This window comes from Lytechinus pictus, chromosome 15 (assembly GCF_037042905.1).
Source record: "Lytechinus pictus isolate F3 Inbred chromosome 15, Lp3.0, whole genome shotgun sequence".
NCBI lineage: Eukaryota > Metazoa > Echinodermata > Echinoidea > Temnopleuroida > Toxopneustidae > Lytechinus > Lytechinus pictus.
Window position 1 is genome coordinate 28,375,908 of NC_087259.1, and position 144,179 is coordinate 28,520,086.

Consider the following 144,179-nt stretch of genomic DNA (forward strand, 5'->3'; position numbering starts at 1 on the left):
ATATTCTTATGAATCTAATATACTCAAGATACTGAAGATGAATCTCTTACACATAAATAACCAATAAGAAAAAAGAGTGAAAGCAATATAATGATAATAATAACAAAAATAATTATAATAATAATGATGATTGTGATGATAATAAAAAAAAAAATAATAATAATAATAGCTCAAAGTAGCTAACAAAAGAAAACTTGTTAAATGCAGAATTCTGCTAGCCTCCTCCCCCCATAGAATACACTAGGAGGGTAGCAAATTCATGATCAAAGTTATCACATTGTAATTTAAAATGCATATCATTAATCACAGCATATTCAACCAAATTACTTGAAATACATTTTTTTTTGCACCATATTCACTCAATCATTTCACTTCTGAACCCAAAGGTGAACACTATCAACTCCTATGGGAAGCACATGTAAAGCAATGTGTGCGACCTTTGATAAGGTACCTCACATAAGTCAAACACTCATACTTGTATATAGACCAAGGGTGTTTCATAAACTATTCATAAGATCATAAAATGACATTATTGACCATACCATATGCAGATCTGCCAACCTCTGGGAATGAAAAATTGTATTCTGTGATAAAAAAGTGTATTTTTGCCCCAAAAAAGTGTATTTCATAATAAAATGCGTGGCGCACTCGCTCCTCGCGGCGCTCAAGCTGCATGCAAGCTAAAATGTGCACTGCTCTTGCAGATGAAAAAAAAAAAATTTAAACATGTGTATATCTCACCCTGGTTTTAACAAAATGATTTTTTAAAAAAACCAAGTTACCTGAAAAAACATTGATCTAATAACCATATTTGTGTTTTATAAGTTTTATAATTTTTTTATTTTTTTTTACTAAAACATATTTTAAAAAGAAAAAACGTACTACTGTATTTTGGTTGCAAAAACGTACTAAATACGCCAAAAACGTACTGGTTGGCAGGTCTGCATACGAACAGCCAAAGTGCAAGTATTTTTTCTCTTTATTATGAATGAACAAAGATTAAATCCAGATTTTTTAACACCCCATACCTTAGGTAATGCTATCAAAATGGCTGAATACTCCATTTTGGTTTTCTGTATTCCAGTCAATCATTAAGTTATTTGTAGCTTGTAAAACTCCCTGGATTAGATCTGGATTATTTTGTAAGGCAAAAATGTACTAGAAATATTAAAGAAAAAGGCATAATACAAGAGATTGTATTATGATCCATTTTCACATCAAAATCACAAGTCCAGAAAATTGCATATCAGTAGGTTGAATTTACGAGTCAAGTAATTACAAAGGTCCAACATAATTAAAAGGCCCCTTTATTTTTCATATACTTTTGTGACTTTGACCCATATTTCCTCATCACAAGTATATTATTAATTCAAAGAGATATTTATAAATCTCTATACATTAAACTGAAGCATGAGACTGTACTGGCTTATTGCATATTCAGAGCAATTAAAGGTATCATAATAATTCAAATTTTAATGATGGATATTACTTAAATCAATACTACACCAATCATTTAAGTTAAGCTAGCGTTTCTGCACATAATTAAACACTCCTATAAATCTTATATCGAGGATGAATGCATGGGAGAATGATGAAAGAATTTATACCATGATTCTATTTCCTATTCCATCCAGCTGAATACAATGGTTAGTTGATATAGATATAGAGATCTATTCCACAAGGCTGCATGCATGGAAGGTTGATACATGAATCTAATCCATGATTCCTATACCAAGGCTGAATGCATAGGAGGTTGATAGCTGAATCTAATCCACGAGTCCGATACCAAGGCTGAATGCATAGGAGGTTGATAGCTGAATCTTATCCACGAGTCCGATACCAAGGCTGAATGCATAGGAGGTTGATAGCTGAATCTTATCCACGAGTCCGATACCAAGTCTGAATGCATGGGAGGTTGATAGCTGAATCTAATCCACGAGTCCGATACCAAGGATGAATGCATAGGAGGTTGATAGCTGAATCTTATCCACGAGTCCGATACCAAGGCTGAATGCATAGGAGGTTGATAGCTGAATCTTATCCACGAGTCCGATACCAAGGCTGAATGCATAGGAGGTTGATAGCTGAATCTAATCCACGAGTCCGATACCAAGGCTGAATGCATGGGAGGTGGAGGTTGATATATGAATCTAATCCATAAGTCCGATACCATGGCTGAATGCATGGGAGGTTGATAGCTGAATCTAATCCATGAGTCCAATACCAAGGCTGAATTGCATTGGAGGTTAATAGCTGAATCTAATCCATGAGTCCAATACCAAGGCTGAATTGCATTGGAGGTTAATAGCTGAATCTAATCCATGAGTCCGACACCAAGACTGAACGTTCTCCATCCTGGTTTGATGGCAGGTTCTGGGTTCTTCCAATGACCTCCCCTCACCTCATAAGGTCTAGGAGGAGGTATGGGATTCAGTTTAAGTTTATCTGCACGCATTGTTCCTCGGTCATTGAGAAGTGACTTCACATGGTTGGAAATCTGAAGACACAAAGAAATAATTAACAATGATGATTTATTGAAAAGCTCTATGAGTGCTTGAAAGTATAGTATTTGATATCTCTTGTTGCATTATAAATCATTATCATTATAAATCAAATAAAACAAATCATAAAAGAATCTTAATCTCACCTTTCTCTTTTGTTTGGTCAAAGCTCTGTTGAAGTCCTGTTCATTCATACAGTACTTCAGCGGTGGGACGACTGTGTCTGATGCTAATTCAGGATCAAAGTTAACTCGTTTACTGGTGGCACCTAGATCCTCTTGACTATTCTGTGCAGAACTAAACGATAAAAAAACACAAATAGTATTTAGATGAAACTTACACGACAAATCATTGTAATGACAATATGAGTTTGTAGGACAGGAATTTATTTTAACATGAAGTTAACAGTTTAACATTATTAAACAAAACAAGTCAAATATATTTGAAATCCTGCTCTCAAGGTTTACTTTAATAATTTATAATTATTATTATAATCAATTATCAACAAGGGATGGAATGGGCAAGAAGGTACATGTGACACTACAGGGGGATGTCAGTACAATAAAAAAAAACAATTAATGACATTAGAAAAAAAATGAAACATAGCAATCTACAATATCAATTCATATCCATCAAAGAATAACAGTGTCAGTGATTTCCAAACATTTGTTTTTGTGATGTCATATGCGAGATGCTACCCCATATGTCGCTTGATATATATTCCATGAAATGACAGATCTTTTCCTAAAATTGAAACAGGTTCTACTTGTGCATTCAATATACCAGACACATCATTTCATAAAAGTTTAAACAAGAAATCATTTAAAACTGGAAATTCATTTCTATGTGGCTTAGCCGGCGTATGCTGATGTAAAACCTTCATTAATATTTGTCTTATTTTTCTATGTTTATCAAAACGAGAATGATGTCAGGCTTTAATGTAAGGATGAAACAATTATTCATTCATTTCATTCATTCATTATTTACCTGTTCATTGATGGTAGAACGATTGGTGAAGCAGTGATGACGGCATTATCAGCTGCTATCTTGGCCTCCTTGGCATGTTTTGTTCTCATCACATCACCGACTGACTTGCCAGGATAGATACGGGGCATCAGAGTTAGGATCTCCGTGTTTGATGAGTCCAGATGAAGGGCCATCAGAAAGTCTTGTCTTGCTCCTGACTGATTCTGTTACAGAAAACAGAAAATATTATCACAGGATACACTTCCTGACTTTTGTTCAGCTAGGAACAATGTAAGATTCTGTGAAATTTTTCCTAAAAAAATAGCTGAGAAAAAAATATAATCTACAAAGGACAGTGATAATCAAAGGTAAACCTTACTCTTTGCTCACCTCAAATGGTCATACTGAAATACATAAGACTTTCATTTCACATTTTCAAACTATAAACAATACAAAATTATAAACTGTACAACTTTAATGGCAGAATTTAATCAACATCAAAAAGTATCTCACCACTTTCATATCTCCACAAGATTACAGATATTTACAAACTTCAATAATTTTTCATTCCTTGTCTGTTTATATTTTTTTTATAAATTCATATATCAAAGTTTATACAATAAGTTATTTAGTATTCTTTATCATGTTAATAAGAAGCTGTTTTTTGGTTAGTGGCTATACTTTCTTATTCAAGCAAGGTTAAGGCAAGCTTTTCCACAATGTAGCAAAGGTTTTTAGTACTTTTAAACTTCATACGATTAGAAAATCTTTTTCTCCTTTATCACGTGAGGCTGAACAATCATAGAAACAAAGACCTTACCTCCATCATAAGTCTGACTTTACAGCGTGAGATATAGAAAGCTCCATGCTTTGGGTTATGTTGTATAGCAATAGTAAATCTGGATTCCGCATCCTGGTAACTATGCTCTTCATAATCCTGTAAACCGAACTGATTGTGAATAGCTGCTACTCTGGACCGTATGCCAGCGTCTGAGGGATCAAGCTCTGAAGCTTGATGGTAGTCGGCTAAAGCAAAGTGAAGCTCTTGAAGACGGAAGAAGCAGTCTGCGGGTATAAAGTAAATTAAAGTATAAGTAAAGAATAATCAAAGTCGAGTATGTATAAGTTAAATATCAGTAGTAAAGTTGAAGTAAAGTAAAAGTAAAGTAAAAGAAAAGTAGAAGTAAAGCAGAAGTAAAACTGATGCAAGGAAGAGAAAAAGTATTAGAAAAGTAGAAGTATAAATTAAGTAGAAAACAAGTAGGGGTAAACCAGAAGTTAAGAAATAATAATAAAGTAAACTCAAAGTACAGAAGAAATAACACATTAGACGAATTAAAGTAGATGCAAAGTATGCATGAAGCATAAGTAAAGTAAAAGTAAAGAAGAATTAAAGAAAAATTAAAGCAGAAGTAGAAATAAAGTATACCTTGGGTATAAGTCGAGAACAATAAATTAAATGAAAATATAGGAAGTATCAAGAAAGTATAAAAGACCAAATTATAAAAAGATGTAACATTTAATAATCCTGGAAATCAAATTGGTTAGAAATAGAAGCTACTCTGGCTTATATGCCGGCATCTGAGGGATCAAGCTTAGAAGCCTGAAAGTGGTCAGCTAAAGCAAATGGATATTAGACCAAGTGGGTATAGACCAAGTGGGTATAGACCAAGTGGGTATAGACCAAGTGGGTATAGACCAAGTGGCAATTAAACATGAGACCTACCTCCTCTGTTGATATAGAGACCCTTTTCTCTCTTCTCTCCTTTCAATGCTTTATTCAAAAGTAAAATGGCTTCTTCAAAATGGTTTCCACTAAAGCACTCCACAGCAAAGTCATTATATGTTAGCAGAAGCTGTCGCTGAGCATCTGTGTAGATGTTGCTGTACTCGTTGTGTTCAGTTTTATCCATAGCCAATAGGAAGTCATCGATTGCAGCATTGTAGTCATGGAGACGCCGATGAAGAGCTCCTCTGTAAGAAATGAAAAAGGCGCACATGAGGATATCTTGAAGGTCAATGTAGAGATATTGGGGGATTGTTACATAAAGTATAAAGTTGATCAATATAAAGCAAAGTCAACTACTTGGAAGAATGTATTTTGCTATTGCTATAAAACATCATTTTCTAGCATGTCAAGTGATCGAAAGAAAACAACAAGTGGAGCACCTCTGGCAGTCTCACCCGCATCACGCGATTCAATATAGCAACAGTGCTGACTTTGAAAACTACTATAAAATAATTATTCACAAAAAACACCATTCATATAGTGATACAATACTACGTTCATTGACCCTTGATCATGTGACCTAAGACTTGTCCGTGATACTTGATTACCCCTATGTCCACAATTCATAAACTATATCCATAAACTTTGAAAGTTATCACAGCAAATTTAATAATCACCTTAAACAAAGCTCATTGACCTTAATGACCTTTGACCGTGGTCATGTGACCTAAAACTAGCAAAGGATGTTCAGTGATATTTGATTAGTCTTATGTCCAAGTTTTATGAACTAGACCAATACAATTTCAGAGTTATGATGGTAGTTCAGCAAATACCCCCAAATGGCCAAAGCACATTGACCTTAAATGACCTTTGACCTTGGTCATGTGACCTGAAACTCACATAGGATGTTTAGTGATACTTGATTACTCTTATGTCCAAGTTTTATGAGTCAGATCCATAAACTTTCAAAGTTATGATGGTAATTCAACAAATACCCCCAACTTGGCCAAAGTTCATTGACCCTAAATGACCTTTGACCTCGGTCATGTGACTTGAAACTCAGGCAGGATGTTCAGTAATATTTGATCACCCTTATGGCCAAGTTTCATGAACTAGGTCCATATACTTTTTAAGTTATGATGACATTTCAAAAACTTAACCTTATGTTAAGATTTCGATATTGACTCCCCCAACATGATCTAAGTTCATTGACCCTAAATGACCTTTGACCTTTATCATGTGACCTGAAACTCAGGCAAGATGTTCAGCAATACTTCTTTAACCTTATGTCCAAGTTTCATGAACTAGGTTCATATAATTTCTAAGTTTTGTTGTCATTTAAAAAACTTAACCTTTGCTTAAGATTTGATGTTGACGACGCCGCCGTCGGAAAAAAGGCGCCAAAAGTCTCACTTTGCTATGCAGGTGAGACAAAAATTGACAGCTCTTAAGTTATACTTATTCAGAAACAAACAAGAATGATTTGTAGAATATTCTAACTACAATGGAAGATAATAAATGTAAAACCAGAAAAATTGTATACAACAGAGGACTAATGAAGCTTGCAGCCTCAGGAGAGAAAGCTTACAAAAACAGGTCAAATATTTTAATTGTAGAAAAAAATGTTCTCAAGAGTATCTACCTCTGGAGATGGTAGTCGGACACTGAAGGATTCATCTCTATGGCTATGGTGATCTTTGTGAGACTGTCTTTGAACTTTCCTTGAAGTTGAAGTCTAATGGCATGGTTTCTGTTCTCCTCTGCTTTCCTCTCAAGTTCTTTCATCAAAATCTTTGCTTCTTCTTGATCAGGATTCAGGGCCAGGGCGTCCTTCAAATCATAGTAACATAGTGTCGTCTGCAACAAAGCAATGGTATAGTAACTTATGATTTGTAACTTTGAACGGTCTTTTCAAACACAAATGTGAAAGATGGTTACCCAGGATAAACCAGTTAACCTGAATGAGAAATCAGTAACAGACAAAAATATGAAAGAGAGTAGCTGAATTAAATTGGTATGAATCATGATCATAGGGTTGTCTAAAATGAAGTAAATCTTAGCTACCCAACTTTTTTTTTTATCTCGGTTACAAAAGAAACCAACCTCAACAGAAAATACAGCAGCAAATTCTGAAGAGTATTTTTGAACTCTACGAGTACAATCGGGCCCAAAATGACAAATTTGTATTTCCCTACCTCTTTTTCTTTCAATTTACTTTCTGCCATTTCCCCCAATTCCATTCATTTCCTCAGCTCAACTGTCAATCTGCAATCTTTCTTCATAATTACATAAAATTTTCCTCATAGCCATTATCATTTTTAAATATTTTACAGAGATTTGTTTCTCAGTGTTTCCTGTGAGCATGAATATGAGAATGAATAAAGGAAACACAGTACAGCTGGCTTTGTTCATTAAGTGTAGTACTTACATTCCTAAAGAGTTGATGAAGCCTTGCTCTCATAATGTATAGATCAGGATTGTTTCTTTCAGTTTCTAGTCTTTTATTCACCAATGCCAGACACTCTCCATGTCGCTGTAAGGCTGCTAAACAGGCAATGCTTTGGAAAGAAAAATGAGATCAAAACAACTGTAAGAATATATTTCAAAGTGACCACATTGTTTAGTGTACATACATGTAAGTGTAAAAAGACTTAATTTTTAACAGGTATAAATGAACCACAAATGTGGTTCTTTTTGTAGCAATTCTTTATACTGGCAAAATGATTTTATTTTAGGAAATTCTATCATCTTACATTAAACTTATAGAGATATGATATGCTGTGTTTATGTAGTTTCTTGTGTCACTTTCCAAGATCACAGGGGAAAGGATTTTTGCTAATGGTTGCTTACCTTCTGGTGTGGTAGGCTATAATCTCAGGCCTCATTTCAGCTGCTCTTGAGAAGGATTCCAGGGCTTCAGGAAACAAACATTGATCAAACAAACTCTGGCCCTGAAATACAAACAAATATATATATGATTAATATAAATCTAATTACATAATTTTCCTTTCAATAATGACTCATGAATGGTTAACTGACACTTTATGCAACACTATTTGCTGAAAACAAACACAAGCAGAGGAAGAAAAAGACGAATAAGAAGGCATATCCATATAAGTCTTTCTATATACATCAGGTCAAATACTGCTTTAGACTGAGGACTAAATATTGTGTGTGGTGATGATTGACACTATATGGGTATGGACTTGTTTACCCATTTCATTAAAAACAAGTAATTCACGTTTGAAGGTTACAACAATAGTAGACTTTAGTTGGGTCACAATGAAACAATTTCTTTTGTGATTCAATTTTTAAAAATAAAAATACATTTCTGTAACTCACCTGAAAGTAATAAACAAATGCCAGTCTTGCATAATACTCATGATTATCTGGCTGAAGAACACACGCCTTCTTTAGATTAAGAATGGCTGACTGAAAATCACAAAGCTGAAGATAGGCTTCTCCTCTCATCAAATAAAACTTGACTTCTTTAGGAAGAAGATTAAGAGCTTTATCTAAACTGATCACTGCTTGGCCAAAGTCACCGTCATCCATCAATCGACATCCAACTTCAAAACTGGAGGATAAATAGGACAATCATGTTTAATTGGTACCTTTAAAAATGTAAATATTACAACAAATATTAGTCAAATAAATCATTATTTTCAAATTCATAATGGAATCTATTACAACCAAGACCAAAGTTTACAATGCAAATAATACATTTATGTACTATTTGTGAAAGTCTGAAAATATAGTAAAGCAAAATATTAAATTGTTAATGAAAAATTGAAAATACAGATTGGCAGATTTATGTTGTTCATTAGGCAAATTTAATGAATCAGACTATAATTAATCTGTTGACCATCGGGTAGTGAATTCTGTAATTCCCACAGGCTGCATGCATGTACGTACAGGGATCAACTGGTTCCAGTAGGCAATGCTCTAAGTAAATGTAGGAAAAATGCATACCCGGTACTTACTGTTGGAATGCCTTTTTTGTAATGACATCTTCCATTGATTCAGGCTCAAACTTTGACGCACCAAACAGCTCAATTGCCAAACTTTCTTTCTTTGTCAAACCTTCTTGTTTTTTCTTTGCTTCCTCAATCTTCTCTTCACTGACAGCAGTGGGAAATATATCTCTGCTTTCCTCATCCTTTAGTAAACATTGGATAAAAGAAAAAAAGATGGTGTAGTTAAACATACATGTAGTTTGTAGACAAGAAAAAGTTTTGATCATCACTTGTCCCTAATTTTAAAGAAGCATTTCCTCTCAGACCCGCCATTTTTGCTCCTCATATGTATTTGTATCTTCTTATCTATATTTCGCATTGATGCTTATGTTAGCACAACATTTTTTCTGGTAAATAGATGAATTGTATGAATTAATTTTATCACTTGAAATGATCATTTTACAAAGTCAGTTGGCTCAGTAACTTTTGATAGAAAGTAACTAAAACAATACTTGATATGAGTATTAGCTTATAATGCTAATTAGGCCTAATTAAAAAAATGAATTGCCAACAGGAATACGAGAACAATATTGTTGCAGATTCAAAGATCAATATTTGGTACAGTGTGGTTAGACAACAGAGAGATTGCACACATTGAAAACACATCTTTAAAAATATATACATGTACTAGGCAAGGAAAAAGGATGAAATATAAAAAAAAGTTACAAATAAAATACACAAATATGGGTAATAGAATATCGTACCTCCTGCTCTGTAGTTTTTCCTTCTTCTTCCTCCTGTTTCTCATCCCCTGTCATCTCTTTGTCTTGGTTATCTTGATCAGGTTCCTCTTTATCCAAAACATGAGTTGGATCCTTGTCATCAGCTTCACCACCTATGCTAACATCCTCTGCAAATGTAACACTCTTTGCACCTTCTCCTCTGCTAGCGGTACGACCTTCCCGTTTACTGGGGCTAAACTGTCTCTTATCACTTCCCGCTGTGGTTGGTGTAGGTCCATAAATGTCATAGTCTGGAGTTGGAAAGTCATGCTCATTATACACAAACTCGGATTCAGCCGTAACGGGCCTATTGCTCATTCTGGATTGGCTAGGGGCAAGATTGTTGACGGGTAGGTCTACGGACACAGCAATACTCTCTGGGGTTTTAACAGTCCTCTCTTTATCACTGACTGATCCTGAAATAGATGATTCATGACCCTTTTGCCCTGCTTCCATATCTTCAGTGAGAATGTCAGTAGTGACTTGGAAGTCACCATCTTTCTTTGAATCACAAGAAGATCCTTCAGTTTGATTATCATTATCTTCTTTGATTGTTTCATGACTGCTTTCCTCTATTCCATGTTCAGTATCGCTGTGAGGCGCTGATTCCTCTACGTTTGAACTCTCAGATTTTGTCTGATCTCCCTCATCACCTCCAGGTGCAGAATCTTTGTCATTGGTATTATCATCTCCCTCTTTCACTACCTTACCAACTAGTGTTTCCTTCTCATCTTGAACCTTGTTTTCTGATAAGTTTTGAATAACTGTGTTTGAGCCATTTACATCTGTCACTTCCTCATCAGGTCTCTTGTTGTTTTCTTCAGGTTGATTCACTTCCGAATGATTTTCCTGTGTATTGTCATCAGAATTATCATTTTTATCATTAGAATTCTCATCTGCTGCTGGTGATTCTTTATCATTGCTTACTTCATTTTCTGAGGCTTTTTCAGAAGACTCTTTTCCATGTGTTTCAGTCTGTTCTGTATCTTCCGTTTTTAAGATTTCCTTTACACTGCCACTTTCTCTCTTCCCATCCCTTGGAGTGGCAGGCTCTATCACAACTTGAACGGTGTTGTTATCCTCTGGAGTTTCTACAGCAGTGGAATGGTCTTCTTCTTTTACCTCTGACATTTTAATCCACTTTGTACAGCTCACTAGAATAAGAGGTGGAATCAAGTTGTGTTGCAATTAAAGTACTGTAGGCATCAATCTGGCACACACCAGAGGGAGACATCTGTTTCCAAGCCTGGATTTGCCTCTCTAGGATTCCTACAGAAATAAAATATGAAGATGAGAAGGGTCTGTGAGCTACATGAACATGTAAGCTACTAATAGTTCACCATCTTCAAAATAGTTTATGTTTGAAACAAAGAAAATAAAATGAGAGTAACAGAACAATTTGATTACATTTTAAGAACATTTATGATGTCATTGGTGTATAAACTGTATATAAAAGCAATGGAACTGTTTCCTCTTTATTTCATATTTTTATCTGATAATTAGCGTAAATGTCTAATAGGAATTATTCGGAAATAATTAATCAGTCTAAACAGTGCACACATACTTCATTTGTTCTGTACTAGAAAAGGAGACAAACACAATCAGGAGACATACACAGAATAAAGTGACCTCCTTAGTTAGTTAGTTAATTATCTTTCCCAATTTTGCAATTACTTTTTAGTGTTTAGACATATATTACAAGGTATACTGAGATCGTCAGTAGAACTATACAGGTTTGAAAGCTATGTGCATTATGAAGTGCAATTTTTGTTAGCTCTAAAACCTGTATATATGCATGAAAATTTTTAAAGGCAAAATCTGTGTGTCACTCAATGACTCAAGAGTTCATTACATGACGCCGCACACAGAAAAATCAAGCCATAGAAGTCGTGTGTTGTGGACGCCCGAAGTGGCATTGCAGCATGCGCGACCCACTGGTTAGAAATCCACTGCCAAAGGTGGTTCTGTGTGCGAGGTTAGTATACTAATACTAACCTCGCACTAGTGAGTGTCTGTGTGTATGAGACCTAGACTGCAGAGTGATGGATTGCTACTCTTATTTAAAAGTTTCAGAGAGTCTGCATGTGTAATACTTTTAATCTCAAAATGAAGAAAAAATACCCAAAACGGTTGAGTGTTGCAGTGTGCAGTAGCTACAATGTAGGTTTACATTTTGAAGCTTCATTTAGATCTAGAAAAAAAAAATCAAATCAATGAATGAATCAATTATAAATCTTAGAAATTATGGAAATTGAAGTAGATTCTAAATTTGATATGGAAAAGACAGCTGAATTTTCAATGAGATTCTTTAACTACTGACTTTAGACTAGTCTTTAGTAAACAAATTTGTTGGGTAATGACCATGATTACTTTGGCATTAGAAATAGAATATCCAAAACAAATTAGACAATAGATATCTCATCAAATTGACAGTTTTGATAGTTTTTCAACAAACTGTGTAGCTGTTCCTGTTGTTCCCCATGATTGAAAAAGTAAGCTGTCAATGCACTCACACAAGTGCGAGGTTTAACCTCGCACCAAGTCCAAGACATGTCTCCAAAAAGTCAGAACACGGTTTGGCAGCCGGCAGTGGAAGTGCTGTCGCGCATGCTGCGACACCACTTCTGGTGTAACAAACGACGACTTCTATGGCCTAATTTTTCTGTGCGCGGCGGCATGTAATGAACCCTTATATGCTGTCGACGTTAATAACGTTATCGTTTAGTCACGCCCCCTAGGCTTAGGCTTAGCCTTGGCTTAGGCACCCAAGGCCAGGGTTCTTGGGGGGCTGGCATTGGTAATTGCCCCTGGTCCGCCTGGTGGGGTGGAATTGGTAGTCGACCCTCGTCTGGCTGGTGGGGTAGAATTGGTGGTATTTGTGGTTGCCACCAAATATCAAAAGAGTCTGTAGGCCTATTGAAGGAGGATGTAGACCTGTTAAGGGAGGAAAATGGTATATTGAAGGAGGGAGTAGGTGTACTGAAGGAGGAAGTAGCTTTACCGAAGGAGGAAGTAGGAGTTCCCATCCTCGACCTGAACGGCTTCAAACGATTGTGGTGTACAATCTTTACATCTCCGTTCCTAGAAATCTTGTAGTTCAGTCCCTCAGTACGTGATGATAGAACTTTATATGGTCCCTTCCAATTTGGCTCTAACTTGTTCCGCACGTTCACCGGATCGTGTAACCAAACCAGGTCACCTGCGGAATAATTGATAGTCCTATTTCTCTTGTCATAATGTTCCTGTTGGGCTACCTGTGCTCTCCTAGTATGCTCCTTCACAAATCTAAAGGCTTTAGACAGACGTTTATTCAGTGAATCTGTGTAACCTTCTGGAGTAGAAGTAGGATGTAAGGTAGCTGCTGGCGTTGGGAAGTTGACGTTGGCTGGAGTCCTAGCCTCTCGTCCATGCATTATGAAGTAGGGTGATAACCCAGTGGTAGAATGCACACTAGAGTTATATGCCAATTGAAGTTGGTGTAAATGGCTATCCCAGTCTCCACCTTGGTCTGCAATGTACTTGGCTAGTTGATCTTTCAGGACTCTATTGGCTCTCTCCACAAGACCTGCACCCTGAGGGTGGTATGGGGAGGACCTTGTTTTCTCTATTCCCAGATTTTTACATAATTCTTGCACAAGTTTGGATTCAAACTGCCTTCCTTGGTCTGTATGCAGGCTTTCAGGCACTCCATGTTCTTGGATGTAATCTTCAAAAATGTGCCTTGCCACTGTCTGTGCTGTCTGGTCTTTCATAGCGTACACGTTCAAGTATTTGCTGAAATGATCCACTACCACCAGCAGATATTGATATCCGTTCCTAGATCTTGGGAGTTGTGCTATATCAGCAAACACCTTCTCTAGAGGACGTGTAGTGGTAATGGTCATCAGCTTTGCTCTGTATTGTGGATTTGGAAGGCGAAAAGATTCACATGCCTTACAGGTGTTACAATAATCCACTATATCCTTATGCATATAAGGCCAGTAAAATGATGCATGAGCTCTCTGCAATGTACGTTGTGCAGCAAAATGTCCAGACGAAGGATGACCATGCAAATTATGTAGAACTCTCTGTAATAATGATTTTGGGATTACAGTTTGGTAAGTGTATATCTCTCTAGGCTTGTCATAGGTCTTCCTACATAAGATGCCTTGCTTAATCACAAGACAAGGGAGCTGCCAAAGTAGTCGTCGCATACAAGCAGATTGTTGGCGACGTTCTTTCCAAGTAGGGTGATACCCATCTTTGACATACTCCATAACCTTAGAGATGTCTTCGTCTAACCGTTGGTGTTGAAGTAGGTCGAGGTCAGAAATCAAATCACCATGTGGTCTCTTCTCGACGTCAGGAAGATTGTTTGCCTGAGTTTCATCACATTTAACTGATGTAGGTTGAATGTATGTAGTTCGAGTACCAGTAGTAGATGACGGTAATGAAAGAGGCTGGTGAACCGTCTGAGTACCAGTAGTCTTGGATGTAGAGGGAGGATGAATATTTAGATCAACCTTCTCCTTGGATGTTTTCCTCACCGCATTGCACTCAACAGATTCCTGTTTCGTACCGTTTCTTTGACCATCCAAGCGTCTTGACATAGCATCTGCATTCTGATGAGAACGACCACGTCTATGTTGTATGTCAAATGAGTAGGCATTCATCTCAACAATCCAACGCGCTCTTCTTCCCGTTGCATCATCCTGAATGGGGGCTTTCCTATAACCCAAAAGAGGTTGGTGGTCTGTCACAATATCGAAGTGTTGACCTTGAAGATAGTGCCTAAAATGTCTAATAGCACATACCATCGCCCACAATTCACGGTCATACGTAGACCACTTCTGCTGGGCTCTTGTCAGCATCTGACTGAAGTAGGCTATGACTCTCTCCTGTCCTTGCTGTACTTGTGAGAGGACAGCCCCAACTGCATCAAGTGAAGCATCTGTAGATAGGATGAAACCATGACTAAAATCAGGATATGCTAGAAGAGGGGGATTAGTCAAAGCAGTTTTTAAGTGACAGAAAGCAGCGTCACACTCTGCGGTCCAGATGAAGGGTGTGCCCTTGTGAGTAAGCCTAGTCATTGGAGCTGCAATCTGTGAAAATCCAGGTATAAAGCGTCTGTAGAAAGAGGCTAAACCCAAGAATGATCTAACATCAGTGGCAGTCTTTGGTTGTGGCCATCTAGTCACTTTCTCTGTATTACTAGGATCAGGGAGTACACCTTCTGAGCTGATTACATATCCAAGATATGTAACTTTCCTCTTGAAGAAGTGACATTTTGACGGTTTGAGTGTTAGTCCAGCATCACGAAAGCGATTAAACACTTCTTGTAGATTGTGTAGGTGATGATTAAAATCTCTTCCCACAACAATGCAGTCATCAAGATATACAAGACATGTAGACCAATGTAAGCGGTGAAGAACAATCTCCATTAAACGTTGAAATGTCATGGGAGCGTTCACTAACCCAAATGGCATCACGTTAAAATGGTAGAGTCCACTGCCCGTGGTAAATGCGGTCTTCTCTTTGTCAGCAGGGTGCATTTTGACTTGCCAGTATCCACTGGACAAATCAATTACACTGAAGAAGGAAGACGCAGATAACGCATCTATGGAGTCATCCTGTCGAGGGATAGGATGTGAATCCCTAATGGTAATGGCATTCAAAGCACGATAATCCACGCAAAATCTATAAGTATTATCCTTCTTGCGTACCATGACAATTGGACTAGCCCATGGGCTATGGCTTTCCTCAATGATATTGCGCTCGAGAAGATCATCAACTTGTCGTTGTATCTCTACTCTCATAGATGGCGATGTTCGATAGGCTCTTTGTCTGGTAGGCGTCTCTGTAGTTGTATGGATTCTGTGATGGAGGAAGTCTGTTTCTCCAACATCTTCTGGACCAGAGCTGAAAATATCACTGTAAGACTCAAGCAACTCTAAAGCTTGGCGTCGTTCACTCTCTGTCAAATCAGATTCAGCATCAATAAAGTTGGTGTGACTTTTAACTGTATCACTGACGTTATGAAGAGAGGAAGAAGCTGGAGGAGTTTTACAAGTCCCTGGTTGTATTGCACTAACAATATTGTACTCCTCTTCCTGGTCGCCTATCAAAGAATGAAATTGGCCTAAGTGTGTATCTGACTGTAACTCTAAAGGCATCGAAGAAGGATTAACCAAGCGTACTAAGATTATCCCATTCTGAGCACTAGATAAAGATCTTGCTCCTGCTACTTCAAGCTTCTCATGAAGTGAGGGTTCAAATATCCCATCATAACCATGTGGAGTAAGATCAGCTTGCAATGATGTTAACTTCCCCTGTGCATGTACCTCACTCAGAGGGGGTAGTGTCACTGTTCCTATCAAAGATACATTACAATGTAGGGGAGCTTGATGTTGACGATAATCAGTAAGGGGTATCTGAAGTCCAGGCATACTGAAGGAGGAAGTTGCTACAGATACCGTTGCCTCATGTCAAAGGAAAAAGTCCCAGCCGAGAATAAGGGGATGTGACACATTCCGGGCAATGTAGAACTTGTGTTGAAGAGCCTTGTTACCCAGATGCAGGGAGGAGCAAACAGAACCTGTTATGTCCAGTGAATTCTCTGTAACAGAAGTAGCAGAAATTACTCCTTTCTGAATAGGACTTCTGTGAGGTGGTGGAATTGAATTAAAGAAGTCAGTACTCATTAACGATATGAATGACCCTGTATCTAGGTAGGCTAGAATATATGTCTTGTCAACAAGGACAGGGATATAAGGAGATGGATGGTTGATTTTGGGGCCTGTTGTTGTAGTCTGAGCTGACGACTGACCCTCATCATCAGCTAATGAAAGTTTTCCGATTGCCGGGAGAAGTGGACTCGACGAGGACTCTCGTCATGACGATAGGAAGTACGTTGCCCTGGATGTGTCTGCTCATACTTGTACCTCGAGTCATCATATCTAGAACGCCTGCCACTCTGGTCTCGAGGGCGTGTCTTATCATACATATATCTCGAGTCATCATAGTCAGGATGCCTTCCATTCCGATTTCGAGGGTATGTTTCCTCGTATCGGTACCTCGATTCACCATATCTCGAAGTAGGACGCCTTCCTGGGCTCGGCGAGCGTCGGCCAAAATCCCTTCTTGAAGGACGATAAGAACTCCCAGGACTTGGAGAACGATGGGTATATGGGCTTGGAGAACGACGGGTATATGGGCTTGATGAACGATGGGGATATGGGCTTGAAGAACGATGGGGATATGGGCTTGAAGAACGACGTCCCCCAAAAGTAGATCTAGGCCTGTATCTATCTGGCATACCACCATCCCGACTATTCTTTAGTTCCTTGACCTGCAAATCTATCCTGTCTATCTTTTCCATTAATTTGTCCAATAAGGCATCATGGTCTACACTGGCGACTTGCGGTTTGAAAGGAGCTTCAGTCGATGGAGGATGCTGCATAGGGCTTTGGTGCAATGTCTTTCCATCCTTACTGCAATCTGTAACGCCTCCTCTATTGTCTTTGCACCATGCTCTCGAACCTTCAACTGAAGAAATGGGTCAAGACCTGCAATGAAGCGTCTTAGATTCTCTCCATTTCTTGCTCTCTCTTCATAATCCGGAAACGCCTCTAATACAAGTTTCTGAACAATTGCAGCATAAACTTCTAAGGGCTCCTCAGTTGCTCTGGGTCTAGCTGCTGCATTTGTCCTAAAAATGTCTAGAAAACCTTTTCTGGAGAAGACTTGAGATAGTCTTGATTTTGCTGCATCATAGTTATTTTTCACATCTGTGGGCATACCATCCCACAATGAGAATGCTGCGCCACCTAAACGGGTTGGGAGAAACACTTCTTTCTTCAGGCCAGAAGTCGACCCCGACGCACCTAAAGCGACTTCAAATCTCTTTACCCACTGTTGAAAATCAGTTTCATGTTCTCCTGTAAAAACTTCAGGGAGCTCCAGGCGAAACATCATGAAATAGTAACAGCGAGAAATATAGGCGTAAGTAAAAGTAAAAAGTCTCACCAGAGTAGATGACAATCAGTGTGAAGACATAATCTTATCTCTGCAGAAAATATGTTCCAGAGTAGAGGGATCTAATAAGTTTTCACAATGATGGAGTAAATCTACAAATCACTGTAAGTATCCAATGAAGTATATCACTATATGCACAGTCACGGAGTATCCAAGTATCCAATGATGCATGAAGTAGAGTGATTCCACAAAGTATCCAAAGTGATGAAGGGAGACAGCTACTAAAACATCCAAAATAATCACGATGAAGGGAGAAAATTATAAATGACCAGCAAGAAAACACTGTAGAACACTGTAGAACACCGCTGCTACCAGATGTAGGGTGGTATGGTGGGATACCATACCACCCTACCACCATACCATACCACCATACCACCCACTCCTAGTACCAATGAGGTCCAAACATTAACATGTATGGACCTCATTGGCGACAATGCGTTAAAAACAGGTTAGAACTTCTAAACGTACTGTTTCCTGCACCCAAGTATGATATTACTCCCAAAATATGAGTTTTGTCCTCGTTTGTTTATCATTTATTAAAAGATTGCCCATTAAATATATTCCTATTCCTAATTTGAATTTAATAAAATAAAGGGAAACTTACATTTGAGTCATTTTTCGATCTTTTTTTGGCAGTCAGTCCGGTCACCGTCGAGTGCGATCAAAGCGGTATGAAGCTGATTTTCAGATCACGTGATACGTGTGGTCATCACCTGATCAATCGACTATCCTTTTTTAAAGACCGCAACAATTATAAATTTTATTATAAAATATATATAGAATGAATAATTGCATGATATTATATATATTTCTACAATTAAAAATATTTTGTGATATGAATTTAATATTTGACGTAAAAATCGCTATTTAACAAAATATTTATTAAAAATAAAAAATCAAACAAAATAAAAACGCCTTGGACACAGTGCAAAAAACCTAACAATTTGGCCGCGTTCTTAACAACTATCGTAAGGGGCGCTCTATTTATAAATAAAGTTGCATATGTAGTTGTCTACCGCGACAGGAACAGCCGCAGAATTGAAGCCAGAAGCGTGGGAAATTGCCAGAAAATTCAAGAAAAGAACCGGTGAGTACCGATTTAACAGTACTAATTTATTAAGTAACATTTATTGAATCATTACAAGATTTATTTTTTAGTAAAACAAAGCTTAGTTCTAAGCTAGGGCGGCCCAAATGCGCGTGAGTGGAGTCCCAGTTTATTAGCACGGGTAAGTATTGGGGTGTCGCCTAGAGTGATACCACCCTACAATTACATGCCGCCGCGCACAGAAAATTCTAGACCAAAAGCTTCAGTCTCTGTTATGTTGGTCGTTCAGCTGAACTCCGTTGGCTTCACTCACCAAATACAGAGACCGAAGTTCTAGCGCGATCTGTACAGGGGACTCACTGGCCATATGTTTATGTACTTAAGAGCGGATAAAACGGGGAAGTGAATTTGCGCGACAGCCGAGGTAAGTCACTGTTTTTGTTCCTTTTAACTTGATTTTTCTCTGTTTTTTGGCAATTAATGCCAAGAGGGAATATTAATTTGCATTTTGGTCGCGTTAATTTTCAAAAATTTTATTCATTAAAGACAAAAATTGAAGAGCCCCGACGGGGGGATTTTGCATTGCAAGTCCCCTAATGGTGGCTGCACGCTAGCGAGCCGTCTGTGTACGAGGAGAAATAAAAAAAATAAAAAAATGTTTAAAAACTCCTGATCCTCGAAACAGACGGCTGCCAGCTGTCTAAGAAAATTCAAGCCATAGAAGTCGTGTGTTGTGGACCCAAGAAGTGAGATCCCAGCACGCGCAACCCACTAGTTAGAAATCCACTGCCAAACGCGGTTCGTGGTGCGAGGTTAGTATACTAATACTAACCTCGCAATACGTGTGAGTGAGCCTTAGGCCCACTCACACTAGTATACCCAGTTGTTGTGTGTCCGGACAGGTTGTGTGTCCGGACGATCAATTTTAGAAAGTCATTTGGAAAAATTTACAAGCGAAGTTTCATCAATTTTTAGTACAAAATGTAAGGAAATATTGTAGAGAACAAAATGGAAGATGATTACAACTATTGAATTCATATTTTTTTAGTGTAATCCAAAGACAAAAAAGAAGGCTTCAAAAATATAAAGTGTCCGGACACCCGACCCCCCATCCTACGAGGTTAGTATTATATTCTACCGACACGATATTCTATGCTTGGGACCGGGACTGACATTAACATTGCAATTTTATCTTATTTTGTATCCTGGCTACGATACCTTAAAATGGGATATCGTACATAATCATACAATTTCAATTGAATAAAATGCTTCATGAAATCATAGAATACATACTCACGTCCACTGAAAAAGTGAAATTTGATGAATCATGAGACCCAAGAATTGTCTTCGTTGTTGATAATCGCAGTCAAGGCAACACATTTCAAGCGAAGATAAGACGCCACCTACGTCGACGTCGATAAGCAAACATCGTAGTCGTCTTGCGTGCGCGAGAGAGGGGATATAGATCGAGTGAGCGAGTCGGAACGTTTTTGAAAGTGGGGCTGTTGGGAGGAGAGGAGTTGAACTTGCAAACATTTAATCCTATTCATCATGACCATCATAGGCAGATCCAGGGGGGCCGAGGGACCCCCTTATTGTCGGAGCAAAAAAAAAAAACACAAAAAAGGAGAAAGAAACAAAAGAATTAAAGCCCGGGAATAAAATAAGGTGAGGGGAAGACTTGGGAAAAAAAATCTTTCATGTCGCTAATATTCGCTCGCTCTTTGCGCTCGCACTGTATATTAAAAAAGGGCTATTATGAGATTATTATATATTTATGTTGTTTTATATAGCTAAGATTAGGCTACCCCTTCAAAGAGAAACAAACTAAAAACAACTTTGAGCGGCGGCGATGATTTGGGAAAATATGGGTGAAAAAAATGTCGGGCCTCCCCCCCCCCCCCCCCCCGGTTTGCGAAAGCTGGATCCAACCCTGATAAATGATCATTTTCAATTTTCTAAACGTGTTTACAGGAAAAAAAAAGTGCGGAGAGGAGTCGACAAGAAGCCACCTCCGGGTCTGCGGTCCCCTGAAGTATACTATTAAAAAAAAAATATCTGACCGAGTTGAATGTTTTGGGGTAAACAGTATTTCGTTTTCACTATCAGTCTTCCTTGACCATGCATGAGGACAAATGCAGTGTGTTTTCAGTGGCCTATTAACTATCTCTCTCGGCCAATTTTTCCTTTTTATATTAAAAATGATATAGTTTCAAGCTCTTTTCCTCATATTCGTTTTTTACAGCCCCTCCCCCCTCTCTCTCTTTATGTGTGAGTCAACTCATCATTTTTTCATTCATTCTGTCAACGGTGAATTAGAGACTCTCTCGATGACCTTCTATCAAATAGTATTATGGCAATCTGCCCCTCCCCCTTCTCTATACCCTTTTCGATTTGTACTGCCTCTCCAACTTTCCTTCTTTTTTCAAAAGTAATTAACATTTTAGCATCTTTCTCTCAGCTGCTCTTTGATATTCCTCCAGTTAGGAGATTTGTTGTTTAATCTCTCCACTTTTTAACCAATAATACACTCTTTCCACAGGAAACAATTGCTCTCCTTCTTCCATCTCCCAGCATGTATAATTTTCACAGCTATATTATGTGACATATAGGCCCACACATTTAAACCTCATATACACATCTGTGACTAGTTCTCTCTAATCTTCCAATTTTTTACCAGCTTGTAGTGTCTTGACTTTCTTTTTCTCCTTTAAACTTTTTAATTTATTCATTTATTTATGATCATTATTATTATTATTATTTTTTTTTTTTTTGGGGGGGGGGGAGTATTATTGTATTATTACATCTTTCTGCACCTTGCTACAGTAATATTTTTGTGACATCTCATTTGACATGCCTCTCTCTATTAAGCTTCACTTACTTACAAGTCACACTGACAGATATCACTTGTAGAGTCCCATTTCCCAGTGGGGTGGAAGGGGGGGGGGGCACCGTCATAAAAAGAAAGATACCATGCTCGTATATGGACTTTTATAATTGACCCTAAACAAGTTTTCATCTTTTGATCTCAGAGTACCATAATTTTATACAAGTATATTGCCATGTTTTCCCTACTCTCAACTATTACATTTTCGTGATGCTGGGTTGAAAAATGACGTTTTTCTTGATTTTTGCAATTTTGATACCCTTTACACTGTATGCAAGGCAATACCCGACAATGAAAACAACCTTTTGTGTTCATGTGCACTGTGTGCACTGTCAAAATCTGGTGACTCTATGACTCTTACATGCTGTTTTTTAAATTATTTTCCCCTTAACATCTAAATGCATGACAAATTATTTCAGTACTCAATTAAACATATATAATTCAGACACTTTTTAATATGATGAAAAAATACATTTATATTCAAATCATTCACCTTAACTTTCAGTCATTTAATTATATGACATACATGATATATCTTTCAAGTATTTCATTATTTCTGTTATGGTTCTATCACGATAGTTTAAACTGTTCATTAATCGTTCCTGCACGTCCAGTCACTGTTTCATAGGTCCTGTTGACAGGCAATCGAAATATCATTTACTGAAAACAAGAAATCAATTCATATTGATATTAAAGAGAAGAGTTTTATTAGGTTTAGACATATGGAATGTTACAACTCATGAACATTTGATATTCACTGCTTAGTTCTTTTTATATCAAAATATCAATCGGTTATTTGTAAAAGAACTAGTGATTATACCAATCTTGGACCAATTTAATTGGTTAGACTTGGATGACATTAATAGGGAAATTATCAGCAAATAATAAATTAGTTCTTTTACAGTGTCCCTTTGCATATTTTTTTGCACAATCTGGTTATGAAAAACTGCTTCCACTTTATAGGCGATTATTCAATTCGGAAAGATTTGATATCTATGCAAACTTAAAGGCCCGTATTCTGGACTTGGGTTTAACTTAGATTAGACCGTGGTCTAACTCTGTGCCAATATTATGGGAAGCAATTCAAGCCAAACATTTGTTTCATATGTCTTTCCCAATTCTTAAATGGTGAAGACAATTAACTTATTTGTCCGCCCAGGACAGTTATGACTTATTTGAGAGTCAAGTGAGCTGATACTATGAACCTCTACTGTTAGAGATTTATGTCACAATTGGCTATCCATAGTTAAACCACAACTTTAGACCAGAGTTTAAGTTAAATCTGAATTCAGAATACGGGCCAAAGAGACATTAGTCTAGAGCATTGGTATGGCCATAGAAAAATGGTTTAACTAGCACACTTGTTTTCTTTATAGATGAATAAATACAAAATCTGTTGGTTTTATGGACTGTGGAATTGTAAATGTCAAATAATTTGTTTTCACAATATATATTCATACAGGCCTTAAATTTTATTATGTTACGGGCAAGGTCACTTTTCTTTAGGGAACATTTATATATTATAATAATAATAATACCAACATGCTTTTATAGTGCATATCACTGCCAAATGCGTCCCTATGCGCTTTTGAAGGAGTCAGAAAAGGCAAAGAGATAAACTTTCTGGCAATCACAGTAGCTCATTTAAAAGTCATACATTACAGCAATGAGAAAAAAAACCGACACATAAATATCCAAGGACATGGCCTTGCATTGAATTAATAGGCCTTAACTTTCTATATACTTAGGGAAAGGCCATTTTGTATACTGTAGTCTGTAGCACTGATTTATAGAAACAAAAAATATTCAACACATATGGAAATGATTCCTGACATCCCTAATTGACATGATTTGAATACACAAATAGAGAATACATATCCCTCATCTTTAAACAGCACTTGAGAGAGACCTATCCTCTGTTCCTGATAACCTTGCTTCAAGAAAGTCTTTGAGGTGATGCCAATAAATAAACCAATCTCTTTCACTTTCCTAGAAGTTCCTTTGTCTTAGATGATAATAGCTTCTCTGCTGAATCATTATAAGAGTCGGCGACTTGATGTATTTGTTGTTCCAATTGGAATATGGTATCCTTTGAAGTTCCTTCTTTGTGTTTGCGTACAGAGGTAATATACTTGGATCTCACACTGCGAATGTTCACCTTTGCTTTGTCACACAGTCCTTTGGCTGATTTAACAAGGTTCTCTCTATGTTCCTTGGTTACTCTGAAAATCAAAATAAATATGAGACATGATTAACCCATTACCTACTGGAACTGAGCTTGGTCCTTGTACAAAGCCTACAGGTATGGTATTACAGAATTTAGTAGTCAACAGGTATTAGATGGAACTTTGCATGAATCCTATCAGAGGGACAAACGGCTAATACAATAGTATACACTCCCCTCCAAAAGTTTGGGAACATCTGCCTTCAGTGTGTGTTTTTCGAACTTTGGTAGACTTTACTGAAGTTATGCCTCATAGTACAGCTGTATTTTTGTTTTAAAGTGAAGGCTATACACCAGTGTACATTTTATCATTGATTCAAACAAATTCAAAGCTCTTTAAGAGACGTGCAACTGCCAAAGAGGGCAGGCTACCAGTCAAGATGGCATTCTCTAAAAAATGCTAACTTCTTTTAACATTGTTCTGTTTGGGGTTCTATTCTGAAATTCTTCCCATTATTTTGTGAATGTTACAGCAGATGTCCTCAAAATTTGTTGCTCAGTATTGTTCATAAAGACAGTTAATTTATGGAAATCTGCATCTTTATCATGGAAAACATCAACATGGGGACAGGAGACGAAGTGGTAGGCCAAAAACAACATCTCCTGCTGAAGATAAATACATTCGGGTGAGCAGTCTGTGCAACCGTTGTCTGACTTGCCCACAGATTGCAGCTGACCTCAACAACACCCGTGAGATGCCTGTATGTTCTTCAACTGTTAGAAGACGTCTCTGTGGAGCAGGGCTGATGGGCAGTGTGGCTTCAAGGAAACCACTCCTCAAAGAAAAGGCTTGCTTGGGCTAGGAAGCATAAAGACTGGTCTTTGGAGCAGTGGCAGAAGGTTCTTTGGTCTGACGAATCAAAGTTCGAGGTGTTTGGCAGCAAGCAACGTACCTATGTGAGACGGCGAAAGGGAAAGAAGATGCTACCCCAGTGCATCAAGCCAACTGTGAAACATGGTGGTGGTAATGTCATGGTTTGGGGTTGCTTTGGTGCAGGAAAGGTAGGCAGCTTGCACAGAGTAGAGGGTATCCTCAACCAGCACGGCTATCATTCAATCCTACAGCGGAAGGCCATCCCTTCAGGGAAATGCCTGATCGGAGAAGGATTCGCTTTCCAGCCAGACAATGACCCAAAACACATGTCAAGACTATGCAAAGACTACTTGAAGAAAAAGGAAGAGAAACAAGTCCTGGAAATCTTGGATTGGCCGCCCCAGTCCCCAGATCTCAATCCCATCGAGCTGCTTTGGGAAGAACTAGACAGGAAGGTTCGAGAAACTTGCCCAACAAGTGAGACTCATCTGTGGGAGATACTACAGAAGGCATGGCAGGGTATTTCAAGTGAATCCCTCAACAAGTTGACCAACAGGATGCCGAGAGTGTGTCGTGCTGTTATTGCTGTCAAAGGAGGATTCTTTGATGAGAAGGCAGTCTAATTGGAACACTTAGAAAAAGAAAGACATGCCTTTATTAAAGGCATGTCTTTCTTTTTCAAAGTGTTCCAATTAGACTGCCTTAAGTTAAAATTTATTCTAAATTTTATTTTGTTTGTTACAGTATCACAAAAACAAAGAATAAACTTTGAAGTCTTTTTGCAAAAGATGAGTTTCCATGATCAAGAAAAAAACTGATGCCCTTTTGATTGTTATTGTGGTTATTTAAAAGAAAGATATTTATTGTCTTTTAATATTTATTGAATAAAATTTATAAAAAAAGTTTTCCATATCAATTATCAGTGAAACACTGAGTATTGTTACATTTTATTTTTGTGTCTGACTTCTGACTAGGAAAAGGAAAAATGAATGAAGTTGCACATGTATTAGTGTAAAAGCTCTGAATAACTGCAATAACTGCATGTAATAAAAGAAGTTAGCATTTTGAGAGAATGCCTTCTTGACTGGTAGCCAGCCATTTAAGAGAGTATAAATTTGTTTGAATCAATAACAAAATTTACACTGCTGTATAATTCACTTTAAAACAAAAATTCAACTGTGCTATGAGCCTGAATATCAAAAAAGTCTACCAAGTATAGAAAAACACACACTGAATGCAGGTGTTCCCAAACTTTTGGAGGGGAGTGTACTTCAGGATCAGGATTGTGAGGGGGTGTTTTGCCCACAAAGGTTAATTTTTAGAAATTAATTTTAATTTATTCAGATTCCACACTACACATACTTAAAAACTTAGACTATTTATTGCAAAGAATAATAAAATAGGATACAGCCATATACACACAAGAAAACTGAAGTAGAGGGATCTAATAGAAAACATGACTTCCATGATGAAGACCCCTAACTGTTCTAATTAATTACACTGGGTAATTACACATTAAGAATACCGGTAGATATAGATTATATCACTGAGATTTTGGAGAAAAAAAAGAAATTTGCCTGTCTCAGTACTCCAATAGAATTATTGCATAACGGGCCATTGAGTCTGATTGGTGATTTTCATTTGTTGTACCATAAGCCTACATAATCATATCATATCAAATCATATTCATTACAGCTGTGTTAATATACAAGAAGTGCTTGCTTCTGAAACCTACATGTACCTGTCATCTGCCTTCTCAGAATTGTAAAAAAAACCCCAAATAATTCATCCTGTATTTATATTATATCTTTCACAAGAGTGGCTCATCTCTGAAAACCTAACAGCACTGAAAGTACTGATCTGTAAAACACATTGTTGATTTACTGAGTCATTTACAAATGTGGATTGAAAACTTACTTTGGGATAGGAACATGAATAATGCTGCCCTCTATCTTTGGGTTAAGATTCATTCCCGCCTCCCTTATTGCTTTGGCTGCAGCTTCAGTGGCCTAAAATCAAAATGAAATTCGATCTGCAGTTAATTGATTTAGTTCAGAATTTGAAGATGATTGCATAGTCATAGTGAATCTCAAATGAAATATCCATGTAATTCAACTCAAAAATTATTAATATAATTACTTATGATTTACAAGGATACAAGTGAGAGTTAACAAGTTAACAGCCATTTTCAATTCAAGGATATCACATTCATAAGGACTAGCATAGATTAGTTTCACAGTCAATAAGTCAAATTATCAGCCAAGTGGAATCAAATTCTCAGAATAGAAGATGCAAAGCATGTATAATCAACATCTTCAAACTAAAAATTTGCCTAAATTGAACAGATTCCTGGGTTCCATAGATATTTGACTTTGGCAAATTAACTTGTGGCCTATCTAATATTTGACAAATAAGGAAGAGATGTATCCAAACTCAAGAGATATTAATTTTCAAAGGAGGGGAAAACTTATTAAAATTAATTTAAAAATTGTTGTCAGCCAAAGATCATTGTTTTGTGCTCGAGATTAATTTTAGAGCATGATAGGCCATTGGCTTCTAAATTGGCAAGGGTATCCAATTTCATTGTTGAATTCAATGATATGAATGAAATGTCTCTGGTAAAGATTTTAAAAAATACAATAACAGAAGTACTGTCGCAAATCAATGTGTTACCAATTAGCGGATGTTATTTCTTACTTTTGTTACATGAACAAACACAAGAACACAACACTAAACAATACTGACAACACAGAAATTGAAATAAAAAATTACCTGAGGAAAGTTTGCAAGGTTGACAGTGATGCTACTAGATGATTTAAATGACATTTGTCCTAGTTGATTGAGAGGGAATTTACCATCTGGGGTTGACACTAGAATATGATCTAAGGCACCTGGAAATGAACAATTAGGATTGAATTAACCAGCAAAGATCTAGAGAAGACTTCAAATAAAACATTTTATAGTACAGTGTAATCAATGCTTTCTGTGAGAGAAATAATCAATTTTCTTATTAAATAAAGCCCTCAATACATCAATAGTTGTTATACTATACAAAGATACTAGTAAGAGAGATAATTTATTACAAAACAATTATCAATTTTGCATAGGCATTAAAAATAAAATCAAATGAAAAAGTTCTGCTCGCAATGTTTTTGTGTTTGTAAAGGGACTGCAGTGCATAATCAAGAAGGAAAAAAAGAGATGTGTGACATTTGGACGGGATAGTGAAGTTCTTTTTGTTATGCCCAGTGACAACAAACATATTCCAGCTTTTCAGTAAAATCCATTCCTACTCGCAGTTTGTCTCAAATCAAACAAAAGTTTGATCTATCCATGGTCACATGCAGGGGGTGGGGATAGTTTTAAAACCTTCTTAAAGGGAAGTTCACCCTGAAGAAAATTTTGTCGTAAAAATAGCAGAAAAAATAAGAGAAAATATTGGTGAATGTTTGAGAAAAATCCATTGAAGATTAAGAAAGTTATTAGAATTTTAAGTTTTGGATTTGTGATGTCATAAACAAACAGCTGCCCCATATGTTATGTATTATCAAATGCATAAATTTCAATTTTTTAATGGTTGCTGATGACTCATTTTGTTTTCTATTTAGGAACAGGTGTAAAAACTTGATCAGCTTATTGTTTTGATAAATACTTGTTCCCCCTCCCTGTAACAAATATCATGCATGCAATTATCAATTTACATTGTGTGATCACCACCTTTGAAAATATGCCTACCTTGTGAAGTTCTGATGGTCAATGTATTAGTGTAGTCTTTCTTCAAGGCATCTATAGCCTTCTGCATATTTTCCTTCACATCATTTAAATCCAATATATCTTCATCTGCAGACATGTCGACTACAACTTTGGCTTTGTGCTTTTTACCTTTAGATACACAGAGTAGAAATCAAGAGAGAGAGAGAGGGGAGGGAGAAAGAAAGTTATAGAGAGAAAGAGAGGGGGGATGGAGAGACAGAGGGGAAGAAAATGGTTGATGGGTTATGGGAGGCCATTCTGGAGAATTTTACTAAATCTAAAGATTTTTCATCAAATTACTTTGGCAAAATTTATGTCCATAATAATGGAAATCTTAAAGAAGTAGTTCATTGTTTTCACACAAAAACAAAGTTGCAAGATTAATCTGCAAGGAAAAAAAAACATTTTGATACCACTCATACCAGTATATTTAATATATTTAATATATTATATTACCATCTACCTTTGAAATACTAGTAAAAGTTAGAGCAAAAAAGTCCTTGCTCTGTATTTCAAATACATTTTTTATTCAATCCAAAATGGGAAAATAAGAATATGGGCAAGAATTAGAAGTGATACAGATGGGCATATTCAACTTAGTCTCAATTTCTGAAAGATTATTCAATCTATACAACGGCTATGTTTATCTAAATCAATCATATTATTGAGGTTTGCTTGAACAAATCATTTAGGCCTATATTCCGTTTTAAATAAAGAGGCTTTAATAGGAGGTAATAATAATTTGTGAACAAATTTTCGGCATTACTCCTATGTCTTTAAGATCGCATGCTCGATCTTTAATGAAAATCATAAGTCAGAGAAGTCAATTTGTTCTGACTTATGATTTTCATTAAAGATCGCGCATGCGATCTTAAAGACATAGGAGTAATGCCGAAAATTTGTTCACAAAATATTCCGTTTTGTTCATATCTTTTTTGTTCAATTAACTTTATTTGTTTCTCTTCTGTATTCTGATATCAAACGCAAATATTTTTACATTTATTTTTTATCAGTCACACTTGGCATATTATCATTGTTATTATGATTATTCCTTTTTGTCAAATAGGTTAATCAATGATCTGTGTATCACCTTAAAAACGATTTCTTTTAATATTTGTTGGTAAATTGAACATTTTTAGCCTACGAGCTGCCTGTTCAATGTTGTTTCTAATAAACCTATTCAATTCAATTCATTTCTTTTATTTTTTACTAACCTTTCTTTGCATGATGGCTGATGGAGGTGTGAAAGGATGAGGTATGTTGTAATAAAAACAATCTCTGAACGGGAAGATCTTGTACTCTATAGAGATATGATGATATGAAGCTTCTTCTTGTATTCCTGGCAGTCATCCATAGTGCACATCTTAATACAATCTGGGAGGCCATTTTTTTAAAACTATGAAAGAAAAAGAGTGGACGAAGAAAACTAATGATATACTTTTAAAGTCAATCATAAATTAATTGAATATTACAGAAGGAATTATAATCTCCTCTTACATTGTGTAAATTATAAATGTATGTGAGATATATATAGGCCTATATTTTTTTTACATGGCAGTTATGGGCCACTTTTCATCATTTAATGATGGCAACATCAGGCCCAAAGAACAATCTATAAAAAAAAATTAGATCTAGACCTATCTAAACATTGCTAAATAATCTAGTAGTAGTATCTGTACTTTTTTTTAATCGATTACGGTATATGCTATTGAATGTAAACTGCATTTCCAATTCATATTACAGACAAATAATATAATACAATTTTTGTATTTTTTTTGTTGGAAATGGATGAATACACGTAAGTCATGTACATATAACTCTATTAGGATGGGGGGTTGGGTGTCCGGACACGTAACAGAAATAAAGCCTTGTTTTTATCTCAGGAATAAACCAAAAATATAGGTTGAATAGTTTTTTTTCACCATCAATATTTGTTCTTTATAATATTTTCTTATATTCTGCATTCTGTGCTAAAAAGAATTAAAGACATTGCTTGTAAACTTGTCAAAATTGAGAGTAAAAGTCATGTGTCCGGACACCCAACCCGTCCGGACACACAACCACTGGGTATACTATTTAATTTAGATAGTGACACTGATGGGAAAGGAATAGAATCACACATTCTCAACTTTCTTTGGCAAAAAATGGAAGGCTTCACATTAATATACCCCAGGCTGAGCTGAGCAGGAATATCTCATTTTTTGTGATAGAACAGCCCCCCCCCCCCCGGAGTCTTCCAAGTACTTCATCATTCATCAACTCAGATGTTGGAAAAATAGGGAGTCTGGACTCTGGCTCAAGACCGAGTTAGGAGCGGAGAGTGTGAAATTGACAAACAGAAATATATATGAATGGGACTTACATCCACCTCCGGTAACTGGCCACTGCACTCAAGACTTATAACGTTAATAAAAGTTAGTCAAAGCACAGAGTCAGATGGTAGATCAGCCCGAGTATTGCGCTTGCGGTATCCAATTCCAAAAACACTCAATTACACATGCTGACCGTTAATAATCAATTTATTTTTTCTAAGAAAGGAGCAGATTCAAAGCTGCAGCAGAGCTGAAATGCAACAAAACGAAGAGCCAAACGAACACACTCAATTGGGTTGGTTTCCCGAAACGTTATACAAGCCATGGTACAAGTGCTAAAATCATCGCTACTTTACGATTGCACCCATAAAGGTACACGCGTACGTAGCTAGAAATAGAAGCTTGATTAAGACTGATTTGAGAACACCGCCCCTTTCAAACCGGTTAACCCCCGGCCCCCAAGATTTTGAACAAGAGAGCCTCACCCGAATTGGTCGTGTTTTTTACGCAAATCAAAATCAGAGTGAATATTGTAACTGAACTTTCATCATTTCTAATTCTTAACGCCAGAGCCACCAATATGAGTGAAGTTCCTGCACCTGAAAAGAAATTTCAGGCCAAGTTTGCAATTGTCCGTCGAGTGTCGAGCACCCTGGTTGAACAAGCTTTGCGGTCCGACGAGTCCGGGGGGAAGCCCGACTTGGCTCTCGCTAGAGAGCAGCATGATAAATACATAAGCTGCCTTCGTAATTTGAACATTGATGTGCACGAATTTGATAGTGATGATCGTCTTCCAGACTGCTGTTTTGTAGAAGATGTTGCTGTATGTCATGATGGCATTGCTCTTATTAGCCGTCCTGGCCATCCTACACGACGAGAGGAGGTAGGCCGACGCTGTAGTAGTAAACAGTGACTAACAGTAACACTAGTAACACTGAAAAGTAGTATCATAGTATTAACCATTGGCATTAGAGTGAGACAGTAGTAGACCTAGTAGTCCTAGATCTACTATGATTTGATTTAATTAAATGAAGGAAGATGACCCTTTATTCAAAAAAAGTGTTTAAAAAGCACATTATCTGATGATAATCTATAGGAGGGCATCCCCAACTTGCAAACTTAAATTTCTAATAAAATTCCACAAATTTTTCTGTTGATATTTTTCCTTATATTTTTCAGTGAAACTGCCAAAAATCGTGGCCATTATTTTGATATTGGAAAAAAATGGTTCCCTGTGTCTGCAAAAAGTCATTCACTTAACTCAGAATTCAGCTATATATGGAACGAAAACGAAAGGAAAGGCTGCTTTTTACTTCAAGGCCGATATGTGAAATAAGTGAAATAAAATATATTTTCTCCATTTTTGCTCAGATGTTTTATTATTGCATGTGTAAATTTTATAGACGTAGCATGTCTTCTTTATAGTTTATTAGAATTGCAAAGTCAAGGGACAGTGAGCATAGTTTTGGCACCACATATATTTAATTGGCAAATTGCTCGAGATCTGGAAGTGTTTAAATAGGAATTTAGGATTTACAAAGCAATCTTTAGCTTTTTTGCACACATGCGTTTCTCAGCAGGTCTGTTCATTTGCATATTTTCACAGATTTTGAAATCCTGAAAAAGTTGAACTTTCAAAGTTTGAAATTGGAACCTTCTCCCATCTAGCATGGTACTCGGCGTATTAGATTTTAGAAGGGTAATAATAACATCTTGCAGTAAGTGGAGCTTGCTGGTAGAGCCATTGTTATACTGAAGTGGCACCAACCGGTGGGGGGGGGGGGGGGGGGGATGGCAATACAAGATCAACTAAATGTGATTGGTATCAATTATGCATAACTGATGGTACGTTTAGTACTATTGTCCTAATATCTTTCTCTATTTTTTGTTATTATTCTCATAATGATGATAATGATAATAATCCTTATTTTGTTCCCTTTCTTCTGAGCAGAAATTCATGTTTTATTATTTCATTGTTTGAGTAATATTATTTTAGTCATACAGTGCTTGCAATAAGGAATTATGTAGCCACAGTCATAGAGAGTTCACTCAAAGGCCCATAATTCACGTACATGTAGGTGGTTTTGAAAACCATCAGTTGAATCCATGGTTTATGCAGATTTCCTGTTTTTGTCTCGCCTGAACAAAGTTCGGCAGAGACCTGTTGGTCCGTTTGACCATTGATATGTTCGTAAATGTTCAAGTTTTTGTTCAACTTGCTCTCATTTCTTTATTTTTGCATCAATTGTGTTCATCCTTGGATAATACCACACGTGTGACCCATGAGAATGATGTGGTCAAAGGTCATCTAGGGGTCATTCGTCATTTGATATGTGGTCATGTTCACCCTTTTTGAAGTTTTTGTTTTTCTCTATATTTCTGCATCAATTTTGATCACACTTGGTACATATAATCCTTGGGTAATATCACATGTGTATGCTTGAGGAAGGTGAGGTCACAGGTTATCTAGGGGGTCAAAGGTCAATGTTTTGCTCAAATTGCTCACATTTCTCCATTTCTGCATCACTTGTGTTTACACTTGGTACAAATGATCATTGGGTAATACCAGGGTAATACCACATGTGTGTGAATTGTGTGTTCATGAGGATGTCAGAAGCGCTCATCACAAAATCAGTAATATACACAGTAAATCGAACATAATTTACAGACAGGAAATCTGCATAAATCATGGGTTCAACTGATGGTTTTCAAAACCATCTTTGTGAATTCGGGCCATTCAGAATTGGGTGGTATTTCTGACAATAACAATAACATTATTTTCTTGCAAATCAATATTCTGAAAATATTTTTAATGCAATCGTATATCTATAAAGACTGTTCCTTTCTCATTTCAACACGCCCATTAAAAAAAATATTACCAATCAAGAGAATATCATGCGCTTTGCGCACACACTAATTTCTTGAGTGTTACGCGAAAATGGTTTTTATATGCAATTACTGATTTTCATTTCTATAAATTTTCTTGTACACGTGTATCAGGAATGGTAGTCCACTGTCCAGATGTCAAGTTAGATTTAGTGATTCCACCAAAAAAGTCAGAACTAACAATTTAATGACAAATATCATATTTAATGAAGGTTTGAAGAATATCCATCAAAGAAAGAATTTTCCGAATTTCAGTTAGATATGTACTGCCAATATAATTATGCAAACAGCTCCCTCATATAGTAATTTTTATGATTATGATGATTTTGTTTTTTAATAGAAGCATGTATGAAGTAATGTTTTTTTATTATTATAAATGCATTAATCAATATTAATATACTGTAACAATACATTATGGTTTTACATGAGATGCTGGGGAGAATCTCCATGTATTGTGACATGCAAAATTTTATTCAATTTGTAAAAATGTATTACACTGTAATAAAATCATTACCGATCTGATCCACATTTCTCTAAATGTTCTGCTTGTATTTTCATAACCCAACTTGGTTTCAGGGACTCAGGGTGGAGTCTTCATTTATTGCACCAAAGTAACTCATGTATCAAAGTCTCAGAGTTTATGGCACTTTAATTGAATATTAAATGGCGCCCTCTCTTGGACAAGGTGCGTCAAACAGGCTATGGATATATACTAGTATTGGGTCATGGATTTGAAGAAAATGTGATGTTGTCCATATTATATTTCATGGTTCTTCGAAGGTATATCCTTCATTCATTTCTCTCACTTGTACATTAAACAGGATATGTATTTCTTTTAATTAACAAACATTCATCATGATTCATGATGGTTTTCATGTAGCCCCCTCTCCTGGCTGCTACTGTATTGCTTCAAGCTCCTCTGCATGTGCTTTTAATAGCTGGCCCCTGTACTTTACCCAACTCACTTTATCACATGCTTATGTATGATTTAATTATCAGTCTTTTCTGTATTATTCAACATAAGAAGAGGGAGACGAGTGAATAAAATAAGATGAGGGGAAGACTTGGAAAATAATTTTAAAAATCTTTCATGTCACTTTAAAAAAATTGCCTGTTAGGTGATTTACATATCTTGCTCAATATGGAGCTTAAAATATCAAAATTTTAAGTCAACATACAAAACATATTTCGGCTCGGAAATCGACCTTTCATTATTTTGTTTGATTTACAAATTGATTTTTTAAAAGTGCTCTGTAAAAAATTTTGTTTTATGGTCTGAATATTAACATTTCGGCTCGCGATTTACGCTCACATTGATTGTTGAAAATATAGTAACTCATGCATCTTATTCATTTACAAAAGTGCTTTAAATGTCCAGTTTTCAGGCCATAATATTAAGAGATTTCGCGCTCTCACATTAGGCTTATTAGACATGTTAGATTAATAAATAAGATATTAATTTAATAATGAAATTGTCCCTTTTTTCAGAATGGAATATCGACAAATTCCACCTCGGCGCGCTTAGGAAGAGAAATAGGAAGATATAGTCTTCATTTTCATATGATGACATGTTCTTCGAATGTCCCGGTCCTATATATGTCAAAACTCAAAGTAATTATAATGAAACATATAAGCTCTTTTTTAAATGTGTTCCATGTCCACCTCACAATTTTCCTGCAAAGTGCTTGAAATACAGAGGTTAAATTGACCCTTTTCAGATCAGAATATCAAATATTTTAAGCTCACGCTTCGCGCTCACTTTATTGATTTTCATGATAAAAAAGGGTATTTAGAATGCCCACTCAGATTCTATATAGGTCGAAATCTGAAACACGCGCGCGCATGTTTATTCAGATATGCAGCCTGTTCTCTATTCAAATCATTATCCAGTTTCATATCACAATATCAAAAATTTTCTGCTCGCGCTTTGCGCTTGCATTATTGATGTAGGAAGATTTCCAATTACTCATCCTTTTCATGATTTACAAAACATTAATAGAGTGTCCCATTTTTGTCTCACCTGCATAGCAGAGTGAGACTATAGGCGCCGCTTTTCCGACGGCGACGGCGGCGGCGACGGCGACGGCGGCGGCGACGGCGGCGGCGGCGTCAACACCAAATCTTAACCTGAGGTTAAGTTTTTGAAATGACAGCATAACTTAGAAAGTATATGGACCTAGTTCATGAAACTTGGCCATAAGGTTAATCAAGTATTACTGAACATCCTGCCTGAGTTTCATGTCACATGACCAAGGTCAAAGGTCATTTAGGGTCAATGAACTTAGACCATGTTGGGGGAATCAACATCAAAATCTTAACCTAAGGTTAAGTTTTTGAAATGTCATCATAACTTAGAAAATATATGGACCTAGTTCATGAAACTTATACATAAGGTTAATCAAGTATCACTGAACATCCTGCATGAGTTTCACATCACATGACCAAGGTCAAAGGTCATTTAGGGTCAATGAACTTTGGCCGAATTGGGGGTATCTGTTGAATTACCATCATAACTTTGAAAGTTTATGGATCTGATTCATGAAACTTGGACATAATAGTAATCAAGTATTACTGAACATCCTGTGCAAGTTTCAGGTCACATGATCAAGGTCAAAGGTCATTTAGGGTCAATGAACTTTGGCCAAATTGGGGTATTTGTTGAATTACAGCCATAAATTTGAAAGTGTGTTGGTCTAGTTCATAAAACTTGGACATAATAGTAATCAAGTATCACTGAACATCCTGTGCGAGTTTCAGGTCACATGATCAAGGTCAAAGGTCATGTAAGGTCAAAGAACTTTGGCCACGTTGGGGGTATTTGTTGAATTGCCATCATATCTCTATAAGTGTATTGGTCTAGTTCATAAAACGTGGAAATAAGAGTAACCAAGTATCACTGAACATCTTGTGCGAGTTATAGTAGTTTTCAAAATCAGCACTGCTGCTATATTGAATCGCGTGATGCAGGTGAGACGGCCAGAGGCATTCCACTTGTTAGGTATAAATCTCGAATTTTTTCGCTCGCGCTTCGCGCTCGCATCAATTGTTTAGTTACATACATATCCTCTTCACGATTACAAAAAGTGCTTGGAATTTACATTCTTCAGGTAGAAATGTCAAAATTTTCAGCTCGCGCTTCGCATTATTTGATTGTTGAAATATGTAAAGTCTTCAGGGTTAACTGCAAGCAGCTGTCAACAGATCCTTTTTTGATCAGATCAAAACGTATATAAAAACAATTATTTAGTTGGATACACATCTCGTTTAGGATCACAAACATTGCCCAGAATGTTTAAATTTTATGACAAAATACATGAAATAAAAATTATATATTTGTGTTGATTCATAATAGGTTCGTTATTCCGAAGGTTTGTTAATTTGAAGATGACCTTAGGTTTGTTTTTCTGTAGGTTGTTAGCCCGCAAGTTTGTTATTCCTAAATTTTGATAGTCCGAACATGAATTGAGATTCGTTTCTACGATAATAACACATGAAGTATATGCCTACTAACCATACTTTATTTTCAGACTAATGAACCTCTGGGGAATCGAGTATATATCATTCTCAATAAGGAAAAACATCAATATCGTAATCGAGCCATAGAGTGAATGAAGAAAACACATTTTAGAAGTAAATTTTAGCCAAAATGGCATGCAAAAACAACAAAGCAAACAAACAACAAAGCTCATTTCATCATAAATTGTATTAAAGGGATACTCCGGGCCGAGAATATTTACATCTAAATAAATAGAGTAAAATTCACAGAGTAAAATGCTAAAAATTTCATTAAAATCAATAACGAATTTTAAAGTTTAGCAATATTTTTTAAAACAGCTATATGCACGTCGTCATGAATATTCATTAGGTGGGCTGATGATGTTGATGTCACATCCCACTTTCCTTTTGCTTATGTTATTACATGAAATCATCATTTTTTCATACATGTGTAAATAATGTGTCTCCATTGTGATGAAATAAGTTGATGCAATAATAACTAATGTACTTAATCAGTTGTCAATCCAACTGTTTTAGTTCTTAGTATAAAAATTTGGAATTAATCTAATTTCATAAAATGAAATACAAAAGAACAAGCGGGGATATGACTGTGACATCATCATCCCACCCAATGAATATTCATGAAGACATGCCTAGAACCGTTTCACCAGAATAATGCAAATCACTAAAATTCAATAACTTCGTTATTTGTTATCCGATTTTGATCAAATTATCAGCATTTTCCTCTGTGAATTTTACTGTAATTGAAATATAAATATCTTCATCTAACGTTCCAACCTTACAAAAGTGAAGTAACTGTTTAACCCCCTTTTATCTTATTGTATTTTGTTTTTTAACGGCGTATTTACATGGGTTGTGTAAATATTGTTTGAAAAATTGAATGTCACATTTCAGGATATTACGCTACAAACAATGATTTAGATGTCAATATTTCAGCACATCCCATGTTCAAGAATATTTTTTCACCAATAAACGTAGACATCCGATTTCATTTTGTCGAATCCTTATCAAAATTATATTTTAATGTACATTGCATCGACTATTGAAGCCTTTAAAAAATATATATTCACATAGGCAGATCCAGCTTTTGGCCAAAGGGGGGGGGGGGGCGCACTGCCGAGCGGCGCACATATTTTTGCACTTCACCGGCGCCATAAAAAAAAATGTTGACAAAGGGGTAAAGTCTGACCCTGTCAAATGCTCTTTTCAAAATGTAGGATTTCCAGTCATGCCATTTTGCATGACCACACGTAGATAATATTTCCGGGGGGGGGGGGAGGGGCAAGGCTCGAAAATTTGGTGCACATCTCACATTTGCACATTTTTCATAGTTTTCATGAAAAAAAAATTGTTTTTCACAACAGCAGATCGCGAATGTGCCCCCCCCCTTCCCCCTTGCTGCGTACGACCATTCCCTGAAGTCCACTTAAACATATCTCATTATAACAGAAATATACATCAATTCAAACATATAATCTTTCTAAAACATATATAGAGAGAGAATGAAAAACTTATTAAAGAAAGAAACAAGCAAAAAGTAACACAAATTATGCATGTTATGTGCGATTTCAAAATCTCGTGTATTAACCCTTTTATTGCGATGAGGCCAATACTTTTGTATATTAATAGAGATACAAGTTTTTTTTACTATATGTATATGATATATATACACAGGGGCGTCGATCCTTTTTTTAAGATTTGGGGGGCAAAATCATGAATTAACTTTCCAAAGGCGCTCGATATCACACAAAACAAACAAACTCACACAAACACACACACACATATGCATATATATACATGTATATATATATTTATATGACTCATGAGATAGAAACACATATCTCACCAACAAATTGATGCGAGCGCGAAGCGCGAGCTGAATTTTTTTAGTATACTGACCTGAAAACAGGATAAAGGTGCCTGTTTAGGACTGTTTGTAGTAACTCATGAGGATACATATCTCACTACACAGATAATGCGAGTGCCGAGGGCGAGCTGAAATTTCTTTATATTCTGACCAGAAAGCTTGATATTCTATGCATTTTTGGTACCAACGATTAAGATGGGTATCTAAAAAAACAATAGATGCGAGCGCGAAGCGCGAGCTTAAAATTTTTATATTTCGATCTGAAAAAAAATGACAGTTTAATGGACGTTTGTAATAAAGAACAAGATTATATCCAGCAAAAGATTATTGCAAATCGAAGCGGGAGTTCTTTTGACGTTTAGTCCTGAAAAAGGGACATTCTATTCACCTATTTAATCATGAAAAGTATGGGGTTTTGCTACAGAAATGATGCGAGCGCGAAGCGCAAGCTGAAAATTTTTATATTCCAATCTGAGAAGCGGATAATTTAAGCACGATTTTAAATAAAGAACGAGTTGTGTAGCTGAATCTCAATATACGACTGGTTGCGTAATTATACACTCCCGGTACTAGCAACGGGTTTTAGCAAAGTTTTGGGCTAAAATATCGAATCATCTTCATAAAACACTATAGTAGCTGTCTTAAACTAAAGGCCATAGAGGTGGCACGATGTGGAATGTGTAAAGAAGAAAAGTGACTGACCTTCTTTTTATCAAAGCATTGGAAAATAAGATCAAAATTAAAGGATTTGCTCTACGCTTTTGTATGATTCTTGGATTTTTAAAATAAATTAAAGATTTCATGACATCTGTCATTCTGTGGGCAACTGCCCCGCCCCAGTCCACTCTGTAAGGGCATGCGATAATTAAGCTTTGTTATGACCATTCAACAATAAAATGTATAACCAGGTGCCACTGATCATTCTTGACCGGCGCCGATCTAGATTTTGTTGGCAATAGGCCCTTCTTCATTATTCTACCGGCGCCTATTTATTGGAACCAGGGGACGCTGATTATTCTTGACCGGCGCCGATTTAGAACAAGTAGTGCTGATTATTTTTACCGACGTCACGTAAGATTCACGATTATTCTTGACTGGCGCCGATTTTTAACCAGGTGGTGCGCAATATAAATACCCTATATTATTATTATTATTATTCTTGTCCGGCGCCGATTTAGATTTAGGTGGCGCTGATTATCCTTGATCGGCGCCGGTTAAGAACTCAGGCAGCGTCGATTTTTCTGTACCGGCGCCGATTTATAACCAGATGGCGCCGATTATTTTTATCTGGTGCCGATTTAGATTTAGGTGGCGCAGATTATCCTTGATCGGCGCCGGTTAAGACTCTGGCAGTGCCGATTTTTCTCGACTGGCGCCGATTTATAACCAAATGGCGCTGATTATTCTTGTCCGGCGCCGATTTAGATTAAGGTGGCGCTGATTATTCGTGATTGGCGCCAGTTATATGCAGGCAGCGCACTGCTGATTATTTTTAACCGGCGAAGTTGTTGGGAAAAGGGTAGTTAAAAGAAAAGATAAAGAAGATGATATGATTGTGCTTTGCTGGGGGATATTCTTTCCTTACTGTTGCTAATATTATATCAGTGTATAATTTTTTTAAGCGGCGCCTTTTCTTTTCTTTCCTTTATTTTTATTTTTTCAAGCAGCGCCTTTTCTTTCTTTTACTTTTATTTTATTTTTTGAGCGGCGCCTTCGCTCAAATATTAGGGGGGCGCGCGCCCCCTGCGCCACCCCCTGGATCCGCCACTGATTCATACCTTTCTAATAACCATCTGGACATATATTTTTATGGGGGATTTTAGTTTATAGGGAGGTTTTAACCCAGGAATAACAAAGTTGATTGTTTTATGAAGAAAATTTCACGCAATCGTGTTAATGGAACTATCGTAAAAACAAACATGATTATTTTTATTCAACAACCCGTTTTGATAAAGATCAGCCGCAAATGTAAAGCACCTTTTCAAATGTTTTTAGTCTACTTCTGGGATCTGATCATAAAAAGAACGCCCGGAAAAAACATAACGACGACGAAACAATTACAATAAAAATGGTATGAGAAGAATTTTCACTCGTAGAGATCAATGCGCGAAAACACGTTTCAGTTGAAACTCCGGAATATTTTAATTGAATTTCACTATTTTTGAAGTGGAATCTTTCTCTCGTTCATGTAACTTTTGTATTCAAATGAGTTATACAACTAATATTACTTTCAATAATTGCAGGCTCTTAAAAAAATTACCCCTACATATAGGCCTACGCAAAGCAATGTTAGAGCCCATCCTGGAAAATTCGGTGTGCTGATCATTAAAAAATCAGAACTGAATGGTTTAAAGGCACAGCGATTTCTGTTTGTTGCTATATCAAAGTCGGTATATTGCATTGTCTCTGATTTTCTTCTGCCATTACAAAATACCTTCAAATCGTATAGGTATAGATCTTTTTCAGTTGAATATATTTATTTTTTGTGAAAATAGTTCTTACACAAGTCATAGACAAAACTTTTATGTCTGTCTTTAAACCCTCATCGTGGAAGGTTATATTTGGTACACATGGCGAGAGTGTTGTATTCTTTTCCTTATTGCTACACTATTTTAACTCCAAAACGATTCAAAGTAAACAAGTGAAGAAATTATAATTTATAGAGTACATCATAATAATAGAGCGAATCGTTGTTAGAGTATCGAAACCGATGACACGACATTTGCTCCGGGATTTTTTTTCTTCTAAAATATATAGGGTTAGAGTTAGGGTTGTAATATGGTTTTATGTTGGGTTTAGCGTTTAGGTTTAGGATAGGGTACTCCAGGGTTGAAATTATTCATTCCATTAGTGTTTGGAATTTACAGAGGAGCAATTTATTGTCGCTGGAGCAAGTGTCATTGAACCTTGAAACCCCATCCCTTCATCATCCGATTTTCGTTCTTACTATAGACTCTAAAAATATTGGGTAAAAATGCTCCATGAGGGTAATTACGTGTCCAGCCAATATTGGACATTTTTATTTATCGAGTGTGATGAAAAGTTTGCTCATTCTAAAGTAAAAAATTGCTGCTTATTTTTTAACCTCACTTGACAATATGCTTCCCGCATTGGGAAAAATACTGCCCCAAATTAGTTGGACACATTACCTTCGTGCTGGTTGAAATTTTACCCAATATTTTTTTTACAGTGTATAGGCTACCCCTGCTCTTCTTTATTCCTTCAGTATGTTAAATTATGTCTCTATTTCTCGTGCAGATAAAAGTAAAATTGTAATGTGTTTGCATGCTTTATTTAGATATACCTCCAACCGATTTTCTTTGAAGAGTCAAAATGGGTTCAACCCCTTCCCCCTTTTTGATCTTCACCACGGGTGCCGTGCCACGGGTTCCTGGAGGACCTGTAAGAAACCGAAATGTTTTTTTCTTTCGAGAATCGTTTTCAAATATAAGTATTTTTTGATACATTTAATATAAGACAATAAGTTTCTAAAGAATGAAAGATATGAAGAATAGAATTTTATTGAAACCTTACGTGTATGCTACATACTTTCCTCCATTTTGGACCATAATTACTATCACATGAACAATGCGCTGTGGCATATGCGTTATTAATTCCCCGCGCCTGGATCATAATTGCAACAAAGTATATACCAAAAATACACACACCGACACACGTGCAACATGATGTCAATGGTTGTATATGTCTCGCCGAGGAGGATTCATTTCGCTAATGCAACCTGCTCGTTTACCCGATCCTTGTATTGTGTCGCTGCTCTTCAATAAACATCGCTCTTCACTTCTCTTCTGGCGGTCGATGTTGGATCGCTCGGTGTACGTGCATGCCATATCGCGCGTGCTTGAGAACGAGACCCCTCACAGACATTTTGATGCAGGACACCTGCGATTTAGGTTGTGTGGTGGGGTTTTTTCTCCTCCAAATCGAACGGCAACGTTAATTTATGCTGCGGTCTACAAACGGGGGTTTTCTGTGCTTTTTTCCGCATCAGAATTATTGCTTAAACGTGCGTCAAAACAGGCTTGTCACTGGAGCGGACAGTACGTGTACGTCAACGACAGCTGGAATCAAGAGTAGATAGCAAACTACCGCCGCGCTAGTTTAAATGTGACGCTTTATTTCAACGCTTCCTGTATAACAATCTTCTCCATTATTACCGTGTGGTCATTGTTATTTACCATCTATCTCTTGAAATCAATTGGTAACTAATCTGGGGGAAGCATGGCAAAATCGAAATGTACCGTCTCCAATACACCTTGCGACCGCGTCCAACACTTCGGTATCGTGAGTAGGATACCGGATAGCATGAAGAAGAAGGTTGAGAACGATGAATGTATTTTATGCGGAGGGGAGTTCGATCTCGAGCTTGCTCGTCGACAGCATGAAAAGTACATCGTGACGATGCGGAAGCTAAAAGTGAATATGTTTGAATTAGAAGCGGATGAAGATACTCCACTATGTTGTTTCTTAGACCGTTGCGCAATTGTACAAGATGGCATTGCCGTTATCTGTAATAAACCCGCAAATCGAACACAAGCAGATATTAACAAAGAGGTAAGGAAAAACCGTTAGTCCGTTACAAATAAAAACGTCATACATTGTTTTCATGTTTTGAGCATGATTGTGTTTATTCCACTATTTTTAAATTGTCGCTTGAATAAACGCGTAGAAAAATGTTAGCCTGTATTCTGAAAAAGGATTGAACTTATCCAAGATAACTTCCCAATTGCCAACTACATGTTGATCCTACACAAATTTATATAAATTATTTGGGTTTTTAAAATAAAGGCCATGCCTTATGGGCTAAAGAACTTTAGAGAGAGATAGAGAGAGAGAAAAAAGGGTAATACTACAGATTGCTGAAGTAAAAAATGATAAAGTGCATTCAATAGAATAGTTTTCAATTTTATTTCATTTTACTCTGACCTTTTAAAAGATTAAATTATTAACAAGGTTAGCTTTTAACATTTGTATATGTAATTTTATTTTGAAATTTCGATTAAGTATGATTATTAGAAATATTTATCCTTGTATTATTATCATTATTATGTATTTTTATTGTTTTATTCATATCATTACCATCATCCGTATCTTCATCTTATAGATGAAAGTTCAATTTCATTTGAATATAAAATGAGATATAATTCCAAAATTATCATATCATGATAAAGACAAATATACTACAAAATGATAATGATAATCATATTTTGCAATATGAAAGGAATATGATTTTCATATGGCTTATTCTAGTACTGAACCATGCATGTTATATTGAAAATGCAAAATGTTTACATTATTTTTGACTCGCCTAAAGGAAGTTCTGCAGAGACCTATAGTGATCACTCTTCCAGTTAGTCTGTTTTTCTGTTACAAAAATGTTAGTTTTTGTTCAACTTGCTCTCATTTCTTTATTTCTGCATCAATTATGTTCACACTTGATACATAATTATGATCCCTGGGTAATACCACATGTATGTTCAGAGGATGATGGGGTCAAAAGTCATCTACAGGTCAAAGGGTCAAGTTTTAATTCAAACTGCTCTTATTTCTTTATTTCTGCATTAATTGTGTTAATACTTAATACAAATAATCATTGGATAATACCACATATGTGTCCATAAAGATGAAGGGATCAGAGGTCATATAGGGGTCCAAAGGTCAAATGATAGGAGGTCATGTCCATCCTTTTTGAAGTTTTTGTTCAAATTGCTCTCATTTCTTTATTTTGTCATCAATTTTGATCTCACTTGGTTCAGTTGATCCTTGGTGCGTCTTTGAGCAAGTTTTTAACATGCTCTCATTTATTTCTGATCTGTTGTGTTTACACTTGGGTAATACCACATGTGTGTTATTTAGGATGATGGGTTAAAAGGTCATCTAGGGGTCAAAGGTCAAGTTTCTTTTTTAATTTTCTCCCTTATCTTTATTTATGCATCAATTTTGCTCACACTTTTTACAAATGATCCTTGGGTAATACCACATGTGTGTTCATGAGAATGATAAGTTTAAATAAGGGTCAAAAGATCATATTTCATTTACAAATGATCCTTGGGTAATACCACATGTGTGTTCATGAGGATGATCAGTTTAAAGGACATATAAGGGTCAAAAGATCATATTTCATATTTTATTGATCACGAAATCAGGTGAGACTTGCGGATCGTGAACCACCTTGATCGTGAACCATAGAGAAAGTACTATAAATCTTATACAGATTCAATGAATTGGCTTCATGATAACAAAATTGTACTGAAAGTAGATGCGTTTGCCAGTAAAAAACATTTATTATACTCAAATTCTTGATGTCCTGACTCTTATATACGTCTTTGTCAGGAGGTTATTACAATTTACAAATATATTCATATATGTGTTTTTTACCAGCATATAATACTAGCAGGCCTGTATACTTGATTAATATTGAGTGTAGAAGGGGGTAGAGTTGAATTCTTCTCCCTGTGAGAGCCAGGGGTATTTTAAACATCGCATTGTATGCATGTTGAAGAAGATGAAAACCTACTGTGCTCCATGGATCCATTTATCATTCCCCGTAGAGATGACAACCTTTCCCTTCATTCTCATAAAAGTGTTCTCTTTCCCCCGATGGTTTCCCTGTACTGCCTAGACTGATCTTTCTCCTCTTCTGTCCATCATTATTGTCTGTCTTTACACAAGTCATGTTCTTCTTAACTGCTCTTGCATTCGCTAATGCTTTTTTTTTGGGGGGGGCGCTCACTTTCCATGTTTAATTCTCTCTCTCTCTCTGAAAAGGCACAAAAATGGTGACAAGAGAGAGACTCTTTCTTGTCACCATTTTTGTGCCTTGTAAAGTTCACATGCATTCCCCTCTGTAAACTCTTTCATTTTTGGTCTGTTTCTTTTCTCCCATTCTACCCTCTTTCTCTCTCGCTCTTTCTCTTCCTGTTTCTTTCTTTATTAATTTATTTTTTTCTTTTTTTTTCTGTCTTTTTACTTTCTTTCTTTCTTTTTATTATTCTTTCTTCTGTTCCTTGTATAGGGACAGTGATTTTCCTTTTTACCTGTAAATAAAATGGAAATTACGTTTGTTTCTTATACTTTTCATGTAAAAATTCATGTAATTCACCTTTGCAAAATGGAATTCAGGTTTTGCTGTGAACATTTTCAGTGACAAAACAGAATTTCCATTCTCAGATCAAGTTGAAACAGAATTACAGATTTTCAGAAACGGAACAGACAATTTTTTGAAACGGAAAATCACTGTCTCTACTTGTATTTTGTGTATTTCTAGTTCTCTCTAATGAAGTCCTCTTTACTCCCTTTCTCATCTCATTCCCATCTCCATCATAAACATGTAGTTTTTCTAAATTTGATTAATTGGTATGTTTCCTTTTACCCTCAACCCTCTCTCCCTCTCTGTCTCGTGATTTCACCCAAATATCTTTTTAACTTCCAGTGTTTTAATGCTTTTGTCGTTTCCCTCTCATTGTGCCAGTGTTTTGCTTTTGCTATCTGTTTTATTGACTGTTATATTTCCCTCTCTACCTCTCTGTTTCAACCCTGTTTTTTTCCTTTATTTTGCAGTCCTCACTTCAATTGACTGTGAAGTTAGAATGTCTGTTACCGTGAGGAAAGATGGTCCTGATTAGCTTCAACCTAGCCTAGATATTTATACCCCTTTAACAAATCAGAAGATATGTATCAGTACAAACCCTGCTGATCAATTCACACATATATAAACCACATCTAAGAATGGAAGAATATAGATTGTTATATGTTAGATATATTATAATCCAAATTTGATTAAACTTTAACCTTTAAAGTTTAGTTATAAATTCTATTCAGAACTATATAGGACATAGGTGTACATAGGATTACACATACATGTACTTATGAAAATCAAATTTCTAGGTTTGGTTTTGATGAAACGGGAATCGAAAATCAAACTCTTGTTCAAAAATTTATTTGTAACTGCCACTGTATCATCTTTCAACCATCTTAGACTCCACCCTCCCTCCATGTTTTGCCCACTGTTCCAGCATTGGCCGATAGTAATAAGATACCAGGTGTAATTTGCTTCACCTCTCAAATTAACCTTGAGATTGAAATCATCCAGTGCCCAACCAAATCTTATTTCCTTTTCCAATACGTGGGGAAGTCAGTTGATTTCCTTTTGATTGTACATCTCCTTATTAAACATCTGTTATCACGACAGTTTTGTGCAGATTCAGTACAACTGAATTACCTTTATACACTCCTGTATTGAAGGTGTATAGTACATCCCATTCCCTTCTCCCTCTCTCTCCCCCTCTCTGTTTCCCTCTGACTCTGTCTCTTTCTTCTCCCTCTCTTTCTCTCACACACACACACTTTGATTTGACTAGTTTCGATGATGACCCCTTTTTCAGATGCTCAAACCCTTTTATCTGACACTCACTTCCTAATTTCCAACCTTTTCCTTTTCTTTCCCTCTGTCTCTTCGTACCCATTCCCAACCATGCTCACAACTTGTCAGATGTTGACTTCTATCCCTCACACATAAATAATATTTTCTTTAAAGTAATTGGATATCCACTATATATTTTTTTACATTGACTTAGCCTCATGCCTTTAATATAGTTCTTTCATAGATTCATGAGATTCCCCAACCCTACTCACACAACACACGTTTTATTCCAGAATTTCAAATGAACCTTATTACTGCAATTTACTCACACACATTCAAATGTTAACTCCCACCCCTTCTCTCTCTCACACACATAGAAACAACACACTCACCCTCACACACACATTTTTATTTTCAGGCCCCCTCTTACACATACATGTGACACATGTCCACATCCACACATCATGCTCATACCATGTCCAACCTGACACCCACACAAAGTGACCAATGTACAACGCTTACACCCCACTACACACACACACCCACACACATAACTTATGGATTTGTGGACATGGGCTTTGGACCCTGAACACAAATCCCCCACACACACCATTTAGACATATTCCTGTAACACACACCACACTCACCCTACAGACACACACCATGCGATGCATCACACACACATGAACCCACACCCACTCATTAAGGTCATCACAAGTTACACTTATATCCACAGTCACATCTCAGAAGATTTATGTTCTCATTCTCTCCCATGTCTTCAATCTGCTGACTTTTAAGATAATCAGATTTTCTGTAGTATACACACATGCACACCCTCACCCCACACCCACCTTCACACACACACCGGTAATTTAGGGCATCTGTTTTGATGTATAAAATATTGTTTCCTGATAGTACATCTTAAAATGTTTTTATCAACAAAATTTTTCTGTTAGCGTGTGTTTTTTGTTTTGTTTTTATTTTGTTTATTGACATCTTTCGTTTTAAAATTTGAATTGGATGGAAAGAGAGACGTGGGAAGAATGCATCTGGGAAATTTGAATCTCAAGTATAAAGAAGACATCCATTTGTAAATTGCATCTCGGCAGATAACGGTTCAATAAGAGTTCAATGTGATTTGACTATGTGTGGTCGACAGCCGCTAAACCTTTTGTTCAAGTTTATGAATAAACCTCGCCTTCAAAGATATTGCCTTTGAAGCAATTGACAATAATACTAAACCCTGTCATAAACAATATTTACTGATGTTAAAACTCAAATTTGATAGTAGTAGTGATGGGGATGAGTGGACACTAGACAGTAATATATATATATATATATATATATATATATATATATATATATGAAATGCATATTTTTGATCTAGATGAAATTGTCTTGTATCTTGCATCTTGAAGATTTTCTCCAACCATTTAAAGTGTAAGGTTTTCAAAATCATGGGTAAATCATAACTTAATTTGAATGAAAAGTGAAAAAACTTTTTGTCATTGAACCATATCTTACAAAGATTTGAAATTAGTCAAAATTACAAATTGACATTGATTTAAATTCATATCTCTTAAACCGAATTACCCAATTCCTTGATCAATATAAATGGAGCTTCATATGAATCCATCACAATTATTTTAAAGGCCTTACCCAAGAATTGGTGTATGATCAGAAGCAACATTGGAATGAAATAGTGTATTAGCACTGAGACTGCCTAAGGCTATATGACTCAGATCTCTACATACCCCCCAACCCTAGCAGATTTATTACAACATAATCCTTACTACGTAAGTTGAATGTGAGCAAATTGTATCATGTGTTCCCTTTCGCCCTATACCTGCATTCAATCAACATTTTTTCACTTTACTAACATGGTTCCAATGATGTCAGGTTCAAACCATGGTTGTGTTCATGTTCAGTCGATTGATTGTTACATCAATCATGAAAATAAACAATCTTGCGAAATGCTAACATGGGGCACTGAAAATGGGTGTGTTTTAAAAGAAAATGCTGCAAAATCATATTTGGATCTAGAAAATGCTGCAAAATCAAGATGTTAAAGTTGTAGGAGCGCAACGGAAATCTGAATTATGATTTTACTGCTGAGACTTGATGGTTTAGACATGTACAATGTCTTGCATACTATATGCTCCACATTGATCTTAACTTCTTGGGTAAAACTACCTCATGTGCTTTGAAGGGAAACAATGCAATTGAATACTCTCTCCAGAAGTGACCATAACCACATATCGAAGGTAGGGACGTTGCTGTTGGCTTAGCAACCTGACTGCATATTTCTGGAATACTCCCCAGGGAGTGGAGATTGTGCATACACTGTGTGTTGGTTAGCCAGAATCAGATGGCCAGGTTATTTGTAAAGCATGAGATTTTGTTCTAGGGTGATAGCAGCACACACGGACAGAATGTTTTTATATAAAGATATGATTATAAGCTAAAATGAATTAATTAAGTACATTATTTTTGCATATACTATTACAAAGAATTGCAGCATCCAATTACTGATACAAGCCAGAAGCTTTGAGAGAGAGCCGATGAACCATGAACACAATTACAGATATAGGCATGATAATTATGGGGACTGCGATGATATAGCATAATAATCAATAGGGTGAATGAAATTAATCAATATATGAACAGATGAAAGGTAGTAGTCAGGAAAGCGGTATCCCTTAAATGTCAACACTTTCGAGGGAGAATTTACTTGTAAATCAAGATAAAAATGTACACTTGTTATTGTCAAACTTATAATTTTCAATTATTTCTTATTGCTCTTATGTAGAATATTAGTTAAGTATGATATTAAAAAAAAACAAGGCCCCAACAGTGTGAGTTTTCCCAATATCTGTTTAGCTGATGGTGAACCCTCTCAACAATATCCAAGTTGACGTATTTTGATGAAATGTTTGTCATGTTTTTTTTTTACTCTACAATCAGGTTCGTTATTTATCTTGATTATATTGAGCTAAATTATAATTTCTTATCTATCCGTGGGTGAATGTGACTTGATGGCGTGCTCTTCAATCACTCAGACTCCTAACATACTATAGTATAGTGTACTCTTATATGTCTTACATTGTAATTGTGAACCAAACCTGTTTGTAGGAGGAAGCTATGTGATAAAAGCGGGGAGTTGAGAACTTTCTGATCAAAGTAAATACCATACATATATCAGGGAAGTCTTACCTCCCACTCCCACGCATAAATGTGCAGTTTCATTTTTTTTAAGTAGACCTCTAAATGATCACCATCAGATGCTGTCTGTCCCATACTAATCAATACCCTTTATCTGTAATGACTTGTAATTCATCCTTTTATATTTTTTATTGTTAAATGGTCATTTGAACACTTGTCTTATATATCATAAAAATACAAAGAAGATTACATCTATGAATTTTCAGCTTATTCCATGCTTGAAAAATTGTTTTAAACCAAAACAACTAATTTGTACTGTTTTAATTCTCGCCTGGATCTCGGCCCAGGTAAATCTCCATGTATAACCACAAAATACATAACCAAGAACTAGCTTTTATTTTATAATCCCACAGCATTTACTAATGGCCAACATGTATGCGGGATTTACCAATACTTAAAATTTAACTTGGTACAATGTTTTGAGTTTTCATGGATTCAGAATGAAAAGGACTGAAAATTCCCTTGAAGGCCTTATAAGTTTAATAGTTGAGGTTACGATATTGTGACATGCAACAGAAAAGATGATTACCTAAATGACAGATCATGGATCATTTTCTTTTGATGGGGTTAATTTTGGCACTCCTGAAACACATTGGCTGCTCAACCGAATAATGGGAAACCATTGAGGCATTGCTTCCTAATTATAATACTTCACGGTAAGCAGCTGTGAAACTTATTAAGAATGCTACCAGCATATTAAATATAGGCTTCCTGTATCATCATAATTTATACTCGCATGGCTTAAATTATGCCATGCATTGATAAGTTCGGAAATAATCGCTCTTAGTTAGATTGCACTTATTAGAGGATTAAAGTAATTAATGATATCTAATACACCTGTAAAGTCTCTTTTTCTTTTATGATATCAGTTATCATTTTATTTTCATTAGTATTATTAGTAGTAGAACTCAGTATCATCATCATCATCTTCATTATAGATGTAGTAGAAGTAGTAGAAGTGGTAATGCAAAGTCAGAAAATCGTACAATAGCCATAACTTCCTTGTTTTCATTAATTTCGGTCTCATATTTTCATTGTTTGGTTATTGTATCATCTCTCAAAATTAAATTGTGTTTCATGCATAAGTGTCCATTACTTTTAGAAATACATGTAGCTTCCTCTAATGTTTTGAAAATGTTTATCTTTACATAGATTGCTATAACTTTATTGTTTCTATTAATTCAAATATCATATTTTTTTGGATTTCTCATTGTATTATTGCGCATATATGAGCTGAATTTCACGCATCAGTAATCATCTGTTGTATGGATAGTTCCCTCTAATGTTTTACTTATATATACTTTGCTATAAATTTGTTGTTTCTATTCATTTAAATCTCATATTTTCAAGAATTGCCAATTGTATCACATTCCACATATGAGCTGTCTTTCATGCATTTTTTTTCCATTAGTGAGTTAGCACCCTCTAATGTTTCAAAATTGCTTATCTTTACATAGATTGCCATAGCTTTCTTGTTTCTAGTCATTCGCATCTCATATTTTCAGGGATTTCTTATGGTATTATTGTGCATTTATATATATATATATATATATATATATATGAGTCAAATTTCACGCATCAGTAATTATCTGTTGTATGGATAGCGCCATCTTTTGTTTCAAAATTGCTAATATCTTTATAGAATACCCATAATGTACCAGTTTTTAATTATTCAAATCACATATTTTCAGGTATTGCTATATTGCTTATTTTTTATTGATTGTGAAACCCAAAAAAAATCACATGCGTCAATGCATGCACATCGTTCTGATATGATTGCAGTTCTAGTTCCCCACTTCCCCTTTGATATCATGCGTTATCTGTGAATATTGTGTTATCATTATAATGTTGCATGTGTAGGTATCATCATCCCGCTGAAAAGACATTTATTCGTGTACATGTGTATTTCAAGTTGATACATGTACTTGTTCCATCAGTTGGATGATTCCGACATTGTTATGCAGTTAAAGCGAGAACTTGGAGCTGCCTATAGCTGCCTACCATTACAAAGAATTGTATCAGAATAACATTAAAAAAGTAATGATTGACTATTTACAAGTGTACTTTTATTTTTTTTTATACTTTCAATCCAGCCTCACATTTGTGTCCAATACTGCCATATTCTTCGTTCAAGCCCTTAGTCTAGGTAGAACCATTAATACATGAATCATCTGGTATGAAGACTAGTGGATGTGATGCATCCTTGATGGGATAAGTGTGAGATGGTAATAAGTCCCTTGGTAATACTTTACATTAATCATGGGCTATCACCTCTATAAAGCGCTCTCATACACCCATGCTCTCAATCTCATCTTACCTCGGTATCACAAAGATTATTCCTTGAATAAAGGTGTGTAATTTAGAAAAGGGAAATTATTGGTTACTGTACATATTCTTGTAAGAAGTGGGAGAGGGTGGAAAGGGGTAACCCCCCCCCCCAACTGGGCAGAGGAGTGATATCATTTTAAGAAGGGTGGAAAATGCTGTCACTATTCAGCATATTTACACCCTTTCCACCCTTTATGTTTTTGTGGAAGTTTTATGGTTTAGTCATAGAGGTAGAAACATAGATTACCTTCAAGATTTAGTATTAAGAAATGTAAGTACATGCATGTAGACAGAAATAAATGTCGTCTTTGGTACTATTTTATCCCACATAAAGTAAATTGAGCCAAACATCATTGAAGAAATATCAATTTATCTTTTGAAAGTCTTTAAAGAATTATTCAAACCACAAGGACCTGGGTTCATCCCTGCGACAGATATGGCTAAACATTAATCTGCCGCACAAGAGCTTGGTGAGGAATTGGGTACCTGGCAGGAATGAATTCCTTGACATTTTTGTTTAATGCATGAAAACTTGTCAAGCTAAAAATGAATAATGTCCAACACATAGAGACGTTAGACGATAATATGCATTGTTCAAGAAGAAGGTGTCATCATTATTATTGGTGTTGGTGATTTCCCATGCAGACAGACATATTCTCAGTAGAAGAACCTCAAAACAAAGTATAGAAGCTTTTGTCTCATGTAGATGATGTAGATGACCTTGTTTTTTCCAAAGCAAAATCATACTTGTCTTCAATTTCTACCCAAGAGGAATGGCTAATGTGGACAGGAAACCTTTTGGGACCTGTGCTACAACAAACATTGCTTTCTTGCTGCTGAGGTTTGTTCTTGAAGGTATAGTCAGTGAAATGGAGTAATGAGATGAATTCTAAGATCGCACCTGAGACCATTCCATCTTGTAGAGTGCATTAATGAGAGATGATCTATGTGCATTACTGTCTGGAGTGCACCCACTCAATCAAATGATACATGTATATGGGGAATACATGTATAGCATAGACATGACATAGCCTAATTCTGGATCAGGGGCAGGAATGGGGCAACCCCCACCTAAAAAAAGAGAACATAGTGAAGAAGAATAACAGGAGAAAGAGGGGTGAGGGGGAGACAGAGAAGAGTAGGAAAGTGATAAACTCCTATTTGATTTTTTAAAGTGATAAACTGATTGAGAAAAAAAGAATTAAGATGGCCCCTTTAAGTTCTGCCCCTACTATCCAAATACCGTGCCCCCCCCCTCGTTCTGAAAAAAAGTATTAATTGTGGAAAATCAGTGTACTGAAATGTCGTCAGTAGAGTCTGAATGAATGTGTTTTTAGCCTATCGCATCTATAGTTTACTAAAAATAAATCTTGCCACCTCTTTTGCGGGAACAAAACCAGATTTAAATCTTTGACTAGTATCTTGCAAAATGTTACAACTTTATTCAGTAGTTTCATTATTATCATTATTATTATCATTGTCATTGTTATTATTATTATTATTATTCGCAATGAGGTCTGAGCAAAGTTTTGCTAAAATATAGTACAATAATGTCCTTATAGTCCTGCACTAAACCCAATTGAAGTTAATGGGCAGTACCTATCAGGAATATTCATTTGTTAAAATGCTTGTGTACCCGGATGATGGCCATTTACAGCCAGGGTAATAATGACAATAAGCACCTTATGAAGTGGATGTGATAAAGTTTTCATTATTAAAAAAGTGTCTCACAAATGAGATAGAGTGATGATAAGTCTCACCTAACCATGATGATTGCAAACATCTGGCAGATTAGAGCCTTCTACATTTGCATGATTAAAGAAGTTTTGATGTCTGATGCTTAATGTCACAAATTACAATAAATTTCTACTTCTAGGAACATGTAGATTGTCTCTAGATGTATACACAGTAAAAACGCTGTTTGAAATTTTTATACAACGCTGTTTACTATATGAACCTTACAGTAATTGTTTAAACAGTTTAAACAAGTGTTTAAAATCTAAACAAAGTTTAATTTTCAATATCTAATCTTCAATAAATTAAACATGATTGTTTAAACTGTTAAACAACTACTGTAAGGTTCATATTGTAAACAGCGTAGTATAAAATCTTAAACAGCGTTTTTACTGTGTATAACTGGGGCTGTTATCATTATTATTATTGTTTATTATTGTCATCGTTATTATTATCAATTATGATTATTATTATCATTATTATTTATTATACTATTAATATCACTAATAAATTATCATTATAATTGTTATTATTACTGTCATTGTAATTACTTTCTAGTACTGGGTGGTCTCTATAACCATGTTAGTGTATATTGTGATACATCTACAACAAGAGAAATTGTCACAATGTGATATTGTAGAGATCAAAATTGGGATGAAATTTTAGAGCTACATTCCTAAATTGGTTTCTTTGAATACTGGTTCATTCAAGTGAATTTCAAAGTCATACATTGTTTTTTCTCTGTCGTTGATTACTGTTTGCAATAATGATTGTTCTGGCCAAATTCCAACTGAATCTGATATAATTCACTTTGGGAATTGTTGTTGCTATGTCAGCCAACTCGAGGAAAACTAGACAGTCATTTTGTTCACCTTTATTTCATTTGAAATTGCATTCTAACTCAACTTGGTTTGTCAAAAATAATTCAAGTCTTAGCAATTAATTATACTGTCACTGCATTGATATCTAGAGTAGATGTTAAACTATTATTTGTCAAAAATGTCATCTTTCAACTACTTCTGCTATGATTACTCTTCGTGAATGTATTGTGAAAATTTCCAAATCGTTCTAGTGACTTGACAAAGCATTGCTGGAATACTCCCCAGGGAGTGGATAGTGTTCATACACTATATGGTGGCGAGCAAGAAACTACTACTACTACTACTACTACTATTACTACTACCACTTCTACTACTATTACTACTACTACTTCTACTACTACTACTACTACTACTACTACTAATACTACTAGTCTACTACTAATACTACTACTTTTTCCTCTTCTTCTTCCTCTTCTTCTTCTACTACTACTTTTACCACTAGTAGGAGAAAATGTCACAAAATTAACCAATATTACATGTATCTTTGGCACCAAGAGTTTAATTTTATCCTTTCCAAGACATTTCAGTCCTAGTTATTCGATGTTGACACTTGATAGGTTAGGATATTAGATCTTGCATTTTATATGATGATGTGATTTTGTGATTTGAATGAATATATACCAAGGCAAGTATTTTTACTTTAGTGCATCCAAACAGTTGATTGCTATGAACATGATAAGGAAGAAAGCTTGAGCCAAGTGTTGACATATACATGTTCAATTACTTGTATCTGTTCGGTAGGGTAATACAGCAGTGCACTTTCCCAACTACTCGATGCCCTCGAAGCATAAAGCAGCGTGGATGGATCAAGAGTTGGTAGTTATAATGAGATTCTGACGAAAGAGTATTATCCTTGTCTAATATTGCTGGTGCACAGATTATGTTAGCCCAAGGAACATGTTTTCATAATGGGCAATCTGATAGGCCCTGTGCTACATAAGTCAATTACACCAGTATTTATCAGCATTTAGATGAATGAAAAACAGGATATGAAAAAACAGATGGAATGTTTGTTTGTTTGAGGCAAGGCCAGCGTAAAGATAGGATATGTTCTGGTCATAAGATTGAATGCTGGAAGAATTCAATGCTGCAAGACTGCTCAATCTCCGAAATGAGAAAATTAGCTCTACTTTGCTGTGATTCAGACTCTCAAAGATTCTTTACTGTAACAAAGGGGAAAAAGTGGGTCTGTCAGTTTTTATGATGTTTAGTTTTTGGTTTTAACGGTATGATGTGAAAGCTTCAAGACAAACATGTATTTCTTTAGGTGGGATAATGAATAGAGCCAGGCAGAGGGTACTTGGTCTTCATACTTGGTCTTGGTAGTGTATAGTGTAGCCTATTAATGCAGTCAATTAAACATATTTTGAATGGCCATGTGCATTCTTTATTGCAAATGTAAAAAAAAAATTAAATATGCAATTCATGAAACTTTCCACAATCTGAGCTTGACAATGAACTGTGTATGGACCACATGCTGTGGGCGATGTTGACTTTTGAGAATCACCCCTGAGATACGTTCTGTCAGATGGACAAACATTGTGAAGGGGAGAAAAGAGGTATAAATATTATAGTCCAGGGGTCTGTTGCACAAGCTATTGCAATCAATCGCTGTCTGGCAATGGCCAATCACGATCAGTGTTGCATGCATGTTTTGTTCAATGCACTGACCAAGAACCAATCAGAATCATGGTTCTTTATTATATATAATCAATTGCAGGTCTTTTGTTACAAAGGCCCTGGTGCTGTCTGCAAGATGAAATGCTCAAGAGAGGAAGGTCACTTAACATTGAATGGTACCCCCCCCCCATGAACAAAAAAAGGCAAAAGACAATCATTTAGAATGCCTCTTTAACTTGCATTTGCTTGATTTGAGCTGCGCACCATGTTCAGTATAAATATGATTGGCAAATAATGCTGGATTCTGAATTTACATTTAAAGATACAATGAAAAGGTGAAACCATTCAGCATTAAAAAACACAAAATCACATATAACTCAGTGGACATTAATTTGATTATTTCACAACATTCCATCATCAGTAAAATGTCAATTTCTTTATTTGTTATTGATTATAATATGAATTTTGATAGACAAATTTGTCTGCTATTCATAATCAATGTTATTGTACTCAACTGAATAAGGCAAGCAGAACAGGGAAATGCATGCTTTTAGCATTGAGTAGTTCAGTGAAGACTGTGCCGTCATGCAGATAATAATTTCAGTTCACCGTGTGTACAGGTTAGAATCTCCATAGAGCACCACTGATGTGCGCATAGTATTATTATACCATGGCTTATTATGACAAGCTCTGTTTTGAGGGGGAATTCACTAATCAATTGGATATTGATTGGTCAATATTTTGCACTATTTCCCTTTCGGATATGTCTCAGTAATCTGAATTAATACAAGGCAATCCATGGCTTGGCTTACAGTTAGCACAATTCACTATGCAAAACCTGTAGTGTACTACAGTAGTGAATTTGTTGTAATGTTACAATATTTTGTCCTATTTGAGTCCTTTATTTTCTCTCCATGTCATCTCCTTAATCTTTCTTTTTTTACCATCTTTTATTCTGTCCTATCTTTCTTGTATGGCTATAATTATAATCCATGTGGTAGTATTGTGGTCTAGTTGTTCATTCCAACCAGAGGGTTGTGGGTTCGATAACCATTCATGACAGTACATGTATTTTGTTTCAATAATTCCAATGTATTATGTGGGAGCATCTTGGTTAAGTGGTTCTGACTCTCACATTTCAATCAGTAGGTCGTGGGTTCAAATCACATTAAAGATGGTATTTCCTTCAGTGAGAAATTCTTCACATTGTGCTTTCCTCAACCCAGGTGAATGGAATGGGTGTTTGGCAGGAATTTATTCCATTAATTGTTTGTGTGTTGTAAGAAGGCTTGTCAGGCTGAAGCCAAGGTATTGGGTAATGATACTCAAAAGTTCATTCGGAAGCAAATAGAAACGTTCAATGATGATGTGATATGTGTCCTAACTGTAACTGTGTAATAGTATTATAATGATGAATTTGTTGTGTTTCTGTTTTTCATAAAGATAAAATTGCATGTTAGATGTGTCCTATGCAGACTTCTCATGTATTGATCATATTTTATCCTTTATTATTCAGGTTGACGTGGTCAGAAGAGTTCTTTCATTTGATCTGGGACAGAAGGTTGTAGACATGGCTGAGGTAGAGGGCGCCACACTAGACGGAGGAGATGTGTTATTCACAGGTATGATCTTTGAAATTTATTGTTGCTATCTCACAATTCCTTTTGTGATATATGCTCTTGACTCATTTCATTCTATCACAAATGATGTTTTTACTTACAATTGCCTTATAAGAAATTATTTTAATCAAATAACCTGGGGATAAAATAGCTCTTCATCTGTTTTTCTTTTATAATCTGTTCAAATGTGGTGATGATGAGGAAGGAGGGCAGAAGAAGATTTATGACAAAAATAACGATAACGGTATAAAAAATGGTAAACGATGATGATGAAGATGGTGGTGGTGGTGATGAATATATGGCAGTGTTGTTGATGATGGTAATAGTTGTGATATTGGTGGTGATTATGGTTACTATTATGATGATGACTATGATAATGATGATGATGTTGATAATGATCTTAACGATTGTGATTGGGATCATTCGGATGATGTGGATGATTATTACCATGGGGATAATGATGATAGTGAGGATGATAAGGATATAAAAGGTTAGATATGATAATGAAATGGATCATTAACATCCTGGGGCCCGTAACACAAAGCTTAGCAATCATCGTAGAACATATTTAACGATTGATTACATTGTCTACAATAATAGTAATAATAATAATAATAGTCAATAACGTCTCTATGCGCTTCCGAAGGACTTTGATATTATTACCCTGGCTGTAGCTCAAGCAGCTTTTACGCGCTCGGCATTTCAAGAAATAAATTCCTGCCAGGTACCCATTCACCTCACCTGGGTTGAGTGCAGCACAATGTGGATAAATTTCTTGCTGAAGGAAATTACGCCATGGCTGGAATTCGAACCCACGACCCTATGTTTCAAAGTCAGAAGACTGGGCCACAACGCTCCACAATTAATTGTAAAAATCAAGCATACGATTAATCACTAACCTTTGTGTTACCACTGTCACGAGACCCAGATCCTCCAACCTATTGCGTGATTGCTATTATCTTGGTGTCTTTCATCTCAACAGGGAAGGAGTTCTTTGTTGGACTTTCCAAGAGGACCAACATGAAGGGAGCACTGTTTCTTGCTGATACATTTTCAAACTACCCAGTCTCACCCATCAAGCTATCGGATGGCTCCTTGCATCTGAAATCATTCATGAGCATGGCTGGACCTGAGATCATCGCTGTAGGCTCCAGTAAAGAAGCTCAGAAAGCTCTCAAAGTAAGGGCCTATATACCGCTTTAAAAGAGCGCTCATACACCAGTTCAGAGTTAGCACATGTCATGAAAGACCTCAAATAACCACAGATGTTCCAAAATGTGGAGAAGTCTTTTTATCCACCTATTTCAAGCAATCACAGATTAATGGGGGTGCCTCATGATAAGTGAATATCTCTATTAGACATCTAATTGAATACAGCAGTATCATGTAGTGAACAATAGACTGCGTCTGTATTCTGCAAGGCATTCCAATTTTTTCATGCACCTTTCAGTTATTACACCAAGAGATACTCTGTTCACCCATTTTTACTTTCCATGAGCTCGGTGTTAGTGTTGCCATGTAAGGCATTCTGCCAAAAGTTTCCTGATGTTGGACTTAAGATTGTGGTACAAATTGTCAGCACTTGCTCAGATGGCATCAGAATTCGCCTATTTAATGCTATACCCCTCAAAATCTTGCATGAACTTCGCATTAATAAGCCTGTTATTATTAAGCATTAGCTCTGGGAGTTTTTTTTTTCATGAAGAGATATTGTTAAAAGCTACTGAACCTTATTGGTTGAGAGCATTGGATTTTCACTAAGTTTTGTGAAAATGCTTTGATTTCATGAAATGCTCTCATAGGCTGCACAAGCTGAACAAAGGCACCACCTACTATGCTAAGTAGTAAGCAAAACAATAATAATTGTATTGAAATCATATCACAACAATCACAGCACATCTTTTCTTGTTGACATTCAATTTTCAATACAACTCATGAAAGCTATTTAAGCACTTTCCCAGTGTATAACATTATACAAATAGCGAATACGGTAGGCATGAGTGCGATGATGCGAGATTTCGCATGAGGTGAAAGAAAGATGCTCTATTCAACGTGGCGTTAGCCGAGTTGAATAGAGCGTCTCTTTCTTTCACCGAATGCGAAATCTCGCACCATTGCACGAATAAGAATATTCGCTATTTGTGTTGTACAACGCCTCAAAATTTAGCGGAAATATGAAAAAACGAGAGTTTTCCCCTGCGGTAATCTATGAAAAGGGAGCAAAAAAATTGACAGCGAAAAGCAAATCCTACAAGCGCACATGACCTTGGGCAGCATTGCGCATTTAGCCAGCAGGCTTATACGCGTGTTGCTCCTTCATTTTACTAAGCGCAATGAATTAAAACGTATTGTGACGTCACCTCCTAAAGTCGTGCAACGGTACATTCAGCCTCCCATTTGCCTGCGTACAACAAGCTAAGTAGGCGTTGTACAATACTTCAAAAGAGCTAATAGTACCAGTCTCTGCAGACCATTATTTGAATACAAGGTCCCATCTTAAAAAGAGTTGAGATTGATTTGCTCAACCTCATCTTTATGGAAATCCAACAATTCCATAATTTTTTTCCAAAAGAAATTTGCACAAAGACAAAGTCCTTTACAAGTAAACAAAGTGAAGTGCACTGAATTTTCAATGAAAAAATGAATGCATAAATATCATAATCAGAGTAACTTTTGAACAAACTTGCATTTTTAATGTTGATGTTGCTGGCTTTCCATAGTTGTGGTTGATTGGATCAATTGCAACTCTTTGTAAGACAGGGCCCTTGAAGTACTTTGGCAACAGCAAAATATTCATAAATTTGTGATCTGAACTTTTTGTAATAAATTCCAACATATCTTTCAATTACAGCAGTCATGTATTTGTGTTTTTGGCTCTGTTTTTCTCTTTTTTCTAGGAGATCGAATGCAAAGCAACATTCACTTACAGAAAGATTACTCTTCCAGACGATGGTGCAGCTAACTGTGTTTATGTCAATAAGACTCTCATACATTGCTCTCATGAGGACTTCCCAGAAAGTGTCAAGGTACTATATTAGAAAACAATGAGTAATGTTTGGAAAATTATAGTAATACCTAATATTTATAACGTGCTTTTCCCAAATGGCCTAGAGCGCTCACAATTTCAATTTACCTTATACGTACAAAAACAAATAGACAATAACATACATATAAAATGAAAGCAGTTGCCTGAAACAAAGTTTTTAGGGACTTCTTGAATGATTAATTGTTTGGGATTTACTTAAAGTGAGTGGGATTTTGTTCCATTCCTTTGAGGATGCAACAGTAAAGGTTTTATTTCCGGTCTGTTTTTGTTTAGTTGGATAAGTCAACTTAAGTGGGTCTTCAGAGGATCTAGTTTTTTTCTACCAGAGACATTAATTTCTAAACAATCAAATATTTTGGCGCTTGGTTATTAAAGTGATTTGTATTAAAAAAGAATGAGCTTAGACATTATTTGTTGTCTGTCTAATAGGAATAAGAAATTATGGATTAATAGGACTTTAATACATTGCTCTCATGAAGACCTCCTGAAAGTGTAAAGGTATTCTATTTGAAACAATGTTTTAAAATTAACAATTACGAAATGAACCTATAAAGGACTAGTTGACGATAGTTGAATTCATGATCAGGGTCCCGTAACACAAAGGTTAGCAATTGATCATACGCTTGATTTTCACGATTAATTGTACATTGTAGTCAATGGAATCAATCGCAGAAAAATATTATACGATCATTGCTAAGTTTTGTGTTACGGGCCCCAGTTGTTAATTCAATTAGACAAATTTCCATTTTTCAAAAGCAACACCCCCCCAAAAAAAACCCAGAGGTTGCTGTTAATATCCATTATAGACTTATAAATTTTGCTTTTCATAAACATATGCTACTTAAAAACTTATGCAATTATCATCATATACATCTACAACTTCGGCAAGTCTTTATTACACTCTTTATGCTGTGATGGATAAAAGTAGTTGTCATCTCAACATATTATTTTCTTTTATTCACAGAAATTTGAAGAACTCTTTGGCCACACCCTGAATCGCATCGAGATGCCAAACAGTGAGTTCAGTAAAGTAGATGGCGCCCTCACATGTCGATCCATACTCATACAGAAGAAGCCCAAAGCATGAGCTTATAATAAATCCTGAAAAGAAATTCCAATTATGAAAAATCAACCATTAAATCTATGTTATTTGCTGCTGTAGAGATCATGTTAGTACAGGAAATAAAAACATTCATAATATTGTGTTGCAGAAAGCAGTCTTATTTCAGAACGTTACTAATACTGCAAACATTTTCATTTGGCAGTTTTCATGTACAAACTAAAAAGTAAGTCATTCAGAGCTAGATTCATATGTTACTGATATGTTTGCTGTAATATTTTACTTTTTGATGCAGTGTTTTACTATGTTTTTTAGTAGTGAAATAGCATGTAGTTCTCATCTTTCCATTTAGTTTTCTAGGCTGATTAAACTTTGAATGCATATTTGTACATGACATGAATGTGAATAAAACATTTCCTTTGATCTAATGTTGCTTTGAAATCTTGGTAGAAATGATGCTAGCCTGAATTCACATTGGAAGTATAAACTGGATAGGTTTTTATCCATTTAAGCATATCGTCATTATTGAACAGCCCGTCTATAGTATACATTGTTGAAGAAGATATTTTATTATATTACATTCAGTGCTCAGAATACTGAGGCTTTTTCTAAACCATGATATTCTGTACTCTAAATTGGCAACACAATGATAGTGACAAATTCACTATTTAAACATGCAAATTGACAACTTTTTGTTAAAATTGTGTTATTATCAAACATTTTGACTGGTGTTATAATCCATATCTTTTCTTAATTTTTAAGACAAATATAAAATTAATGACTGTTGCCAATTTAAGGAGAAAGAGCAGATCAATCTTTGAGAGCTGCGAACCTGTTTGGATGAACCCAAACTCCCTTGTGACTTTGGGCCAATCATTCATATCGAGAATGATTTACTAAGATGGACCAAGGTGTAAATGGACCATACTCAAAGAGAACCAAGAAGCAACTGTAAGATGGGGATAATCTGACTTGTACCGCACCACCGTGACCCGAATTCACAAAGGTGCTTTTGGAAACCATCGGTTGAACCTATGGTGTATGCAGATTTCCTGTATAAATGACGCTATGCTGATAATCATTTTGTCACATTACGCCAAATTGTCGCCTGTTGCCACGAGTCCACCGTTTTTAATTAATGAGTCCTCTCTTCAAAACAGTAGACTCATGAATGAAATAAACCATGATAAACCATGGCAACAGGCGTCTTTTTGGCACACTGACAAATTCACGCATCAGCATTGGACATTTATATTATATTGGATGGCTCAGAATGGAATACCAGAAATATTCCAAGAGTTTGGGCAAATATTCCATGAATCGCAGATGAGTGGAATATTGGCCTTAACGAGTGGAATATTTCTGGTATTTTATGAAATAAAGCCATCTGATATAATTATAATCATCTATCCCACCCCTGGAAATCAAAAAGAGGGAGAAATTTAATTAAACAAGTCATATCACTTATCACATAATGGTATCATCACTTTATAAGATCAAATTTGGTCGTTGACATGTGACTTGCATGTAGTTCATTATGATGTCATTGAGTGTCGTGCTCTTATACTGCGCACTGGCTGCTCACCGCATTGCTTTCATTGTTGTACGCGTTGTATATTTCACGCATTCACGCATGCGCATTGTACTGTTGAATATGCTCTCATATTCATTAGCAAATTTTGGAGCCTATGGGATATTCTTTGGATTTCGGTCATTCTAGGGATACGCTCTGATAATGCACAGGCAATTGATGCAGACCAAAATACGCGTTTTTAATGTATGGCTGAAACGCTCTATATAGATGATAATTTTCAATATACGTGGTAAATTACTAAGTGTACTAGTAATTTTTACACAAAATCTGCATAAACCATGGGTTCAGTCAAAAGCACCTTTGTGAATTCGAGCCTACAAGTCTCGCACCCCATTTGATTAAATAGTAGGCCTAACCACTCATGAAATTTGACCATTGTGGTATCTTTTGAAATAGATGTTTGGTTATTTGCACTGTCTTGTTATTTCCACACTATACTTTCTCATAGTATTATAGAATGTTATGACAATGATTGTGTGCAATAAGTATGGAAAGTGTACTTGATGTGATGTTAAATAAATGATTTATGTGATTGATATGTACATGTGTATATATACACAATGTATTTTAGGGGTTTTTCAAAAAGTCCACCCCTGACAATATATGTACTTCCTCTTTAGCTGTATAACACATAGAGAATTTTTATACTAAACTGACAGGAAACTGTCGAAATGCAATTTGCAATGTAAGTTTTAATTTTGAATATAATTTATAGTGTTATGTGTTGATGATGATGTATATTCTTAGATACTAGCAACAAGAACAAGTAAAAGATATTGCAATTATCTGAACCATCCTACAGACGGATGTCTCCAGTTAGTACAGTGCCGCGTACTGATAGCCTCTGCTGTGAAATGACTTTGAACGACCATAAGCAATCTAAATTTATGTGTTTACGTTTATAAACTAGATCTTTTCATTCTCTGATGTACGTATAATGATTTAGAAATTAATCAGTAAGATATTCCATGTCTAAATATTTGCATCAAATTCTGTTTTATTCTGAAATCAGAGCACTGAATGGCACTTGGGGGATCCCCGTAGGGAATCAAAAACTGTATTCCTGTGAAATAATGTGGATCCAAACTGATAAAAAACAACTGAAATATCTATTATTTAATTCATAATTTCTTGCCTACCGTAAACGTGAAACTGCCTAAGTCAAATCTCTTGGGGCTGCAGATATCTTATCAGAGGTATTGTGACTCAGTCTCAGGACTATGAACCACAAGGTCAGGGGTTCAAATCCCACCGCAGCACTTGCGTCCAATGCATTTATCTACATTTGCCACTCTCCACCCAGGTGTAGTAAATAGGCACCCGGTAGGAAGAAATTCCTTGAATGCTCAAGCGCCTGATAAGAGTAGCTGTGCTAAAGCCGGGTTAATAGTATAAGCGCTATATAAATGTTTTATTATCATCCAACTTGGGAGAGGTTTAAATGTTATCCTCATTAATTTGTGAGCTGCTTAATGATACTCAATGTGGGAGAATATGCTTGAAATAGTCTTAAGTTTTGAGAAATACACCTAGACATATTTGATTGTAGCCTAGATCTGGACGTTAGTAGTCATTTGTTCAGAAATCCCTACACTCCTTCATTGCAAAAAAATATATGCACCAATAACATGCCTAGCCTGGTGACTTCACTCTCCCTTACGAGTGAAAAGTCAAGAGGAACAGGGGGCCATTTCATAAAGCTGTTCGTTATTAAGTTAAGAACGACTGGTGAACCTGATGAGTTGAACCATCGCCAATGAACATTGTGGTGTATACCATTCACCACGAGGATCACCAGTCATTCTTAAAGTCGCTCTTAACTTAGAAACAGCATTATGCAACACCCAACTGGTTTATTGTTGGTGTGTATACTATTTCATATGGTGGGCTGTTGAATAGGCAAGTAGGTAATCAGTGCCTCTTAAATGCTCTGTTATTATTTGCGATGAGCGAGTGCATGTTTTTCCGAACAAATAACTACTAATGACCAGAGCGAGACTAGTGTGATTGTTGCTTCATTAATATCAAAATTGTAATTAAAAGGTGGTGTCAATATTTTGGTCTCTGCACAGACAGATTTTCATGTTTAGAACATTGATAAAGTACAATTTCATGATGTTAACCTGCATAACAAACTTTCTTTAGAATCGTTTTTGTTGGCATAGTTTGTATTTGTAATATTATATCACAATTTTTTTAACAAACAAATTGCAGAAATTCACATACCCTAAGAAGCAGAGTAAATCAATTCTAAAATTGTTTTGAAGTGTAAAGAATGAACATTGTTTTTAGTGTGATATGCATGCAACAAGTGAATATTCATGTCACATTTATCATCATCTTCCATTTAAATTTGTTCATAAAAAATGTATCATGGTTTAACTATTTGTACTTCGTTTATTGAATAAGGAATTCCTTCATCCTCCTATAAACAATTCATTAGTGTTCAATTCATATTTTGTATCATCGTGATTATAAGGATTTTACAATTAGAAAACCCCTTTGAATGTAATATGCATTTTATTGTAACCCATACAAAAATTGTATTCTTGATTTCTTATGATGCAATAACTGATGCAACTAGCCAGACATACAAGCACTAACAAGGCAAGATTATATTTCATTTTTTTTTAAGTGGTATTTTTACATGTAGCATACGAGTAGTTTTTGTAAGGACAATCTGAATTTTATTACATAATTGTAGCTGGTTAATTATTCGTTGTTAACTGGTGATGTTTTGAATAGTATCATTGCAAATGATTATGATTAGTAGTTGTGATTGATTAAAAAAAATAATCCAAATTGTCACATCAGATTTAGTTCATCTTGTGTCTTTTTTTATTCTCACTTGTTTCTAGTGTGTGAGATAGTTCGCCATTAACCCACTGGAACCAGAGTCCCTGTCAAAAACTATGGGAACCAGAGAACTTGGTAGTCATAGGGTTAACTTCATGTTCTGTACAATCCATATTCATTAGAGATGGGTTCTTTTCATCAAGTTATTTCTGACTGTACAAACAAAAAAATTACGAAGAGCCAAAATCAGAATTAAAATGTGTTAACAGTATGTTGATTAACTTCTGCATATTGCAAGTATAGCTAATGAAACATATAACGACGAATAAACCAATTTAGCTGGTCATATTGTAGTTCTTTATTAAGTTAAACATATTGCTATGATCAGCTTTATGATGCTTTACTTTCAGAAATACGTTTGGGAAAGAAGTCCCATTTTCTCAAAGATTCTTTGTTTTTTAAACAACAAATCAAGGAATAAGAATGTCTCAGCATATGAATCACTTGTAATTTCAAGCTTTAATTATTATCATCGTTTGATCATCCGATAAATTCATTAAAAATAGAATAGAAAATAAAAAGATGAATACTAGTAAATGACAAAAAAAATACACAGAATATATACAACCTTTCATCCATTTTCTTTAGAAGAAAATCAATTGCAAGGAATACCGGTATCAGATTCTATTAGTTAACAGAATCAATCAAAAGTAAAATTCTTCATTAAACAATTTTCCAACTGCTTGTAAATCAGGCACTAAAAGGTGCCTCCAAAAATGCAATTATACACTGATTCATTAAGTTTATCAGCACAACATGTTTTGAATTAATATACCATTAATACTGTTCAAAATAACAATAATAATTATACTTGCTTATGTAGCACTTATCACTTTAATACATTGTTAGAATTTTCTAAGTGCTCTACAAAAATGCAGTAGAATTACTCTTGGTTTTTATAGCAGAGCAGTCTATATTTCTGCATGGTGCGATAATGTAATGCATGAGTAATGGGGTGTTCTGCATTTCATCACTGCTCAGTTTCATAAAAAGTTTTTGCAAGGAATGTTGTGTATTGCAAATTTATTATGGTTTGCTGTGTTTTATAATACAAATTTCTCGAACTTTCTTAATTCATTAAGAAGTAAAACCATCCATTTCTGAGTAGTTTCGTTGTGTCATGATCTGATCTGTCAATAAATCTACGAGACCTAAAAAAAAATTATCATAATGGGTGCGTAACAAATTTCGAGCAGTCTTCTCGTATTGAATCTCATGATATCTGAGACACTAATGATGGCTTTGCCAATGAATTTTTCATGAAACTAGATGCTAGGTGAAGAGTAGAACAAATTTATTTGAATCAGTTATAACTATTAGGCCAGATACTGGTATGTTATCACAACAGCTGATCTTGCTATAATCTCTTAATCACATATGTTTAATAGAGGAAATCAAACAAGCATAACACTGAAAATTTCATTGAAATTGGATGTAAAATTAAAAAAGTTATGACATTTTAAAGTTTTGCTTATTTTTCACAAAACGGCTATATGCACAACTCAATGATATGTTAATGAGAGAGTCGATGATGTCCCTCACTATTTCTTTTGTTTTTTATTGTTTGAATTATACAATATTTCATTTTTTTACACATTTGACAAAATGACCAACTTGACTGAACCACATAAAATAAAACGATGGTAATCCAAATGTTCAGTGAGGAATGATTTTTTTTGCATATAACAATGAAGCAAAAATTAGAAATATTTCTTATAATGAAATACAAAAGGAATAGTGAGTGAGTGGTGTCATCAGTTCCCTCATATGCATACCGACCAGGATGTGCATATAACTGTTCTGTGAAATTAAGTGAACCTTTAAAATTTCATAACTTTCTTATTTTACATCCAATTTTGATGATATTTTGAGAGATATACTTGTTGGATTTTTCTGCTTTTATTCAAATAAACTATTTGCTGGGGTGGACTTGTCCTTTAATAAGTAATATGCTGATTTGAAACTTCAGATTTGGACTGTAAAGGGCAGAGATGCCTCTTAATATTGATCTTCAAATGTAAGAAAATCATCTAAAATGGACCATTTATAACACAAAAGGGGCCTGTTGCATATAACATTTATCCTTCACAAATCTGGTGAAAATGACGACTCGGGTTAGCACAATTTTTGCTATTGGCTATAAACACAGGAAAAAACTGGTAAAGAATAATCCGAATTTGTTTTGTTTGTTTTAGTAAAAAAAATGTTTTATAAGACACAAGGGCTCTTGTGTTTTCTATGATCTGAAAAAAGTAGGAATTACTACTTATATCTCACAAGAGATATCCCTGAAATAGAGAAAAAAAATTACACATTCACATCATTTAATAGTTTCATAATTATATCAAAGCCAATAAGCTTTCTAAGTACAAATTTATCTAACTTGCTTCTTATTCTGACATCAATGTGTAACCATTAGGAGATGGTTTAATACTAACAATTTTCTTTAACATAAAATCAAGGCTGCAGGTAATTAAATTTCATGATTCAGATTAGAGAAATGGTCTTCCCTCAAAAATAGAACTGAAATTTCAAAAGGTAGAGCTAGACATTCAATTTACAAATATAATTGCACTTTCCCTTTCAGTGTAAGGCACACATTCTATCTCCAACAAGAGTGTCGCTGGGGCGAGCACATAATACGCCCACCTGTAACATGGAAAATGTTATTGGTCAAGCAAGAAAAGTGGAAGGTGGCGACTTGATCTTTCACCTATTGTCCACAAGAATACAGTGCCACTATTATGGTAACTCTGCGATTCAATTGTAACTTCCACAGAGCCCTTGACTTTGATTGGTTGTTGAGCATTGCTAGCTTTACATTTGGATGGCAAAGTCACTATTACTCCATGCAACAGGGCCCCAGCCCCCAGGGGGGCTGGCACTCTCAATGTTCTAATCAAATGGCAGTATTTAGTCAAACATATCTTGATTCTTGACTGTGTTTTTCTTTACACTGATTACAGACATCAAACTCAGCTAGTTACAAAATCTGTTTACAATATCAGTTCCTCAATAAATCCATTATAAAATATATTCTTCAGTACAGCGGTCTAGTAAAAAGGCAGAAAAAGGCATAATGCTTGGGGCATGTATTTTCTAACTTGAACAGCTCTACTCATCATTAAAATGAAAATAATCAGTCTGACATTTTCTTTAAAACATATTCATAAAATAAAGCAGATAGCAAATTTCTTTCAGCTAATCAAATCCCATGATTTGAAAAGCTTATGGCAGCGACATGTAATTTGAGATACATTTCATAAAATGTCCCTGCTCTAAAAACAAATTTCAATATAAAATCTGATCATCATTTCTAGTGAAGCAATTAAATTGCCAAGCTCTGTTTAAAATGAGCCGTTTCCTAACAAATCAGAAATTAAGAAAGATTTGCTAGAAGAAAACAAGAAATATAAAAAGGTGACTGTTAAAAATACTTAGCATTTCAAATCTGTAATAATCAAATAGGCAAAGCAGTGTTGTGTTTAATAATTTTACAGAAATTTGTCTCTATTCAAAATAATTTTTTTTACAAGCATGCTAACGAGTACCCGATTCACAAGGAAATAACATCACTGCTTCTGACTGCACTGCCAATCCATGGAGACTTCATGGATAGAAAAAAATTGTTCTTGCCCAATAATTTTAAGACTTTTAGTGCATCGGTTTAGTTATTTTTTCTACTAACAATATCTTAAACCTACATGGTCAACACCTCTCCACAGGAGCAATAGAATGCTTTACATCAAAGACCACCCATCTGTTCAACTCTGTTCTTAGAATACCATAATTTGAGAGTGTGATCATCACTGGCCGATATAAGCATCTCTGAATCAAATGGATTGAAGCAAACACAGTTAACCATGTCTGTGTGAGGTAGACGAGCTAAGAGAATGCCGTAATGTCTGTCCCATATATAACCCTGTCTGTCTTCTGCTCCACTGAAAGAAAAAAATAAAACAAATAATGTTGAAATTATAAGCTGATGTGTATAAATTAAACCGTTTACTACTGAATTCACATATGCTTTGTACAGGTATCTTCTGCTTTCATTAGGTTTAAATCATATATGAGCAGTTCATAATGGTAAAAGCTAGAGATTATTGAGATAAATGCCAAGGGCAGCTGTTTCACAGAATGTATACAAAGCACTCTTGTAAGGTTTAAATGGGAAATCTTATACTAGTAGATGTATGCCCTTAAAAAGCAGTCAGGATGCTTAGAATGTACTTCAAATATACCAATATATATTTTTCATATGAAAATGAAAACCACATTTTATTGTCGAAAGGAAATCTGAAAATAGGAATACTCCAAATATTCCTTTTGCCCAATAATCATAAGCCCGGCAGCCGCTGTGCAGCACCAGATCGACGTAGCTCTATCCCTTAATTGTTGAATGCCAAATAGGATAGCAGCAACTCCCATCTTTTAACGTCTTTTTGTCTGACATGGCCAAGGCTTGAACTCCTAACCTCCCGGTTGTGAAAAGGACGCTCTACCAACTGAGCTATCACACCGGTTGTGGATGGGGGGGGGGGGGTGCAAGAAGACAAGGGCACTGTTGCATAAAAGTTACTTTGCCATCCAATGGTAACTACCACGGTAACACTGATCACCAACCAATCAAAATGAAGTATTAGTATTACATACAAGTTACCATTGGATGGCAAAGTTACAATAATGGTAACTTTTATGCAACAGGGCCCTGGTAATCCACTATTTGTTTGCTCTCAAAATGAAATAATAGTGATATTTAGAGTTATATGATCCAAGCATCTCTATTCAAGAGTTTTTTTTTTTTGTATTCTTCCCATTTCCATCATTACAGTACTTGAAGAATCATGATGGCCCATATTTTCCCTAGTTGCATTGCAACTGATACGTACTGCAGTACACATTTCACAAATGTTCAACAACATGACTTACCTAGCAACATAGAGATCACTGACACTAAGAAATATAATGTTACATTCATCATTGGGAGAAAATGCCCGATGACCTCGGAACCGTTTGACCTCCATCAAGGTATAAAGGTCATACATGCGTACTTCTATTTCCTGTGCTATAGGAGGCGGGGCTAAAGCATCTGCTACATGATAGTCTTTGGGCCAGGAGCGGCAATTCACACACAGAAACCTGTCATAAAAAGTGAGAAAATTAATCACCAACAACTACAATGATTACATGAAAGAGAAAAGATTACAGTGAAAGCTTGCCTTATTAAAGATGTTGGAATTTAAGGAATATTGGTAATCAGTAAAAAAAAAAAAAAAGAAATATATCTTAAAATAAAAATAAAAATAAAGAGCTGGACACAGTGATATCATTGTATAAGTGAAATTGTTCTAGCTCTAATACCAAGTTTGTATTGTATGAGAGTTATGTTTGAAATAATAAAGCCCCCTCCCCCAAAGAATCCCAAACAGCTCACCCAAATGCTAAGCTAATTGCTCTCATCACTATAACTGAATAATTAGTTTTTACAAAATACTGCACTAAACCTTACACACCCACCAGTCCAATACAAAAACTTTCCATCTTTCTTACATTCTAGCTTAAGCATCCTACTTAAATCACAACATCTGTCATAGTGGCTATTTGACATATTTAGTTCAAAAGTTAAAGAAATAACAATTACAAAATGACAAACTGGACCACAAAAATAATCTAATTTCAGCAATTGTGGTGCACAGAAACCTTTAAATAGCAAACCCCAAATGGCTAGAGAAAGGAGTCCTACATTAGGTCAAAGACATTTTGCACATGAGACGAACTGCAATTTCTTGAATAATGAATACAATATTACAGAACCTAGTGGAAACAAAGTATAAAAGATAATTAAACAATGTATAAAAAGCAAACCACATTAAAAAAAATAAATGAGGGAATACACAAAAAAATGTAAAAGCAAACCAACCTATGATCTGGAGACAAAGTAAGCCCTAGGATCTGTCCATGCAAGTCTATGACATGATCCACCTTGTCAAACTCTAACTGAGGTCTAGGATTCTGATGATTCTCATCCCCTGCGACCGGTCCTAAGGCCACCTCACCCAATCTTATTTGATCATCAAGTTGTTTGGAAACACCCAATGGTCCTTTGACTGTATCCATCATATGGGAGTCAATGTGTTTAATACATATCTGGTGAGGTGTGTACGCAACAGCCCCTCTCATGAAGATCAGGTGCTTGTTCTGGCTGTCCTCTTTCTGCAACGTCCTGCGTCGCCTGATCTTGGATCTCTGAGCAATCTCCTGTGAGTCAGACTGGCTACTACTGGATAGGTTGTTCGTGAATTCTGCCTCCTGCTCTCCAGTTGATGTCGAAGGTCTTTCGAGTGTCTTTTGACTCAGTTTTGCTTTTGAGGCTAATTTGACTAGTGATTCATCATCTAAACTCTCTGTGCTGCCAAAAGTAAACTTCTTACCCCAGGCTCGTACAATGTCACTTCCACTGCCACTTTCTCCTGCAAAGGTTAATGAGGTATAATCAGTATCTGTGCTAGATAGGACAGTGTCTGTAGAACTGCAGCGTGAACTAACACCAGTGGCTTCTTCAGTTCTTAGACTATGCGGATCACCATGACTTGTAGATGGACCACCAATGTTTCTTCCTGGAGAATGTCTAGGGAGTCTCTGAATGTCTTCAGGACACTCTGGCTCCACCCCATAGATCAAAATCTTCATCAGGTCCTCGTCGACATTCTGCCGACCACGCCTCATTTCAGCGTTGCGTACCCTATACCACAGTCTGCTATGACTTGTCTCTGTGTCAATTGGTTGCTCAGCTGAAGCTGCCTGTTTTGTTTTTGCAGCATTATGTCTCTCACCATCTTTACGCAAACTTTTACGGAATGACCCAGGTGGGGTCACAGATGAGTCACTTGCTTCTCGTTTTAATGGATGAGTTCTAGAGTGTGCTTCACTAACAGATTTGTGTTTGGTTGAATGAGCACTTTGTCTTGATAACTTTTTCAAATCACTTGAGGTTGATTCCTTCACTTCCATCTCAGGCTGTAAGGAATCGTCCAGCATGTCTACTTCAGCTTTACTTGGCCCGGCAACATCCTCTGCTTCAGATCTTTCCTTAACATCACCCTTGTCTTGATGATGGTGTTTTCTCTGATCCAAATCCGGTTCACTCGCTGTCAGCTCCGTATCACTTTCATAGGCACTACTAACTTTAACATCAGGTTCACTTTCACTTGAGCTGACAATCCTACTAGCAGTACTCTGCTCCTCGCTCACCTTTCCCGTATCTCCCTCCTCCTTCGCCTCTTTGCTGTTTTCCAGCTTCAACTGCTTCAACAGTAATTCCTTCCCCTTGCCCAGGTTCCTACAATTTGCTACAGTGATTCCTCTGACAGTACTGGCATTCATGTTCAGGAATTTGAACAACCTCATCACCACAGATTCCTGCTCAGAGTCCACTTCCTGTGTTGCTTTGTTCAACCAGAGTGCAGAGCAGGATGATAGCTGACCCAGGTAGTGGAGGTTGCCTGACAACAGGTAGGAGTTGTTCAGCCAACATCCAAAGATATCATACGGTTTGTTCTGCACTCTTGCTTGAAGTGCAAAGTCCTCTGAAAAAGGTAAACAGATACAGAGGATTATACCAATTGATATAATTATATTCACTTATAAAAGTGATCCCTCATGTTTATTTCTCTCCACATTTCTTCCAATAAAATATATAAGCAAATGACATATATTTCATATCATCCCTAAATCTTTAACTCTTTTTGTATTCAAATGATTTTTTTTAATTATTTTATCATTCAGAGGCTTGGAGCTTTGGAGGGATTCATTTTTCTTTTAAATACTCAATATACATACATAAAGTAGATGCAAACAATACTAGCACATCAATGATATGGAGCTCATCCGGCATCTCGCAACGAAATTTAACACGATTTTAATTTCAGACCAGTTGACACTGTAGTGAATTATATTGGTGACATAAATTGAGGATATAGAATTGAAATTGATGAAGAAATGACATAGAAGCATTTTTTGTGATCTATGAATAAATTTCATATAAATTAAGCAGAAATAATTTGAGTAAAAATTTCTTAACTCTGTGTAGAACCTTGGTGAACCTCATGTAGCTCTCAGATGGAACAAAAATAATCAAAATCAATCAACAAATAAATAAGTATTTTTTTTTAGTTTAGAAAATATATGTTTAAATTAGCATATTTAATGAGTTTCAAAATTCTGTGTTGAAATTTTGTATCACCACCTCGAGCTTTCATATAAAGCAAACAAAATTGAAATTGATCAACAAATGAAGAAAAAACATTTTTTGTGATTTATGAATAAATTTTGCATAAATTAGCATTAATAATTTTCTAGGCAAAATTTCAAAATTTTGTGTACAAAGTTTGGTGAACCTCATGCAGCTCTACCAGATGGAAGAAAAAAAAATCAAAATCAGTTAACAAATAAAGAAGAAGAGGCATTTTCTATGATTTATGAATAAATTTTGCATAAATTAGCATAAATAATTTTCTACTGAAAATTTCAAAATTCTGTGTAAAAGTTTGGAGAACCTCATGAAGTTCTACCAGATGGAAGAAAAAAAATCAATATCGGTCAACAATTAAAGAAGAAGCATTTTATGTGAATTTTTTAAAATACGCATAAATTAGCATATTTAATGAGTTTCAAAATTCTGTGTAGAAGTTTTGAATCCCCCACCTAATGCTATCATATAAAGCAAACATAATTGAAATCAGACTTGAAGTGACGAAGAAGAAGCATTTTGAAATTCAGTCAACAAATAAAGAAGAGGCATTTTCTGTGATTTATGAATTTCACATAAATTAGCATAAATAATTTTCTACTCCAAATTTTAAAATTCTGTGTATAAATTTGGTGAACCTCATGAAGCTCTACCAGATGGAAGAAAAAAAATCAAAATCTGTCAACAAATAAAGAAGAAGCATTTTATGTGAATTTTTAAAAATGTGCATAAATTAAATTAGCATAAAAATTGTTCTAGCCAAAATTTCAAAATTCTGTGTAGAAGTTTGGTGAAACTCATGAAGCTCTACCACAGCGATTCTCAAATAGCGGCAAGCGCGCCACTTGTGGCACACCGAGCTTTGCGGAGTGGCGCGTGGGAGCCTTCGGGCCGGATGGGCTAAAAATTATTAGAAACATTTGTTTAATGCCCGGTGGTGGACATGTCTTACATGGTTAGATTCAATTTAATTTCAATCTTTATTTCCAATTTCAACAATATATTTTCATGAAAAAATGACACATATAAACCAGCAGCATGAATATGGAACATCAAAATACATCTATACATAAGAAAAAAGAAACTAATTTAAACTAAAAAGCAGAAAACTTAGATAGAGACATTGAAAATGTTTGTTATCCTTGTTGTTGGTGGTGCTGTTCACAAACATTACCAACCCTACTGTATTTTGATTTTCAGCATGGATTTTCATGCTCCTGAATTTGTTTCTTCTAAGCTACCTTACTCTCCTCTCACCTTTTACATTGAATACAGCAATCTCTCCTGAGGTACTGTTTGGACCAAAGTGAACCCCTGATACAAGCAGCAAGGTATCACTACTGTTAAACTGAGAAAACTGAGTGAACTGCCATCTGAACTGTTCCTTCATGTTGTGTGAATACTTCAGACTGGCTGGTGGACCACTTTTCCAAACCTGAAAATATGAACAGATGCAATTAAAAGACTATGATACAGTTACAAACGATGCAGTCTAAGCTCACAACACAGTCTTTGAAACATTCAAAATGACCTTGTAGTAGAACAAAAAAAGAACTTGTCAATAACAGGATTTCAAGAGCATTAATTATTACATTTTTACAACTTTCATATGCAAGCAAGGCCCCTGCACCAAATTTTAGGGCAAGAATAATCGATTAAGCAAACAAATAAAGGAAAAGCAACTTTAACAATAAATAATTATTATGTCTCCCAGTATGAAATGAACAAATTTCTTGATTTTAAACGTCATTAGTCTCATTACATTTCATATGATTGCAATATTTGAATAGTACTTCAATATAATTCACATGATTTAAGCTTTACCACAGCTTCACAGGCTTTACAGAACATATCTTGGACTTGTTGCATAAAAGTTACCATTATGGTAACTTTGCTATCCAATGGTAAAATACATGGAATCCTTGGCTTTGATTGGCTGTTGGGTCATGCAACCATGGTAGTTACCATTTTAAGGCATCGTTACCATAATAGTAACTTTTATGCAACAGGGCCAAGGTCTTTGTCTTGCCTTAATGGTCCCATCTTTGGAGCAGGAAGCAAATAGTTTTCCATTGTGAGAGAAGCTGACATGTAGAACCTGATCATTATGATCGGTCAATACCTGCATGCATTTTGCAGGAACTCGATAGTGTAGTCTCCGGAACTCCCTGCAGTGGCATAGAACAGTCATTAAACACTTTAGATTCCTTACATTCTGATGTAGTTAATCATTCCATAAGAAAATTTGTGTATTTTTACATGACAAAAAAGTCTTGAATATTGCATAGTCTCTGAAATACATGAATATGTCTAATTTGCCCTCAGCCAATCAAATTTCTTGAAATATGCATATGCTAATTAGTATATTAATATTTGGACACTGACATTCCTACCAGTATCAATAGCTTTACAAAACACACTCAGGTGACCAAATCTCAGGGAATAATTTGCTTACCAAAATTGATTAGCATTTTTGGTCATAAGACAAAAGTGATGCAATACCAAGAAAATTATTCCGTCAGTGTTCATGATTACAAGATTTTGAAAATATTGCAAGTCCATCTGAAAATGAAATTAAATTTCCAAAGTGATAATTGCATAATTTGATCAATCAAGGTAGAAAATAAGAGAAAATATGATCTGGCCAGGCATGGCAACCCAGTGGAAGAAAGTCCACTTCATGAACAAGATGTTGCGGGTACTAATCCTGGCTGAGTCATATTATAGACTTTTAAATTGTAAACATCTGCCATCTAGCCAGGCGCTTGGCATATTAAAATGGACAGGGGCAATAACAACATCTTACATTATGCAGGGTCTGATGAAAGACCAGCTTATAAAGCTGAAGTGGCTCTTTTGGGAAATAAGAATTAACTATATCATTATTGTTTTCATACCGGTAATAAGAAGAATGTCCAGAGGGAAGAGGTATTTCTCTATTTATTTTCCACTCTCTGTACAACAAATTCTTCCAAAGAAGCTCATCGTGGCTGATCCTAAGCCATGTCCGGCAGGAGCAGCCAGCTCTTTGCAGTTCAGATGAGGTTAGGTATGAGAAGATGTTGACCACAAGACTCTCTGGTAAACAGAGCCAAAGGCTAACATTCTCTTTCTCAATCTCATCCATCTCTCTATAAAGAAAAAAAAATGCAGATATTAGATTGGCTGCAATATAGCTGATACATGTATACACTGATCAATACAAAATCATATTATAGATAAGACTTTGTATCAAGAGGGGGAATTGAAAAAGATATCATCCAGAAGATTGACTTGCCAAAAAATGTTATTCATCATTGTAACATAGCGTTCTACAGTTCTACTTTTAGCTATTTACTTATCATGAACTTTATTTGGTGATTTTGGACCCAGAACAAAAACAAGTTTCCTCTGCTTCTTTGGCGCTGGCTTTATTCTTCCTCCCAGAATAAGGGGGTGGAGGGTATATCAACTCATAATAATGATAGAGGACACCTGTGATGTGTGACTCTAGTCTGGTCTTGGACTCAAGTCTGTTTATGCTGGACTCTGTCTCCGTGAAGAAGCGATACGTTTTGACTGATCGCGCGCATTTTTAATGCGCACGATCAGTCAAAGCATCATACTGCTTTTTCCCTATGGCGTTTTTGTACAGGGAAAATCTAACTTAGACTAAGCCGCTCGAACCAAAATTATAAGCATGTAGCTCTTTTGTGATATTTTCTCCGATCCTTGGTTTTGTATAAAAATAAGGATACCAGTGCTTAGTGATTGTCTTGGTCTTTCCAACCATGTATTTTTCTAGCAATGAATGTGTTGTAAGGCTGGATAACTAAGTGTGAAAATTATAGTAAACTTTGAAGTCGATTTTCTCTGAAATGGGTTTGCACCGCTGTATGTGTGATTACAACGGTTTGGATGACCACCAACAATATGGGGCAGCTGCCCGTTTATGACGTCACAAATTAAACACTTCAAATTCTAACAACTTTCTTTATAATCTTTAATGGATTTTTCTAAAACCTCTATTTTCCCGGTTACTTTTTGTCAGGGTGAGCTTTCCCTTTAAAACTTATTGGCAATGAGTGGCAATTCTCAGCAATTACACAATTTCTTACAGAATCTTTCTGCAAACATTCTTTATCATTTACTTAAACTCATTTTGAAATCATCACAACTGCTATTTACCTTTATTTGATTCTCAGCAATTACACAATTTCTTCCAGACTTCTTCTGCAAATATATTTTATCATTTACTCAAACTCATTTTGAAATCATCACAACTGCTATTTACCTTTATTTAATTTTAACTCTTTTTAATATCGAACATTTTACAAGAAAAATTGCTTTTCAGCAGTCAATGCAATGGTAGTCCATTTATACTTCCTAATATTATTATTAACTTTGGATTATTTTCTTTGCCTTGGTTTTGCCTTGGTTTCCATCAATAGAATGATGACGGCCATTGGGCTCATAATAGTGGAGGTTCGACCGACGCTTAAACAGCATTTAACTGTGGAGAAAAGGGTGCGCTAGCGCACCCTTCTCGATTACTGCGTAAAATCTCCTTTTGATGGGCGAAAGGGGCGCAATAATAAGGGGAAAATAATAGAAAATACAATCAGCTTACAACCTTTCCAAAATATATGGTGGAAAATACCGAATTTTTATGACAAACATTCAGGATCAGGTTCTTCTTCGATTGTTAGCCGTCATGTTTGAAATACAGCTGACCACACGAATACGCCAGCCAATCATACCATAACGCCAACGCGAATCTTAATACATGGGGCACCTAATAATAAAGTAGACCTACAGTTCGTCTATCGATTTCAGACATGAAAATTACACGTAACTTTCACTATTGACAAATAAATTACCTTACGACTAGATGCAGCAATTCAATGATTGAATAAGCTGTCGTAATTCATGCAGTTCTATTAACTTCAAAGGTGTCTAATCTGTAATTACGAAGAGGCATCCTCCAGCTTTAGAAGCGACGTGACAATGAAATACGGTACGATGTCGACAAAAAAAGACTATTAAAAAAAAAAAAAAAAAAAAAAAAAAAACCCTACCAAAAAATCCTGAGGCCAGTGCAAATGTGCGATGGGGCCAGGGGAAAAGAGGGGGCCGGGGGGTTGTCACTCGTATTGAAGAATGGAAAGCATCTGCGAGAAAGTGGAAGGGAAATCTGTAACAATATTTTCTGGATATTTATTATAATAAAATGACTTCTGTCATACAAAATTATATTTCTATTATAGGCCTATTTATAAATAGATTCATGCATGGCCGTATCGGGGTATGCAGGGGAAGGGGGGGGGGGGGGGGGAGGCAATCTGTTGCCTCCCAGAAATTTTTAAAAAATTTCATTTTTTAGCTGAAAATAATCAGATATGTTTGTTTTACCATTAAAAAAATGACATCTCATGAAACCATTATTGCTTTTTTACTGAAATGGCACAATTATTGTTGAATATGAGATGCATAAAAAAGAGGAAAAACTGGAGCAAAATTTGCGCAAAAAATAATTTTTTTTAGCGCAAGTTTTACTAATTTTGCATATCAGGCCGTTGCTTAAAATGAGATATCATTATACTCTCATTTAATTTATTCAAGTTCATCTAAATTTATATTCCAAGGGAGAATCTATGATGGTGTGGGAATGACCTGCGTGAAATATTTGGTTAAGATTTAATAAAACAATTGACATTAATTTAAAACTGTTGGTTACGCAGTATATGTAAAATCGCATGATCAAATCCTTAGGCTCAAAATTTATGCTTAAAGGACAAGTCCACCCCAACAAAAAGTTGATTTGAATAAAAAGAGAAAAATCCAACACGGCATAACACTGAAAATTTCATCAAAATCGGATGTAAAATAAGAAAGCTATGACATTTTAAAGTTTCGCTTAATTTCACAAAAAAAATTATAAGCACATCCTGGTTGGTATGCAAATGAGGAGACTATGACGTCATCCACTCACTATTTCTTTTGTATTTTATTACATAAAATATGAAATATTCTAATTTTCTCCTCATTGTCAAGTGATGCAACGATTAATTCCTCCCTGAACATGTGGAATTAGCATTGCTTAATACTATATGGTTCAGTCAAGTTGGTCCTTATTGTCAAATCTATAAAAAAAAAAAAAAATTTATAATTCAAACAATAAAAAACAAAAGAAATAGTGAGTGATGGACATCATGGACTGACTCACCTAGTTGTGCATATCACTGTTTTGTGGAAAATAAGCGAAACTTTAAAATTTCATAACTTTCTTATCGAGTTATATCCGATTTTGATGAAATTTTCAGCACTATGCTAGTCAGTCTGATTTTTCTCTATTTATTCAAGTCAGCATTTTCCTAGGGTGGACTTGACCTTTAATGCCTGATTCTTGACACTTACTCTTTCGTGATAAAGACATTCGTACCCCAGTCCACCACCCCCGTGAATATGCTTACTACAGCATTAAATACAAATCAAAATCAATTCATGGTTAAATCCAACAATCGGCCCATAAATTCAGAGGCGACGCCCTTCTGATGGGGGAAAGGGTGACTGAAGAAAAAAAGAAGGGCATTCAAAGAGATATTGTGCGTTGTATCCTATTATTCGATTGAGAAAAAAAATGGCATTACCTTTAGGTCGTTTTGCCCCCCCCCCCCCCGATCAAAACACTGGCGCAGCATCCCCTAGCCTGTATATGCATTTTCAATCAAGATTTACTCTTAAAAAAATTATTTCAATTGAGCTTTTTCAAATCAAACTCAAAAGTATGAACGAGCCTGATAAAAGAAGGGATAATTACTATATTAATACGAAGTGCATGAATTTGTTTGTTTATAATATTATAGAATTGTGGCGTAACCGAGCTCTGTCGGGGTAGCGTTCTGCCGTCTCGCAGTCTCCAGAACGGCCCGGTCCACGCTTCTCCTCACTTATATATCTCTTTTGGGGTGGATTTGCTCACAAAAGTATATTGTGCAACGTGGTACACTCTCTCGCTCCTCTGAAATACACCGAATCACCCGCTCACTCACCCTAAATCATGCAAATGAAGCAACTTGGGAGATATTCAATATACTGTTCAACTTGATTTATTCGGAGCTTACATCTTACAACCGCACGCCACCGCAGCTCCCAGCGAACTGACGTAGGTATCACAGGCCTAATTCAACCCCCATAGACTCGTGTGTTAAAGTGGTACCTAAAAAAAATTCCTTAAAAATAAGGAGGAAATTCGAGGGTTGAATGTTTACTATCAGTGGATAGGATAAATGTCTGACATTCCATATCTGACCAGAAAAGGGTACCTCGACCGGCTCATTTTAAAAATAAATCAGCATTTATGAAGACTACACCTGACGGGATCAACTTCATCACTTGAGAGAGTCAAATGGCCCTATTTCTTCCGCCAGTAAAAATTTAGTTCCATAGTGGTGATATATCTTTCCAATTTGGAAAAAAGAAGTTCAGTAGGTACCCTCCCTAGAATCAGTGTTAGATTGTCAATCATATTCATTCATTTTTGTCAATCAGCAATATCAAATTACAAAATTTAGAATGGGTTGGGTCGAATGAATATTTTTTGCCTGCCAGTTGTAATTAGGCCCGTGTGACCTTTATTGTATGACACATGGAGGCTTCTTTTTAAATTACCTCCCTGGCTTTTCTTTAACATCTGTACACTCACTTTATAGCAAAGAAATGCATGAAATATACATATATGTTATGTAATGACCAATTTTAATGTTACTCCTATATGTCTAGTGCCCTATAGATACACACATCCTATCTGCCTATATGTAGTTCAACAATGGATGCAATGTAGGGCCCAAAATCCTATAATACAAAATTGTAGATATGAATATAGTGTGCATATCTGGATTCAACAACTGCCCACAATATAAATACCAGATTCACATGAGTTAAATTAGATAAAAATAAAAAGAAATGAGAATTAACATACAAGCATACTATACATTCACATCTTCCTATGACAAGGGGTGTAAGAGAGAGAGAGAGGGGGGGGGTTAGATGGCTTGTATTGTAAAGGGATGGGGGCTAGTCTGGCTATAGAAGTAAAAGTTAGAACAAGATAGCAGTAGCACTCATTCTCAGCCACCCCCCCCCCCAAACATGCCTATGCCTTTCTCTACCCCCCCCCCCCCCACTCCCTCTTGAATCCACCACTCTTCAGCCAAATTCTAAAGTTCTCTCTTCTCCATACCTTTACCATGAACCAATTTCACAACTGCAATTGATCAAGGCCTATCTAATGCTTAGTGTATCTTGTAATGGGTGCTATACACGAATACAGCAGCGGTCGTTGGTATACGAAAACACACGAAAACATGCAACGTCACAAAGACTAACGTTAGCCTACACAGTCACAGCCTAACCTAGGCTAGGTTCACAAACACAGAGTTACTAATCACAATTTTGTTACCTGTAGTGTTATACCCCCAATGTAGCCTTGCATATAGCCATGAAGTTCAGTTTTTAGACCTCTTGATGATTGAAACATGTATACGAGTGAAAGCAATCTGCTACTGAAGAATTTGGGCAGGTATTTCATCCACTAGGGAATTTCCCTTGTAATAGGCTAGAGTCAAGGTTATATTTCTTATATTGTATGACACATGGAGGCTTCTTTTTAAATTACCTCCCTGGCTTTTCTTTAACATCTGTACACTCACTTTATAGCAAAGAAATGCATGAAATATACATATATGTTATGTAATGACCAATTTTAATGTTACTCCTATATGTCTAGTGCCCTATAGATACACACATCCTATCTGCCTATATGTAGTTCAACAATGGATGCAATGTAGGGCCCAAAATCCTATAATACAAAATTGTAGATATGAATATAGTGTGCATATCTGGATTCAACAACTGCCCACAATATAAATACCAGATTCACATGAGTTAAATTAGATAAAAATAAAAAGAAATGAGAATTAAAACATACAAGCATACTATACATTCACATCTTCCTATGACAAGGGGTGTAAGAGAGAGAGAGAGGGGGGGGGGGGTTAGATGGCTTGTATTGTAAAGGGATGGGGGCTAGTCTGGCTATAGAAGTAAAAGTTAGAACAAGATAGCAGTAGCACTCATTCTCAGCCACCCCCCCCCCCAAACATGCCTATGCCTTTCTCTACCCCCCCCCCCCACTCCCTCTTGAATCCACCACTCTTCAGCCAAATTCTAAAGTTCTCTCTTCTCAATACCTTTACCATGAACCAATTTCACAACTGCAATTGATCAAGGCCTATCTAATGCTTAGTGTATCTTGTAATGGGTGCTATACACGAATACAGCAGCGGTCGTTGGTATACGAAAACACACGAAAACATGCAACGTCACAAAGACTAACGTTAGCCTACACAGTCACAGCCTAACCTAGGCTAGGTTCACAAACACAGAGTTACTAATCACAATTTTGTTACCTGTAGTGTTATACCCCCAATGTAGCCTTGCATATAGCCATGAAGTTCAGTTTTTAGACCTCTTGATGATTGAAACATGTATACGAGTGAAAGCAATCTGCTACTGAAGAATTTGGGCAGGTATTTCATCCACTAGGGAATTTCCCTTGTAATAGGCTAGAGTCAAGGTTATATTTCTTATATTGTATGACACATGGAGGCTTCTTTTTAAATTACCTCCCTAATGTTACTCCTATATGTCTAGTGCCCTATAGATACACACATCCTATCTGCCTATATGTAGTTCAACAATGGATGCAATGTAGGGCCCAAAATCCTATAATACAAAATTGTAGATATGAATATAGTGTGCATATCTGGATTCAACAACTCATTTTAAAAATAAATCAGCATTTATGAAGACTACACCTGACGGGATCAACTTCATCACTTGAGAGAGTCAAATGGCCCTATTTCTTCCGCCAGTAAAAATTTAGTTCCATAGTGGTGATATATCTTTCCAATTTGGAAAAAAGAAGTTCAGTAGGTACCCTCCCTAGAATCAGTGTTAGATTGTCTATCATATTCATTCATTTTTGTCAATCAGCAATATCAAATTACAAAATTTAGAATGGGTTGGGTCGAATGAATATTTTTTGCCTGCCAGTTGTAATTAGGCCCGTGTGACCTTTATTGTATGACACATGGAGGCTTCTTTTTAAATTACCTCCCTGGCTTTTCTTTAACATCTGTACACTCACTTTATAGCAAAGAAATGCATGAAATATACATATATGTTATGTAATGACCAATTTTAATGTTACTCCTATATGTCTAGTGCCCTATAGATACACACATCCTATCTGCCTATATGTAGTTCAACAATGGATGCAATGTAGGGCCCAAAATCCTATAATACAAAATTGTAGATATGAATATAGTGTGCATATCTGGATTCAACAACTGCCCACAATATAAATACCAGATTCACATGAGTTAAATTAGATAAAAATAAAAAGAAATGAGAATTAACATACAAGCATACTATACATTCACATCTTCCTATGACAAGGGGTGTAAGAGAGAGAGAGAGGGGGGGGGGGGGGTTAGATGGCTTGTATTGTAAAGGGATGGGGGCTAGTCTGGCTATAGAAGTAAAAGTTAGAACAAGATAGCAGTAGCACTCATTCTCAGCCACCCCCCCCCAAACATGCCTATGCCTTTCTCTACCCCCCCCCCACTCCCTCTTGAATCCACCACTCTTCAGCCAAATTCTAAAGTTCTCTCTTCTCCATACCTTTACCATGAACCAATTTCACAACTGCAATTGATCAAGGCCTATCTAATGCTTAGTGTATCTTGTAATGGGTGCTATACACGAATACAGCAGCGGTCGTTGGTATACGAAAACACACGAAAACATGCAACGTCACAAAGACTAACGTTAGCCTACACAGTCACAGCCTAACCTAGGCTAGGTTCACAAACACAGAGTTACTAATCACAATTTTGTTACCTGTAGTGTTATACCCCCAATGTAGCCTTGCATATAGCCATGAAGTTCAGTTTTTAGACCTCTTGATGATTGAAACATGTATACGAGTGAAAGCAATCTGCTACTGAAGAATTTGGGCAGGTATTTCATCCACTAGGGAATTTCCCTTGTAATAGGCTAGAGTCAAGGTTATATTTCTTATAGGTATCACAGGCCTAATTCAACCCCCATAGACTCGTGTGTTAAAGTGGTACCTAAAAAAAATTCCTTAAAAATAAGGAGGAAATTCGAGGGTTGAATGTTTACTATCAGTGGATAGGATAAATGTCTGACATTCCATATCTGACCAGAAAAGGGTACCTCGACCGGCTCATTTTAAAAATAAATCAGCATTTATGAAGACTACACCTGACGGGATCAACTTCATCACTTGAGAGAGTCAAATGGCCCTATTTCTTCCGCCAGTAAAAATTTAGTTCCATAGTGGTGATATATCTTTCCAATTTGGAAAAAAGAAGTTCAGTAGGTACCCTCCCTAGAATCAGTGTTAGATTGTCAATCATATTCATTCATTTTTGTCAATCAGCAATATCAAATTACAAAATTTAGAATGGGTTGGGTCGAATGAATATTTTTTGCCTGCCAGTTGTAATTAGGCCCGTGTGACCTTTATTGTATGACACATGGAGGCTTCTTTTTAAATTACCTCCCTGGCTTTTCTTTAACATCTGTACACTCACTTTATAGCAAAGAAATGCATGAAATATACATATATGTTATGTAATGACCAATTTTAATGTTACTCCTATATGTCTAGTGCCCTATAGATACACACATCCTATCTGCCTATATGTAGTTCAACAATGGATGCAATGTAGGGCCCAAAATCCTATAATACAAAATTGTAGATATGAATATAGTGTGCATATCTGGATTCAACAACTGCCCACAATATAAATACCAGATTCACATGAGTTAAATTAGATAAAAATAAAAAGAAATGAGAATTAACATACAAGCATACTATACATTCACATCTTCCTATGACAAGGGGTGTAAGAGAGAGAGAGAGGGGGGGGGTTAGATGGCTTGTATTGTAAAGGGATGGGGGCTAGTCTGGCTATAGAAGTAAAAGTTAGAACAAGATAGCAGTAGCACTCATTCTCAGCCACCCCCCCCCCCCCAAACATGCCTATGCCTTTCTCTACCCCCCCACTCCCTCTTGAATCCACCACTCTTTAGCCAAATTCTAAAGTTCTCTCTTCTCCATACCTTTACCATGAACCAATTTCACAACTGCAATTGATCAAGGCCTATCTAATGCTTAGTGTATCTTGTAATGGGTGCTATACACGAATACAGCAGCGGTCGTTGGTATACGAAAACACACGAAAACATGCAACGTCACAAAGACTAACGTTAGCCTACACAGTCACAGCCTAACCTAGGCTAGGTTCACAAACACAGAGTTACTAATCACAATTTTGTTACCTGTAGTGTTATACCCCCAATGTAGCCTTGCATATAGCCATGAAGTTCAGTTTTTAGACCTCTTGATGATTGAAACATGTATACGAGTGAAAGCAATCTGCTACTGAAGAATTTGGGCAGGTATTTCATCCACTAGGGAATTTCCCTTGTAATAGGCTAGAGTCAAGGTTATATTTCTTATAGGTATCACAGGCCTAATTCAACCCCCATAGACTCGTGTGTTAAAGTGGTACCTAAAAAAAATTCCTTAAAAATAAGGAGGAAATTCGAGGGTTGAATGTTTACTATCAGTGGATAGGATAAATGTCTGACATTCCATATCTGACCAGAAAAGGGTACCTCGACCGGCTCATTTTAAAAATAAATCAGCATTTATGAAGACTACACCTGACGGGATCAACTTCATCACTTGAGAGAGTCAAATGGCCCTATTTCTTCCGCCAGTAAAAATTTAGTTCCATAGTGGTGATATATCTTTCCAATTTGGAAAAAAGAAGTTCAGTAGGTACCCTCCCTAGAATCAGTGTTAGATTGTCAATCATATTCATTCATTTTTGTCAATCAGCAATATCAAATTACAAAATTTAGAATGGGTTGGGTCGAATGAATATTTTTTGCCTGCCAGTTGTAATTAGGCCCGTGTGACCTTTATTGTATGACACATGGAGGCTTCTTTTTAAATTACCTCCCTGGCTTTTCTTTAACATCTGTACACTCACTTTATAGCAAAGAAATGCATGAAATATACATATATGTTATGTAATGACCAATTTTAATGTTACTCCTATATGTCTAGTGCCCTATAGATACACACATCCTATCTGCCTATATGTAGTTCAACAATGGATGCAATGTAGGGCCCAAAATCCTATAATACAAAATTGTAGATATGAATATAGTGTGCATATCTGGATTCAACAACTGCCCACAATATAAATACCAGATTCACATGAGTTAAATTAGATAAAAATAAAAAGAAATGAGAATTAACATACAAGCATACTATACATTCACATCTTCCTATGACAAGGGGTGTAAGAGAGAGAGAGAGGGGGGGGGGGGTTAGATGGCTTGTATTGTAAAGGGATGGGGGCTAGTCTGGCTATAGAAGTAAAAGTTAGAACAAGATAGCAGTAGCACTCATTCTCAGCCACCCCCCCCCCAAACATGCCTATGCCTTTCTCTACCCCCCCCCCCACTCCCTCTTGAATCCACCACTCTTCAGCCAAATTCTAAAGTTCTCTCTTCTCCATACCTTTACCATGAACCAATTTCACAACTGCAATTGATCAAGGCCTATCTAATGCTTAGTGTATCTTGTAATGGGTGCTATACACGAATACAGCAGCGGTCGTTGGTATACGAAAACACACGAAAACATGCAACGTCACAAAGACTAACGTTAGCCTACACAGTCACAGCCTAACCTAGGCTAGGTTCACAAACACAGAGTTACTAATCACAATTTTGTTACCTGTAGTGTTATACCCCCAATGTAGCCTTGCATATAGCCATGAAGTTCAGTTTTTAGACCTCTTGATGATTGAAACATGTATACGAGTGAAAGCAATCTGCTACTGAAGAATTTGGGCAGGTATTTCATCCACTAGGGAATTTCCCTTGTAATAGGCTAGAGTCAAGGTTATATTTCTTATAGGTATCACAGGCCTAATTCAACCCCCATAGACTCGTGTGTTAAAGTGGTACCTAAAAAAAATTCCTTAAAAATAAGGAGGAAATTCGAGGGTTGAATGTTTACTATCAGTGGATAGGATAAATGTCTGACATTCCATATCTGACCAGAAAAGGGTACCTCGACCGGCTCATTTTAAAAATAAATCAGCATTTATGAAGACTACACCTGACGGGATCAACTTCATCACTTGAGAGAGTCAAATGGCCCTATTTCTTCCGCCAGTAAAAATTTAGTTCCATAGTGGTGATATATCTTTCCAATTTGGAAAAAAGAAGTTCAGTAGGTACCCTCCCTAGAATCAGTGTTAGATTGTCTATCATATTCATTCATTTTTGTCAATCAGCAATATCAAATTACAAAATTTAGAATGGGTTGGGTCGAATGAATATTTTTTGCCTGCCAGTTGTAATTAGGCCCGTGTGACCTTTATTGTATGACACATGGAGGCTTCTTTTTAAATTACCTCCCTGGCTTTTCTTTAACATCTGTACACTCACTTTATAGCAAAGAAATGCATGAAATATACATATATGTTATGTAATGACCAATTTTAATGTTACTCCTATATGTCTAGTGCCCTATAGATACACACATCCTATCTGCCTATATGTAGTTCAACAATGGATGCAATGTAGGGCCCAAAATCCTATAATACAAAATTGTAGATATGAATATAGTGTGCATATCTGGATTCAACAACTGCCCACAATATAAATACCAGATTCACATGAGTTAAATTAGATAAAAATAAAAAGAAATGAGAATTAACATACAAGCATACTATACATTCACATCTTCCTATGACAAGGGGTGTAAGAGAGAGAGAGAGGGGGGGGGGGGGGTTAGATGGCTTGTATTGTAAAGGGATGGGGGCTAGTCTGGCTATAGAAGTAAAAGTTAGAACAAGATAGCAGTAGCACTCATTCTCAGCCACCCCCCCCCCCCAAACATGCCTATGCCTTTCTCTACCCCCCCACTCCCTCTTGAATCCACCACTCTTTAGCCAAATTCTAAAGTTCTCTCTTCTCCATACCTTTACCATGAACCAATTTCACAACTGCAATTGATCAAGGCCTATCTAATGCTTAGTGTATCTTGTAATGGGTGCTATACACGAATACAGCAGCGGTCGTTGGTATACGAAAACACACGAAAACATGCAACGTCACAAAGACTAACGTTAGCCTACACAGTCACAGCCTAACCTAGGCTAGGTTCACAAACACAGAGTTACTAATCACAATTTTGTTACCTGTAGTGTTATACCCCCAATGTAGCCTTGCATATAGCCATGAAGTTCAGTTTTTAGACCTCTTGATGATTGAAACATGTATACGAGTGAAAGCAATCTGCTACTGAAGAATTTGGGCAGGTATTTCATCCACTAGGGAATTTCCCTTGTAATAGGCTAGAGTCAAGGTTATATTTCTTATAGGTATCACAGGCCTAATTCAACCCCCATAGACTCGTGTGTTAAAGTGGTACCTAAAAAAAATTCCTTAAAAATAAGGAGGAAATTCGAGGGTTGAATGTTTACTATCAGTGGATAGGATAAATGTCTGACATTCCATATCTGACCAGAAAAGGGTACCTCGACCGGCTCATTTTAAAAATAAATCAGCATTTATGAAGACTACACCTGACGGGATCAACTTCATCACTTGAGAGAGTCAAATGGCCCTATTTCTTCCGCCAGTAAAAATTTAGTTCCATAGTGGTGATATATCTTTCCAATTTGGAAAAAAGAAGTTCAGTAGGTACCCTCCCTAGAATCAGTGTTAGATTGTCAATCATATTCATTCATTTTTGTCAATCAGCAATATCAAATTACAAAATTTAGAATGGGTTGGGTCGAATGAATATTTTTTGCCTGCCAGTTGTAATTAGGCCCGTGTGACCTTTATTGTATGACACATGGAGGCTTCTTTTTAAATTACCTCCCTGGCTTTTCTTTAACATCTGTACACTCACTTTATAGCAAAGAAATGCATGAAATATACATATATGTTATGTGATGACCAATTTTAATGTTACTCCTATATGTCTAGTGCCCTATAGATACACACATCCTATCTGCCTATATGTAGTTCAACAATGGATGCAATGTAGGGCCCAAAATCCTATAATACAAAATTGTAGATATGAATATAGTGTGCATATCTGGATTCAACAACTGCCCACAATATAAATACCAGATTCACATGAGTTAAATTAGATAAAAATAAAAAGAAATGAGAATTAACATACAAGCATACTATACATTCACATCTTCCTATGACAAGGGGTGTAAGAGAGAGAGAGAGAGGGGGGGGGGTTAGATGGCTTGTATTGTAAAGGGATGGGGGCTAGTCTGGCTATAGAAGTAAAAGTTAGAACAAGATAGCAGTAGCACTCATTCTCAGCCACCCCCCCCCAAACATGCCTATGCCTTTCTCTACCCCCCCCCCCCCACTCCCTCTTGAATCCACCACTCTTCAGCCAAATTCTAAAGTTCTCTCTTCTCCATACCTTTACCATGAACCAATTTCACAACTGCAATTGATCAAGGCCTATCTAATGCTTAGTGTATCTTGTAATGGGTGCTATACACGAATACAGCAGCGGTCGTTGGTATACGAAAACACACGAAAACATGCAACGTCACAAAGACTAACGTTAGCCTACACAGTCACAGCCTAACCTAGGCTAGGTTCACAAACACAGAGTTACTAATCACAATTTTGTTACCTGTAGTGTTATACCCCCAATGTAGCCTTGCATATAGCCATGAAGTTCAGTTTTTAGACCTCTTGATGATTGAAACATGTATACGAGTGAAAGCAATCTGCTACTGAAGAATTTGGGCAGGTATTTCATCCACTAGGGAATTTCCCTTGTAATAGGCTAGAGTCAAGGTTATATTTCTTATAGGTATCACAGGCCTAATTCAACCCCCATAGACTCGTGTGTTAAAGTGGTACCTAAAAAAAATTCCTTAAAAATAAGGAGGAAATTCGAGGGTTGAATGTTTACTATCAGTGGATAGGATAAATGTCTGACATTCCATATCTGACCAGAAAAGGGTACCTCGACCGGCTCATTTTAAAAATAAATCAGCATTTATGAAGACTACACCTGACGGGATCAACTTCATCACTTGAGAGAGTCAAATGGCCCTATTTCTTCCGCCAGTAAAAATTTAGTTCCATAGTGGTGATATATCTTTCCAATTTGGAAAAAAGAAGTTCAGTAGGTACCCTCCCTAGAATCAGTGTTAGATTGTCAATCATATTCATTCATTTTTGTCAATCAGCAATATCAAATTACAAAATTTAGAATGGGTTGGGTCGAATGAATATTTTTTGCCTGCCAGTTGTAATTAGGCCCGTGTGACCTTTATTGTATGACACATGGAGGCTTCTTTTTAAATTACCTCCCTGGCTTTTCTTTAACATCTGTACACTCACTTTATAGCAAAGAAATGCATGAAATATACATATATGTTATGTAATGACCAATTTTAATGTTACTCCTATATGTCTAGTGCCCTATAGATACACACATCCTATCTGCCTATATGTAGTTCAACAATGGATGCAATGTAGGGCCCAAAATCCTATAATACAAAATTGTAGATATGAATATAGTGTGCATATCTGGATTCAACAACTGCCCACAATATAAATACCAGATTCACATGAGTTAAATTAGATAAAAATAAAAAGAAATGAGAATTAACATACAAGCATACTATACATTCACATCTTCCTATGACAAGGGGTGTAAGAGAGAGAGAGAGGGGGGGGGGTTAGATGGCTTGTATTGTAAAGGGATGGGGGCTAGTCTGGCTATAGAAGTAAAAGTTAGAACAAGATAGCAGTAGCACTCATTCTCAGCCACCCCCCCCCCAAACATGCCTATGCCTTTCTCTACCCCCCCACTCCCTCTTGAATCCACCACTCTTTAGCCAAATTCTAAAGTTCTCTCTTCTCCATACCTTTACCATGAACCAATTTCACAACTGCAATTGATCAAGGCCTATCTAATGCTTAGTGTATCTTGTAATGGGTGCTATACACGAATACAGCAGCGGTCGTTGGTATACGAAAACACACGAAAACATGCAACGTCACAAAGACTAACGTTAGCCTACACAGTCACAGCCTAACCTAGGCTAGGTTCACAAACACAGAGTTACTAATCACAATTTTGTTACCTGTAGTGTTATACCCCCAATGTAGCCTTGCATATAGCCATGAAGTTCAGTTTTTAGACCTCTTGATGATTGAAACATGTATACGAGTGAAAGCAATCTGCTACTGAAGAATTTGGGCAGGTATTTCATCCACTAGGGAATTTCCCTTGTAATAGGCTAGAGTCAAGGTTATATTTCTTATAGGTATCACAGGCCTAATTCAACCCCCATAGACTCGTGTGTTAAAGTGGTACCTAAAAAAAATTCCTTAAAAATAAGGAGGAAATTCGAGGGTTGAATGTTTACTATCAGTGGATAGGATAAATGTCTGACATTCCATATCTGACCAGAAAAGGGTACCTCGACCGGCTCATTTTAAAAATAAATCAGCATTTATGAAGACTACACCTGACGGGATCAACTTCATCACTTGAGAGAGTCAAATGGCCCTATTTCTTCCGCCAGTAAAAATTTAGTTCCATAGTGGTGATATATCTTTCCAATTTGGAAAAAAGAAGTTCAGTAGGTACCCTCCCTAGAATCAGTGTTAGATTGTCAATCATATTCATTCATTTTTGTCAATCAGCAATATCAAATTACAAAATTTAGAATGGGTTGGGTCGAATGAATATTTTTTGCCTGCCAGTTGTAATTAGGCCCGTGTGACCTTTATTGTATGACACATGGAGGCTTCTTTTTAAATTACCTCCCTGGCTTTTCTTTAACATCTGTACACTCACTTTATAGCAAAGAAATGCATGAAATATACATATATGTTATGTAATGACCAATTTTAATGTTACTCCTATATGTCTAGTGCCCTATAGATACACACATCCTATCTGCCTATATGTAGTTCAACAATGGATGCAATGTAGGGCCCAAAATCCTATAATACAAAATTGTAGATATGAATATAGTGTGCATATCTGGATTCAACAACTGCCCACAATATAAATACCAGATTCACATGAGTTAAATTAGATAAAAATAAAAAGAAATGAGAATTAACATACAAGCATACTATACATTCACATCTTCCTATGACAAGGGGTGTAAGAGAGAGAGAGAGGGGGGGGGTTAGATGGCTTGTATTGTAAAGGGATGGGGGCTAGTCTGGCTATAGAAGTAAAAGTTAGAACAAGATAGCAGTAGCACTCATTCTCAGCCACCCCCCCCCCCCAAACATGCCTATGCCTTTCTCTACCCCCCCACTCCCTCTTGAATCCACCACTCTTTAGCCAAATTCTAAAGTTCTCTCTTCTCCATACCTTTACCATGAACCAATTTCACAACTGCAATTGATCAAGGCCTATCTAATGCTTAGTGTATCTTGTAATGGGTGCTATACACGAATACAGCAGCGGTCGTTGGTATACGAAAACACACGAAAACATGCAACGTCACAAAGACTAACGTTAGCCTACACAGTCACAGCCTAACCTAGGCTAGGTTCACAAACACAGAGTTACTAATCACAATTTTGTTACCTGTAGTGTTATACCCCCAATGTAGCCTTGCATATAGCCATGAAGTTCAGTTTTTAGACCTCTTGATGATTGAAACATGTATACGAGTGAAAGCAATCTGCTACTGAAGAATTTGGGCAGGTATTTCATCCACTAGGGAATTTCCCTTGTAATAGGCTAGAGTCAAGGTTATATTTCTTATAGGTATCACAGGCCTAATTCAACCCCCATAGACTCGTGTGTTAAAGTGGTACCTAAAAAAAATTCCTTAAAAATAAGGAGGAAATTCGAGGGTTGAATGTTTACTATCAGTGGATAGGATAAATGTCTGACATTCCATATCTGACCAGAAAAGGGTACCTCGACCGGCTCATTTTAAAAATAAATCAGCATTTATGAAGACTACACCTGACGGGATCAACTTCATCACTTGAGAGAGTCAAATGGCCCTATTTCTTCCGCCAGTAAAAATTTAGTTCCATAGTGGTGATATATCTTTCCAATTTGGAAAAAAGAAGTTCAGTAGGTACCCTCCCTAGAATCAGTGTTAGATTGTCAATCATATTCATTCATTTTTGTCAATCAGCAATATCAAATTACAAAATTTAGAATGGGTTGGGTCGAATGAATATTTTTTGCCTGCCAGTTGTAATTAGGCCCGTGTGACCTTTATTGTATGACACATGGAGGCTTCTTTTTAAATTACCTCCCTGGCTTTTCTTTAACATCTGTACACTCACTTTATAGCAAAGAAATGCATGAAATATACATATATGTTATGTAATGACCAATTTTAATGTTACTCCTATATGTCTAGTGCCCTATAGATACACACATCCTATCTGCCTATATGTAGTTCAACAATGGATGCAATGTAGGGCCCAAAATCCTATAATACAAAATTGTAGATATGAATATAGTGTGCATATCTGGATTCAACAACTGCCCACAATATAAATACCAGATTCACATGAGTTAAATTAGATAAAAATAAAAAGAAATGAGAATTAACATACAAGCATACTATACATTCACATCTTCCTATGACAAGGGGTGTAAGAGAGAGAGAGAGGGGGGGGGGGGGTTAGATGGCTTGTATTGTAAAGGGATGGGGGCTAGTCTGGCTATAGAAGTAAAAGTTAGAACAAGATAGCAGTAGCACTCATTCTCAGCCACCCCCCCCCAAACATGCCTATGCCTTTCTCTACCCCCCCCCCCCACTCCCTCTTGAATCCACCACTCTTCAGCCAAATTCTAAAGTTCTCTCTTCTCCATACCTTTACCATGAACCAATTTCACAACTGCAATTGATCAAGGCCTATCTAATGCTTAGTGTATCTTGTAATGGGTGCTATACACGAATACAGCAGCGGTCGTTGGTATACGAAAACACACGAAAACATGCAACGTCACAAAGACTAACGTTAGCCTACACAGTCACAGCCTAACCTAGGCTAGGTTCACAAACACAGAGTTACTAATCACAATTTTGTTACCTGTAGTGTTATACCCCCAATGTAGCCTTGCATATAGCCATGAAGTTCAGTTTTTAGACCTCTTGATGATTGAAACATGTATACGAGTGAAAGCAATCTGCTACTGAAGAATTTGGGCAGGTATTTCATCCACTAGGGAATTTCCCTTGTAATAGGCTAGAGTCAAGGTTATATTTCTTATAGGTATCACAGGCCTAATTCAACCCCCATAGACTCGTGTGTTAAAGTGGTACCTAAAAAAAATTCCTTAAAAATAAGGAGGAAATTCGAGGGTTGAATGTTTACTATCAGTGGATAGGATAAATGTCTGACATTCCATATCTGACCAGAAAAGGGTACCTCGACCGGCTCATTTTAAAAATAAATCAGCATTTATGAAGACTACACCTGACGGGATCAACTTCATCACTTGAGAGAGTCAAATGGCCCTATTTCTTCCGCCAGTAAAAATTTAGTTCCATAGTGGTGATATATCTTTCCAATTTGGAAAAAAGAAGTTCAGTAGGTACCCTCCCTAGAATCAGTGTTAGATTGTCAATCATATTCATTCATTTTTGTCAATCAGCAATATCAAATTACAAAATTTAGAATGGGTTGGGTCGAATGAATATTTTTTGCCTGCCAGTTGTAATTAGGCCCGTGTGACCTTTATTGTATGACACATGGAGGCTTCTTTTTAAATTACCTCCCTGGCTTTTCTTTAACATCTGTACACTCACTTTATAGCAAAGAAATGCATGAAATATACATATATGTTATGTAATGACCAATTTTAATGTTACTCCTATATGTCTAGTGCCCTATAGATACACACATCCTATCTGCCTATATGTAGTTCAACAATGGATGCAATGTAGGGCCCAAAATCCTATAATACAAAATTGTAGATATGAATATAGTGTGCATATCTGGATTCAACAACTGCCCACAATATAAATACCAGATTCACATGAGTTAAATTAGATAAAAATAAAAAGAAATGAGAATTAACATACAAGCATACTATACATTCACATCTTCCTATGACAAGGGGTGTAAGAGAGAGAGAGAGGGGGGGGGGGGGTTAGATGGCTTGTATTGTAAAGGGATGGGGGCTAGTCTGGCTATAGAAGTAAAAGTTAGAACAAGATAGCAGTAGCACTCATTCTCAGCCACCCCCCCCCCCAAACATGCCTATGCCTTTCTCTACCCCCCCACTCCCTCTTGAATCCACCACTCTTTAGCCAAATTCTAAAGTTCTCTCTTCTCCATACCTTTACCATGAACCAATTTCACAACTGCAATTGATCAAGGCCTATCTAATGCTTAGTGTATCTTGTAATGGGTGCTATACACGAATACAGCAGCGGTCGTTGGTATACGAAAACACACGAAAACATGCAACGTCACAAAGACTAACGTTAGCCTACACAGTCACAGCCTAACCTAGGCTAGGTTCACAAACACAGAGTTACTAATCACAATTTTGTTACCTGTAGTGTTATACCCCCAATGTAGCCTTGCATATAGCCATGAAGTTCAGTTTTTAGACCTCTTGATGATTGAAACATGTATACGAGTGAAAGCAATCTGCTACTGAAGAATTTGGGCAGGTATTTCATCCACTAGGGAATTTCCCTTGTAATAGGCTAGAGTCAAGGTTATATTTCTTATAGGTATCACAGGCCTAATTCAACCCCCATAGACTCGTGTGTTAAAGTGGTACCTAAAAAAAATTCCTTAAAAATAAGGAGGAAATTCGAGGGTTGAATGTTTACTATCAGTGGATAGGATAAATGTCTGACATTCCATATCTGACCAGAAAAGGGTACCTCGACCGGCTCATTTTAAAAATAAATCAGCATTTATGAAGACTACACCTGACGGGATCAACTTCATCACTTGAGAGAGTCAAATGGCCCTATTTCTTCCGCCAGTAAAAATTTAGTTCCATAGTGGTGATATATCTTTCCAATTTGGAAAAAAGAAGTTCAGTAGGTACCCTCCCTAGAATCAGTGTTAGATTGTCAATCATATTCATTCATTTTTGTCAATCAGCAATATCAAATTACAAAATTTAGAATGGGTTGGGTCGAATGAATATTTTTTGCCTGCCAGTTGTAATTAGGCCCGTGTGACCTTTATTGTATGACACATGGAGGCTTCTTTTTAAATTACCTCCCTGGCTTTTCTTTAACATCTGTACACTCACTTTATAGCAAAGAAATGCATGAAATATACATATATGTTATGTAATGACCAATTTTAATGTTACTCCTATATGTCTAGTGCCCTATAGATACACACATCCTATCTGCCTATATGTAGTTCAACAATGGATGCAATGTAGGGCCCAAAATCCTATAATACAAAATTGTAGATATGAATATAGTGTGCATATCTGGATTCAACAACTGCCCACAATATAAATACCAGATTCACATGAGTTAAATTAGATAAAAATAAAAAGAAATGAGAATTAACATACAAGCATACTATACATTCACATCTTCCTATGACAAGGGGTGTAAGAGAGAGAGAGAGGGGGGGGGGGTTAGATGGCTTGTATTGTAAAGGGATGGGGGCTAGTCTGGCTATAGAAGTAAAAGTTAGAACAAGATAGCAGTAGCACTCATTCTCAGCCACCCCCCCCCCAAACATGCCTATGCCTTTCTCTACCCCCCCCCCACTCCCTCTTGAATCCACCACTCTTCAGCCAAATTCTAAAGTTCTCTCTTCTCCATACCTTTACCATGAACCAATTTCACAACTGCAATTGATCAAGGCCTATCTAATGCTTAGTGTATCTTGTAATGGGTGCTATACACGAATACAGCAGCGGTCGTTGGTATACGAAAACACACGAAAACATGCAACGTCACAAAGACTAACGTTAGCCTACACAGTCACAGCCTAACCTAGGCTAGGTTCACAAACACAGAGTTACTAATCACAATTTTGTTACCTGTAGTGTTATACCCCCAATGTAGCCTTGCATATAGCCATGAAGTTCAGTTTTTAGACCTCTTGATGATTGAAACATGTATACGAGTGAAAGCAATCTGCTACTGAAGAATTTGGGCAGGTATTTCATCCACTAGGGAATTTCCCTTGTAATAGGCTAGAGTCAAGGTTATATTTCTTATAGGTATCACAGGCCTAATTCAACCCCCATAGACTCGTGTGTTAAAGTGGTACCTAAAAAAAATTCCTTAAAAATAAGGAGGAAATTCGAGGGTTGAATGTTTACTATCAGTGGATAGGATAAATGTCTGACATTCCATATCTGACCAGAAAAGGGTACCTCGACCGGCTCATTTTAAAAATAAATCAGCATTTATGAAGACTACACCTGACGGGATCAACTTCATCACTTGAGAGAGTCAAATGGCCCTATTTCTTCCGCCAGTAAAAATTTAGTTCCATAGTGGTGATATATCTTTCCAATTTGGAAAAAAGAAGTTCAGTAGGTACCCTCCCTAGAATCAGTGTTAGATTGTCAATCATATTCATTCATTTTTGTCAATCAGCAATATCAAATTACAAAATTTAGAATGGGTTGGGTCGAATGAATATTTTTTGCCTGCCAGTTGTAATTAGGCCCGTGTGACCTTTATTGTATGACACATGGAGGCTTCTTTTTAAATTACCTCCCTGGCTTTTCTTTAACATCTGTACACTCACTTTATAGCAAAGAAATGCATGAAATATACATATATGTTATGTAATGACCAATTTTAATGTTACTCCTATATGTCTAGTGCCCTATAGATACACACATCCTATCTGCCTATATGTAGTTCAACAATGGATGCAATGTAGGGCCCAAAATCCTATAATACAAAATTGTAGATATGAATATAGTGTGCATATCTGGATTCAACAACTGCCCACAATATAAATACCAGATTCACATGAGTTAAATTAGATAAAAATAAAAAGAAATGAGAATTAACATACAAGCATACTATACATTCACATCTTCCTATGACAAGGGGTGTAAGAGAGAGAGAGAGGGGGGGGGGTTAGATGGCTTGTATTGTAAAGGGATGGGGGCTAGTCTGGCTATAGAAGTAAAAGTTAGAACAAGATAGCAGTAGCACTCATTCTCAGCCACCCCCCCCCCCAAACATGCCTATGCCTTTCTCTACCCCCCCACTCCCTCTTGAATCCACCACTCTTTAGCCAAATTCTAAAGTTCTCTCTTCTCCATACCTTTACCATGAACCAATTTCACAACTGCAATTGATCAAGGCCTATCTAATGCTTAGTGTATCTTGTAATGGGTGCTATACACGAATACAGCAGCGGTCGTTGGTATACGAAAACACACGAAAACATGCAACGTCACAAAGACTAACGTTAGCCTACACAGTCACAGCCTAACCTAGGCTAGGTTCACAAACACAGAGTTACTAATCACAATTTTGTTACCTGTAGTGTTATACCCCCAATGTAGCCTTGCATATAGCCATGAAGTTCAGTTTTTAGACCTCTTGATGATTGAAACATGTATACGAGTGAAAGCAATCTGCTACTGAAGAATTTGGGCAGGTATTTCATCCACTAGGGAATTTCCCTTGTAATAGGCTAGAGTCAAGGTTATATTTCTTATAGGTATCACAGGCCTAATTCAACCCCCATAGACTCGTGTGTTAAAGTGGTACCTAAAAAAAATTCCTTAAAAATAAGGAGGAAATTCGAGGGTTGAATGTTTACTATCAGTGGATAGGATAAATGTCTGACATTCCATATCTGACCAGAAAAGGGTACCTCGACCGGCTCATTTTAAAAATAAATCAGCATTTATGAAGACTACACCTGACGGGATCAACTTCATCACTTGAGAGAGTCAAATGGCCCTATTTCTTCCGCCAGTAAAAATTTAGTTCCATAGTGGTGATATATCTTTCCAATTTGGAAAAAAGAAGTTCAGTAGGTACCCTCCCTAGAATCAGTGTTAGATTGTCAATCATATTCATTCATTTTTGTCAATCAGCAATATCAAATTACAAAATTTAGAATGGGTTGGGTCGAATGAATATTTTTTGCCTGCCAGTTGTAATTAGGCCCGTGTGACCTTTATTGTATGACACATGGAGGCTTCTTTTTAAATTACCTCCCTGGCTTTTCTTTAACATCTGTACACTCACTTTATAGCAAAGAAATGCATGAAATATACATATATGTTATGTAATGACCAATTTTAATGTTACTCCTATATGTCTAGTGCCCTATAGATACACACATCCTATCTGCCTATATGTAGTTCAACAATGGATGCAATGTAGGGCCCAAAATCCTATAATACAAAATTGTAGATATGAATATAGTGTGCATATCTGGATTCAACAACTGCCCACAATATAAATACCAGATTCACATGAGTTAAATTAGATAAAAATAAAAAGAAATGAGAATTAACATACAAGCATACTATACATTCACATCTTCCTATGACAAGGGGTGTAAGAGAGAGAGAGAGGGGGGGGGGGGGGGTTAGATGGCTTGTATTGTAAAGGGATGGGGGCTAGTCTGGCTATAGAAGTAAAAGTTAGAACAAGATAGCAGTAGCACTCATTCTCAGCCACCCCCCCCCCAAACATGCCTATGCCTTTCTCTACCCCCCCCCCACTCCCTCTTGAATCCACCACTCTTCAGCCAAATTCTAAAGTTCTCTCTTCTCCATACCTTTACCATGAACCAATTTCACAACTGCAATTGATCAAGGCCTATCTAATGCTTAGTGTATCTTGTAATGGGTGCTATACACGAATACAGCAGCGGTCGTTGGTATACGAAAACACACGAAAACATGCAACGTCACAAAGACTAACGTTAGCCTACACAGTCACAGCCTAACCTAGGCTAGGTTCACAAACACAGAGTTACTAATCACAATTTTGTTACCTGTAGTGTTATACCCCCAATGTAGCCTTGCATATAGCCATGAAGTTCAGTTTTTAGACCTCTTGATGATTGAAACATGTATACGAGTGAAAGCAATCTGCTACTGAAGAATTTGGGCAGGTATTTCATCCACTAGGGAATTTCCCTTGTAATAGGCTAGAGTCAAGGTTATATTTCTTATAGGTATCACAGGCCTAATTCAACCCCCATAGACTCGTGTGTTAAAGTGGTACCTAAAAAAAACGATTAATTCCTCCCTGAACATGTGGAATTAGCATTGCTTAATACTATATGGTTCAGTCAAGTTGGTCCTTATTGTCAAATCTATAAAAAAAAAAAAAAATTTATAATTCAAACAATAAAAAACAAAAGAAATAGTGAGTGATGGACATCATGGACTGACTCACCTAGTTGTGCATATCACTGTTTTGTGGAAAATAAGCGAAACTTTAAAATTTCATAACTTTCTTATCGAGTTATATCCGATTTTGATGAAATTTTCAGCACTATGCTAGTCAGTCTGATTTTTCTCTATTTATTCAAGTCAGCATTTTCCTAGGGTGGACTTGACCTTTAATGCCTGATTCTTGACACTTACTCTTTCGTGATAAAGACATTCGTACCCCAGTCCACCACCCCCGTGAATATGCTTACTACAGCATTAAATACAAATCAAAATCAATTCATGGTTAAATCCAACAATCGGCCCATAAATTCAGAGGCGACGCCCTTCTGATGGGGGAAAGGGTGACTGAAGAAAAAAAGAAGGGCATTCAAAGAGATATTGTGCGTTGTATCCTATTATTCGATTGAGAAAAAAAATGGCATTACCTTTAGGTCGTTTTGCCCCCCCCCCCCCCGATCAAAACACTGGCGCAGCATCCCCTAGCCTGTATATGCATTTTCAATCAAGATTTACTCTTAAAAAAATTATTTCAATTGAGCTTTTTCAAATCAAACTCAAAAGTATGAACGAGCCTGATAAAAGAAGGGATAATTACTATATTAATACGAAGTGCATGAATTTGTTTGTTTATAATATTATAGAATTGTGGCGTAACCGAGCTCTGTCGGGGTAGCGTTCTGCCGTCTCGCAGTCTCCAGAACGGCCCGGTCCACGCTTCTCCTCACTTATATATCTCTTTTGGGGTGGATTTGCTCACAAAAGTATATTGTGCAACGTGGTACACTCTCTCGCTCCTCTGAAATACACCGAATCACCCGCTCACTCACCCTAAATCATGCAAATGAAGCAACTTGGGAGATATTCAATATACTGTTCAACTTGATTTATTCGGAGCTTACATCTTACAACCGCACGCCACCGCAGCTCCCAGCGAACTGACGTAGGTATCACAGGCCTAATTCAACCCCCATAGACTCGTGTGTTAAAGTGGTACCTAAAAAAAATTCCTTAAAAATAAGGAGGAAATTCGAGGGTTGAATGTTTACTATCAGTGGATAGGATAAATGTCTGACATTCCATATCTGACCAGAAAAGGGTACCTCGACCGGCTCATTTTAAAAATAAATCAGCATTTATGAAGACTACACCTGACGGGATCAACTTCATCACTTGAGAGAGTCAAATGGCCCTATTTCTTCCGCCAGTAAAAATTTAGTTCCATAGTGGTGATATATCTTTCCAATTTGGAAAAAAGAAGTTCAGTAGGTACCCTCCCTAGAATCAGTGTTAGATTGTCAATCATATTCATTCATTTTTGTCAATCAGCAATATCAAATTACAAAATTTAGAATGGGTTGGGTCGAATGAATATTTTTTGCCTGCCAGTTGTAATTAGGCCCGTGTGACCTTTATTGTATGACACATGGAGGCTTCTTTTTAAATTACCTCCCTGGCTTTTCTTTAACATCTGTACACTCACTTTATAGCAAAGAAATGCATGAAATATACATATATGTTATGTAATGACCAATTTTAATGTTACTCCTATATGTCTAGTGCCCTATAGATACACACATCCTATCTGCCTATATGTAGTTCAACAATGGATGCAATGTAGGGCCCAAAATCCTATAATACAAAATTGTAGATATGAATATAGTGTGCATATCTGGATTCAACAACTGCCCACAATATAAATACCAGATTCACATGAGTTAAATTAGATAAAAATAAAAAGAAATGAGAATTAACATACAAGCATACTATACATTCACATCTTCCTATGACAAGGGGTGTAAGAGAGAGAGAGAGGGGGGGGGGGGTTAGATGGCTTGTATTGTAAAGGGATGGGGGCTAGTCTGGCTATAGAAGTAAAAGTTAGAACAAGATAGCAGTAGCACTCATTCTCAGCCACCCCCCCCCAAACATGCCTATGCCTTTCTCTACCCCCCCCCCACTCCCTCTTGAATCCACCACTCTTCAGCCAAATTCTAAAGTTCTCTCTTCTCCATACCTTTACCATGAACCAATTTCACAACTGCAATTGATCAAGGCCTATCTAATGCTTAGTGTATCTTGTAATGGGTGCTATACACGAATACAGCAGCGGTCGTTGGTATACGAAAACACACGAAAACATGCAACGTCACAAAGACTAACGTTAGCCTACACAGTCACAGCCTAACCTAGGCTAGGTTCACAAACACAGAGTTACTAATCACAATTTTGTTACCTGTAGTGTTATACCCCCAATGTAGCCTTGCATATAGCCATGAAGTTCAGTTTTTAGACCTCTTGATGATTGAAACATGTATACGAGTGAAAGCAATCTGCTACTGAAGAATTTGGGCAGGTATTTCATCCACTAGGGAATTTCCCTTGTAATAGGCTAGAGTCAAGGTTATATTTCTTATAGGTATCACAGGCCTAATTCAACCCCCATAGACTCGTGTGTTAAAGTGGTACCTAAAAAAAACGATTAATTCCTCCCTGAACATGTGGAATTAGCATTGCTTAATACTATATGGTTCAGTCAAGTTGGTCCTTATTGTCAAATCTATAAAAAAAAAAAAAAATTTATAATTCAAACAATAAAAAACAAAAGAAATAGTGAGTGATGGACATCATGGACTGACTCACCTAGTTGTGCATATCACTGTTTTGTGGAAAATAAGCGAAACTTTAAAATTTCATAACTTTCTTATCGAGTTATATCCGATTTTGATGAAATTTTCAGCACTATGCTAGTCAGTCTGATTTTTCTCTATTTATTCAAGTCAGCATTTTCCTAGGGTGGACTTGACCTTTAATGCCTGATTCTTGACACTTACTCTTTCGTGATAAAGACATTCGTACCCCAGTCCACCACCCCCGTGAATATGCTTACTACAGCATTAAATACAAATCAAAATCAATTCATGGTTAAATCCAACAATCGGCCCATAAATTCAGAGGCGACGCCCTTCTGATGGGGGAAAGGGTGACTGAAGAAAAAAAGAAGGGCATTCAAAGAGATATTGTGCGTTGTATCCTATTATTCGATTGAGAAAAAAAATGGCATTACCTTTAGGTCGTTTTGCCCCCCCCCCCCCCGATCAAAACACTGGCGCAGCATCCCCTAGCCTGTATATGCATTTTCAATCAAGATTTACTCTTAAAAAAATTATTTCAATTGAGCTTTTTCAAATCAAACTCAAAAGTATGAACGAGCCTGATAAAAGAAGGGATAATTACTATATTAATACGAAGTGCATGAATTTGTTTGTTTATAATATTATAGAATTGTGGCGTAACCGAGCTCTGTCGGGGTAGCGTTCTGCCGTCTCGCAGTCTCCAGAACGGCCCGGTCCACGCTTCTCCTCACTTATATATCTCTTTTGGGGTGGATTTGCTCACAAAAGTATATTGTGCAACGTGGTACACTCTCTCGCTCCTCTGAAATACACCGAATCACCCGCTCACTCACCCTAAATCATGCAAATGAAGCAACTTGGGAGATATTCAATATACTGTTCAACTTGATTTATTCGGAGCTTACATCTTACAACCGCACGCCACCGCAGCTCCCAGCGAACTGACGTAGGTATCACAGGCCTAATTCAACCCCCATAGACTCGTGTGTTAAAGTGGTACCTAAAAAAAATTCCTTAAAAATAAGGAGGAAATTCGAGGGTTGAATGTTTACTATCAGTGGATAGGATAAATGTCTGACATTCCATATCTGACCAGAAAAGGGTACCTCGACCGGCTCATTTTAAAAATAAATCAGCATTTATGAAGACTACACCTGACGGGATCAACTTCATCACTTGAGAGAGTCAAATGGCCCTATTTCTTCCGCCAGTAAAAATTTAGTTCCATAGTGGTGATATATCTTTCCAATTTGGAAAAAAGAAGTTCAGTAGGTACCCTCCCTAGAATCAGTGTTAGATTGTCAATCATATTCATTCATTTTTGTCAATCAGCAATATCAAATTACAAAATTTAGAATGGGTTGGGTCGAATGAATATTTTTTGCCTGCCAGTTGTAATTAGGCCCGTGTGACCTTTATTGTATGACACATGGAGGCTTCTTTTTAAATTACCTCCCTGGCTTTTCTTTAACATCTGTACACTCACTTTATAGCAAAGAAATGCATGAAATATACATATATGTTATGTAATGACCAATTTTAATGTTACTCCTATATGTCTAGTGCCCTATAGATACACACATCCTATCTGCCTATATGTAGTTCAACAATGGATGCAATGTAGGGCCCAAAATCCTATAATACAAAATTGTAGATATGAATATAGTGTGCATATCTGGATTCAACAACTGCCCACAATATAAATACCAGATTCACATGAGTTAAATTAGATAAAAATAAAAAGAAATGAGAATTAACATACAAGCATACTATACATTCACATCTTCCTATGACAAGGGGTGTAAGAGAGAGAGAGAGGGGGGGGGGGGTTAGATGGCTTGTATTGTAAAGGGATGGGGGCTAGTCTGGCTATAGAAGTAAAAGTTAGAACAAGATAGCAGTAGCACTCATTCTCAGCCACCCCCCCCCCCCAAACATGCCTATGCCTTTCTCTACCCCCCCACTCCCTCTTGAATCCACCACTCTTTAGCCAAATTCTAAAGTTCTCTCTTCTCCATACCTTTACCATGAACCAATTTCACAACTGCAATTGATCAAGGCCTATCTAATGCTTAGTGTATCTTGTAATGGGTGCTATACACGAATACAGCAGCGGTCGTTGGTATACGAAAACACACGAAAACATGCAACGTCACAAAGACTAACGTTAGCCTACACAGTCACAGCCTAACCTAGGCTAGGTTCACAAACACAGAGTTACTAATCACAATTTTGTTACCTGTAGTGTTATACCCCCAATGTAGCCTTGCATATAGCCATGAAGTTCAGTTTTTAGACCTCTTGATGATTGAAACATGTATACGAGTGAAAGCAATCTGCTACTGAAGAATTTGGGCAGGTATTTCATCCACTAGGGAATTTCCCTTGTAATAGGCTAGAGTCAAGGTTATATTTCTTATAGGTATCACAGGCCTAATTCAACCCCCATAGACTCGTGTGTTAAAGTGGTACCTAAAAAAAATTCCTTAAAAATAAGGAGGAAATTCGAGGGTTGAATGTTTACTATCAGTGGATAGGATAAATGTCTGACATTCCATATCTGACCAGAAAAGGGTACCTCGACCGGCTCATTTTAAAAATAAATCAGCATTTATGAAGACTACACCTGACGGGATCAACTTCATCACTTGAGAGAGTCAAATGGCCCTATTTCTTCCGCCAGTAAAAATTTAGTTCCATAGTGGTGATATATCTTTCCAATTTGGAAAAAAGAAGTTCAGTAGGTACCCTCCCTAGAATCAGTGTTAGATTGTCAATCATATTCATTCATTTTTGTCAATCAGCAATATCAAATTACAAAATTTAGAATGGGTTGGGTCGAATGAATATTTTTTGCCTGCCAGTTGTAATTAGGCCCGTGTGACCTTTATTGTATGACACATGGAGGCTTCTTTTTAAATTACCTCCCTGGCTTTTCTTTAACATCTGTACACTCACTTTATAGCAAAGAAATGCATGAAATATACATATATGTTATGTAATGACCAATTTTAATGTTACTCCTATATGTCTAGTGCCCTATAGATACACACATCCTATCTGCCTATATGTAGTTCAACAATGGATGCAATGTAGGGCCCAAAATCCTATAATACAAAATTGTAGATATGAATATAGTGTGCATATCTGGATTCAACAACTGCCCACAATATAAATACCAGATTCACATGAGTTAAATTAGATAAAAATAAAAAGAAATGAGAATTAACATACAAGCATACTATACATTCACATCTTCCTATGACAAGGGGTGTAAGAGAGAGAGAGAGGGGGGGGGGGGGGGTTAGATGGCTTGTATTGTAAAGGGATGGGGGCTAGTCTGGCTATAGAAGTAAAAGTTAGAACAAGATAGCAGTAGCACTCATTCTCAGCCACCCCCCCCCCAAACATGCCTATGCCTTTCTCTACCCCCCCCCCACTCCCTCTTGAATCCACCACTCTTCAGCCAAATTCTAAAGTTCTCTCTTCTCCATACCTTTACCATGAACCAATTTCACAACTGCAATTGATCAAGGCCTATCTAATGCTTAGTGTATCTTGTAATGGGTGCTATACACGAATACAGCAGCGGTCGTTGGTATACGAAAACACACGAAAACATGCAACGTCACAAAGACTAACGTTAGCCTACACAGTCACAGCCTAACCTAGGCTAGGTTCACAAACACAGAGTTACTAATCACAATTTTGTTACCTGTAGTGTTATACCCCCAATGTAGCCTTGCATATAGCCATGAAGTTCAGTTTTTAGACCTCTTGATGATTGAAACATGTATACGAGTGAAAGCAATCTGCTACTGAAGAATTTGGGCAGGTATTTCATCCACTAGGGAATTTCCCTTGTAATAGGCTAGAGTCAAGGTTATATTTCTTATAGGTATCACAGGCCTAATTCAACCCCCATAGACTCGTGTGTTAAAGTGGTACCTAAAAAAAACGATTAATTCCTCCCTGAACATGTGGAATTAGCATTGCTTAATACTATATGGTTCAGTCAAGTTGGTCCTTATTGTCAAATCTATAAAAAAAAAAAAAAATTTATAATTCAAACAATAAAAAACAAAAGAAATAGTGAGTGATGGACATCATGGACTGACTCACCTAGTTGTGCATATCACTGTTTTGTGGAAAATAAGCGAAACTTTAAAATTTCATAACTTTCTTATCGAGTTATATCCGATTTTGATGAAATTTTCAGCACTATGCTAGTCAGTCTGATTTTTCTCTATTTATTCAAGTCAGCATTTTCCTAGGGTGGACTTGACCTTTAATGCCTGATTCTTGACACTTACTCTTTCGTGATAAAGACATTCGTACCCCAGTCCACCACCCCCGTGAATATGCTTACTACAGCATTAAATACAAATCAAAATCAATTCATGGTTAAATCCAACAATCGGCCCATAAATTCAGAGGCGACGCCCTTCTGATGGGGGAAAGGGTGACTGAAGAAAAAAAGAAGGGCATTCAAAGAGATATTGTGCGTTGTATCCTATTATTCGATTGAGAAAAAAAATGGCATTACCTTTAGGTCGTTTTGCCCCCCCCCCCCCCGATCAAAACACTGGCGCAGCATCCCCTAGCCTGTATATGCATTTTCAATCAAGATTTACTCTTAAAAAAATTATTTCAATTGAGCTTTTTCAAATCAAACTCAAAAGTATGAACGAGCCTGATAAAAGAAGGGATAATTACTATATTAATACGAAGTGCATGAATTTGTTTGTTTATAATATTATAGAATTGTGGCGTAACCGAGCTCTGTCGGGGTAGCGTTCTGCCGTCTCGCAGTCTCCAGAACGGCCCGGTCCACGCTTCTCCTCACTTATATATCTCTTTTGGGGTGGATTTGCTCACAAAAGTATATTGTGCAACGTGGTACACTCTCTCGCTCCTCTGAAATACACCGAATCACCCGCTCACTCACCCTAAATCATGCAAATGAAGCAACTTGGGAGATATTCAATATACTGTTCAACTTGATTTATTCGGAGCTTACATCTTACAACCGCACGCCACCGCAGCTCCCAGCGAACTGACGTAGGTATCACAGGCCTAATTCAACCCCCATAGACTCGTGTGTTAAAGTGGTACCTAAAAAAAATTCCTTAAAAATAAGGAGGAAATTCGAGGGTTGAATGTTTACTATCAGTGGATAGGATAAATGTCTGACATTCCATATCTGACCAGAAAAGGGTACCTCGACCGGCTCATTTTAAAAATAAATCAGCATTTATGAAGACTACACCTGACGGGATCAACTTCATCACTTGAGAGAGTCAAATGGCCCTATTTCTTCCGCCAGTAAAAATTTAGTTCCATAGTGGTGATATATCTTTCCAATTTGGAAAAAAGAAGTTCAGTAGGTACCCTCCCTAGAATCAGTGTTAGATTGTCAATCATATTCATTCATTTTTGTCAATCAGCAATATCAAATTACAAAATTTAGAATGGGTTGGGTCGAATGAATATTTTTTGCCTGCCAGTTGTAATTAGGCCCGTGTGACCTTTATTGTATGACACATGGAGGCTTCTTTTTAAATTACCTCCCTGGCTTTTCTTTAACATCTGTACACTCACTTTATAGCAAAGAAATGCATGAAATATACATATATGTTATGTAATGACCAATTTTAATGTTACTCCTATATGTCTAGTGCCCTATAGATACACACATCCTATCTGCCTATATGTAGTTCAACAATGGATGCAATGTAGGGCCCAAAATCCTATAATACAAAATTGTAGATATGAATATAGTGTGCATATCTGGATTCAACAACTGCCCACAATATAAATACCAGATTCACATGAGTTAAATTAGATAAAAATAAAAAGAAATGAGAATTAACATACAAGCATACTATACATTCACATCTTCCTATGACAAGGGGTGTAAGAGAGAGAGAGAGGGGGGGGGGGGTTAGATGGCTTGTATTGTAAAGGGATGGGGGCTAGTCTGGCTATAGAAGTAAAAGTTAGAACAAGATAGCAGTAGCACTCATTCTCAGCCACCCCCCCCCAAACATGCCTATGCCTTTCTCTACCCCCCCCCCACTCCCTCTTGAATCCACCACTCTTCAGCCAAATTCTAAAGTTCTCTCTTCTCCATACCTTTACCATGAACCAATTTCACAACTGCAATTGATCAAGGCCTATCTAATGCTTAGTGTATCTTGTAATGGGTGCTATACACGAATACAGCAGCGGTCGTTGGTATACGAAAACACACGAAAACATGCAACGTCACAAAGACTAACGTTAGCCTACACAGTCACAGCCTAACCTAGGCTAGGTTCACAAACACAGAGTTACTAATCACAATTTTGTTACCTGTAGTGTTATACCCCCAATGTAGCCTTGCATATAGCCATGAAGTTCAGTTTTTAGACCTCTTGATGATTGAAACATGTATACGAGTGAAAGCAATCTGCTACTGAAGAATTTGGGCAGGTATTTCATCCACTAGGGAATTTCCCTTGTAATAGGCTAGAGTCAAGGTTATATTTCTTATAGGTATCACAGGCCTAATTCAACCCCCATAGACTCGTGTGTTAAAGTGGTACCTAAAAAAAACGATTAATTCCTCCCTGAACATGTGGAATTAGCATTGCTTAATACTATATGGTTCAGTCAAGTTGGTCCTTATTGTCAAATCTATAAAAAAAAAAAAAAATTTATAATTCAAACAATAAAAAACAAAAGAAATAGTGAGTGATGGACATCATGGACTGACTCACCTAGTTGTGCATATCACTGTTTTGTGGAAAATAAGCGAAACTTTAAAATTTCATAACTTTCTTATCGAGTTATATCCGATTTTGATGAAATTTTCAGCACTATGCTAGTCAGTCTGATTTTTCTCTATTTATTCAAGTCAGCATTTTCCTAGGGTGGACTTGACCTTTAATGCCTGATTCTTGACACTTACTCTTTCGTGATAAAGACATTCGTACCCCAGTCCACCACCCCCGTGAATATGCTTACTACAGCATTAAATACAAATCAAAATCAATTCATGGTTAAATCCAACAATCGGCCCATAAATTCAGAGGCGACGCCCTTCTGATGGGGGAAAGGGTGACTGAAGAAAAAAAGAAGGGCATTCAAAGAGATATTGTGCGTTGTATCCTATTATTCGATTGAGAAAAAAAATGGCATTACCTTTAGGTCGTTTTGCCCCCCCCCCCCCCGATCAAAACACTGGCGCAGCATCCCCTAGCCTGTATATGCATTTTCAATCAAGATTTACTCTTAAAAAAATTATTTCAATTGAGCTTTTTCAAATCAAACTCAAAAGTATGAACGAGCCTGATAAAAGAAGGGATAATTACTATATTAATACGAAGTGCATGAATTTGTTTGTTTATAATATTATAGAATTGTGGCGTAACCGAGCTCTGTCGGGGTAGCGTTCTGCCGTCTCGCAGTCTCCAGAACGGCCCGGTCCACGCTTCTCCTCACTTATATATCTCTTTTGGGGTGGATTTGCTCACAAAAGTATATTGTGCAACGTGGTACACTCTCTCGCTCCTCTGAAATACACCGAATCACCCGCTCACTCACCCTAAATCATGCAAATGAAGCAACTTGGGAGATATTCAATATACTGTTCAACTTGATTTATTCGGAGCTTACATCTTACAACCGCACGCCACCGCAGCTCCCAGCGAACTGACGTAGGTATCACAGGCCTAATTCAACCCCCATAGACTCGTGTGTTAAAGTGGTACCTAAAAAAAATTCCTTAAAAATAAGGAGGAAATTCGAGGGTTGAATGTTTACTATCAGTGGATAGGATAAATGTCTGACATTCCATATCTGACCAGAAAAGGGTACCTCGACCGGCTCATTTTAAAAATAAATCAGCATTTATGAAGACTACACCTGACGGGATCAACTTCATCACTTGAGAGAGTCAAATGGCCCTATTTCTTCCGCCAGTAAAAATTTAGTTCCATAGTGGTGATATATCTTTCCAATTTGGAAAAAAGAAGTTCAGTAGGTACCCTCCCTAGAATCAGTGTTAGATTGTCAATCATATTCATTCATTTTTGTCAATCAGCAATATCAAATTACAAAATTTAGAATGGGTTGGGTCGAATGAATATTTTTTGCCTGCCAGTTGTAATTAGGCCCGTGTGACCTTTATTGTATGACACATGGAGGCTTCTTTTTAAATTACCTCCCTGGCTTTTCTTTAACATCTGTACACTCACTTTATAGCAAAGAAATGCATGAAATATACATATATGTTATGTAATGACCAATTTTAATGTTACTCCTATATGTCTAGTGCCCTATAGATACACACATCCTATCTGCCTATATGTAGTTCAACAATGGATGCAATGTAGGGCCCAAAATCCTATAATACAAAATTGTAGATATGAATATAGTGTGCATATCTGGATTCAACAACTGCCCACAATATAAATACCAGATTCACATGAGTTAAATTAGATAAAAATAAAAAGAAATGAGAATTAACATACAAGCATACTATACATTCACATCTTCCTATGACAAGGGGTGTAAGAGAGAGAGAGAGGGGGGGGGGGGTTAGATGGCTTGTATTGTAAAGGGATGGGGGCTAGTCTGGCTATAGAAGTAAAAGTTAGAACAAGATAGCAGTAGCACTCATTCTCAGCCACCCCCCCCCCCCCCAAACATGCCTATGCCTTTCTCTACCCCCCCACTCCCTCTTGAATCCACCACTCTTTAGCCAAATTCTAAAGTTCTCTCTTCTCCATACCTTTACCATGAACCAATTTCACAACTGCAATTGATCAAGGCCTATCTAATGCTTAGTGTATCTTGTAATGGGTGCTATACACGAATACAGCAGCGGTCGTTGGTATACGAAAACACACGAAAACATGCAACGTCACAAAGACTAACGTTAGCCTACACAGTCACAGCCTAACCTAGGCTAGGTTCACAAACACAGAGTTACTAATCACAATTTTGTTACCTGTAGTGTTATACCCCCAATGTAGCCTTGCATATAGCCATGAAGTTCAGTTTTTAGACCTCTTGATGATTGAAACATGTATACGAGTGAAAGCAATCTGCTACTGAAGAATTTGGGCAGGTATTTCATCCACTAGGGAATTTCCCTTGTAATAGGCTAGAGTCAAGGTTATATTTCTTATAGGTATCACAGGCCTAATTCAACCCCCATAGACTCGTGTGTTAAAGTGGTACCTAAAAAAAATTCCTTAAAAATAAGGAGGAAATTCGAGGGTTGAATGTTTACTATCAGTGGATAGGATAAATGTCTGACATTCCATATCTGACCAGAAAAGGGTACCTCGACCGGCTCATTTTAAAAATAAATCAGCATTTATGAAGACTACACCTGACGGGATCAACTTCATCACTTGAGAGAGTCAAATGGCCCTATTTCTTCCGCCAGTAAAAATTTAGTTCCATAGTGGTGATATATCTTTCCAATTTGGAAAAAAGAAGTTCAGTAGGTACCCTCCCTAGAATCAGTGTTAGATTGTCAATCATATTCATTCATTTTTGTCAATCAGCAATATCAAATTACAAAATTTAGAATGGGTTGGGTCGAATGAATATTTTTTGCCTGCCAGTTGTAATTAGGCCCGTGTGACCTTTATTGTATGACACATGGAGGCTTCTTTTTAAATTACCTCCCTGGCTTTTCTTTAACATCTGTACACTCACTTTATAGCAAAGAAATGCATGAAATATACATATATGTTATGTAATGACCAATTTTAATGTTACTCCTATATGTCTAGTGCCCTATAGATACACACATCCTATCTGCCTATATGTAGTTCAACAATGGATGCAATGTAGGGCCCAAAATCCTATAATACAAAATTGTAGATATGAATATAGTGTGCATATCTGGATTCAACAACTGCCCACAATATAAATACCAGATTCACATGAGTTAAATTAGATAAAAATAAAAAGAAATGAGAATTAACATACAAGCATACTATACATTCACATCTTCCTATGACAAGGGGTGTAAGAGAGAGAGAGAGGGGGGGGGGGTTAGATGGCTTGTATTGTAAAGGGATGGGGGCTAGTCTGGCTATAGAAGTAAAAGTTAGAACAAGATAGCAGTAGCACTCATTCTCAGCCACCCCCCCCCCAAACATGCCTATGCCTTTCTCTACCCCCCCACTCCCTCTTGAATCCACCACTCTTCAGCCAAATTCTAAAGTTCTCTCTTCTCCATACCTTTACCATGAACCAATTTCACAACTGCAATTGATCAAGGCCTATCTAATGCTTAGTGTATCTTGTAATGGGTGCTATACACGAATACAGCAGCGGTCGTTGGTATACGAAAACACACGAAAACATGCAACGTCACAAAGACTAACGTTAGCCTACACAGTCACAGCCTAACCTAGGCTAGGTTCACAAACACAGAGTTACTAATCACAATTTTGTTACCTGTAGTGTTATACCCCCAATGTAGCCTTGCATATAGCCATGAAGTTCAGTTTTTAGACCTCTTGATGATTGAAACATGTATACGAGTGAAAGCAATCTGCTACTGAAGAATTTGGGCAGGTATTTCATCCACTAGGGAATTTCCCTTGTAATAGGCTAGAGTCAAGGTTATATTTCTTATAGGTATCACAGGCCTAATTCAACCCCCATAGACTCGTGTGTTAAAGTGGTACCTAAAAAAAATTCCTTAAAAATAAGGAGGAAATTCGAGGGTTGAATGTTTACTATCAGTGGATAGGATAAATGTCTGACATTCCATATCTGACCAGAAAAGGGTACCTCGACCGGCTCATTTTAAAAATAAATCAGCATTTATGAAGACTACACCTGACGGGATCAACTTCATCACTTGAGAGAGTCAAATGGCCCTATTTCTTCCGCCAGTAAAAATTTAGTTCCATAGTGGTGATATATCTTTCCAATTTGGAAAAAAGAAGTTCAGTAGGTACCCTCCCTAGAATCAGTGTTAGATTGTCAATCATATTCATTCATTTTTGTCAATCAGCAATATCAAATTACAAAATTTAGAATGGGTTGGGTCGAATGAATATTTTTTGCCTGCCAGTTGTAATTAGGCCCGTGTGACCTTTATTGTATGACACATGGAGGCTTCTTTTTAAATTACCTCCCTGGCTTTTCTTTAACATCTGTACACTCACTTTATAGCAAAGAAATGCATGAAATATACATATATGTTATGTAATGACCAATTTTAATGTTACTCCTATATGTCTAGTGCCCTATAGATACACACATCCTATCTGCCTATATGTAGTTCAACAATGGATGCAATGTAGGGCCCAAAATCCTATAATACAAAATTGTAGATATGAATATAGTGTGCATATCTGGATTCAACAACTGCCCACAATATAAATACCAGATTCACATGAGTTAAATTAGATAAAAATAAAAAGAAATGAGAATTAACATACAAGCATACTATACATTCACATCTTCCTATGACAAGGGGTGTAAGAGAGAGAGAGAGGGGGGGGGGGTTAGATGGCTTGTATTGTAAAGGGATGGGGGCTAGTCTGGCTATAGAAGTAAAAGTTAGAACAAGATAGCAGTAGCACTCATTCTCAGCCACCCCCCCCCCCCAAACATGCCTATGCCTTTCTCTACCCCCCCACTCCCTCTTGAATCCACCACTCTTTAGCCAAATTCTAAAGTTCTCTCTTCTCCATACCTTTACCATGAACCAATTTCACAACTGCAATTGATCAAGGCCTATCTAATGCTTAGTGTATCTTGTAATGGGTGCTATACACGAATACAGCAGCGGTCGTTGGTATACGAAAACACACGAAAACATGCAACGTCACAAAGACTAACGTTAGCCTACACAGTCACAGCCTAACCTAGGCTAGGTTCACAAACACAGAGTTACTAATCACAATTTTGTTACCTGTAGTGTTATACCCCCAATGTAGCCTTGCATATAGCCATGAAGTTCAGTTTTTAGACCTCTTGATGATTGAAACATGTATACGAGTGAAAGCAATCTGCTACTGAAGAATTTGGGCAGGTATTTCATCCACTAGGGAATTTCCCTTGTAATAGGCTAGAGTCAAGGTTATATTTCTTATAGGTATCACAGGCCTAATTCAACCCCCATAGACTCGTGTGTTAAAGTGGTACCTAAAAAAAATTCCTTAAAAATAAGGAGGAAATTCGAGGGTTGAATGTTTACTATCAGTGGATAGGATAAATGTCTGACATTCCATATCTGACCAGAAAAGGGTACCTCGACCGGCTCATTTTAAAAATAAATCAGCATTTATGAAGACTACACCTGACGGGATCAACTTCATCACTTGAGAGAGTCAAATGGCCCTATTTCTTCCGCCAGTAAAAATTTAGTTCCATAGTGGTGATATATCTTTCCAATTTGGAAAAAAGAAGTTCAGTAGGTACCCTCCCTAGAATCAGTGTTAGATTGTCAATCATATTCATTCATTTTTGTCAATCAGCAATATCAAATTACAAAATTTAGAATGGGTTGGGTCGAATGAATATTTTTTGCCTGCCAGTTGTAATTAGGCCCGTGTGACCTTTATTGTATGACACATGGAGGCTTCTTTTTAAATTACCTCCCTGGCTTTTCTTTAACATCTGTACACTCACTTTATAGCAAAGAAATGCATGAAATATACATATATGTTATGTAATGACCAATTTTAATGTTACTCCTATATGTCTAGTGCCCTATAGATACACACATCCTATCTGCCTATATGTAGTTCAACAATGGATGCAATGTAGGGCCCAAAATCCTATAATACAAAATTGTAGATATGAATATAGTGTGCATATCTGGATTCAACAACTGCCCACAATATAAATACCAGATTCACATGAGTTAAATTAGATAAAAATAAAAAGAAATGAGAATTAACATACAAGCATACTATACATTCACATCTTCCTATGACAAGGGGTGTAAGAGAGAGAGAGAGGGGGGGGGTTAGATGGCTTGTATTGTAAAGGGATGGGGGCTAGTCTGGCTATAGAAGTAAAAGTTAGAACAAGATAGCAGTAGCACTCATTCTCAGCCACCCCCCCCCCCCAAACATGCCTATGCCTTTCTCTACCCCCCCACTCCCTCTTGAATCCACCACTCTTTAGCCAAATTCTAAAGTTCTCTCTTCTCCATACCTTTACCATGAACCAATTTCACAACTGCAATTGATCAAGGCCTATCTAATGCTTAGTGTATCTTGTAATGGGTGCTATACACGAATACAGCAGCGGTCGTTGGTATACGAAAACACACGAAAACATGCAACGTCACAAAGACTAACGTTAGCCTACACAGTCACAGCCTAACCTAGGCTAGGTTCACAAACACAGAGTTACTAATCACAATTTTGTTACCTGTAGTGTTATACCCCCAATGTAGCCTTGCATATAGCCATGAAGTTCAGTTTTTAGACCTCTTGATGATTGAAACATGTATACGAGTGAAAGCAATCTGCTACTGAAGAATTTGGGCAGGTATTTCATCCACTAGGGAATTTCCCTTGTAATAGGCTAGAGTCAAGGTTATATTTCTTATAGGTATCACAGGCCTAATTCAACCCCCATAGACTCGTGTGTTAAAGTGGTACCTAAAAAAAATTCCTTAAAAATAAGGAGGAAATTCGAGGGTTGAATGTTTACTATCAGTGGATAGGATAAATGTCTGACATTCCATATCTGACCAGAAAAGGGTACCTCGACCGGCTCATTTTAAAAATAAATCAGCATTTATGAAGACTACACCTGACGGGATCAACTTCATCACTTGAGAGAGTCAAATGGCCCTATTTCTTCCGCCAGTAAAAATTTAGTTCCATAGTGGTGATATATCTTTCCAATTTGGAAAAAAGAAGTTCAGTAGGTACCCTCCCTAGAATCAGTGTTAGATTGTCAATCATATTCATTCATTTTTGTCAATCAGCAATATCAAATTACAAAATTTAGAATGGGTTGGGTCGAATGAATATTTTTTGCCTGCCAGTTGTAATTAGGCCCGTGTGACCTTTATTGTATGACACATGGAGGCTTCTTTTTAAATTACCTCCCTGGCTTTTCTTTAACATCTGTACACTCACTTTATAGCAAAGAAATGCATGAAATATACATATATGTTATGTAATGACCAATTTTAATGTTACTCCTATATGTCTAGTGCCCTATAGATACACACATCCTATCTGCCTATATGTAGTTCAACAATGGATGCAATGTAGGGCCCAAAATCCTATAATACAAAATTGTAGATATGAATATAGTGTGCATATCTGGATTCAACAACTGCCCACAATATAAATACCAGATTCACATGAGTTAAATTAGATAAAAATAAAAAGAAATGAGAATTAACATACAAGCATACTATACATTCACATCTTCCTATGACAAGGGGTGTAAGAGAGAGAGAGAGGGGGGGGGTTAGATGGCTTGTATTGTAAAGGGATGGGGGCTAGTCTGGCTATAGAAGTAAAAGTTAGAACAAGATAGCAGTAGCACTCATTCTCAGCCACCCCCCCCCCAAACATGCCTATGCCTTTCTCTACCCCCCCACTCCCTCTTGAATCCACCACTCTTTAGCCAAATTCTAAAGTTCTCTCTTCTCCATACCTTTACCATGAACCAATTTCACAACTGCAATTGATCAAGGCCTATCTAATGCTTAGTGTATCTTGTAATGGGTGCTATACACGAATACAGCAGCGGTCGTTGGTATACGAAAACACACGAAAACATGCAACGTCACAAAGACTAACGTTAGCCTACACAGTCACAGCCTAACCTAGGCTAGGTTCACAAACACAGAGTTACTAATCACAATTTTGTTACCTGTAGTGTTATACCCCCAATGTAGCCTTGCATATAGCCATGAAGTTCAGTTTTTAGACCTCTTGATGATTGAAACATGTATACGAGTGAAAGCAATCTGCTACTGAAGAATTTGGGCAGGTATTTCATCCACTAGGGAATTTCCCTTGTAATAGGCTAGAGTCAAGGTTATATTTCTTATAGGTATCACAGGCCTAATTCAACCCCCATAGACTCGTGTGTTAAAGTGGTACCTAAAAAAAATTCCTTAAAAATAAGGAGGAAATTCGAGGGTTGAATGTTTACTATCAGTGGATAGGATAAATGTCTGACATTCCATATCTGACCAGAAAAGGGTACCTCGACCGGCTCATTTTAAAAATAAATCAGCATTTATGAAGACTACACCTGACGGGATCAACTTCATCACTTGAGAGAGTCAAATGGCCCTATTTCTTCCGCCAGTAAAAATTTAGTTCCATAGTGGTGATATATCTTTCCAATTTGGAAAAAAGAAGTTCAGTAGGTACCCTCCCTAGAATCAGTGTTAGATTGTCAATCATATTCATTCATTTTTGTCAATCAGCAATATCAAATTACAAAATTTAGAATGGGTTGGGTCGAATGAATATTTTTTGCCTGCCAGTTGTAATTAGGCCCGTGTGACCTTTATTGTATGACACATGGAGGCTTCTTTTTAAATTACCTCCCTGGCTTTTCTTTAACATCTGTACACTCACTTTATAGCAAAGAAATGCATGAAATATACATATATGTTATGTAATGACCAATTTTAATGTTACTCCTATATGTCTAGTGCCCTATAGATACACACATCCTATCTGCCTATATGTAGTTCAACAATGGATGCAATGTAGGGCCCAAAATCCTATAATACAAAATTGTAGATATGAATATAGTGTGCATATCTGGATTCAACAACTGCCCACAATATAAATACCAGATTCACATGAGTTAAATTAGATAAAAATAAAAAGAAATGAGAATTAACATACAAGCATACTATACATTCACATCTTCCTATGACAAGGGGTGTAAGAGAGAGAGAGAGGGGGGGGGGGGTTAGATGGCTTGTATTGTAAAGGGATGGGGGCTAGTCTGGCTATAGAAGTAAAAGTTAGAACAAGATAGCAGTAGCACTCATTCTCAGCCACCCCCCCCCCAAACATGCCTATGCCTTTCTCTACCCCCCCACTCCCTCTTGAATCCACCACTCTTTAGCCAAATTCTAAAGTTCTCTCTTCTCCATACCTTTACCATGAACCAATTTCACAACTGCAATTGATCAAGGCCTATCTAATGCTTAGTGTATCTTGTAATGGGTGCTATACACGAATACAGCAGCGGTCGTTGGTATACGAAAACACACGAAAACATGCAACGTCACAAAGACTAACGTTAGCCTACACAGTCACAGCCTAACCTAGGCTAGGTTCACAAACACAGAGTTACTAATCACAATTTTGTTACCTGTAGTGTTATACCCCCAATGTAGCCTTGCATATAGCCATGAAGTTCAGTTTTTAGACCTCTTGATGATTGAAACATGTATACGAGTGAAAGCAATCTGCTACTGAAGAATTTGGGCAGGTATTTCATCCACTAGGGAATTTCCCTTGTAATAGGCTAGAGTCAAGGTTATATTTCTTATAGGTATCACAGGCCTAATTCAACCCCCATAGACTCGTGTGTTAAAGTGGTACCTAAAAAAAATTCCTTAAAAATAAGGAGGAAATTCGAGGGTTGAATGTTTACTATCAGTGGATAGGATAAATGTCTGACATTCCATATCTGACCAGAAAAGGGTACCTCGACCGGCTCATTTTAAAAATAAATCAGCATTTATGAAGACTACACCTGACGGGATCAACTTCATCACTTGAGAGAGTCAAATGGCCCTATTTCTTCCGCCAGTAAAAATTTAGTTCCATAGTGGTGATATATCTTTCCAATTTGGAAAAAAGAAGTTCAGTAGGTACCCTCCCTAGAATCAGTGTTAGATTGTCAATCATATTCATTCATTTTTGTCAATCAGCAATATCAAATTACAAAATTTAGAATGGGTTGGGTCGAATGAATATTTTTTGCCTGCCAGTTGTAATTAGGCCCGTGTGACCTTTATTGTATGACACATGGAGGCTTCTTTTTAAATTACCTCCCTGGCTTTTCTTTAACATCTGTACACTCACTTTATAGCAAAGAAATGCATGAAATATACATATATGTTATGTAATGACCAATTTTAATGTTACTCCTATATGTCTAGTGCCCTATAGATACACACATCCTATCTGCCTATATGTAGTTCAACAATGGATGCAATGTAGGGCCCAAAATCCTATAATACAAAATTGTAGATATGAATATAGTGTGCATATCTGGATTCAACAACTGCCCACAATATAAATACCAGATTCACATGAGTTAAATTAGATAAAAATAAAAAGAAATGAGAATTAACATACAAGCATACTATACATTCACATCTTCCTATGACAAGGGGTGTAAGAGAGAGAGAGAGGGGGGGGGTTAGATGGCTTGTATTGTAAAGGGATGGGGGCTAGTCTGGCTATAGAAGTAAAAGTTAGAACAAGATAGCAGTAGCACTCATTCTCAGCCACCCCCCCCCCCAAACATGCCTATGCCTTTCTCTACCCCCCCACTCCCTCTTGAATCCACCACTCTTTAGCCAAATTCTAAAGTTCTCTCTTCTCCATACCTTTACCATGAACCAATTTCACAACTGCAATTGATCAAGGCCTATCTAATGCTTAGTGTATCTTGTAATGGGTGCTATACACGAATACAGCAGCGGTCGTTGGTATACGAAAACACACGAAAACATGCAACGTCACAAAGACTAACGTTAGCCTACACAGTCACAGCCTAACCTAGGCTAGGTTCACAAACACAGAGTTACTAATCACAATTTTGTTACCTGTAGTGTTATACCCCCAATGTAGCCTTGCATATAGCCATGAAGTTCAGTTTTTAGACCTCTTGATGATTGAAACATGTATACGAGTGAAAGCAATCTGCTACTGAAGAATTTGGGCAGGTATTTCATCCACTAGGGAATTTCCCTTGTAATAGGCTAGAGTCAAGGTTATATTTCTTATAGGTATCACAGGCCTAATTCAACCCCCATAGACTCGTGTGTTAAAGTGGTACCTAAAAAAAATTCCTTAAAAATAAGGAGGAAATTCGAGGGTTGAATGTTTACTATCAGTGGATAGGATAAATGTCTGACATTCCATATCTGACCAGAAAAGGGTACCTCGACCGGCTCATTTTAAAAATAAATCAGCATTTATGAAGACTACACCTGACGGGATCAACTTCATCACTTGAGAGAGTCAAATGGCCCTATTTCTTCCGCCAGTAAAAATTTAGTTCCATAGTGGTGATATATCTTTCCAATTTGGAAAAAAGAAGTTCAGTAGGTACCCTCCCTAGAATCAGTGTTAGATTGTCAATCATATTCATTCATTTTTGTCAATCAGCAATATCAAATTACAAAATTTAGAATGGGTTGGGTCGAATGAATATTTTTTGCCTGCCAGTTGTAATTAGGCCCGTGTGACCTTTATTGTATGACACATGGAGGCTTCTTTTTAAATTACCTCCCTGGCTTTTCTTTAACATCTGTACACTCACTTTATAGCAAAGAAATGCATGAAATATACATATATGTTATGTAATGACCAATTTTAATGTTACTCCTATATGTCTAGTGCCCTATAGATACACACATCCTATCTGCCTATATGTAGTTCAACAATGGATGCAATGTAGGGCCCAAAATCCTATAATACAAAATTGTAGATATGAATATAGTGTGCATATCTGGATTCAACAACTGCCCACAATATAAATACCAGATTCACATGAGTTAAATTAGATAAAAATAAAAAGAAATGAGAATTAACATACAAGCATACTATACATTCACATCTTCCTATGACAAGGGGTGTAAGAGAGAGAGAGAGGGGGGGGGGTTAGATGGCTTGTATTGTAAAGGGATGGGGGCTAGTCTGGCTATAGAAGTAAAAGTTAGAACAAGATAGCAGTAGCACTCATTCTCAGCCACCCCCCCCCCCCAAACATGCCTATGCCTTTCTCTACCCCCCCACTCCCTCTTGAATCCACCACTCTTTAGCCAAATTCTAAAGTTCTCTCTTCTCCATACCTTTACCATGAACCAATTTCACAACTGCAATTGATCAAGGCCTATCTAATGCTTAGTGTATCTTGTAATGGGTGCTATACACGAATACAGCAGCGGTCGTTGGTATACGAAAACACACGAAAACATGCAACGTCACAAAGACTAACGTTAGCCTACACAGTCACAGCCTAACCTAGGCTAGGTTCACAAACACAGAGTTACTAATCACAATTTTGTTACCTGTAGTGTTATACCCCCAATGTAGCCTTGCATATAGCCATGAAGTTCAGTTTTTAGACCTCTTGATGATTGAAACATGTATACGAGTGAAAGCAATCTGCTACTGAAGAATTTGGGCAGGTATTTCATCCACTAGGGAATTTCCCTTGTAATAGGCTAGAGTCAAGGTTATATTTCTTATAGGTATCACAGGCCTAATTCAACCCCCATAGACTCGTGTGTTAAAGTGGTACCTAAAAAAAATTCCTTAAAAATAAGGAGGAAATTCGAGGGTTGAATGTTTACTATCAGTGGATAGGATAAATGTCTGACATTCCATATCTGACCAGAAAAGGGTACCTCGACCGGCTCATTTTAAAAATAAATCAGCATTTATGAAGACTACACCTGACGGGATCAACTTCATCACTTGAGAGAGTCAAATGGCCCTATTTCTTCCGCCAGTAAAAATTTAGTTCCATAGTGGTGATATATCTTTCCAATTTGGAAAAAAGAAGTTCAGTAGGTACCCTCCCTAGAATCAGTGTTAGATTGTCAATCATATTCATTCATTTTTGTCAATCAGCAATATCAAATTACAAAATTTAGAATGGGTTGGGTCGAATGAATATTTTTTGCCTGCCAGTTGTAATTAGGCCCGTGTGACCTTTATTGTATGACACATGGAGGCTTCTTTTTAAATTACCTCCCTGGCTTTTCTTTAACATCTGTACACTCACTTTATAGCAAAGAAATGCATGAAATATACATATATGTTATGTAATGACCAATTTTAATGTTACTCCTATATGTCTAGTGCCCTATAGATACACACATCCTATCTGCCTATATGTAGTTCAACAATGGATGCAATGTAGGGCCCAAAATCCTATAATACAAAATTGTAGATATGAATATAGTGTGCATATCTGGATTCAACAACTGCCCACAATATAAATACCAGATTCACATGAGTTAAATTAGATAAAAATAAAAAGAAATGAGAATTAACATACAAGCATACTATACATTCACATCTTCCTATGACAAGGGGTGTAAGAGAGAGAGAGAGGGGGGGGGGTTAGATGGCTTGTATTGTAAAGGGATGGGGGCTAGTCTGGCTATAGAAGTAAAAGTTAGAACAAGATAGCAGTAGCACTCATTCTCAGCCACCCCCCCCCCCCCAAACATGCCTATGCCTTTCTCTACCCCCCCACTCCCTCTTGAATCCACCACTCTTTAGCCAAATTCTAAAGTTCTCTCTTCTCCATACCTTTACCATGAACCAATTTCACAACTGCAATTGATCAAGGCCTATCTAATGCTTAGTGTATCTTGTAATGGGTGCTATACACGAATACAGCAGCGGTCGTTGGTATACGAAAACACACGAAAACATGCAACGTCACAAAGACTAACGTTAGCCTACACAGTCACAGCCTAACCTAGGCTAGGTTCACAAACACAGAGTTACTAATCACAATTTTGTTACCTGTAGTGTTATACCCCCAATGTAGCCTTGCATATAGCCATGAAGTTCAGTTTTTAGACCTCTTGATGATTGAAACATGTATACGAGTGAAAGCAATCTGCTACTGAAGAATTTGGGCAGGTATTTCATCCACTAGGGAATTTCCCTTGTAATAGGCTAGAGTCAAGGTTATATTTCTTATAGGTATCACAGGCCTAATTCAACCCCCATAGACTCGTGTGTTAAAGTGGTACCTAAAAAAAATTCCTTAAAAATAAGGAGGAAATTCGAGGGTTGAATGTTTACTATCAGTGGATAGGATAAATGTCTGACATTCCATATCTGACCAGAAAAGGGTACCTCGACCGGCTCATTTTAAAAATAAATCAGCATTTATGAAGACTACACCTGACGGGATCAACTTCATCACTTGAGAGAGTCAAATGGCCCTATTTCTTCCGCCAGTAAAAATTTAGTTCCATAGTGGTGATATATCTTTCCAATTTGGAAAAAAGAAGTTCAGTAGGTACCCTCCCTAGAATCAGTGTTAGATTGTCAATCATATTCATTCATTTTTGTCAATCAGCAATATCAAATTACAAAATTTAGAATGGGTTGGGTCGAATGAATATTTTTTGCCTGCCAGTTGTAATTAGGCCCGTGTGACCTTTATTGTATGACACATGGAGGCTTCTTTTTAAATTACCTCCCTGGCTTTTCTTTAACATCTGTACACTCACTTTATAGCAAAGAAATGCATGAAATATACATATATGTTATGTAATGACCAATTTTAATGTTACTCCTATATGTCTAGTGCCCTATAGATACACACATCCTATCTGCCTATATGTAGTTCAACAATGGATGCAATGTAGGGCCCAAAATCCTATAATACAAAATTGTAGATATGAATATAGTGTGCATATCTGGATTCAACAACTGCCCACAATATAAATACCAGATTCACATGAGTTAAATTAGATAAAAATAAAAAGAAATGAGAATTAACATACAAGCATACTATACATTCACATCTTCCTATGACAAGGGGTGTAAGAGAGAGAGAGAGGGGGGGGGGGTTAGATGGCTTGTATTGTAAAGGGATGGGGGCTAGTCTGGCTATAGAAGTAAAAGTTAGAACAAGATAGCAGTAGCACTCATTCTCAGCCACCCCCCCCCCCCAAACATGCCTATGCCTTTCTCTACCCCCCCACTCCCTCTTGAATCCACCACTCTTTAGCCAAATTCTAAAGTTCTCTCTTCTCCATACCTTTACCATGAACCAATTTCACAACTGCAATTGATCAAGGCCTATCTAATGCTTAGTGTATCTTGTAATGGGTGCTATACACGAATACAGCAGCGGTCGTTGGTATACGAAAACACACGAAAACATGCAACGTCACAAAGACTAACGTTAGCCTACACAGTCACAGCCTAACCTAGGCTAGGTTCACAAACACAGAGTTACTAATCACAATTTTGTTACCTGTAGTGTTATACCCCCAATGTAGCCTTGCATATAGCCATGAAGTTCAGTTTTTAGACCTCTTGATGATTGAAACATGTATACGAGTGAAAGCAATCTGCTACTGAAGAATTTGGGCAGGTATTTCATCCACTAGGGAATTTCCCTTGTAATAGGCTAGAGTCAAGGTTATATTTCTTATAGGTATCACAGGCCTAATTCAACCCCCATAGACTCGTGTGTTAAAGTGGTACCTAAAAAAAATTCCTTAAAAATAAGGAGGAAATTCGAGGGTTGAATGTTTACTATCAGTGGATAGGATAAATGTCTGACATTCCATATCTGACCAGAAAAGGGTACCTCGACCGGCTCATTTTAAAAATAAATCAGCATTTATGAAGACTACACCTGACGGGATCAACTTCATCACTTGAGAGAGTCAAATGGCCCTATTTCTTCCGCCAGTAAAAATTTAGTTCCATAGTGGTGATATATCTTTCCAATTTGGAAAAAAGAAGTTCAGTAGGTACCCTCCCTAGAATCAGTGTTAGATTGTCAATCATATTCATTCATTTTTGTCAATCAGCAATATCAAATTACAAAATTTAGAATGGGTTGGGTCGAATGAATATTTTTTGCCTGCCAGTTGTAATTAGGCCCGTGTGACCTTTATTGTATGACACATGGAGGCTTCTTTTTAAATTACCTCCCTGGCTTTTCTTTAACATCTGTACACTCACTTTATAGCAAAGAAATGCATGAAATATACATATATGTTATGTAATGACCAATTTTAATGTTACTCCTATATGTCTAGTGCCCTATAGATACACACATCCTATCTGCCTATATGTAGTTCAACAATGGATGCAATGTAGGGCCCAAAATCCTATAATACAAAATTGTAGATATGAATATAGTGTGCATATCTGGATTCAACAACTGCCCACAATATAAATACCAGATTCACATGAGTTAAATTAGATAAAAATAAAAAGAAATGAGAATTAACATACAAGCATACTATACATTCACATCTTCCTATGACAAGGGGTGTAAGAGAGAGAGAGAGGGGGGGGGGTTAGATGGCTTGTATTGTAAAGGGATGGGGGCTAGTCTGGCTATAGAAGTAAAAGTTAGAACAAGATAGCAGTAGCACTCATTCTCAGCCACCCCCCCCCCCCAAACATGCCTATGCCTTTCTCTACCCCCCCACTCCCTCTTGAATCCACCACTCTTTAGCCAAATTCTAAAGTTCTCTCTTCTCCATACCTTTACCATGAACCAATTTCACAACTGCAATTGATCAAGGCCTATCTAATGCTTAGTGTATCTTGTAATGGGTGCTATACACGAATACAGCAGCGGTCGTTGGTATACGAAAACACACGAAAACATGCAACGTCACAAAGACTAACGTTAGCCTACACAGTCACAGCCTAACCTAGGCTAGGTTCACAAACACAGAGTTACTAATCACAATTTTGTTACCTGTAGTGTTATACCCCCAATGTAGCCTTGCATATAGCCATGAAGTTCAGTTTTTAGACCTCTTGATGATTGAAACATGTATACGAGTGAAAGCAATCTGCTACTGAAGAATTTGGGCAGGTATTTCATCCACTAGGGAATTTCCCTTGTAATAGGCTAGAGTCAAGGTTATATTTCTTATAGGTATCACAGGCCTAATTCAACCCCCATAGACTCGTGTGTTAAAGTGGTACCTAAAAAAAATTCCTTAAAAATAAGGAGGAAATTCGAGGGTTGAATGTTTACTATCAGTGGATAGGATAAATGTCTGACATTCCATATCTGACCAGAAAAGGGTACCTCGACCGGCTCATTTTAAAAATAAATCAGCATTTATGAAGACTACACCTGACGGGATCAACTTCATCACTTGAGAGAGTCAAATGGCCCTATTTCTTCCGCCAGTAAAAATTTAGTTCCATAGTGGTGATATATCTTTCCAATTTGGAAAAAAGAAGTTCAGTAGGTACCCTCCCTAGAATCAGTGTTAGATTGTCAATCATATTCATTCATTTTTGTCAATCAGCAATATCAAATTACAAAATTTAGAATGGGTTGGGTCGAATGAATATTTTTTGCCTGCCAGTTGTAATTAGGCCCGTGTGACCTTTATTGTATGACACATGGAGGCTTCTTTTTAAATTACCTCCCTGGCTTTTCTTTAACATCTGTACACTCACTTTATAGCAAAGAAATGCATGAAATATACATATATGTTATGTAATGACCAATTTTAATGTTACTCCTATATGTCTAGTGCCCTATAGATACACACATCCTATCTGCCTATATGTAGTTCAACAATGGATGCAATGTAGGGCCCAAAATCCTATAATACAAAATTGTAGATATGAATATAGTGTGCATATCTGGATTCAACAACTGCCCACAATATAAATACCAGATTCACATGAGTTAAATTAGATAAAAATAAAAAGAAATGAGAATTAACATACAAGCATACTATACATTCACATCTTCCTATGACAAGGGGTGTAAGAGAGAGAGAGAGGGGGGGGGGTTAGATGGCTTGTATTGTAAAGGGATGGGGGCTAGTCTGGCTATAGAAGTAAAAGTTAGAACAAGATAGCAGTAGCACTCATTCTCAGCCACCCCCCCCCCCCCAAACATGCCTATGCCTTTCTCTACCCCCCCACTCCCTCTTGAATCCACCACTCTTTAGCCAAATTCTAAAGTTCTCTCTTCTCCATACCTTTACCATGAACCAATTTCACAACTGCAATTGATCAAGGCCTATCTAATGCTTAGTGTATCTTGTAATGGGTGCTATACACGAATACAGCAGCGGTCGTTGGTATACGAAAACACACGAAAACATGCAACGTCACAAAGACTAACGTTAGCCTACACAGTCACAGCCTAACCTAGGCTAGGTTCACAAACACAGAGTTACTAATCACAATTTTGTTACCTGTAGTGTTATACCCCCAATGTAGCCTTGCATATAGCCATGAAGTTCAGTTTTTAGACCTCTTGATGATTGAAACATGTATACGAGTGAAAGCAATCTGCTACTGAAGAATTTGGGCAGGTATTTCATCCACTAGGGAATTTCCCTTGTAATAGGCTAGAGTCAAGGTTATATTTCTTATAGGTATCACAGGCCTAATTCAACCCCCATAGACTCGTGTGTTAAAGTGGTACCTAAAAAAAATTCCTTAAAAATAAGGAGGAAATTCGAGGGTTGAATGTTTACTATCAGTGGATAGGATAAATGTCTGACATTCCATATCTGACCAGAAAAGGGTACCTCGACCGGCTCATTTTAAAAATAAATCAGCATTTATGAAGACTACACCTGACGGGATCAACTTCATCACTTGAGAGAGTCAAATGGCCCTATTTCTTCCGCCAGTAAAAATTTAGTTCCATAGTGGTGATATATCTTTCCAATTTGGAAAAAAGAAGTTCAGTAGGTACCCTCCCTAGAATCAGTGTTAGATTGTCAATCATATTCATTCATTTTTGTCAATCAGCAATATCAAATTACAAAATTTAGAATGGGTTGGGTCGATTGAATATTTTTTGCCTGCCAGTTGTAATTAGGCCCGTGTGACCTTTATTGTATGACACATGGAGGCTTCTTTTTAAATTACCTCCCTGGCTTTTCTTTAACATCTGTACACTCACTTTATAGCAAAGAAATGCATGAAATATACATATATGTTATGTAATGACCAATTTTAATGTTACTCCTATATGTCTAGTGCCCTATAGATACACACATCCTATCTGCCTATATGTAGTTCAACAATGGATGCAATGTAGGGCCCAAAATCCTATAATACAAAATTGTAGATATGAATATAGTGTGCATATCTGGATTCAACAACTGCCCACAATATAAATACCAGATTCACATGAGTTAAATTAGATAAAAATAAAAAGAAATGAGAATTAACATACAAGCATACTATACATTCACATCTTCCTATGACAAGGGGTGTAAGAGAGAGAGAGAGGGGGGGGGGGGTTAGATGGCTTGTATTGTAAAGGGATGGGGGCTAGTCTGGCTATAGAAGTAAAAGTTAGAACAAGATAGCAGTAGCACTCATTCTCAGCCACCCCCCCCCCCCCCAAACATGCCTATGCCTTTCTCTACCCCCCCACTCCCTCTTGAATCCACCACTCTTTAGCCAAATTCTAAAGTTCTCTCTTCTCCATACCTTTACCATGAACCAATTTCACAACTGCAATTGATCAAGGCCTATCTAATGCTTAGTGTATCTTGTAATGGGTGCTATACACGAATACAGCAGCGGTCGTTGGTATACGAAAACACACGAAAACATGCAACGTCACAAAGACTAACGTTAGCCTACACAGTCACAGCCTAACCTAGGCTAGGTTCACAAACACAGAGTTACTAATCACAATTTTGTTACCTGTAGTGTTATACCCCCAATGTAGCCTTGCATATAGCCATGAAGTTCAGTTTTTAGACCTCTTGATGATTGAAACATGTATACGAGTGAAAGCAATCTGCTACTGAAGAATTTGGGCAGGTATTTCATCCACTAGGGAATTTCCCTTGTAATAGGCTAGAGTCAAGGTTATATTTCTTATAGGTATCACAGGCCTAATTCAACCCCCATAGACTCGTGTGTTAAAGTGGTACCTAAAAAAAATTCCTTAAAAATAAGGAGGAAATTCGAGGGTTTGCAATTGATCAAGGCCTATCTAATGCTTAGTGTATCTTGTAATGGGTGCTATACACGAATACAGCAGCGGTCGTTGGTATACGAAAACACACGAAAACATGCAACGTCACAAAGACTAACGTTAGCCTACACAGTCACAGCCTAACCTAGGCTAGGTTCACAAACACAGAGTTACTAATCACAATTTTGTTACCTGTAGTGTTATACCCCCAATGTAGCCTTGCATATAGCCATGAAGTTCAGTTTTTAGACCTCTTGATGATTGAAACATGTATACGAGTGAAAGCAATCTGCTACTGAAGAATTTGGGCAGGTATTTCATCCACTAGGGAATTTCCCTTGTAATAGGCTAGAGTCAAGGTTATATTTCTTATAGGTATCACAGGCCTAATTCAACCCCCATAGACTCGTGTGTTAAAGTGGTACCTAAAAAAAATTCCTTAAAAATAAGGAGGAAATTCGAGGGTTGAATGTTTACTATCAGTGGATAGGATAAATGTCTGACATTCCATATCTGACCAGAAAAGGGTACCTCGACCGGCTCATTTTAAAAATAAATCAGCATTTATGAAGACTACACCTGACGGGATCAACTTCATCACTTGAGAGAGTCAAATGGCCCTATTTCTTCCGCCAGTAAAAATTTAGTTCCATAGTGGTGATATATCTTTCCAATTTGGAAAAAAGAAGTTCAGTAGGTACCCTCCCTAGAATCAGTGTTAGATTGTCAATCATATTCATTCATTTTTGTCAATCAGCAATATCAAATTACAAAATTTAGAATGGGTTGGGTCGAATGAATATTTTTTGCCTGCCAGTTGTAATTAGGCCCGTGTGACCTTTATTGTATGACACATGGAGGCTTCTTTTTAAATTACCTCCCTGGCTTTTCTTTAACATCTGTACACTCACTTTATAGCAAAGAAATGCATGAAATATACATATATGTTATGTAATGACCAATTTTAATGTTACTCCTATATGTCTAGTGCCCTATAGATACACACATCCTATCTGCCTATATGTAGTTCAACAATGGATGCAATGTAGGGCCCAAAATCCTATAATACAAAATTGTAGATATGAATATAGTGTGCATATCTGGATTCAACAACTGCCCACAATATAAATACCAGATTCACATGAGTTAAATTAGATAAAAATAAAAAGAAATGAGAATTAACATACAAGCATACTATACATTCACATCTTCCTATGACAAGGGGTGTAAGAGAGAGAGAGAGGGGGGGGGGTTAGATGGCTTGTATTGTAAAGGGATGGGGGCTAGTCTGGCTATAGAAGTAAAAGTTAGAACAAGATAGCAGTAGCACTCATTCTCAGCCACCCCCCCCCCCCCCAAACATGCCTATGCCTTTCTCTACCCCCCCACTCCCTCTTGAATCCACCACTCTTTAGCCAAATTCTAAAGTTCTCTCTTCTCCATACCTTTACCATGAACCAATTTCACAACTGCAATTGATCAAGGCCTATCTAATGCTTAGTGTATCTTGTAATGGGTGCTATACACGAATACAGCAGCGGTCGTTGGTATACGAAAACACACGAAAACATGCAACGTCACAAAGACTAACGTTAGCCTACACAGTCACAGCCTAACCTAGGCTAGGTTCACAAACACAGAGTTACTAATCACAATTTTGTTACCTGTAGTGTTATACCCCCAATGTAGCCTTGCATATAGCCATGAAGTTCAGTTTTTAGACCTCTTGATGATTGAAACATGTATACGAGTGAAAGCAATCTGCTACTGAAGAATTTGGGCAGGTATTTCATCCACTAGGGAATTTCCCTTGTAATAGGCTAGAGTCAAGGTTATATTTCTTATAGGTATCACAGGCCTAATTCAACCCCCATAGACTCGTGTGTTAAAGTGGTACCTAAAAAAAATTCCTTAAAAATAAGGAGGAAATTCGAGGGTTGAATGTTTACTATCAGTGGATAGGATAAATGTCTGACATTCCATATCTGACCAGAAAAGGGTACCTCGACCGGCTCATTTTAAAAATAAATCAGCATTTATGAAGACTACACCTGACGGGATCAACTTCATCACTTGAGAGAGTCAAATGGCCCTATTTCTTCCGCCAGTAAAAATTTAGTTCCATAGTGGTGATATATCTTTCCAATTTGGAAAAAAGAAGTTCAGTAGGTACCCTCCCTAGAATCAGTGTTAGATTGTCAATCATATTCATTCATTTTTGTCAATCAGCAATATCAAATTACAAAATTTAGAATGGGTTGGGTCGAATGAATATTTTTTGCCTGCCAGTTGTAATTAGGCCCGTGTGACCTTTATTGTATGACACATGGAGGCTTCTTTTTAAATTACCTCCCTGGCTTTTCTTTAACATCTGTACACTCACTTTATAGCAAAGAAATGCATGAAATATACATATATGTTATGTAATGACCAATTTTAATGTTACTCCTATATGTCTAGTGCCCTATAGATACACACATCCTATCTGCCTATATGTAGTTCAACAATGGATGCAATGTAGGGCCCAAAATCCTATAATACAAAATTGTAGATATGAATATAGTGTGCATATCTGGATTCAACAACTGCCCACAATATAAATACCAGATTCACATGAGTTAAATTAGATAAAAATAAAAAGAAATGAGAATTAACATACAAGCATACTATACATTCACATCTTCCTATGACAAGGGGTGTAAGAGAGAGAGAGAGGGGGGGGGGTTAGATGGCTTGTATTGTAAAGGGATGGGGGCTAGTCTGGCTATAGAAGTAAAAGTTAGAACAAGATAGCAGTAGCACTCATTCTCAGCCACCCCCCCCCCCCCAAACATGCCTATGCCTTTCTCTACCCCCCCACTCCCTCTTGAATCCACCACTCTTTAGCCAAATTCTAAAGTTCTCTCTTCTCCATACCTTTACCATGAACCAATTTCACAACTGCAATTGATCAAGGCCTATCTAATGCTTAGTGTATCTTGTAATGGGTGCTATACACGAATACAGCAGCGGTCGTTGGTATACGAAAACACACGAAAACATGCAACGTCACAAAGACTAACGTTAGCCTACACAGTCACAGCCTAACCTAGGCTAGGTTCACAAACACAGAGTTACTAATCACAATTTTGTTACCTGTAGTGTTATACCCCCAATGTAGCCTTGCATATAGCCATGAAGTTCAGTTTTTAGACCTCTTGATGATTGAAACATGTATACGAGTGAAAGCAATCTGCTACTGAAGAATTTGGGCAGGTATTTCATCCACTAGGGAATTTCCCTTGTAATAGGCTAGAGTCAAGGTTATATTTCTTATAGGTATCACAGGCCTAATTCAACCCCCATAGACTCGTGTGTTAAAGTGGTACCTAAAAAAAATTCCTTAAAAATAAGGAGGAAATTCGAGGGTTGAATGTTTACTATCAGTGGATAGGATAAATGTCTGACATTCCATATCTGACCAGAAAAGGGTACCTCGACCGGCTCATTTTAAAAATAAATCAGCATTTATGAAGACTACACCTGACGGGATCAACTTCATCACTTGAGAGAGTCAAATGGCCCTATTTCTTCCGCCAGTAAAAATTTAGTTCCATAGTGGTGATATATCTTTCCAATTTGGAAAAAAGAAGTTCAGTAGGTACCCTCCCTAGAATCAGTGTTAGATTGTCAATCATATTCATTCATTTTTGTCAATCAGCAATATCAAATTACAAAATTTAGAATGGGTTGGGTCGAATGAATATTTTTTGCCTGCCAGTTGTAATTAGGCCCGTGTGACCTTTATTGTATGACACATGGAGGCTTCTTTTTAAATTACCTCCCTGGCTTTTCTTTAACATCTGTACACTCACTTTATAGCAAAGAAATGCATGAAATATACATATATGTTATGTAATGACCAATTTTAATGTTACTCCTATATGTCTAGTGCCCTATAGATACACACATCCTATCTGCCTATATGTAGTTCAACAATGGATGCAATGTAGGGCCCAAAATCCTATAATACAAAATTGTAGATATGAATATAGTGTGCATATCTGGATTCAACAACTGCCCACAATATAAATACCAGATTCACATGAGTTAAATTAGATAAAAATAAAAAGAAATGAGAATTAACATACAAGCATACTATACATTCACATCTTCCTATGACAAGGGGTGTAAGAGAGAGAGAGAGGGGGGGGGGGTTAGATGGCTTGTATTGTAAAGGGATGGGGGCTAGTCTGGCTATAGAAGTAAAAGTTAGAACAAGATAGCAGTAGCACTCATTCTCAGCCACCCCCCCCCCCAAACATGCCTATGCCTTTCTCTACCCCCCCACTCCCTCTTGAATCCACCACTCTTTAGCCAAATTCTAAAGTTCTCTCTTCTCCATACCTTTACCATGAACCAATTTCACAACTGCAATTGATCAAGGCCTATCTAATGCTTAGTGTATCTTGTAATGGGTGCTATACACGAATACAGCAGCGGTCGTTGGTATACGAAAACACACGAAAACATGCAACGTCACAAAGACTAACGTTAGCCTACACAGTCACAGCCTAACCTAGGCTAGGTTCACAAACACAGAGTTACTAATCACAATTTTGTTACCTGTAGTGTTATACCCCCAATGTAGCCTTGCATATAGCCATGAAGTTCAGTTTTTAGACCTCTTGATGATTGAAACATGTATACGAGTGAAAGCAATCTGCTACTGAAGAATTTGGGCAGGTATTTCATCCACTAGGGAATTTCCCTTGTAATAGGCTAGAGTCAAGGTTATATTTCTTATAGGTATCACAGGCCTAATTCAACCCCCATAGACTCGTGTGTTAAAGTGGTACCTAAAAAAAATTCCTTAAAAATAAGGAGGAAATTCGAGGGTTGAATGTTTACTATCAGTGGATAGGATAAATGTCTGACATTCCATATCTGACCAGAAAAGGGTACCTCGACCGGCTCATTTTAAAAATAAATCAGCATTTATGAAGACTACACCTGACGGGATCAACTTCATCACTTGAGAGAGTCAAATGGCCCTATTTCTTCCGCCAGTAAAAATTTAGTTCCATAGTGGTGATATATCTTTCCAATTTGGAAAAAAGAAGTTCAGTAGGTACCCTCCCTAGAATCAGTGTTAGATTGTCAATCATATTCATTCATTTTTGTCAATCAGCAATATCAAATTACAAAATTTAGAATGGGTTGGGTCGAATGAATATTTTTTGCCTGCCAGTTGTAATTAGGCCCGTGTGACCTTTATTGTATGACACATGGAGGCTTCTTTTTAAATTACCTCCCTGGCTTTTCTTTAACATCTGTACACTCACTTTATAGCAAAGAAATGCATGAAATATACATATATGTTATGTAATGACCAATTTTAATGTTACTCCTATATGTCTAGTGCCCTATAGATACACACATCCTATCTGCCTATATGTAGTTCAACAATGGATGCAATGTAGGGCCCAAAATCCTATAATACAAAATTGTAGATATGAATATAGTGTGCATATCTGGATTCAACAACTGCCCACAATATAAATACCAGATTCACATGAGTTAAATTAGATAAAAATAAAAAGAAATGAGAATTAACATACAAGCATACTATACATTCACATCTTCCTATGACAAGGGGTGTAAGAGAGAGAGAGAGGGGGGGGGGTTAGATGGCTTGTATTGTAAAGGGATGGGGGCTAGTCTGGCTATAGAAGTAAAAGTTAGAACAAGATAGCAGTAGCACTCATTCTCAGCCACCCCCCCCCCCCCAAACATGCCTATGCCTTTCTCTACCCCCCCACTCCCTCTTGAATCCACCACTCTTTAGCCAAATTCTAAAGTTCTCTCTTCTCCATACCTTTACCATGAACCAATTTCACAACTGCAATTGATCAAGGCCTATCTAATGCTTAGTGTATCTTGTAATGGGTGCTATACACGAATACAGCAGCGGTCGTTGGTATACGAAAACACACGAAAACATGCAACGTCACAAAGACTAACGTTAGCCTACACAGTCACAGCCTAACCTAGGCTAGGTTCACAAACACAGAGTTACTAATCACAATTTTGTTACCTGTAGTGTTATACCCCCAATGTAGCCTTGCATATAGCCATGAAGTTCAGTTTTTAGACCTCTTGATGATTGAAACATGTATACGAGTGAAAGCAATCTGCTACTGAAGAATTTGGGCAGGTATTTCATCCACTAGGGAATTTCCCTTGTAATAGGCTAGAGTCAAGGTTATATTTCTTATAGGTATCACAGGCCTAATTCAACCCCCATAGACTCGTGTGTTAAAGTGGTACCTAAAAAAAATTCCTTAAAAATAAGGAGGAAATTCGAGGGTTGAATGTTTACTATCAGTGGATAGGATAAATGTCTGACATTCCATATCTGACCAGAAAAGGGTACCTCGACCGGCTCATTTTAAAAATAAATCAGCATTTATGAAGACTACACCTGACGGGATCAACTTCATCACTTGAGAGAGTCAAATGGCCCTATTTCTTCCGCCAGTAAAAATTTAGTTCCATAGTGGTGATATATCTTTCCAATTTGGAAAAAAGAAGTTCAGTAGGTACCCTCCCTAGAATCAGTGTTAGATTGTCAATCATATTCATTCATTTTTGTCAATCAGCAATATCAAATTACAAAATTTAGAATGGGTTGGGTCGAATGAATATTTTTTGCCTGCCAGTTGTAATTAGGCCCGTGTGACCTTTATTGTATGACACATGGAGGCTTCTTTTTAAATTACCTCCCTGGCTTTTCTTTAACATCTGTACACTCACTTTATAGCAAAGAAATGCATGAAATATACATATATGTTATGTAATGACCAATTTTAATGTTACTCCTATATGTCTAGTGCCCTATAGATACACACATCCTATCTGCCTATATGTAGTTCAACAATGGATGCAATGTAGGGCCCAAAATCCTATAATACAAAATTGTAGATATGAATATAGTGTGCATATCTGGATTCAACAACTGCCCACAATATAAATACCAGATTCACATGAGTTAAATTAGATAAAAATAAAAAGAAATGAGAATTAACATACAAGCATACTATACATTCACATCTTCCTATGACAAGGGGTGTAAGAGAGAGAGAGAGGGGGTGGGGTTAGATGGCTTGTATTGTAAAGGGATGGGGGCTAGTCTGGCTATAGAAGTAAAAGTTAGAACAAGATAGCAGTAGCACTCATTCTCAGCCACCCCCCCCCCCAAACATGCCTATGCCTTTCTCTACCCCCCCACTCCCTCTTGAATCCACCACTCTTTAGCCAAATTCTAAAGTTCTCTCTTCTCCATACCTTTACCATGAACCAATTTCACAACTGCAATTGATCAAGGCCTATCTAATGCTTAGTGTATCTTGTAATGGGTGCTATACACGAATACAGCAGCGGTCGTTGGTATACGAAAACACACGAAAACATGCAACGTCACAAAGACTAACGTTAGCCTACACAGTCACAGCCTAACCTAGGCTAGGTTCACAAACACAGAGTTACTAATCACAATTTTGTTACCTGTAGTGTTATACCCCCAATGTAGCCTTGCATATAGCCATGAAGTTCAGTTTTTAGACCTCTTGATGATTGAAACATGTATACGAGTGAAAGCAATCTGCTACTGAAGAATTTGGGCAGGTATTTCATCCACTAGGGAATTTCCCTTGTAATAGGCTAGAGTCAAGGTTATATTTCTTATAGGTATCACAGGCCTAATTCAACCCCCATAGACTCGTGTGTTAAAGTGGTACCTAAAAAAAATTCCTTAAAAATAAGGAGGAAATTCGAGGGTTGAATGTTTACTATCAGTGGATAGGATAAATGTCTGACATTCCATATCTGACCAGAAAAGGGTACCTCGACCGGCTCATTTTAAAAATAAATCAGCATTTATGAAGACTACACCTGACGGGATCAACTTCATCACTTGAGAGAGTCAAATGGCCCTATTTCTTCCGCCAGTAAAAATTTAGTTCCATAGTGGTGATATATCTTTCCAATTTGGAAAAAAGAAGTTCAGTAGGTACCCTCCCTAGAATCAGTGTTAGATTGTCAATCATATTCATTCATTTTTGTCAATCAGCAATATCAAATTACAAAATTTAGAATGGGTTGGGTCGAATGAATATTTTTTGCCTGCCAGTTGTAATTAGGCCCGTGTGACCTTTATTGTATGACACATGGAGGCTTCTTTTTAAATTACCTCCCTGGCTTTTCTTTAACATCTGTACACTCACTTTATAGCAAAGAAATGCATGAAATATACATATATGTTATGTAATGACCAATTTTAATGTTACTCCTATATGTCTAGTGCCCTATAGATACACACATCCTATCTGCCTATATGTAGTTCAACAATGGATGCAATGTAGGGCCCAAAATCCTATAATACAAAATTGTAGATATGAATATAGTGTGCATATCTGGATTCAACAACTGCCCACAATATAAATACCAGATTCACATGAGTTAAATTAGATAAAAATAAAAAGAAATGAGAATTAACATACAAGCATACTATACATTCACATCTTCCTATGACAAGGGGTGTAAGAGAGAGAGAGAGGGGGGGGGGTTAGATGGCTTGTATTGTAAAGGGATGGGGGCTAGTCTGGCTATAGAAGTAAAAGTTAGAACAAGATAGCAGTAGCACTCATTCTCAGCCACCCCCCCCCCCCAAACATGCCTATGCCTTTCTCTACCCCCCCACTCCCTCTTGAATCCACCACTCTTTAGCCAAATTCTAAAGTTCTCTCTTCTCCATACCTTTACCATGAACCAATTTCACAACTGCAATTGATCAAGGCCTATCTAATGCTTAGTGTATCTTGTAATGGGTGCTATACACGAATACAGCAGCGGTCGTTGGTATACGAAAACACACGAAAACATGCAACGTCACAAAGACTAACGTTAGCCTACACAGTCACAGCCTAACCTAGGCTAGGTTCACAAACACAGAGTTACTAATCACAATTTTGTTACCTGTAGTGTTATACCCCCAATGTAGCCTTGCATATAGCCATGAAGTTCAGTTTTTAGACCTCTTGATGATTGAAACATGTATACGAGTGAAAGCAATCTGCTACTGAAGAATTTGGGCAGGTATTTCATCCACTAGGGAATTTCCCTTGTAATAGGCTAGAGTCAAGGTTATATTTCTTATAGGTATCACAGGCCTAATTCAACCCCCATAGACTCGTGTGTTAAAGTGGTACCTAAAAAAAATTCCTTAAAAATAAGGAGGAAATTCGAGGGTTGAATGTTTACTATCAGTGGATAGGATAAATGTCTGACATTCCATATCTGACCAGAAAAGGGTACCTCGACCGGCTCATTTTAAAAATAAATCAGCATTTATGAAGACTACACCTGACGGGATCAACTTCATCACTTGAGAGAGTCAAATGGCCCTATTTCTTCCGCCAGTAAAAATTTAGTTCCATAGTGGTGATATATCTTTCCAATTTGGAAAAAAGAAGTTCAGTAGGTACCCTCCCTAGAATCAGTGTTAGATTGTCAATCATATTCATTCATTTTTGTCAATCAGCAATATCAAATTACAAAATTTAGAATGGGTTGGGTCGAATGAATATTTTTTGCCTGCCAGTTGTAATTAGGCCCGTGTGACCTTTATTGTATGACACATGGAGGCTTCTTTTTAAATTACCTCCCTGGCTTTTCTTTAACATCTGTACACTCACTTTATAGCAAAGAAATGCATGAAATATACATATATGTTATGTAATGACCAATTTTAATGTTACTCCTATATGTCTAGTGCCCTATAGATACACACATCCTATCTGCCTATATGTAGTTCAACAATGGATGCAATGTAGGGCCCAAAATCCTATAATACAAAATTGTAGATATGAATATAGTGTGCATATCTGGATTCAACAACTGCCCACAATATAAATACCAGATTCACATGAGTTAAATTAGATAAAAATAAAAAGAAATGAGAATTAACATACAAGCATACTATACATTCACATCTTCCTATGACAAGGGGTGTAAGAGAGAGAGAGAGGGGGGGGGGTTAGATGGCTTGTATTGTAAAGGGATGGGGGCTAGTCTGGCTATAGAAGTAAAAGTTAGAACAAGATAGCAGTAGCACTCATTCTCAGCCACCCCCCCCCCCCAAACATGCCTATGCCTTTCTCTACCCCCCCACTCCCTCTTGAATCCACCACTCTTTAGCCAAATTCTAAAGTTCTCTCTTCTCCATACCTTTACCATGAACCAATTTCACAACTGCAATTGATCAAGGCCTATCTAATGCTTAGTGTATCTTGTAATGGGTGCTATACACGAATACAGCAGCGGTCGTTGGTATACGAAAACACACGAAAACATGCAACGTCACAAAGACTAACGTTAGCCTACACAGTCACAGCCTAACCTAGGCTAGGTTCACAAACACAGAGTTACTAATCACAATTTTGTTACCTGTAGTGTTATACCCCCAATGTAGCCTTGCATATAGCCATGAAGTTCAGTTTTTAGACCTCTTGATGATTGAAACATGTATACGAGTGAAAGCAATCTGCTACTGAAGAATTTGGGCAGGTATTTCATCCACTAGGGAATTTCCCTTGTAATAGGCTAGAGTCAAGGTTATATTTCTTATAGGTATCACAGGCCTAATTCAACCCCCATAGACTCGTGTGTTAAAGTGGTACCTAAAAAAAATTCCTTAAAAATAAGGAGGAAATTCGAGGGTTGAATGTTTACTATCAGTGGATAGGATAAATGTCTGACATTCCATATCTGACCAGAAAAGGGTACCTCGACCGGCTCATTTTAAAAATAAATCAGCATTTATGAAGACTACACCTGACGGGATCAACTTCATCACTTGAGAGAGTCAAATGGCCCTATTTCTTCCGCCAGTAAAAATTTAGTTCCATAGTGGTGATATATCTTTCCAATTTGGAAAAAAGAAGTTCAGTAGGTACCCTCCCTAGAATCAGTGTTAGATTGTCAATCATATTCATTCATTTTTGTCAATCAGCAATATCAAATTACAAAATTTAGAATGGGTTGGGTCGAATGAATATTTTTTGCCTGCCAGTTGTAATTAGGCCCGTGTGACCTTTATTGTATGACACATGGAGGCTTCTTTTTAAATTACCTCCCTGGCTTTTCTTTAACATCTGTACACTCACTTTATAGCAAAGAAATGCATGAAATATACATATATGTTAT

General features: G+C 36.9%; 4 protein-coding genes across 5 annotated transcripts; 1 reads left to right on the plus strand and 3 right to left on the minus strand.

The window, feature by feature from the left end:
* Positions 1–850: 850 nt before the first annotated feature.
* On the minus strand, positions 851–20,414 carry LOC129278037 (uncharacterized). Of its 2 annotated transcripts, XM_064110404.1 has the most exons (13): positions 20,296–20,414; positions 9,917–11,203; positions 9,180–9,355; positions 8,539–8,773; positions 8,047–8,147; positions 7,625–7,754; positions 6,839–7,053; positions 5,194–5,441; positions 4,288–4,532; positions 3,489–3,691; positions 2,648–2,798; positions 2,280–2,497; positions 1,891–2,198 (listed from the first exon to the last, which is right to left on the minus strand). In XM_064110404.1, exons 2-12 carry the CDS (start codon positions 11,063–11,065, stop codon positions 2,315–2,317), a joined length of 3,036 nt encoding a protein of 1,011 aa, XP_063966474.1. In that variant the 5' UTR covers positions 11,066–11,203; positions 20,296–20,414; the 3' UTR covers positions 1,891–2,198; positions 2,280–2,314. The 2 variants fall into 2 exon arrangements, with proteins under 2 accessions (XP_054770214.2, XP_063966474.1); XM_054914239.2 differs by having other exon boundaries at positions 851–2,497.
* Positions 20,415–22,302: 1,888 nt separating this feature from the next.
* LOC129278038 (ribosome-recycling factor, mitochondrial-like) lies at positions 22,303–31,915 on the minus strand. The gene is made up of 6 exons (XM_064110502.1): positions 31,039–31,915; positions 29,891–30,072; positions 28,659–28,805; positions 27,696–27,814; positions 26,841–26,932; positions 22,303–24,107 (listed from the first exon to the last, which is right to left on the minus strand). Exons 2-6 carry the CDS (start codon positions 30,060–30,062, stop codon positions 23,867–23,869), a joined length of 771 nt encoding a protein of 256 aa, XP_063966572.1. The 5' UTR covers positions 30,063–30,072; positions 31,039–31,915; the 3' UTR covers positions 22,303–23,866.
* An 11,581-nt stretch (positions 31,916–43,496) lies between these two features.
* On the plus strand, positions 43,497–67,554 carry LOC129277535 (N(G),N(G)-dimethylarginine dimethylaminohydrolase 1-like). The gene is made up of 5 exons (XM_054913699.2): positions 43,497–43,829; positions 58,939–59,044; positions 60,024–60,220; positions 61,939–62,067; positions 63,052–67,554. The coding sequence occupies exons 1-5, from the start codon at positions 43,497–43,499 to the stop codon at positions 63,172–63,174; spliced, it is 888 nt and encodes a 295-aa protein (XP_054769674.1). The 3' UTR covers positions 63,175–67,554.
* A 1,205-nt stretch (positions 67,555–68,759) lies between these two features.
* Positions 68,760–80,854, minus strand: LOC129277536 (F-box/WD repeat-containing protein 5-like). The gene is made up of 7 exons (XM_064110705.1): positions 80,705–80,854; positions 78,743–78,976; positions 77,875–78,013; positions 77,103–77,280; positions 73,518–75,183; positions 72,527–72,736; positions 68,760–71,538 (listed from the first exon to the last, which is right to left on the minus strand). The coding sequence occupies exons 2-7, from the start codon at positions 78,970–78,972 to the stop codon at positions 71,343–71,345; spliced, it is 2,619 nt and encodes an 872-aa protein (XP_063966775.1). The 5' UTR covers positions 78,973–78,976; positions 80,705–80,854; the 3' UTR covers positions 68,760–71,342.
* Positions 80,855–144,179: the final 63,325 nt, after the last annotated feature.

Bases quoted from the DNA above. Each gene is read 5' to 3' on its own strand.
- LOC129278037 (XM_054914239.2), bottom strand. From the start codon at position 11,065: ATGTCAGAGGTAAAAGAAGAAGACCATTCCACTGCTGTAGAAACTCCA. The intron at 8,774-9,179 runs GTAAGTACCGGG...TTTATCCTCCAG, and splicing joins ACAAAAAAGGCATTCCAACA to TTTTGAAGTTGGATGTCGAT. The intron at 4,533-5,193 runs GTAGGTCTCATG...TTATACCCGCAG, and splicing joins TCTCTATATCAACAGAGGAG to ACTGCTTCTTCCGTCTTCAA.
- LOC129278038 (XM_064110502.1), bottom strand. From the start codon at position 30,062: ATGGCCTCCCAGATTGTATTAAGATGTGCACTATGGATGACTGCCAGG. The intron at 28,806-29,890 runs GTTAGTAAAAAA...GTGTATCTAAAG, and splicing joins CAGCCATCATGCAAAGAAAG to GTAAAAAGCACAAAGCCAAA. The intron at 26,933-27,695 runs GTAATTTTTTAT...TTTTGATTTTAG, and splicing joins ACCTTGCAAACTTTCCTCAG to GCCACTGAAGCTGCAGCCAA.
- LOC129277535 (XM_054913699.2), top strand. From the start codon at position 43,497: ATGGCAAAATCGAAATGTACCGTCTCCAATACACCTTGCGACCGCGTC. The intron at 43,830-58,938 runs GTAAGGAAAAAC...TTTATTATTCAG, and splicing joins AAGCAGATATTAACAAAGAG to GTTGACGTGGTCAGAAGAGT. The intron at 59,045-60,023 runs GTATGATCTTTG...TCATCTCAACAG, and splicing joins AGGAGATGTGTTATTCACAG to GGAAGGAGTTCTTTGTTGGA.
- LOC129277536 (XM_064110705.1), bottom strand. From the start codon at position 78,972: ATGGATGAGATTGAGAAAGAGAATGTTAGCCTTTGGCTCTGTTTACCA. The intron at 75,184-77,102 runs GTGAGAGGAGAG...TACCTTTTTCAG, and splicing joins TGCTGTATTCAATGTAAAAG to AGGACTTTGCACTTCAAGCA. The intron at 71,539-72,526 runs GTAAGTCATGTT...TTTTTCTTTCAG, and splicing joins AGTGATCTCTATGTTGCTAG to TGGAGCAGAAGACAGACAGG.